Source organism: Tenrec ecaudatus, chromosome 10 (genome assembly GCF_050624435.1).
Source record: "Tenrec ecaudatus isolate mTenEca1 chromosome 10, mTenEca1.hap1, whole genome shotgun sequence".
In the NCBI taxonomy this organism is placed as follows: domain Eukaryota; kingdom Metazoa; phylum Chordata; class Mammalia; order Afrosoricida; family Tenrecidae; genus Tenrec; species Tenrec ecaudatus.
In genome coordinates, this window is record NC_134539.1 from 111,563,577 (window position 1) to 111,666,856 (window position 103,280).

Genomic DNA, 103,280 nt, shown 5'->3' on the forward strand with positions numbered 1-103,280 from the left:
TCTTTTCTCCATTGACTACCACATTCACTGTTGGTTTTCATATATAGCTGTATTGTCTTGAGGAATTTTCCTTCCATTCCTATCTTCTCAAGTGTCTTAAATAGGAAATGAGAGAAATGCAAATTAAAACAACAATGAAGTACCACCTAACGCCATCAAAGGTAGCCCAATTCAAAAAATCAGAAAGCAACAAATATTGGAGGGGCTGTGGGGAGACAGGAACTCTCATCCACTGCTGGTGGACTTGTAAGTATGTACGACCACTCTGGAAATCAATTTGGTGATATCTAAAACACATGGAAATAGAGTTACCATATGACCCAGCAATCCCCCTACTGGGCATATACCCAGAAGAGGCAAGAAACAAACCATGGACAGGCGTCTGTGCTCCAATGTTCATTGTGGCACAGTTCACAATTGAAAGGAGTTGGCAGCAATCCAAATTTCCATCAACTGACGATTAGATTAAAAATCTGTGGTATATACATACACTGGTGTACTATGCATCGCTAAAAAGCAGTGATGAACGTTTAAAGCACATAGCGGCATGGGTAGAATTGGAAGAAATCATGCTAAGTGAAGTAAGTCAGGCACAAAAGGACAAGTACAACATAAGCCCGCTGAGGTAAGCATTAAAAAAAAATGCAAAAGGGGCATAGGGAAAAAACTACTGTATACAAACATTTTTGGGGTGAGGACCGTGCAATATGGCAGGGACTGGATCAAATCCAGGGATGCACATCGTAAACAACTGGGGAGGAGGTGGGGAAAGGAAAAAAAGATGAAAATAAGGAAGAAATGAGTAGGGGGGGATGGGGTGCTAACCCACTCAAGGGGAGGGTATTGTTTATATCTCCACAGGGAAAGAGGGACCAAACTTCAATCCAGTGCCCCAAGGTGTGAATGCAACATTCCGTTGTGGAGTACAGAACCAGTGGAGTCTCTGGGGGACTGGACCCAGTACCAAAAACTAAGTGGACACCTGCCCCTCCCCCCAGAAGAATTTATTTCAAAGGACGGCATTGAATCTGCAGCTCCGGGATAGGGGCATATGTGATTGGAGCACATGGGAGCAGATGAAGGGGTCGGAGGAGAGAGTGGAGCACATGCTGAACCACCAGGCTTTGAGGACGATGACCCCAATTAGAGCAGCCAGTCCACAGAGAGGACCACATGGCCAGCCCCACTATGAGACATGACGTCCCTTACTGACCTATGGCCCTGAGGGGGACAGCACCGGAGACAGTGTAGGAATTGCGCCTGACCTAATCCTACCACACCGAGGCAAAGCACAGGGGGAGTGCAGCAGAACAGCAAGGGAATGGAGTGTCAAGGTCCCCAGGGAAGCTGAAGGTCAACTTTGGGGCCAAGGCATGGTGCCCCAACAGACTGGACTGGAAAACACTCCTAAAGGCCAACAAATGATCCTTGACCTAACTACAAGCTTTTCTTTCTTGTTTTTTGTTTTGTTCTGTCAGTGGTTTGTTGTATATTGTTGCTTAGTTTTGCTCTGTCTTGTTTTTGTGCATGTTATTATCTCCACAGGTCTGTCTAAATAAGATAGGTTGGATGAACAATCAAGGAAAAACAACGGGACTGACAATTCTGGGGGAAAATGGGATAGGGGAAGGGGGGGGGTAAGGAAGTGATGTTAACAAACCCAGGGACCAGGGAACAACAAGTGATCCAACTTTGTGGTGAGGTGGGTGTGGGAGGCCTGGTAGGGCATGATCAAGGGTAATGTAACAAAGAGGTATTGCTGAAACCCAGGTGGGGACGGAGCATTGATAGTGGGACAGGAGGAAAGTCAAGGGAAATAGAAGAGCTTGGAAGCAAAGGGCAGTTATAGAGGTCTAGACAAAGACATGTACATATGCAAATATATTTAGATGTGAGGATAGGGAAATAGATCTATGAGCCTATATTTATAGGTTTAGTATTAAGGTGGCGGAAGGACATTGGGCCTCCACTCAAATACTCCCTCAAAGCAAGAATACTTTCTTCTATTAAATTGACATTCTATGATGCTCACCCTCCCGACACAACTGCTGAAGACAAAGCGGGTGCATAAGCAAATGTGGTGAAGAAAGATGATGGTGCCCGGCTATCAAAAGATATAGCGTTTGGGGTCTTAAAGGCTTGAAGATAAACAAGTGGCTATCTAGCTCAGAAGCAACAAAGCCGACGTGGAAGAACACACCAGCCTGTGTGATCACGTGGTTCCGAAGGGATCAGTTATCAGGCAGCAAAGAACAAAAAAATCCTATCATTGGGTGCACACCTCCATGATACGACCACTGAGGGCAAACAGGTCCATAAGCAAATGTGGTGAAGGAAGCTGATGGTGCCCGGCTATCAAAAGAGATAGTGTCTGGAGTCTTAAAGGCTTGAAGGTAAACAAGGGGCCATCTAGCTCAGAAGCAATAAAACCCTCATAGAAGCACACCAGCCTGTGTGATCACGAGGTGTTGAAGGGATCAGTATAAGGCATCATCAGAACAAAAAAATCTTACCATAGTGAATGAAGGTGGAAGTGCAGAGTGGAGACCCAAAGCCCATTTGTTGGCCACTGGAGCTATCCCCCCTTGCAGAGGGGTCTAGGGGAGGAGATGAGTCAGTCAGGGTGTGATGTAGCACCGATGAAGAATACAGCTTTCCTCTAATTCCTAAATGCTTCCTCCCCCACCCCCACTATCATGATCCGAATTCTACCTTGCAAGTCTGGCTATACCAGAGGATGTACACTTGTGCAGATAGGAGCTGGAGGCACAGGGAATCCAGGGCGGATGATACCTTCAGGACCAGGGGTGTGAGTGGCGATACTGGGAGTGTAGAGGGAGAGTGGGTTGGAAAGAGGGAACCAATTACAAGGATCTACATGTGACCTCCTCCCTGGGGGACGGACAACAGAGAAGGGGGTGAAGGGAGACGTCGGACAGGGAAAGATATGACAAAAATAATAATTTATAAAGTATCAAGGGCTCATGAGGGAGGGGGGAGTGGGGAGGGAGGGGGAAAAAGAGGACCTGATGCCAAGGGCCTAAGTGGAGAGCAAATGCTTTGAAAATGGTGAGGGCAAAGAATGTACAGATGTGTTTTACACAATTGATGTATGTATGATTTGTGATAAGAGTTGTATGAACCCCTAATAAAACGTTGGGGGGGGAATATGATTTAAAGAATAAATTTTAAAAACTAGTTTTTAAGAAACACAGGAACCTTAAAAAAATTTTTTAATCATCTAAGGGGGTTTAGGGATATGCACCCAACTAATTTGTAGCCAAGAAATGGAAGGGCTCTCATCTGAGTTTCATATAGCCCAAGGATGAACTTTTTAAAAAGAAAAGCCCTGCTAAATTCAGTGACAAAGACTGAGTGGCACTGTGGGTCAGGAACTGGACTATGAAAAAAAATTACTTTCTATAGATTTCTCCTAAAAATTAGAAATAGAAGGACTCTCAACAGATTTTTGCTTGTTCAAAAATTTGGACAATACCCAACCACTTCCTTTCAAAGGGACCAGACAATGGAAAATTACACTAATTAACAAGGGTGTTCAGTTGAGTCAAATACTTAAGTGGAACTAACATGATTTCATTTCATTCCCACATAATTTTATCTGGTATCGTTCCTAAACCAGTAGAGAAATTGCAACGCAGGGAAGGTAAGAACACTACGCCGTACAAGGTCACACAGGAAGCCAGTGGCACAGCCAAGATTCATCATACATGGCTCCAACTCCAAAGTCCACGCTGGGACTCTGTGCTCCTGCAGAGCAGTAGCTTTCATTTTAGTGGCACGCACCAAGCAGTGTGCAGTACAGCTTCTTGCCGCCTTCATTGCTCTACAGTGTGGACTTTGGAGTGTCACGCTTGCAAGAGTCCACGTTTCTTACGCAACGTTGCCTTTTCTTTTCCTATTGAAGTAGCAGCTATCAATGAATTGCTGCTAAAGGAAACTTAGGGGATACTGAGTTTATCATTGTGTGCCTAAAAGTGCCAGACACATTTTTTCTAACTGGACCTCACCTGGATAAAACAACACATTTTAAAAAACAAGTAAGTTTAAAATGGGCACATAAATTATTCAATAGCCGTAAATTAGTCCATGGTAGTTTTTGCGGAGTGATTGCATATATATCAATCTAGCCGATCTCCAACCAGAACAGATAACAATGACCACTATACAACATGATTACTTGAACAGAGTTTTACTTGGGTCAATTCATAAAGATAAATAATCTACAAGGGACGACCATCTTCAAAATTCATGGAAAATGCCTATTATGTAAAAAAATGCATGGATTTAAAGAATCTTGGGGGGCATCAAAATAAACCCTGGTGGTGTAGTGGTTTGAGCACTGGCTGCAGTCTGAATGCTCCATAGTTCGAAACCACTATCGACTCCTTGGGAGAAAGCTGGAGCTTTCTATTCCAGCAATAGTAACAGTCTGGAAAACCCATGGGGGACCCCTTCCACCCCGTCCTGTAAGGTCTGATTTATCTTCTTATGTCTGAGTAGGATCTAGTTTGAGGCACTAAGAAGGCTCTCAGTTTGAAAAGAGCCTATATCTCAGAGCAACATGAATTCTGCTAAAATTGAAGCAAGAACAAACATCAAATTTATGGAGAAGCTTGGGTGGAAGAATGCATGAAATCACTGATACGTTGTAAAAAGTTTAGGACCGTGTCCCAAAGGAATCAGCAGTTTGCAAATGGATAGCTTGTTTTTAAAAAGGGACAAGACAATGCTGAAAATGAAGCCAGCCATTCAGACCATTGCAATTAATTTTCCAGGTGACAGTTAATATTGGCATGCCCGAACTGGAAAGGACTACAGCTTAACAGCAGAAACAATAGCTAACACTATAGACATCTCAATTGGTTTAACTTACACATCTCTGACTTAAAAATTAAAGTTGAACAAATTTCCTACTTGGTAGTTACCAAAACCATGTGTCCAGAACCACTCTTTCCATGCATATTTTAAATAAGTGGCATCAAGATTACAGCGTTTCTTGGACGTATTGAAGCGACTGCAGATAAAACACAATTGGAGCAATGGCTACCAAGAGGGGGAAGTGGTCTCTTGTCCAGTCAAAGCAAAAGCAGACCACTCAGGAGCAAAGGTCACGGTGACTGTTTTGCATTTGTTTTGATGCTTGTGGTAGTTACATAATCTGTTGTCAATTTGAGACTTAAGAGTGAAGGGGTGGAGTTTAGCCTGTCAGGTGGCAGAGTGATGAGGTGCTATGGAGATAAATAGCTCACTGGAGGCAGGAAACAGACTCACTCTCTGCAAGACACTACTTACCATGAGCCTGATGGAGCTACGCTGATGAAGCCAGGGCCCGGAGCTGGAGGAGCCACGTGGACACACACCCCTCCCCACCAGATGCTTCTACCACCACTAGATCCACAAGACTTTCCACCCACGGGCCTGTGATCTTCCTGCATCCGTGTCATTGCATGTGTTTTGCAAGTCTGGAGAGAAATTTATAGATTGGTATTGGACATATAGGCTAATATCAGACTGACACCATGCTCAAGGATTGTTGATTTTCTGGAGGATCATAGAGCGATAACATCTGATTATGTCTGAACAAAGTTGCCAAGAGTTTAGCAGAAAAACACCTGGGTAAACCTCACCAGAGTCTTTCTTCACCACAATGAACCACTTAGTTCTCATCAAATGAGGGCAATTTTTCAAGAGTTTTGATGGAAAATCATAAAGCATTCATCTTACAGTTCTGATTTGACTCCTTCTGACTTTTTTTGTTTCAATATGAAAACTTTGGAAGGGAACTATTATTCTTTAAAGGGTACAATTTTTTCAAAGAAAGGTGACCCAACAGAATGCACAAATTATACAATATTAATATTACATGCAAGTAAAATTTTGCTTAAGATTAGCAAAAGTTATAACAGTATATTGACAAGGAGGTTCAGGCTGGATTCATGACTACATGACAAGGGGTATCATAGTTGATGTTATATGGCTCTCAGCTGAAAGCAGAGAATACCAGAAAGATATCTACTTGTGTTTCATTGCCTATGCAAAGGCATTCAACTGTGTGGATCATAACTATGGATAGTCTTGAGAAGAACGGGGATTCAAACAATTTCACTGGTGTGGAACCTGTACGTGGATCAATAGGCAGTTGCGTGAATGGAATACTGATGCAAAATCAGGTAAAGTCTGCTTCAAGGTTCTTTCTTCAAACTACACTTATTCAACCTAGATCCTGAGCAAATAATTGGAGAAACGATTATATGAAGGATGAGTTGGTATCAGAATGACATCAGGATGGGAAGAAGGCTTATTAACAACCTGTAATATGCAGATGATACAACCTTGCTTGCTGAAAGTGAGGACTTGAAGTCCTTGCTGATGAAAATCCAGATTAGCAGCCTTCAGTATGGATTACAACTCAGTGTAAAGAACACCAACATCTCACAACTGGACCCAGAGTAAGATCCTAAGGGATTGAAGTTGTCAAGGATTTCCTCTTGCTTGGATCTACAAAATTCATGGAAGCAGTGGTCAAACAACACATTGCTCATTATGTAAATCTGCTGCACAAGACCTCCTTAAAGTGTTGAAAAGGCAGGATGTTACTTTGAGGATTAAGGTGAGCCTGAGCCACCTTAAAAAGACAGAAGAGAAATCGATACATTTCAACTATAGCGTTGGAGAAGAACATTGACAGTACCATGAACTGCCAATGTAACAAACAGTCCTATCTTGGAAGGACAGCTGGAAGGCTCCTGAGAGGAAATGTGAGACTTTATCTAACATATTTTAGGCATGTTATCAGGAGAGATCAGTCCCTGGAGAAGGACGTCATGCTCAGTAGGTGGAGCCGACTCAATGGCACCCAACAAGGATTTCTCTGTTTAACATAAAACAAAAAGACCGCACGACATGGCTACATTCCCAGCCCCTGAGGTCTTTAAGGATGGGCTAACGGGTGGGTATCATGGCTTACAAAAGTGTGTTGTTGACCTTGATGGAGCTTATGTTGAGAGATAAAGTTTATATTTTTTCATTCTAGTTGTTCCCACAAACTTTTAAAAGCTCCCTGTGTTTCCCCACAACAGGAGAGTAAAAGCATACTAAAAAATTAAGCAGCATATACCTTCCAAATGAGAACGAAAACTTTTTCTGATCTAGTGCTTTTGAATAGATTATGAGACAAAACACAATGAAAGACAAACATCATAAAATAACTTTTATACAGGATTAGATCTGTTTACATATAAAAAACAGAAAAGAACTGCATTACAGTTAGATTTCACATGTATTACACAGATTGACTTTTTAAAACTACTATTTGACTTCATTTAAATCCCTTTGTAAAAATTTCATTTTGAAGGCACGGTGCATGAAATTAACCAAAAACGGAAGCACTTGAGATGAATGGGCGCCGGGCACTTAATTTATGTTGCTAAAGATTGTTGTGGAGCTGGGGAGTGTCATTTTGAGAACACTGAGAAGTGCAGAGTTGATTTGTATAAAAATACCATATATATCATCCCTCCAAATAAACCACAGTATGGCCAGCAAATAATGTAGGTAGTACATTCATGTTATGCCATTTATAGAAATCAGTCCTATGTTTGATATAATTTTCACCAATTATTTCAACTGGTCTATTTTCAAATTTCATAATATCTTCTGATAGCGTAAAGCCCACCAGAGCAAGATTCTGAAGATCAAGTAGAATTTTAGTTACGTGTTGCTAAAAATAGGAAACTTGGTGGTTGGGTGTGATTCCCTCACAAACTGGAAAGGCAACTTCTATTGGCATTAATCAAGGACCCAAATCACCCTACCAATAACGGCTTTAACTGAAACAAGTCCCCTACATCAGAGACCCAAAGAGCCACTGGTATTATGAACCCATTGGCAGACAGAAGATGACTGAGCATCAATTCGAGAGGCGTTTACAGTAATAACAATAAGGCAGGCCAGTGGGGGGAATGCCAACTTGCTACAGGTTAAAGCAGTTCCATCAGAGAACCTTCCGACTGTAGTCCTCATAGTGTCAGGAAGCATTTAAATAACAGCAGGCCCAAACCTGGCGCAAGTGCATTTCTGGAAACAAGAAGATAAAACTCATGCTGAGAATAACTGGAAATGGAGAGAAGATGACGACTACTGAATAACCTGGTATCATTAGTTCAGGTAAATAGCGGGGGAACTTCAAATTGTTCATGGAAAAGAGTCCATTATCTTTTGACTTCATTTTTCTGTGAACTTTCTGAAGCCCCTTTGGATGTATTTATTAACGCACAATTAGCTTTTAACCAACCTACCACCCTGGGCCAAGTATACAATAAATTTTTTTCGGGAGCTCAATTGAGTTCGAAGGTGAATTCTCTTCAGTGGGAATTTGAAGCATTCCTCAGTTGGATGGAATCCCAATTAATCGCTACCTAAGTGTACTCTGCAAAATACACCAAAATGGAAGGGTCTTTCCTGCTGAAATTACTCGGGCCCATCTATTGAATTCCATAATCAATACAAGAACATTTACACAGGCAGACACTTTGTGAATCACCTCTTCAATCACTTTGATTTTATTAGGAGCTGGGAGGGAAAGGGCTTACAAAATGATCGCCGGGACAAAGACCATGCCTTGTGAGTAAAGGAAGGCACAATGCAAACGTGGGCAGATTTCTTAATACTGTGAAACTGACTCACCTCCATGCCTCTGCGGAAATGGAAAGCCTCAACAAAACACTGGAGAAAAGCTTTCCCATCCCATATGGCTTCAATGTGATCTAATCTAGGTAGATTAGAGCCACAGATAACAGACACAGCTGGGCTGAGAACATTGGCTTAGTAGTCGTGGATCCAGTACATTCATGTTAATAGGTAACATGGGTTGAGCGGCCTTGTTTTCCAGCACAATGCACTATTCTGAGATTCATGAAAGATTCGTGAACTATCGTAGTTTGGTTTTTGCTTTCAAGAGAAATGACTAAAAGAACCATTTGCATGTTTCTAAACAATTTTTACGTATGCTTGAAAAGCCAGACCACCAGACACTGAGATGTGCAATTAAGGAAATTAAAGGTATCTTCCTCCAGTGAAGACCAATGTTATTACAAGCTGTCACATTAACTTGTTTCATCTCTAGCGGAAATGTCCCAAAGGAGCCGCTCTTAAGCCCCTTGTTGGTTTACTGACTAACACTCTTAAAAATAAAGCTGAAAAAGAGTAACACCTCTGCATTACTCCCCTTAAAGAAAATGTAAGATATTATTAGAACAATTAAAACATGTATATTTCATTAGCAAACGCTGTTCTGTATATGTGGTGGGGTGAGAGGGGATGGATGTGGCGGGGGGTGGGGTGTGTGTGTTTGTGTGTCTCAGAATTTAGAATGGCAGTTACCAGGATTAATACTACGATGGCTTAACTTTGAACCGCTCAATCCATCATCATATGTATCAGTGAATCCTCATCTTCATTAACAAATGCCTTGGCCTCTTTATGCCTGCTAAACCCAATCTCTCTCTGGAAGATTTCATCATGAATGACCTAGGTGAGTGACATGAAGGCTCTGGGATGACTGATTACATTATTGGACAGAAATGGAAAGTTCTTCGATCTCCTGATTCAATACAAGTTAAGCAGCAACTTAGCTGTTAAAACATTCAACAGGATTAAACCATTACATCATTGTGAAACTCATAATTACAAAAAGCATAATTTTCATCGAACAGCATGATTCAACAGATACCATAACATGTAAATCGTTCAGGCATTTGCAGTAACAGGGTTATCTCACACCAGCAGTCCAGAGTTTACTTTTCTTTCTTTTCATTTTTTTTTTAATTGGAGAGAGCTGTGTTTAAATGCTCTAAACTGAATTTTTAACAAAAGTGGTTATTTTTAACAAAAAGAGACCCTCTGTTTTAGGACAAAGAAACCAATCACTATGGAAGCCTTTGTGAACCAGGCTGGCCATGCCTTTTACCAAGAGTATGGGATTTCAGGCTTGGGCTTGGTCATGAAGTGCAGGTAGTTCACGTTCAAATGTAGGTTAAGAATATGCAAGTAGACCCTTCTATACTTCCAGAGGTTTTTAGGTGGATTCAGATCTTGTAGATTGCTGGGCATATCTGAAAACCAGAAGTGTATAACATAGAAACAGGTTCAAATTAAGGAATTATTAAAGAATTAGGCATTCCTAGCACACACTAGTGCTTCAGATAACAGCAGCAGCACCTGTGGGTTGATACCAAGTTAAAAGATTAGGCAACATGAGTTTTCACTGTGGCTAGATCTTCCTCTCAGCTACATTCCAATGCATGGTTATGTTTCACAACAGAGTCAATCGGTTCTCCCTTCACAGGTGGGGGGTGGGGGTGGTGTCAGGGTGGCTGGCTTTAGAACTCTGCTGAACCTTACAAGAGAGGTAGTGAAATCGGGCTGAGAGCACAGCCCGCCAGTTCTGATCTAACCCTGGAACAGGTAGAAAGCCAAAGCAGAAGCCTATTCATTAATTTCCTAATGTATGTTTCAAATCAACTCAACCTCCATTAAACCTGAATAATAAAGAGAGACTCCAACTATGTAATAACCAGAGAAAAGTACTCCTCAGTAGGCCGAGAAAAACAAGTTTTTAAAGCTTTATGTCAGATTCTGACTGCAGTCCCTGCCTTACTGTTGCTGGATTCTTTTGGTCATTAAAATAAAGACCTGGGGGAGGGGGCAGTTGAGAGGGGGGTGCAGCAAAGCCACTAGTAAACACCTGTTGTGCGAAATACGATACCCATTAGTTGGCTTTATGCAGTGATTATATAAGCTCCAAACAGCTCATCTTAAATTAAGAAGAACAAAACGAAGTGGCTGTCCCATCTCTGCTGCATAAATAGAAATCAGATATTTTCTTAAATGCTGAGTACTTTAAGGAAGGGAAGTTCAAAACTGCCAAACGAATTCACGAGAATACAAATTTAGCAAGTTAACTTCCTGAAAGCTCTTTGAAGAAGCAAGTCAGTCTCTCTGCTTTATGCTGGTCTCCCAAAGGGAACTGGAGTTTTCCATGGTACTTCTGCTGGGAGAGAGGCAAGGCTGTGGTGGGTTTCAATGTTTGCTGGAATATAATGTCTCCTCTTCAGTGTCCGTTTCATCCTGGAACTCGTGGCTTAGGAGGGATTTCTTTGAGCCGGTTGACATCATGCGAATCTCGTCCTCGTACTCATCATGATGCTGTCTGAGCCGATGAAAGCCATCCTTATGCCTGTTGGACTTGATGGAGCAGATGCACCAAATAATGCACGCTGTTAGGACCAACGCTGACATGGTGGCACCTGAAAGACAAGAAGCACCATGTGAGTGGCCTGGCGAGTGTAATAGGCAGCAGTTCCAAATGGCAATTTTACAGTGTGCCCCTCCGTGATTTCATGCGCGTGAAACCGCCTCTCATTATTACAGTAGTACATGGGGAATATGCAAAAATTAGAAGATATAGATAGGCAAAAATATCAAACCAGGCAAACAGCCCACATTTCTATTACCCAGAGATCACCTTAATAACCCTAATGCCTGCCCATTTCTCCAGATCTTGCTTCATGCATGTGTGGGTCATGGATTGAATTGTGTCCCCCCACACTCTGTGTCAGTTTGGCTGGGCCATGATCCTCAGTGGTTTGGCAGTTCTGGAATGATGTAACATGGTCATTATGAAGTAATGGAACCACCCCCCATGGTGTGATCTGACGTCAGGAGATTGGGCTGTGATACAACACTCTGCATCAGATAAGAGGGGCGGTTTCCCAAGGGTGTGGTCTACATCATCTTTCATCTTACAAGAGATAAAAGGGGAGAGAACTGAGCACAAAAGAGAAACCTACCACCTCCAAGAAATAGGGTGGGAAGCCAAACAAATTCCTTCAGACCTGGAGGGTGCTGGAAGCCTCATAGCTAGGGATGCCACGCCCACAGAGAGTGAAAGGAGACAAAGGTCTTCCCCCAGAGGCAACAGAAGCGAAAGCGTCCCCACTCAGAGGTGGCACCCTGACCCAGACTTCTTGCTTCCTAAACTAGGAGCATGCACTTCTGTTTGGTTCAAACCCACCCCCACCGCCCCGTGGTATTTCTGTTACAGTAGCACGAGATGACTTAAAAATTTATGGAACCGCTCTTCTTCCCCCCTTTTCACAAGGAAATGATACTCAACCTATTGTTTTTCTTCTACTTTTTCTTTCCAGTAAACTTTCATCTCACCCAGAGAGCCTCACATATTTTAAATTATCTGTACATATACATGGTTAACGATCAAAATAAGAATCTGAATAACATAATAATAAAATCATAATAAATTTCACACCAGCGAATGTATGGCAGAGCAAGGTATGGCTGACGCCCGGTTGCTGTGTAGTCACACTTGATCTGATTCAAGCTAAGAATTAACTCTCCAAAACAAGTTCTAGGACTTGATCATGTTTTCAATTTACTGTTGCTCTCAACTAGGATCTCTCCCTTACATACCATTTAGTACAACGTGTTTATTTTGCCTAAAATCCAAACTGACTTTGTGTGATACAAAGAATATTATTTGTCACCATGACCCTCCGAACCCTTCCAATAATTCCAGCAATGACACAAATGTTGCCTCCTTTTGGGATCCTAGAGGAGCAGAACTAATATAAATTACAGTCCAAGGGACATAGATCTTTATATACAGCAAGTCATTCATTGACGCAACAGCAAGTTGCTGAGAACCTCCATTTACAAACCACACAAACAGTTAAGGCCTTCACAACTAGTTGAATGATTGGCGGTTTGACGGCACCCAGAAGGACCTGGCAGAAAGGCCTGGCAATCTGCTTTCAGAAAGGTCACAGCCTTAAAAGATCCTGGTGTCGCCATGAATCGGAAATGATTCGACAGCAAATAACATAGCTTGGTGGGAGAGGCGGAGTATAGAAAAATAAGATTATAATGTCAGTTAGTGATAAAGAGTATAATGGGGAAAAGTGAGGTAGAGTTCATGCCGGGAGGAGGCTTTTAACTCAGCGGTTCTCAACCTGTGAGTCACGACCCCTTTGGGGGGGTTGAATGACCCTTTCACAGAGGTCGCCCGATTCAAAACAGTGGCAAAATGACAGCTATGAAGTAGCAACAAAATAATGTTATGGTTGGAGGTCATCACAATATGAGGGACGACTGTATGAAAGCGCTGCGGCAGCAGGAAGGTTGAGAGTCACTGCTTTAGCTCATGTCACCAGGGACAGCCTCTCTGTGGCAGTGACATCTGAGTACAGACCTGGAAAAGTGAGGAGTCAGCCTGGAGACTACAGGGAAGAGCGCTGCTGCAGGTAAGCCAGGCTTAGATAAGGAGACTTGGAAGAAGCGGGACTAGCTTCAGGCCGCTGTGGACCAGCCCTCCTTACACCAATGCCGAGACTGGCTTGAACTTCACCTGGCAGACACTAAGATTTCTTTACCTGATACAGTTACCACAAGCTCCCTTGGCAAACCAAATATCCGGTTATCTGTGTCGAAGACGATTACCACGGAACTCGCTGCATCGTGATGCACAAAGACCTGAAAGGACAAATGTCAGCGTCACGGCACCGTTTATGCAAATATAGAGTGCCCGCCACGTTCCTGTGGCCTATCGCGAGCCAGGGCGATGACTACTTGCCATCCAAAGTAAACAGAAAGAGAACTTATCCCTTTGTGACCAAAGTTAGCGTAATAATCAAGAGGTGGTCACACTTAGAAAAACATTATTTCCCTTTACATCTCTTAAGCTTTCTAACAAACGCTTCAGAGTGAAATGGAAGGAAGATACATTTAAACATATGCCTTTCCGCAGTGCTCCTCAGTTTTGCGTTCCTTACCTGTGAATGTTGCTGCTGGTATCCTTCGGCAATGGCATTGATGTTATGGAAACCTGGGGCCAACAGGACGTGGAAGTAGCCCCCCTCTTTAGTGTGCACTTTGATTCCTTCGTTGAGAACAATGACGGCTTTAGAGACCGGTTTTCCGCTCTTATCTTTAACAAACCCATGAACTCCCTTGTGCACCTGGAGAAAATGTTCAGGATGTAAATTTACACTTCATAAGGTCCCAAATTCTAGAGGCAGGAGCTTGAGGCACGACTAAGGAGGAAAGCGACTGACTTATTCCCGACTCTGACCTGGCTGGTCACTCACTCAGTACTTCTGAGTCGGAGACAGAGAAGAGGAGCGGAGATGACAGCCCCAACTCTTGGCTGCGCCAGTGACTCCTGTCCACCACAGTACACTCCCTCCAGTCCCGCGGTGTGATGTTCAAGTTAAAGAACCTGTGACACCCTTCCGACCAATGCACCTCAATGAGAGCTGATTCCAGGTAGATGAACTCACGGTGTCTACTCAGGCACTGAAAATGATCACACGCTCCTTCTTATCTGCATCCATTTAAAGTAACTAGCATGAGTTTTTGGTAAAAAAGATGATGAAAATGTTTTGATAAAGGCTGTGTTGGCTATTTTTTTTGGGGGGGTGTACTATCATGATCCCAATTCTACCTTACAAATCTGGCTGGACCAGAGGATGTACACTGGTACAGATAGGAACTGGAAACACAGGGAATCCAGGATGGACGATCCCTTCAGGACCAGTGGTGAGAGTAGCAATACCGGGAGGGTGTAGGGAAGGTGTGGTAGAAAGAGGGAACCGATTACAGGGATCTACATATAACCTCCTCCCTGGGGGATGGATAACAGAAAAGTGGGTGAAGGGAGATGTCGGACAGTGTAAGTTATGACAAAATAATTTATAAATTATCAAGGGTTCATGAGGGAGGGAGGAGGGAAAATGAGCTGATGTTAGGGGCTTACATGGAGAGCAAATGTTTTGAGAATGATGAGGGTAACAAATGTACAAATGTGCTTTATACAATTGATGTATGTATGGATTGTGATAAGAGTTGTATGATACCCCAATAAAATGATTAAAAAGGAAGAAAGAGGAGCTGATACCAAGGGCTCAAGTAAAAAGAAAACGTTTTGGAAATGATGGCAACATATGTATAAATGGGTTTGATACAATTGATGTATTAATTGTTATAGGAGCCCCCAAAATGATTTTTTTTTAAAAAGGTTTTTGTGGGTATATCCCTAGGGTTTGCTTTCGGCTAAAGGGGAAAGACTCACCTCAACCAACATGCTAAGAAGTGACTTCTTATTTTCTGCCCACAAGGCCGGGAGCTGGGCCGCCCTGGGGAAGTGGCAGCAGCTTGTGTACACCGTGATTTCTGGGCAGTGGCCATAGGTGACACTGTAGTCCTGGGATGCGAGATGCAGAACAAAAGGGAAAGTAGTAAGGAAACCTGAGAAGAAGGTTTTATAACATAACAAAAAGAGCAAAAAGGAAAGTTGAGCAACATGAACAAGGAAATTACTGAAACATTTTCTAGCACATATAAATAAACCACCATGGTCCATCAAGACGCCCCGGTAGCACTGGCGGTCAGCAGTGGACTGCTGACTCTGCGGATGGTTCCCACCCGCCTGCCACTTCTCAGGAGAAAGGGGAGGCTGCTGACAGTCCCTGTGAACTGGAATGAAATGACGGCAGAGGATTTGGAAATTCCATCTGTTGCAAATGTGACAGCTCCAAACAGACTGGAGTTCCTTGGGGACAGAGACTCTGCCTAATCAGACGCCCGGTGCTTCCCACGGTGCCTGCCAGGGAGAAGGGCTTGTGGGACAAGTGCTGACATGTATAACGTCACAGAGGGTCAGCTTCACTTGAAGCCAGGGGTTCGCCACCCTTTCCTTCCGTTCCTCCTGTGGTGGTGACCCCCCAACCATAACATTATTTTCGTTGTCACTTCTTTCCTGTCATTTTGCTACTCTTAGGAATTGAGTGACCCCTGTGAAAGGGTTGTACAACCTCCAAAGGGGCCATGACCCACAGGTTGAGAACCACTGCTCCTGGAGGTCTGCTGTAGAAGCCCGGGACCCGCCCCTGGAGACCCTCAGCCGGAACCTGCTGGTCCATGCCTGCACTTAGCCAGCAGGCACAGAAACCATCTCTGGGGAGGTTCAAACCCTAACTTGGCCCTGGCTTCCCCCAAACCTGCTAACTTCCATCCTTTGCTAATGTGGTTAGAGGCGCCCTAGTAGAGTCAGGCTGCTAATCACACGACAGGAGTAGAAAGCCTCTCTGCCCTGGCTGCTTTCTCTGTTGGAATATCCTGCCCCACCACCCACCCGTCTGCCAAATGCCACGTCCTCTGGGGAGAGACGGTTCTACCCTTGCTGAGGTGTAACCTTTCCCGCATTGGAGTTTTCACGGCACATCGAGAGTTTGACTCTTTGATAGAGTAAGTTAATTCTTTAAGAGTTATTTGTTAAATGGGCCAGGGGTACATTTGCCACTGTGCCTCATATAGCAAAGTGTCTCACACAGAGATCACTATCTGGGCTGCACGTGTGCACAGACCAGCAACGGCTTCTTTGCTGTAACTATTTTGACTTGGATGGACAACCAGTTAAAATGCTGCCGGTGGTTAATCTAAGGACTAAGCACGCCAAGGAAGCCAAAGCAGATCCCAGTGTGGTTTTACATCAGAAAAGCCACGAGTTCTTTCTCAAAATGGCCAGTATTCCAAATTCCATTCTCACTGTGCTCCACAAAAGCTGCAGAACCCTTCGCTCAACCAGCATGTTTCCTAATCCCGCCTCACTGAGCACTGCAAACCATACCTTCATGCTGCCCAGGTGACTGTGCCATTCCGCTCCGCGCATTACCCCTCCTGGAATATTCTCATCTAGGGAAATATTGACAGATGTCGGATTTAGCAAGGCAGTAGCACAAGGCTTCCCCCCCCCAAAAAAAAAAGTAACAGAAGCTAGGTAAATACTAACCTGATTTATTGGGACAGCCGGGCTGACCCATGTGCATTGAGGGATGATTATTTGCATAAAGAGATGCCAAATGCTTCAGAGTCTCTTTGTTTTCCACTACAACAACAATGACAACAATTATATCCCCATTGAAGTTTATTGTTGAGTTAATACAATTTAAAGTAAATAGCATTAGTTTGTGGTAAAAGATTAAGGAAATACTTTGATAAAGGCTTTCATTGACTGTATTCCTGGGGTTGCCTTCCCATTTAGCTCAGAGCCTTGGTTGTGTAGTGGTTATACATTGGGCTGCCAACTGCAAGGTTAGCAGTTCAAAAGCATCAGTTTTCCACTCCCATAAAGAGTTACAGTATCGAAATTCACAGGAGCAGTTCTCCTCTATCATGTTATGAGTCAGAATCGATAGCAGTGAATTTTGGTTTTGAGTTGGTGGTCCAATGAAGTAATTTCTCATAAGCCAAACTATATATACACTGACCCTAGAGATTCAACAAGCAACTGTTTACTTTACTGTAAGGTGCAGTGAGTCAAAGTTCAGAGCAGGGGAGGGCAATCCTATATTGCAAATAACTGGATGTATCTGAATTTGCTGTGAGCTGGCACGTTTATTCCCAAAGTCTGCAAGCACTAATACTTGTGCAATAACTGCTTGAAAGCGAAATTAAACACCTACAGGAAGGAGGCTAAACTCAACAAGCCGAGGCTATCAATAGATCTGTCCTCCAAGTAACTGAATTTTATGTATATCATCTTACAACTTATGTATATGTATATATGTATATATATACATATATATGTATATGTATATACAACTTATGTATATGTATATCTTATGTATATCATCATACAACTGAATTTTATGTATATATCATCTTCTTAGGCTAGTAATTTCTCAGGGAATGTGCTCACTCACTATTTAAGTAAATTTTTGAGAAACATTCCCTAGTGGAATTTCCTCTCTGTGCTTCAAGAGAACATAAGTAAGACGACATCCTACTTACCTGTCTGTACTGGCTTGTCATATGGATATGTGACCAGCACAGAACCACCATCTAAGGCAACTGAAAGGCTGAAGTCTTGTTTCTGAATCAAATTTTCAATGATGGCTTTAGTCTCGGGCTGGGACGCATTATCTAAAAGATAGAGAAGTCAATATGTAATATGTTTTAAAATGTCAGTATAAGTAGCTAAGAACATATTCTCTACTTGGGCACAATCAAAATACATCCATAATATAAACATCCAGAGATAAATGTTATTTCTCCAAAAATCACTATCTCAAGCAAGAAAGATATACTGTAGAAGGTAGATTATTCTAGTTACAAATACTTTAGGATTAATGTCTGTATGTGAATGACTTTAGATAAGTCTAAGAAACATCTTGGAGGCAAACAGGGAAAACAGACACATCTTCCTTTATAAAATAATGAAAGGGGTATACAGCCTGTCTTTGAAAGAAAGAGAGATTTTCAAAAAGCACGGTGTTTTCTTCTTCTTTTTAAAATCATTTTACTGGGGGCTCGTACAACTCTTAGCACACACAATCAAGCCATATATCCATTGTGTCAAGCACTTTTGTACATTTGTTGCCATCATCATTTTCATCAAAACATTTGCTTTCTACTTGAGCCCTTGGTAACAGATCCTCATTTTGCCCCTCTCCCCCACCATGAACTCTTGATAATTTATAAATTATTATTTTGTCATGTCTTACACTGTCCGACATCTCCCGTCACCCACTTTTCTGTTGTCCGTCCCCCTGGGAAGGGGTTATATGTAGATCCTTGTAATTAGTTCCCCCTTTCCACCCCAACCTCCCTTCACCCTCCTGGTATCGCCACTCTCACCACTGGCCCTGAGGGGTTCATCTGTCCTGGGTTCCCTGTGTTTCCAGTTCCTATCTGTACCAGTGTACATCCTCTGGTCTAGCCAAATTTGTAAGGTAGAATTGGGATTATGATAGTGGGGTGGAGGAAGCATTTAAAAACTAGAGGAAGTTGTATGTTTCATAGTAAGCAGGGTGTTTTCTGTAGCATTGTTTGCAGGACTAAAAAACTCAAAAGAAACTAAATGTACATCAGTAGGAAACTGGTCGACTGAACTAGTATATTGCCATATATTAATGATGTACTATGAAGCAATTAATAAGAAAATGTTGGCAGTCTACAAGAACTGAAAGATGTTGATGGGGTAGTCAATTAAAAAAACCTGATCCCATTGAAGTAAAGAAGAAATAAGCTCCTCAAATCAACATCGACGTAGTTACGTGTGTGTGTGCGCACACACACAACACTGAGATGAAAGGAGAGCAATAGCAGTCTTTATCCTACCAATGGTGGAACACTTCAGTAGTACGGATTGAATTTCTTTGAAAGAACTTTAATTACTTACGTAAAGGAAAAAGGAAAACAACCCCCAAAGTTTTCTGGTTGCTATACATTTATGCCTCAGCTTGAACAAGAAAGTAGCCCATTACTCATCTAAAAGAGAAAATCAACCGATCTCCCACAAGAGATAAATACATTAAGTAAAATGCAACGGTAAGCCCAAAAGCCGTATTGTTACAAAATCATAGAAACCTATATTAAGCAAAAATAACGGAATATCAAGTTCTTGTTGCTCGATATATCCCCCGTGTAGGTCTATCCCTGAGGAATGAGCAGCTGTGCTGTCACATGTGGAAAAACGTGGTTGGTGGAAAAACGTGGTTCCTGGCCCTTTTCTCACCAATGCAGTTTTCAAAACTCTTAATAACTTCTACATTATAAGGCCCCATGATCATTCTGTGTTCCTTGAGAAATATCTACTAAGATTACTCCTTGGGATGCCCTCAATAGTCACCATAACCTTCTCAGCGGATCTCTGTCTTGAATCTACCTGGCCCTGCAGACCCCCTCAGGGGCCACTGCTCTTTCTTTGGGAAGGCGGCCTATTTCTGAGAGGACCTGTCTGCAGCCATCCGCTGGTGGGAGACCCACTCGAGCATGCCGTGTTTACAATGAGCACACGCGTGTGTGAGCGGAAGCCCCAGCGGCAGTCCTGGTTACTAACCCGCGGATCTGCAAAGTGCGAGCAGTCTAATTCAGTCTAAACCTGTCTTACTTGTAAAGTCTGTATCCAAGTCTTTTCCGTGAGCATTTGTCTGCCCTGTCTTTGAAGTACAGTCCTTCTCTTGTGCCCTCTCTCGTCCATCTGGATTGAGGGAAGGGACAACCACAATTCGAGTCCTGTCAATCAACTAAAACAGAAACAGAAATCAGTGAGTTTATGAGCGCAGCGTACTCACCAGACACCCTCTCAACAGATATTCTCCAACAAGAACGCCTTTATTGTTTGATTTACACACACACTTAGAAGTCAGAGTTTAAAGAGAAACATTCTCTCTTGCTTCGGATTCCGCAAAGCCTCCCGATGACTGGGAACCAACCCACTATCACTAAGTCGATTCTGACTTAGAGCGACTGTATGGGATTTCTCAGAAGCAGGTAGCCTCGCCTTTCTCCCCAGTGGTGCTGGTTGAGTTTGAACCACTGATCTTTCATTTAACAATCAAATTTTTACCCAACAGTGCTCTTAAAACAAGGGTCAGCAAACTACTGCCTGCAGGTCCAAGCTGGCTTCATTTATTTAGGACTGCTTCCCTGTTTCAAAGGGAGAGCTGAGTAATTTTTTTTTCTTCCCGACAAACCCTTGTGTGGAGGGCTGACTTTCAATAGATCGCAGCGAGGGAGCTGCTCTGCTACGCGTACGAAACCCCGACCCAGAAGCAGGTCTACGAATGGTTTAGCACCAGGATCCCCACGAACGTGCGGTGCGTGACGGGCAAGGGGGTGGCTGCCTTATCGGCCGTGCCCCGTTTCCCGGGACGAGGGGCACTCCGCACCGGACCTCGGTCCCCACGTGCAGCGGGGGCGCGGCCCGCGAGCTGAGTAATTCTTATACTGACTGTTTGCCCGGCAAGCTTAAAATACATATTATCTCATCCTTTGTGGAGAATATTTGCTAATTACGGGATTTGAACTCTAGCACTTATGACACTGAATTTTACAAACTGGAATGCACAATCTGAAAATCAGCACTGGAGACTCAAGGACAGAGTAGACATCAGTACTTCCCAAGCCATCCGTAAACCCCACAGTGGGATACCTACCTTCCCTCTGTGATCTCTCTGCTAGATGTGTAATATCTACTAGGCTGGCATGAACTAGTGTCTGATATATCATCATTCTCCTTTTTTGTAATAATAAATTAGAATAAGTGACCTGCTGGCTTATTTATTCTAGTAAAAGAGTCTATTGGTCAAAATACTTGAGTCCCTTTAATTCTCTGGTTCTCTAATCGCTTCCTGCTAGAGATTCATTTCTAAAGTACTGATGCTTGAGCTTCCCCGCAGGCCTGCTAAATCACAATCTCTGGGGATGTGAATCTGGGCATCAGTATTTTTTTTCTGAAACTCTTCAGGTATTTTGGACTTTTAACTCTAGACACATGGCAATCTAAAGCATTCTAGTCCGATAAGTAATTATTCAGACCCAATTAGACCAGTGAGGCAAGTTCTGATAAACCAGGAATTTAGAGAGTCCCAAGTCTCTTTAGGTTGGATCAGTAGGTTGCCATCCTGGTCAAACGTGAAGAATACCAAAGCCTCTGGGGGTAGGGCTCAGGTATCAGTGTGTTACAAGGGTGACAGGTATTTGGATGGTTCTGTGTGTAGCCAGGATTGATAACAACTGTCCTAGATACTTCTTCCACTTTAAGTAAGCCAAACAACGTCTCTGCGATGCTTCTGATCGAGTCCGATTTAAGTTCACCTGATCTAATCATGACATTAATTCGTTCCAAATTTCTTTGGGGGCAGGCAGTATAACAGAACAAAAGTGCATGGACTTTAGAGTGAGATGCAATTTCATTTAAATCCCAATTTGACCACTAATTTGCTGTGTGGTCTCCTATAGTTATAAAATACAGGTTTTAGTAACTACACCTATAAAACCAAGAGTCATAACACAGCAGGGAGGGGTATATTAAAAGTGTGCATACAGTACTCACTACAGGACCTGGCACACAGTAAGCACTGAACAACTCGTAGTTCTCCTCCCTTTCCTAAATTTAGTAAGACAGGTGCCAAGTAGAAGGTGCCGTCCAAGAACGTGCCCTGCACTCTTTTCTCTGCGAAGTCCCAGACCTCAACTGCATCATCCGGACCAAGCCTCTGCCCAAAGTCACTACCTGTCTGTAGCCATGGATGCTCAAAGTGAAAATGCCGCATGGCTCAGTCTACAACTTTTCAACAGCCAAGACGACTAATTTATATTTATTGAGAAAAAAAGGAATCTGTGTGTCTCCCACTGCTTTTGTTTAAATACAGCATCCTAGTGTTGCATCTCGGAGGATAGGAGGTCTCACAAGGGAGGCTATACAGACCCGTGAGTAGAGGCTGGGAGTACGACTGATTAAAAACAGGGCTGCTGACTAGCGCCTCAGAGACAGAACCCACCAGCCACTTGGTGTGCAGAGGAGCGTCCACTTCGGCAAAGATTCCTAACGTCAGAAACCCTGCCTGCTCCGAAGGGTTGCTGTGAGCTGGGATGGACTTCACAGCCACGGCATCCACTCCTGAAGGATTCAGTGTACAGTGCAGGGGGAAAACCCCAGCCCTGTGTTGAAACTACCTCTCCCTTCAGGAGACCCGAAACGAATACCTCAAGGAGGTTTTCCTGTTTAAAGCCTGTCGAAACAGGTGCTCTCTTACTTGGGTAACAGCTGGGTTCTTCTTGTAGTTCAGGCAGAGAAATTCCGCCAAAGCCAAAAGCAGTTCCGTTCCAACGGGAGCATTTCCGTGGATGCCAGCAACGAAGCGAATCTTTGGTTCTTCGGGCTCAGATACATTTGGCTTATTGGAGATTTCCAGGGACCAGATGTGACGATACTCAGCACTTTGTCCCAAACTTTTAAGAACCAGAAGCGAAAGGTCAGCAAGGAGTCACAACGATACTGATGTTGACTTATTGACATTTAAAAAGAAATGGGAATAAAACTCGAGAAGTCTGTCAAGGATGACTCAGTGTGTCAAGAGACTTCCGGAAAATTAGTTTTCCTTGTTCAAAGAAAGCAGAATTCAAGTTAGATAGTACCAGACGTAGGCCAGTTTGTGATTAAATTCAGCATTTTCATATTCAGTCCTTCTTATACTACCGTCAAAATATTTGCACTACTTCCATAATCTTTACTGATATTTAGCTAATGTGGTGCTTCCAGACCAGTGTTTCTCAACCTGTGGGTCACGACCCCTTTGGGGTGTGTGTGTTCAAACGACCCTTTCACAGGGTCGCCTAAGACCATCAGAAAACACGTAAATATTTCACAATATATAATTACATATTGTCTTATAATGAATCACTATGCTTTAATTATGTTCAATTTGTAACAATGAAAATACATCCCACATATCAGATATTTACATTATAATTCATAACAGTAGCAAAATGAGTTATGAAGTAGCAATGAAAATAATTTTGGGGAAAAAAGAAATAATTTTATGTTTGGGGTCACCACTACACGAGGAACTGTATCAAAGGGTCGTGGCATTAAGAAGGTTGAGAATCACTGCTCTAGACTATCCTATTTAAACTTTTGATACAGAAATGTTTAAATGGCTTCAGGTGTAGAGAACTTCACTTTCTAAATCTAAACTAGTTTATGTAATCCCACTTTATCCTCGACTATAAATGTATCATAGTAAAACAAAGGCAATGATAACAAAACAAGCAGCCACATGTTCTGCCTGCCAAGAACACCGAGTGTGAGACCTGCTCTCTTGACAGAGAGGGAGGCTTGTAGGAGGTAAGCGGGGGGAAAAGGAGCATATTCGCATTAAATGGAGGAGGATCAGGAGAACAGAAGTGATTATTTGTACTGGTGGGTACCACCTAAGCCATCTTGCATCCCACCACAGGCTCCTGTTTCATGTTTTGGGAAATAATTTAAAAGTGTGTCTTGAATTGGACTATAAGAACAAGACTTAGAAACTAAGTAAATGGACAGCAAAAGAACTTCCAATGATGTGGTTTATTTTTAAAAATAAGAATGTCTACCAGCTGTATGGGAACTGTGCTATTAAGACTGGGACTGGGTAGAACGATCCAAGCATCAGCTACGGGAGAGAACTACAAGCTCAGGACCAACGTCAAAGAAAGGCTTGCACAGGGTCAGCTAATCACGGAGTGACTTTTGGAGTAACTTTAACAAGGCTTAGGGGTTAAGCACTCAGCTGCTGACCGAAAGATTAATGGCCTGGACCCACCAGCCACTCCATGGGAGAAACATGTGGTACCCTGCTTTCCCCCCAAAGATCATGGCTTTGTAAACCCTATGGGGCGGCTCTGTCCGGTCCACTGGGGTCGGTATGAGTCAGAATGGCCTCAAAGACGCTGGGCTTTAAAATGACCTATAATGAAAGAGAAACTGAGGCCAAGAAGCTGAAGAAAGGGAAAGTCAAGGCTACTTGAGTAATGCAGGGGTGCCTAACACGGGAACAGAGACGGCCTCGCCGGCTGTTGCTGCGTGCCGTGAATGGGTTCTGACTCAGAGAGCCCTGCAGGGCTGAGGAGAACTGTCTCATGGGGTTTCTAGGCTGTAGGAAGCAGACTTCCAGGTATTTTCTTTCTCAGAACCACTGATGAGTTCAAACCACTGATAATTCAGTTAGCAGCTGACGGTGATGGCCAGGGTCCTTGTGAACAGAAATTAGAGTACAAAGAAATGGCAGCAGCCATGCTTTAATTTCTATTTGGGTAAAAGAAGGTTGCATATGACTGAACTATGGAATGGTATGATGTCTGGATTAGTTCCAATAAAATGGTTTAAGGGGGGTGGTTACATACAACACTGGGCAGGTGAGTTCATACTGTCTCCCAAGTTCCCCCCCTTTAACCCCAGAGAACATTAAAGAAGCTATGGGACACTTAGTTAGAACATGATTCTGCAGCTTGGAAGTACAAAGGTTTTGAAAGCAGTCTATTCATGAAGAAAAATAATTTTCTCTTTTCCGAAGGCACAGGCTATATATACATTGCCAATCTAACAAGTTATTTTCCCAATGGACTTCATTAAAACAAACAAACATGAAAACAAAGTCACAGCCATTGAGTAGAACTGCCCACGAGTTTCCAAGACTAACTCTTTATGGGAGTAGAAAGCCTCATGTTTCTCTAGTGGAGTGGCTGGTGGTTTTGAACTGCTGACCTTGCAGTTAGCAGCCCAATGTGTAATCCACTATGCCACCCCTCTTGTAACTCATAAAAAGTCCTAAAATGAATCATTAGAAAGATCTCCAAAGGGAAGTTCTCTACAAAATATTATGCCCCAATATTTCTAAATCAACTACAAGAACCATTCAAGATGGCTAATACTGAGTGTGTCTTCTTTTATTTAAAGGCCGTAGGACTTTGGCCAGAGGAGAGCCCATACCTGGTGAGATTTGTAATCTGGGGATAGTTCATGACGAGTCCTCTCAGAAACTCGGATAAGTCTTTGTAGGAATGGTAGCGATAGAGCGCCAGATTTGAAGAGGAGCGTAACATGAGGTCCTCCAAACCATTCTCAGCAGAAAGGTCTTTAATTAAAGTTTCAAACTCCTTAGAAGTTGGGTCGCTGGCCTCGTCGGTGCTGGTGCTATCCCCCTTTCCCTTTTTAGATTCATTGCTTGAATCTGTTGAAGATCGAACCAGTGTGAAATTGACCTGAGTAGCAGCTTCATCCTTGACGGTCACGTTCTTGGTAACTGGGTTATACCTGTAGACAAAGAGACAGCTCAGAGCTACACTCATTCAGCAGGAGAGTCTGAGCTTTAGGACAATCGAGGTGTGGGGAAAGCAAGTAAGTGATTGGAATAAATGTAGCTCATCTTTCTGAAGAGTTACCTTTTTAAACTTGGTGATAAATTTAAATATTAGCAAACAAAGAACATTCACATGGTTACGTATAAAATAGGAATGGGTTCTTAAGACGAGACACAGGGCTTCAAACAAAATTGTAGGCATGCAATGGATACCCTTATGTCTTTGGGATCTGAATCCATTTCTCTGCCATCAGGGTATGTGGGTAAAAATGACTGAGATATACTAACTCGGGATAATCTACATCAAGTACATCTTGCTTGCTGTTTCTTGGATACGTTGGTGTTTCTGGTTATCAAATACTAGGCCCAAACTGAACAACAGCAGAAATGCCCTCACTGGTCAGTCGTGCAAGGTTTTCATTCACCCACGACTGGAGCCTTCTCAAACCCCACAGGCTAACTCTCTGCTATTGCGTCAATGCAGACTCACAGTGACCCTACAGGACAGGGTATAACTTCCCCCGTGGGTTTCCAAGACTGCACATTTTCATGGGAGTAGAAAGCCTCATCTTTCTTCTGAGGAATAGCTTGGTGGCTTTGAACTGTTGACCTTATGGCTAGCAGCTTAATGTGTAGTCCACCGCACCACAAGGGCTGCTCTCTACAGAGCAACTGCTACTTTTTTAAAAAGTCATCTGAAAATTACTTTTTCAAAAGTAACAGTTGCTATCAATGCCCTCGTGTATTTGCTCTTACTTGACTACTCAACTATAGCTTCCCAAACAAGGTAGTCTGCAGCAGCTATCCACCCTTAACAAACGGTTTCAGTTTTCAATATTTTCTGCTTTCTTTGCCATTGCAGTTTTTGTTTTGTTATTGTTGATGTTTTCTGATTTGTTTCTTGTTTTCTATGATTTTTTGTATATGAATCTAAAATGGGTAAAAATACAGATAATAAGGGCATTCATAATGACCTGGGGCACAGCAGGGGAAGTTGGGTATGGGGAGGCTGGCAACATTAAGTTCAGGAAAGAAGACCATGCTCTGAAATTGATGGTGGTGATTGCGCACCTCTTCTCAATGTGACTGAACGATCAAGCTGCGCCACATGTGAGTCACATGCCAGTAAAACGATTCCAAGCCAGAAAGCAGTCCGGAGGTAAAAGCGGTACACTTCAGACTAAGCAGACAAGTGAAAAGGCTCGCTCGCTCTTTTTCAAGAACGAGATCTTAGTGGAAAGGAAACCCCTGAGAACTGAGGGCAGGCTTGCTTAGGGCATCTCACAGCAGCAGCGAGGGACACGAACCCTGGTCAAAAAGGAGTGCTCAAGACGGAGCTTTTTTTGTTTTGATTTTTGTTTTCTTTTGTTCTTGAGAAGGAGCTTTAAAGGGTTTTGTGTGTGTGTGTTTCTCAACAGTTTTAATGGCAGATAATTCACGTCTCATACAATTCAACAGTTCGATCACATTAGGAGTTGTACAATCCCTGCCACGGTCAGTTTGAGAGTATTTTCTTCATCCCTGTACTCATCGCCATGAAGTCCCCACTGCTCCGCTAAAAGGCTTTGCGATGGAGCACAGGTTGGTTGGGTGGTGCTGCTCAGGCGACTAGCAGGGGCAGCAGGCCAGGGAAGCTGTTGTGTCAGCTAACAAGTGCTTCCCAGAGTTTTTACTGTGGCTTTTACATCAGCATTGTGGGGGGGAGCAGGGGGCAAGGAGGTGAACGTGGGGGCAGGTGAACAGGTGAGGACGGTTAAAGACCACGCACAGATTTCTTACACATGCAGTTGGTGCGTTCAAACCCCACTAGAACAGCCCTATCAGTAGGGTTCTCAAGATGGCCTCATTTCCCTTTCGACCACACAGCAGCTTGTGGATTTGAACCTCCAACCTTGCAGTTTGAAGCCGATGCTATTCCACAGTGCCAACAGGGCTCCTTTGTGTCCCTATGGGACAGTCAAAAGCGTAACGAGCTCTGAACTTCCCAACCTTAAAGTTGCTTAGGTTTTCTAGGAATAATTTTCCAGACTGGAGCCATGTTTGCCTCGGCCCCAAACACTCAGCGTGAAAGTAGCTGGTCACTCACCCTCGAGCAGACACTGTGACTTTATACGTTCCTGGGACCAAGAGACGCCAGTAATCTCCATTCTTGTAAGTAGTCACCGGGTGATTGATTTCAGCAACACTAATGGTGGCATTTAAGATACCCCGGCCATCTGTGGCATCAAGGACAAATCCACTGATACCCTGATGAACCTGGGCCAAACACAAGAACAGAGTTTTTCAGTACTTTCTTCTTATGTTGCTAGCTCACATGACAAAATAACAGAGTCTTCGTAATGGAAAAGCATGGAGCAAACGGGAATGTAGGAATTCAGAGTAAAGCTCAATGTAGGCATTCATTAAGCAAAACATTTTAGTTTCTGGAAGACTACTTTTTTAATATGTTAGGTTTGTCTTTATCGTGAGCAATATAAACAACACTTTAAATTTTAGCATATGCTGATAAATTCAAAATATGATTCATTCTACAAGTAAATTTGACCTAGCCTCTTCATAAGGGAAAAGTCATTAACAAATAAACACACACACACACACACACACACACACACACACACACACACACACACACACACACACACCCCCAGAAGAGCTAATCTAGGTTAAAGAAATATATCAAATGCAGTGTCTGCATCTTGACTAGATCCTGGTTTCAAAATATAGCTATAAAAAGACATTTTGGGAACCAAACCCACTGCTGTCAAACTGATTCTGATACACAGCAACCTGGCCTAGTAGGACACTCAGAACCTCCCCATGGGGCTTCTAAGGCTGTAAAACTGGACGGCACAGTGACTCTGCATTCGGGCCTCCAGTGTTCCTGTTAGCAGCCAAGCACTACACCACTGTGTCACTGGGACGCCTTCTTTGGGGACAGTGAGAGTATTTTAAATATAATTCAGGTGTCAGGTAATATTAAAGATCTCTACTCATTTTCTTGGGTGAGAAAATGCCATTTGATTAAACACAAGGCTATCCTTTGGGAGCTCCATGCTGAAATATTTAGAAGGTAAAATGACAACATCTGCAATGTAGTTTGAATTAGTGTAGGAAAAAAAAAGTGTGTATAAATATATGCCTGTAATTTAAATATATGTAAAGCAAATACAGCAAAATTTTAACAAGTGCTCAATGTAGCTATAGGGATACGGATGTCTCAAATTGTACCGGTTGTCGTGCTAGAACTTGTCTGTACGTTATAATTTTTCAGAATAAAATAGTAAACACTTATTATGTGCTCACAGGCTTTAAGCATGAAGAATAAAGTGGAGAAATACTGGCACAAAGTATGGCTCAGACTGTCATAATTAACCCTTGGCTTTAGAGAGGGCTGCAAAACATTCATGGACATGGAATGAAGAGACAATGGAATTTCTCCATGAGCTTTTCTGAAGCCCCCTCATATTTCTTGTCATCTTTACTGCCTAGCCACAATGCCTATACAAACAAAAGGAAATGAATCACTTCACAGTAAATCAGTGGTAAAAGGGGAAGGATCAGGACATGTCCTCCACTGGTAAACGACAGGCCTACCGAGGGAACAACACCAGGAAGAAAGCACTCCTCAGAGGTACCAACCAGACCTAGAGAGCAGCATCTGCCCAGAGACAAAGCTCTGAAGGAGGGAAAGGGGCAGGAAAGAAGGATGAAGGGAAACAGGGCACACAGGGAAAGGTGGGGAGGGGGAGTGCTTTCGTTATCCGGGTGTAACCAAAGCCACTAAACAACATGTGGCCGAGTTGTTGAATGGACAACTAATTTGCTCTGTAAACGTTTACCCAGACAACAGTCACCAGAAATGGAAAATACACACTTACACACCCCACCCAGCCCTCACCCACCCAACCGTCCATCTTTCTGTCATACTACAAATAAGACTAGTATCTGATTAAGGACGTCCTGCTGGGGTAGTGGTTCTGCATTGGGCTGCTAACCCCCAGGTTCATAACCAGCAGCTGCTCCACAGGAGAAAGACAGGGCTTTCTACTCCTGTAAAGATTTACAGTTTCAGAAACACACAGAGGCAGTTCTGCCCTGCCCTGCCCTGCCCTGCCCTATAGGGGTCACTAGGAGCCAACACTGACCTGTTAGCAGTGAAGGTTGTTTGAATGTTTGCACATCGGATTTGTTAGCCTTTAATAAGCAAGCCCACTGCAATCCAGGCAGTGCTGACGCAAAGCGGCCCGAGAAGACAGAGAACTGCTTGCTAAGCTGTCCGTCTTTATAGGAGTCCAACCTTCTCCCACCGAGCAGCTGGTGGGTCTAACGACGGACCCTGTGGTTTGCAGCCCCAACACGCAGCCCACTATACCACAGGGGCCCCATAGGGTTTTAAGAGCAAAACTTCAGTACATTTTAAATCATCGTATTCATTAATTCTCCACGCATACACAGAAACCCACTCTGATCCATGAATGTACCAGATGTAGGTACTAAGGCATGAAGGGTCCCTCTTGACTTGAAAGGGTGTATTCTAGAATTATTGCATAAACCACATGCCCACACAAAGGTACTCTTGTCCACAAGTGAAATTCCATCGTTCGTTTTTCAATAATTACCTGCTTCATAAACTGGATTAGAGATCTTCGATTCTGTTCCCAAAGTTTGGGCAGTTCTTTCTCAAATGGGTATTTCACACAACCTAGTTCAATCGTCACTTCAAAGCAATTTGTGTGCAAGTAGTTCCAGTCCTGCATACCACCTAAAGGTTAAAAAATTAAAATCACTCACACTGAAGAAGTCCCAAGAGGTTAGTAGCCTTCCTAATGAAAGGAAAAACCCCCCTTTCAGCAACATTTACTTGAACAACAAGACTGTGTTTCCACGAGGGCTCTTCCGTCAGCACAGTGAGGCTCCTCATTACACACTTTTCACTCAACGTGCACACAAGTGTTCAAACGGCTGAAAAGTTATCTTGAATGCTTTTTAACAAAATTCTTTTGTAATGTTTTACATACTTTTAAAAGATTGAGTCTATGTAAAAATTAAAGGACCAGTGATAGGCTGCACCTGGAGGTGGGGGTGAGGTTGGGGGTGGGGGTGGGCCCATCGAACTCCATGGCCTTGATAGAAAATAACCTTTACCTGGGACATTGTACCATTTTGCTCCGTTTGTAATCCCATGGGGAAAATATTCACTAGGGTATATGTTCTTGCAAGGTTTACCTTGGAACATCTGAAAATTTTCCTGAAAAAGAAAAACAAGATTTTGCCATGAATTGACCTCTAGCAAGACGGCCATTCGTTGAGCTGGTGTTTCTTCTTTTGCTCAAAAGAACACTTGAACACGTGAATCCAGGAGGACCTATGGGATATGCTGCTTGGTGAAAACAGAAGACAGAATACTACTTTTGGTGGAAGAAGGAAATCCATGGGAATTTATATTTCTTTTTGTTTGCATCTGCATCAAAAACACTGGAAAGATACAGGAACAAATAATACAAGTGGCTACATCTCAGCCGTGTGTGTATGTATGGAGTGGCCATGGGGTAGCTGGAGCAAGGAGAAGCAGTGTGAGCTTCTAAAACACAACTTTCTGCGCCTTAACTTTTGATTATGTTAATTTATTATCTCTGAAAAAATACAAATTAGACGGGAGTTAAAAAAAATTGAAGACTTCACATTACTTTCAACAGAAAACCCAGATTAAGTTCTGCTCCTACCTACACCCTACAAGACTCTGCTCATATTCGGACTTTGATTTCATGCTCTCAGGATGCTGAAAGCCAACAAAGGTCAGATACAATGTAAAGCAAGCAGCTTTCGGTGGCTTCTCGAGGGAGTGAGATGAGGCACCTGGACTGTGCCCGAGTGCCATACAACAATGGGCTTGTCCTGTGACAGTAGGTTCCTGTTGTGATAAGCCAACAGATGTACGAGGGAGAGGGATGTTCAAGAGAGAGAGAGGGAGTCAAGTGAGAGCCCGGGGCTGCCCTAGAGCAATCGTAGGAAGCTTCACTGAGAAGAGAGGACTTGACCTGAGATTCTGGCAGAATATTTAAAGGTGTTTTTTTTTTAACAAAAGAATAAGTTTCATAAAATCTTATTTTTACACAAAACTTTACCTTGGAATACGAGAGTGCTATTTGCTGAAACACAGCATCATCTGGCGACTTGCTGTACGTGGCAAGTCCTTGCTCGTCATCGTCGAATGGGTAATTCACCACCAAAGAACCTACAAAGGAAAAGAGGGAGATGTTCTGTCATGCTACCTGCTTCAAGGTAGCTCATTTACAGATCATGTACTTTCCGAAATTCTGCCAGAGAAGGAAACCAATAAATACCAGTTAATTTCCTCAATAGAAAATCAAAGTGAGATGAGCCAGTCAGGGTGCAGTGTAGCAACGATAAGACATACAATTTTCCTCTAGGTCCTAAATGCCCCCGCCCCTCGTCACCCCCGACTATCATGATCCCTATTCTACCTTGACCAGAGGATGGACACTGGTATAGACAGGAACTGGAAACCCAGGGAAACCAGGGCGGATGATCCCTTCAGGATCAGTGGTAAGTGCTGAAACAGGGGAGGGTGGAGGGAGGGTGGGGTAGAAAAGGGGAAGTGATTACAATTATCTACATATAACCTCCTCTCTGGGGGACGGACAACAGAAAAGTGGGTGAAAGGAGATGTCAAACAGGGAAAGATATGACAAGATAATAGTTTATAAATTATCAAGGGTTAATGAGGGAGAGGGGAGCGAGGAGGGAGGGAGAAAAATGAGGAGCTGATGCCAGAGGCTTAAGGGGAGAGCAAATGTTTTGAGAATAAGGGCAATGAATATACAAATATGCTTTACACAATTGATGTATATATGGATTATGATAAGAGTTGTATGAGCCCCTAATAAAATGATTTTAAAAAAAGAAAATCAAAGTGAATAAATAGGAACATAAATAGCCATGCCTGACTCCAAAGAGTACCTTAACTGGAAAGGTCTTACGCTTTCACCTGAATTTATAGGTAGATTCACATGCCAACACTGGAAGCATACGTATACAGATTTAATGCAAATAATTTGCTTTTATAATAATTAGGATCAGAAAAAAATGAGTAAAATTTGACACTGAGTAAAACTCATGTATGTTTAAGACCATGAAATTTTGAATAAGAGACGCTTTAAGTCAACTAATCTAGCCTCCCTTTCAGAGATGAGTCTGAAACACACAGAGCGCACCTGAGCTCCTCCTCAGAGAAAGGGCTGAGCCCATCAAAGACACTGCCGAAAGAGTGAAAGGAGAACCCACAGATGGGGAATAAAATGGTTATAATACATCTGGCAAAGGCCCAATAGCTAAGCTAGATAGACAACTCCAGCACCGCAATAACAAACGGACAAACACCCCCCCACACAAAAGGGGGTGGGCAGAGGATGTGAACATCTAGGTGGCTAACAAATATCTGAAAGACGCTCCCGTTCATGGGTCATTAGAAAGTTGTCAATCAAAACTGCACTGAGACAGTGTCTCACCCTGGCAATACTGGCACCGGTCAAACTAACAGCAACAAGTGTTAGCAAGGTGGTCGGAGACGGGAAGACTTAAATGCACTGCTAGTGGGTCTACACAAAGATACAACCACCATGGGAAATGATACGGCATTTTCTTCAAAGGGAGAAACAGAAATACCATACGAACCAGCAGTCTCTGGATAGCCATTTGCAGAAAATGAAACAGGGCCCAAATCTCATACTGCACACAAAAACAAACCCAAGTGGATCAAAGACCAAGATGCAACACCTAGAATGATAAAGATCGCCCATGGAAAAATAGGGCCAAACTTAGGGCCCTGACAGATGGCATAAACTGGAAACACAAACAGCAGCAGACAGACGGACGACTGGAGCCTAAATATTAGCTACTGGTGTACATCAAGAGAGTAAAACAAATAGCAGACTGGGAATCTTTTTTTGTAATGGTGTATTGGACAATGCATTAAATTTTATAGAAAACATCAATACCTCAACAAGGAAAAGACAAATAATCCTATTAAAAAATGGGCCAAGGACATGATCAGACACTTCACCAGAGAAGACAATCAGGCGGCCAACACACCCATATGAAGAAATGCTTGTGATCATTAGCCATGCAAGAGATGCAACGAGGCACACACTACCTTACTCCAGCATTGATAGCGAAGTTAAAAAGAAAATCCCTAACACCAAATGCTGGTGAGGGCGTGGAGAGATTGGAAGGGTCATACGCCACTGGTGGGATTATAAACTGGATCACCACTGTGGAAAGCGGTGTGGACTTTCTAAAAACGTTGGGAATAGAAGTACTGTATAACCAGCAATCCCTCTACTTGGCATATATCCTAGAGAAGAGCGAGCCACAGTGTGAATATGGATAAGCAGGCCCATGTTCATGGCATCACAATTCACAGTAAGAAAAATCTGGGAAGAACCTAAATTCCCATCGGTGGAACAGATAGATAAACTTTGGCACATACACACAATTGAATACTGTGCAATATTAAAGAATAACAATGAACTGTGAAACACCCTACAATATGGATGAACCTGGAAGACATATGCTGAGTAAAATTAGTCGAGCACAAAAGGACTAGTGTCAGAAAAAGAACTGGTTTTCACAGGAAGAGGAGGGCTCTTTGAGAGTTCCCAGGGATGGAAAGGGGGCCAGGGAGGGGCAGTCATGGGTAGAGGGAGGCAAGTGTCAACTTGTCGGCACACAGTAAGCGGGAGTTAGGAAAAGGGGGGGCAGGATGCAACACTGGGAGGTTCACCAGAGTTCAAGGCAACGGAGGCAAATCCTGTCGTGCACGCCATCCTGCCATAGTGGTGTCCACAAGGAGACACTGGGAGAGGCGTGCCCTTGGGCAGAGTGAGTGGGCAGGGGCAGGAGAGTGGGAGTCCACCCACTATCGGGACACATAACAGAGGTTTGACGGAGGGCATTTACAAACACGCATCGACTTTTACGACAACTGTACCCCAGAACCCCTGACTGTGTAGAACAAAAGCTGTGAAAACTTCTTAGACATACCCTTGTGAGAGTGAGTCCCTGGGTCTGGTGGGGATTCAAAACCACAGTCTAGGGGAGCACTAAGGTAAAATGGATTAACATAGATCATAAAGACAATGCTTTACATCTTGTGAGCAGCCATCTCAGGTGCAACTACAGATTTCTTCCCATTCAGAGGAAAGCAGAGTGACAAAAAAATCAAGAGAGACATGGAAACCATGATTACAGTGGACGAATGGCCATGCAAACATCAGTCTCCACAGCCCAGAAGAACTGGGTGACGCATGCCTACTGCTAAACCGCACAGAAAAGGCGCATCAGAAGGTCTTGGACAGAAGGGAGAAAGATGTGGAACAGAACTCACAATCTTAAAGACAGGAGACCAGGTTTCCTGGTTGGGTAGAGACTGGCCCTCAGGAACCCTTTAGGTCAGGAATGGAACTTCCCTCCGTGTAAGAATAATCAAGCATCTGAGATCAAAAGGGCAGCGTTTCCCAGGACAAAGTCCACAAGGCTAGGAGAGGAGGGGGGCTGGGAGCAGGAGTGAAAGCGGGTAGGAGGAAACATGACGGTACAGTGAAGAGACTGCAATGGAGGAGCTGAATCAGAAAGGGTAGAAACCACGATATGCTCGTGAGCCATCAACTAATTCACAAAGAGCTAAAAAACAAACAAACAACAAAGGACTAGGCTACTCTACCCGTCATCAAATCTCAATGGTGATACTTCTTGTTGACACCCCAAAGACGTATTGTTCCAACAAATGTCAACAAACTGGCCTTGATGTGAGTGCACTTCTTAAAACACAGCGTCACTGAGAGACAATTCACACACTGCGCAATTCCAGCCCATTCAAGTGGCTTTGCCTCGATTCACAGGATATTGTGTAACCACTGATTCTCATTATTCCATAAAGAAACTGGGCCCATTAACAGTTTCTCCTCATTCCCTTCCACCAAGGAGCCATTGATCTTTCTTTTGCAGGTGTGCCTCTTCTGAACATTTAATTTATATTTCATAGATGTTTTGCTGTGGTCTCTTGTGAGTGACTGGCTTCTTTCATTTGGCATGTTTTTGTGGTTCACCCACAATGAAGCATGTATCAGCACCTCATTCCTTTTTACAGCTGATAGTATTCTGTTGCATGGACATACCACATTTTATTTATCCATTCATCAGTTAGTACATACTTCTATTGTCTATATATATATGTATATATATTGCTATTATAAAACTACTATGAACATCAATGCACAAGCTTTTATGTGGAGATATTTTCATTTCTTTTGGGCAAACAGTTGGACATTATGGTTTTGAATTCTGGCCTCTCATTCAATTCAATCGATCCTTTCCTGCTGGGTTCTATGAAGGTGTACAGGCTCACACAATCCATGAGAACGAGGTCACTGTGCTCAAGGTGAGAATACAGTCAAGGGAAGAACACTTGTCAAAGACAAATACAAAACATTTGAAGAACTACCAGAGAGGAAAAGAGATAAAGAAGGTGGGGGAAAACAAGGAGCTGACCTAAAACATAATCAGAAAAGACCTGTATTAAGTCTGTCATAAATGGATAAAACAGGATATTTGTTTTAAGAAAGCCTAAGATAAACTAAATATCTAAAATTCAACTGGGGTTTTCAAATGCTCTAAAAAAACACACATTGGTGGAAAAAGAAGTGGTCAAACTCGTCTTAAAAGGTGTGGGCAGCCACTTAAGGCGTAACTATTGTCTCTCCCCCATCAGAGGGAACAAGAGTGAGGAAAGGAAAAGGCACATGGAAACAATCAGTCTAACGGACTAATCAGTGGACCACATGAAAAGCAGGCTCTCCAGCCCTGAAACCAGAAGCACTAGATGGTGCCGGGCTACCCCACCCGCTCTGAAAAGGATCCCGTTAGAAGGGCCTGGGAGAGAAATACGGAACTAAACTCAAAATCATCAAGGAAAACAAGTTTGCTGGTTGGAGAGAGACAGGTGGGACTCCCCAAATGACAGCTCTTCATCACATTCATGTCTGGAACTGAACCCACTCCCACGGCAGGATAACCAACCACTGAAAAGCAGAATGGCGGCACCTACCCAAGGACAAAGTTCCGAGAGTCAGGAGAGGGGAAGGAATGGAAACCGGGAAAGAGTAGAATGAGGATGGTGCACTGAGGGGCCGTAATGGTTGGGTTGAAACAAAACCAACCAACCAAACAAACCCAAACTCACTGCCATCGAGTGGATTTGACTCAGTGACCCTTCAAGGCAGGGTGGAACTGGTCCTGTAGATTTCTGACACTGTAACTTTGTGAGAGTAGAAGCCTCACCTTTCTCCCTCCGAGTGGCTGGTCGTTTTGACCACTGACGTTGGAGTTAGAAACCCAGTGTGTTACCATTGTGCCACTTGGGCTCCTTAGAGTTGAAACAAAGAATGCAGGGTTTGTTGTTGGCTGTAAGACTGATGATCTGGCCTGTAAACTTTCACCTAATTCACAATAGTTGTTTAAGTGCTGCCATACCTCCATGAAGATTTGCTGATAGGACAAATGGATACGCCTTCGTCCAGCTCATTACCGCAATCGTTTCCGGCTGGGGAGGGTCTGTTATCTGAACAAACTGGTCTGGGAAATTTCGGTTGAGGTCAAAGTTGTTGCTGTTGTTTCTGCCAATCACGCTCATTGAATCTCCTACATGGTGACAGGATTCAAACTTGAGCCATGTTTCATTTATATTTGATCCAGTATCTATTACTTCATCTAACCTAACTCAAAGTATAAATATATCAGGATTCATGATGATCAATTATTCAAAACCCATTGCCACCAAACTCATGCCTACTCACGGTGGCCCTTTGGACAGGGTAGCACTCTACCTGTGAGTTTCCAAGGCCATCTTTCTTGTGCAGAGCGGGCTGGCTGTCTTGAACTTATAACCTAGGGGCTCACAGCTCGATATGTAACCGCTGCACCCACCAGGGTTCCCATGATCAATCACACAACTTAAACCACCTATCTTCTTAACACTGCACATTTGAAAAAATGGATCCCTTCCTTCTAGATAGTTTGAGACAGAGGAGTGAAGCTTTTATATTTTAGTTTCTGCCCTCTGGCTATGCTTTAAAGGAAAATGAAAATAAAAGTTATATTACTGCCGAAGCCCATATACAATGAATGACACGATCACAATGACTGATTTTCAGTACTGGTATTCAGGTCACTAAGGACTTTGTAAAGAACCAGATGACATGAAGGGGAGAAAATTGTGGCGGGCTCACTTTAAAGTGACCACAAAAAAAGAAAGTGAGCCAAGACTGTAGTTGGGAGTTGAAGCTGATGCAAGAGAAATGGTTCAACTTGAGTGTAACTGTGCGGATGCCATTTCCGGAGGGGCTGGGAGCCCTGTGAGGCCCACAGGTGGTAATTAGTTCTCCCTTCCAGGAAGTTCTGCTAAAGACCATGGGAGGGGTCCGTAGGAAAATAATTACAAAAATATAGATTAGAGTTAAGCTGAGCCAATTTGTTGAAAAGAGCTTCCTGGTACAAAGGACCAGTTGATTCTCTCAAGCCAGTGCAGGTGATAAAATTCGTCTAGTTGAAAACTGTGGTGCCTGTTGGGTTGGTCTCGGTGGGGAACCATGCATTCTCATTCTGCGAGTGCTCGGCATACGGTGGTCTGGGTAGGCATGCTGCTCTTCCTGTACACAGGAGGGGACTTCTGGAAGTTTGTGGAAATAAAAGATAATGGCGTTTTCCACAAACTTTTCGAGTGCTTTCATCCTATCTTGCCACAGGAAGATAGGCTTGCCTTGAGGAGTCAGAACCAAAATAGCTAAAAATCCTGAGAAAGCTCGGTACCATCGAGTCCATTCTGACTCAGAGGGACCCAATAAGGCAGAGTGGAACCGCCCCGGTGTGTGTGTGAGGTGGCAATCTCCTAAGAGTAGAACGCCTGAGCCATATCCCATGCAGCGGCTGCGGGATTCAAGCTGCTGACCCTGCCTTTAGCAGAGGATCGCAATAACCCACTCAGCTATCGGGGCTCCAGGGAGGAGGCAGAGGAACAGAGAAGCAGCACTCCAACTGGGTTAACATGCATGAGGGGACCCAGAAAGTTCATAGGAAAACACCACGGTCTTTTAATTCCCTGTTTCCATAAAATGTTTTGAAGCAACTTCATACATGGAAAGTAGAACTGAGATTCCAAATAGAGTCACTGGCTTCTGAGTTTATCTGGTTTGATTTCTCATCTAGAAAGTTCCTAAAACAATAACTTGGCAAGGACTACTGCTACGATGGAGTAATTTGTAAAACTCTTACAGTGTTTCTGGCAAGAAAGAGCCATTACTAAACATTAAGTAAACATAAACTGGGTCATATAATCATTGAGTGGATTGCCCTATCTCACAGGAACACAAGAGCTACAATCAGTTATAAATTAGAAGAAAGCCCAAGGAAATAACCAGCTCAAATTCTCTTCTACTCCAAAATAATCACACCAAGTGATAATCAAACATCAAACCTTAAAAACAAAAGCTAAGTCTTTACCTTCTTGGGCCTTCTCATATCCGTCAGGATTCATGGACGGCATAAGGTGAATTCTAGTGCTCCGAACCAAATCTGTTACTTCAGGGTCCGTTCCAAAGTTCTTACAGAGGTATTCGATGAGGTTCAACAGCAGCTCTCTTCCAACCACTTCATTCCCATGCATATTCCCAATGTACTTAAACTCTGGTTCCCCTGAAAACATGTAGGAAAAAAGTACGCACAATTTTCCCTTTTCGTTATCATAGACCCTGTAATTTGTTTAGCAATGGATACAGGGTTCTGAATTAAATTTAATGAAACATATTTTGGAAAAGGACGCAGTCAAAACTTCACAAATGTCTTTAAAGCATCTTTCTTCTTGCTATGTATGGTCGAGAAGCAGGCACAAAGCACACACACACATATAAAATCATTTTTCAAAAACTGACTGCCACTGATTCTGACTGATTATGAGCCTAGAGGACAGAGTAGAATTCGCCCTTTGGGTTTCCAAGATTTTAAATCTTTATGGAAGTAGATAGCCTCATCTTTCTCTTGCACAGTGGCTGGTGAGTTCAAACCGCTAACCTCGTAGTTGGTAGCTCAAAGCATTACGCATAAATAATATGAAAATTAAAATATTAGGAAAAAATAATCTAATCTAAGCAATATATGAAATATCATGCCGAATATGGAGGGTCAGTTGGATTTTCTTCATTTCTGGCCAAAAAGGTTGGTTACATTTTCCTTTTTCCAGGGGACCTTCCTGCAAATGTGCTACACTTGAGGTGACCTTTCTGGACGAATCATAGCAACATCATACATCGCTTTGAGAGGCACTACTGAAATAATCTGCAAGACCACAATTACCTGGCTCGTGAACACCTGGATTATCGGATATCTCCATCACATAAAGTTCTCTTGACTCGACTGATTTTCCCAAGGAATAAAGCCGTGTGATGTTAGGATATTCGTTGGCAAACCTTCTCAAGAAGATTTCCATGTCAGGGAAATGGTGGTGGTGAAAGTCCTTTGGCTGAATTGGCTGGTATGCGGTTGGCGTTCCAGGAGGAGTATTATGGGTATCAACCGTGCTCACAGTGGCCACGGCCTCAGTCATGTCAGGGTTTCCTGAAGCCACCGTTGGCCGCAGGGTAAAATTCACCTCCGTAGCGGTTTCTTCTTTCACAGCGACGTTATGAAACGTCAGTGGCATATAGCTGAGGGAATATTTGAAAAGGCCAATGTCTTGGCGTTACATTGAGACCCACACTGCTTCAACAGCATAAAACTAGAGATGCTTTCTCATACGCTCGCATTTCCTAGCCTATCAAAACTCAAACTAAATATAGAGGCATATGCTAAAAGAATTTTCAGATATTGTTTCAGAAAGTCCCAGACTAAACTTTGAAGAACTGTTTCTCAGACTATATTCTCAGGTATCACCCCTTACAAAACTTTTAAGGATACATTAAAAGATGAAAGTTGTCAGTCCATTCCTGAAGTACTCAAAGGAGGAGTAAATGATACTGACATTCCAATTATTGACCCAAATTGGTAGATTCAAAATTAACTAAATGCTAATAATTACATCCTTATCAAAGTGAGCTTCCATACTGTTTGCAGGGGAGGTAGGAAATCTCACTCATTTCAGATGTTAAAAAGCTGATGGGAAGACAGCAGTTCTGCCATTTACAGAGCCTTGGATTTCTTCCACACAGACATCCTGTTTGCCTCAAAGAAATGCTTTACAGAGCTATCTTTTTAAGTTTCAAAAACTATTCTTCAAGGAGAGTCAGAAAGAGGCGGGGATATGGAATAGATGCCTAACTGATTCCATGAACAATGGCCTCCTTTGCCATAAGACCATAAGAACTGGATGGTGCCAACATTTTGATCGAAGATTCTCTAGATGAATCTTGACCAAAAGGGGGAAAGTGTAAAACAGAATTACATATTCTCAAGAGTACTAGACTTTCTGGAGTTATGGGGCTACATGGATCCCTGAAACTAATGCTGAGAAGATAATCTTTAAAACTTGAAATTAAAATATGCCCAAGTCAAAAAATTGTCTATAAACAATGCTATTTTAAGAACTATCTATCAGGTAGCAAAGTGACAACCACAACTCAAAGCATGAGAAGGAAATCTTCTGGGGCAGGGACTTCATGTTTATAAAGGAGAAACAGCTCAGAAAAGGAGGGCGAGAATCTTTGCACAACTGAAATGATCTAATCAATGTCACTGTATTGTACATGCAAAAGTAGTTGGATTGATGAATGCTTTTGTTGTGTATAGTCTTATCATGAACAACAAAATAAAATTAAAACAAAGATGTCCTCTAGCCAAGTGATAAAATAGGTTTCCTACTCAGTTGTACTGCAATCATGTGACAAGACTCTTTTGTGGTATTTTGTTATTATAACAGGGAGAGAAAGCAGGAAGTAAGATAAAAAGCCAGGAAGTAAGATAAACATTTCTGGGACTGCATGTCTACCTTAGACATCACCAAAAAAAGAGAGTTGGGATTTTAAGAGCTTAGTTTAAGTTCTTACCCAGTTAAAAATGCTGTCAAGTTATATGTCCCAGGAACAAGCAATCTATGGAAATCACCAAACCTGCCTGTTGTGATGTTATGGTTAATACCAGCCACTGAGATGGTTGCATTTTCTAAGCCAGATCCTGTTACTGAGTCTTTAACAAATCCTTTCACTCCAATGTGGACCTGAAAGAAAGTCACACAGGAAGAAATCAAGCAGACTGCGCAGAGATGGTCTATTTGGAAGGCAAGCGCCTCTCTGCGCTGATGCTAGACTTTCTAAAATATAAAAGTTACCCCTCTCATGCCTTACATTTTTCAATCCTTCCTATTTAAAATAAAATGTAAACAAAAAACATTAAGCCCTGTCCAACATAATTCAGATGGGTCTGAAATCTAGACTAGTAAGTTAGGTGCTTTCCAAATTCCCTCTCCTCAAGGCCAGACTGATGATTTTCTTAATCAAGTTATAAGTATTAATTTCTGGTCTATCCAATGGTTGTATGAGCCTATTTTGATATTAAAACCTGAATGCCCATCGCTCAAACAGTATTAAGGGTCCTCTAGCCAAGGAATGGCAAATGAGGTTGCAAGAACTGGAGAGTATAAATGTGGATACTTTTTTCAGTTTGCAGAATTGCCCAAAAGACAGGCAGAGAAGCCCTGTTACACAAGAAAGCTTGGGGGCGGGAGTGGGGGTAAAAAGAAAGCAGAGGGTAATACGTAGGAGAGGTAGAGATGAAATTTGTTGTGATAAAATCACAATTTGTTGTGATAAAATCATCTCTAGAGACAATCTACAAGCTTAAATATTAAAAACAGATGAATAAAATAAGGAGTATCTAGACTCATTCGTATGCAAATGAATGTGTCCCCTTCCCCCCATATCCCGACCTTCCCGTCAGCTACTTTTACCTTTTCAATCAATGTGATCAAAGACTCACGATTGTTCTCCCACTCTTGTCGAAGCTGCGAAGCAGGTGGGTACTTGCAACAGGACAGTTCTAACGTGATCTCAAAGCAGTTGGCCCAAACATAATTGTAATCCTGCATACCACCTGTGACATGAAAGGAAAACTCAGTTTACTTTCAGAAGGCAAACAATTCTACTCTCCAAAAGAAACTACCCCATATAAATTTTCTTTTCATTAAATTATTTGAATTTAAAGAAAGCCCTTGAATTATAGAAGGGATTATAACGGTAGGTTAAAGGAATATACACATCCAATGGTGATAGGAATCAACAGGAGAGAGAGTATGAATGCATCAGTTAATAACAAGAGCAGTAATGTTCAAAACCAAGCAACCAAATTGATGTGAAGGGGTGGGGATGTAGTGGAGACCCAAAACCCACCTGCAAGTCAGTTGGATGGTCCCTCTCAGAAGGGCCATACAGAAGGGATGGTAAATCCAGGGTGTGATACAGCACAGATGAAACACATTAACTGTCCTCTAATTCTTTCATATTTCTTCCCCTTTATTATGGCTTTCATTTGTTTTACCTCGTTAATCATGTTAAAATTTCATATGTTCATTTGTATAATTAAGATTGTTCAATACATGAAACCCAAGATAGATAACCCTTCAGAAACAGTAACAGGAGTAATGGTTCCCTGAGGGAACGGGAAGCGAAGGGGAGCAGCTGATAGCACTGAAGATTGTATAACCCCACTTGAGGGGAGCAAACAAAAGAACTGTATGTAAGTGGATTTATTGGATGGTATAAGATGCAGCATAAATAAGTAAATGAATGAATAAATAAAAATAAGGGTTCCTGGTGGGGAGGGAGGGGATCAAAGGGAGTTGATATCAAGGATTTCATGAAGAAAGAGAATGTTTAAAAAAATGTTTTTAAACTGACTGGTAGCAACTGTACAGTACTGCTTGATGTGACTAAATTACGGAATGTTATAAGATCTTTAATAGCTCCCAATAAAATTATTTTTTTTAAAGAATACGCAGGAACTTAAAATTCGGAAGTGAATTTGTGCACAAGTATTATCCAGGCCTACTATTCTGTGAGTGGCCTGGTGCTGCTGCGGGGTAAGCAGTGCACACACCCTCGCTGTTCTGCAATTTGTTCCCATGAAGATTCCCATCTCGGAAAACCTCTATGGGGTCACAGTGAGTCTGAATCAACTCTATGAGAGTGGGTTTACTATTCTAATGATATTCTATCAATAAGGAGGCAAAGTTAAAAAAAAGAAAAGAAAAAGCTCCATCTAGGGTGTCAAGAACCAGGGGACAAGTAAGACACCACAAACCCTTTCCGAATGTATTAGTGAAAGAGAGAAGTAGTGAGGGGAATGTGCACCTGTGGTCTCCATGTTCACCACTTCCATCCCTCTATAAAGCCATACATCCGTTCCAAAGAAAGTCTATTTACCGAATCATCAATGTCCTTTGATTTTTCAAATTAATATTTTGTTAGTAGATAAAGACTTGGAAAGGGAGAGGGGAGGAGGCAAATAGTTATTAATAGTATGGAAGGTTTCCAATGCCCAATTTCTTAAGTACCACATTCTTCCATTTCCTTGAAAGAAGTCTCACAAGTCACTTTTGACTCAGTCAATGCTCACTATCCATCAAAACTCAGGTATATGTTTGTGCCAGGCAAGACATTCTCTTTCCCCAACTTTCTCCTCCAAAGAATTTCCCCTACCCCTACCCTCTGGAAGCTCAAAGTATAATTGTGGATTCTGTGGTTCATCTGACTTTACCCTCACTGCATCGCAAAGAACGGTCTGAAGAATCCTTCAGATCCGAAGGGAGAATAATTTCTTCTCAAGCTGACTTAGCACCAACACTTGAGTCATAGACTCATCTGCCGAAAAAAGAGGTCTTTCTTTCTTTCCAGGGTGAGCATTAGATGACTATAAAGGACCGTTCCAACTCTCAGATTCTATGATGTTGCATACTGATTTGTTGTTTAAGATCAGGAAAGAGCAGCTGGAGAAAGGCAATTTTGGAGGACAAAAAAAAAGGTCAATGTCAAGGTTGATAGCACAGCTTATTAGGAGCTCATCAAAGAACAGGGACTCCGAAAACAGTAAAGGAAATGGGCAATGTGGCAAAACTAACCAATCCCTAGGCAAGGAAGCAGCGGCACTGTTACTGGAGCCTGCCCTGTTCATTTCATTTTTGTTGAGATTCCATTGTGTGCTTTGAGACATAATAGTTCTTGAAATATGTCCACCTTTCTAACAATATGCTCCATTCCATAGGCATATTTACAGAACAGGTATTGTTGAGGCACAAAATCTAGATTTAGTGTAAGACCTCAACAATTAGTAAACAAGCAATTAAGCAAAGAACACTTAACAAAATTCAGGGCTCTGTGTACTTCATGCATCTCCAATCAGGCCCATTTTGAAAAAGAAGCACAGAGGAGGAAACGGAACCCAATCCCAAAGTTAGCCAGCAAGACCACACTGATGATGATGGCAACATGCAATCAGGGCTCAGGATACAGAAGATTATTATCAAATGATAGTCAATTCAAGCATAAAGAAGGCTGTTTTTGTTTATAATTCATTAGCAGAGGAGACAACTATATCCATAGTAACTAATTAAAACATGATAATAGAGATAGTTAGTTGCCTACCTATGACACTAGTTCCAATACTGGGCTTTGGTGTGGACCTGGAAAGGATTCTTGGGGCAGAGGTTTTTTAAGTGAGGTCTTAAAGGGTTGTGGGGACTCAGGAGCATCTTAGTCATAAGTACCTTAAGTAAAGATGCAGGGTAGGAGGTATGCGTACATGCCAACCAACATCCAGGAGACTACAGTGGGAGGACAGGCACACAGGGCTGCAGTCAGCCAGGCAGACAGCAACACAAGAAGTTGGGGGTGAAGGCTTCCCTGGCTCTCTAGAACATAAAGGAATGACTACATTTTTGGTTGGTTGTTCTCACACAGAGTGACCGAAATGAGTAGAAGGTACAATGGTTTGGAGAGCAAAACCCCATTAGAAGTCTTTACAATGGTCCAGGTGAACACAGGGAAGTCTAAAATGAAATAGCAGTAACTGGTGTGAGGGGGCGGGAGGGGAGACACAAAATAAACAAAGGTCAAAGGCATCTGCTAAGAGCTAGGCACTGAGAGAAAGGATCAGAGACGATCCTGACCAGTCAGTTGGGCTAAGGATGCGGACATTACCAAGAGCAGGCCACGTTTAGAAGAGCAACAGGGCAGAATTTTTCCATGAACTTCTGGAAGCCCCGAGTATGATTAATTGTACATGATACTTCTTCCCCCAATTTTTGCTATTATATCGGTCACCCCCATACAATGGTTCATTTGTGCTTAGGACAATAATTATACTCCGGCTATCTGGATTTATAAGTAAGAGACACATTTTTATCCAGAGTTTAGAGACTCTTCCAGACACAAGGGGCTTCAAAAAGTTTGTGAAAAAATTCCACTAACTTGTAACTCCATTTTTCCATAAACTCTTTGAAGCCTCCACATATGTAACTGTGTTAAGCTGAAAACAGGGCCAACGCACACTGTAATTATGCCAGAAGGCAATGGAGCAGGCTCTTTATAACACTGTAATTATCAGACTAAAGTCCTTCGCAGTCTCCTGCCTGTCCCTTAATTGCCTTACTTCAGTGGTAACTTAAAAACATTAGCTAAGAAGCAACATGACCAGTTGTATGGTGACATTTTAGGCTGTTGCCCAATCTGTTATTTAGGGCATGATTTTCTTAAGGCTGTAACTTGCCTGCACCAGCCAGTGACACATACAAACATCCCCAGGGTAGAGTGAAGACAACGGACAGAGTGTTTTTAAAGATAGAAACTAGATTTCCCAAAGAACTTCCTATTTCCAAAAGAAGAAGCTACATTTAGGGGCCTCTAATCCTCCTGATCACACGCTATAAATAGGCTTTTCTTGCTTTTTTTATACATATAACTCTGGAACACTCCAAAACTAAAGGTCAGATTCATGATTCATCGATAAACACTTCTCCCCAGTGGAGACAAGACTTGTTTTTTTATGGTAGGTGCTACAGATCTGAGTTCCAATTCTTACTAATAGTTACTCTAACCATAATACTGCTTTATATAATTAACATGAGCTTTATACTGTGGAATCCAGTGGAAATGAAGAATACTAATTAAATTATGATATAACATTACCAAATTTTCCTTCGTTAACTCCCTGTTTAAGTTCAACATAAAGCCTGTGCAATGATACTGGCAATAAACAGACTTAATAGGATGACCACTTAAAAACAATGTAAAAATCACTCCTATATTTCAGAAATAAAAGAAAATATATCTTACATACTCGAGTATAAACCAACCCATATATCCGCCGAGGCACCTAACTTTACCACAAAAACTGCATTAAAAATGTGCTGAAAAAACTCGGCTTCGACCTGAGCACACAAAAATCAAATTTCCCATCAACCTAAGGCCAATTCCTATGAAGCAGCGGTCAGACATTGGGACGGAACGAAATTACATAGAAGATAATTTGGAAAAATAAATGAGTGCAAGTATTTATGGAAACATTAAAACATAAGAATGGTAAGCGAAGACTTGCATTGCCAGATATTAAAATGTATTAGAAAAACACACTTAGTGAATCTTCACAGTTAAGATGCAAAAATAAACAGACTAACGAAACAATTTAAAAATAACACACATACAACAAAAGGGATGAAAGCATGTAGAAAATCATTAAAGAGACATTTAAAGTCAATGGGAGCCAAAGGTGAAAAGTAACCCGAGGGTCCATCCACTCAAGGATGGCTGGACAAAATCTGGCAGAAACATACGTTGGACTACAAAAAGCTATACGAAGGAATTAAGTCCAGATACCTGCTATAAGAGAAATAAGCTTGAAAAATATGATAGCTGAAATAACTCGGCCCCTTCATAGAGGGTTCCCAGGGATGGAAAGTGCATCGGAGATTATCAGGAGCGGGGCCGGGAGAAGAGGAGTTATGGTTATCTGATGGGCACATGCAGGGTTAGCTCACTGTGGTTTTAGCTTATTTCCACGATTTCCAGTGCTAATGAGCACTTTTTCATGTCTTCATTTACCATCTGTACATCTGCGTGGCTGACATGCCTCTTCAAACCCTTTGCCCAGTTTTTACTGGACTGTTTTTTTTAACTGAAGTATATAACTACCACTAAATTTTTTTTTAACTACCACTAAATTTTATCCTTCTTGGTGTATAGTTCTGTAAGTTTTGACAAACATACAATCGTTTAATTGCCAACCACAATTTAGATATAGAACAGTTCTATCACATCCCCCCAAGTTCCTTATGCCCCTTATAACAGGTCGCTCTTCCTCCACAATTCCTAGTAATCACTAATCTGATTTACTTAGAACTACTAGGAACTGAAATTCAACCACATTGTGGTACATACCAGTAGGTAATGCCTCTTCATTTGTGAACACATTTCCTTTTAGAGATGACTAGCTTGGTATTTGAGTTGTTTCCAGTTTAGGACAATTATAAATAAGCCCATTATAAACATTCATTGACTGTTTTTTGCATAATCATACAATTTAATTCAGGTAAACCCCTAGGAGTGGCACTACCGGGCTGTGTGGTACGCATGCACTCAGCGGCATCAAAACGCGACGATCATTTCCAAGGTGGGTGAGCCAAAAGAGCGATCCCAATTTGCACCCCACCAGCAATATACCAGGATTCTAGTTGCTCCACATTATTTCCGCCACTTGGTATTGTCAAATATGGGCTGTTTTTAGTCTTTGCCAATCTAATAGGTATGTACAGCTTCTCATGTGGTTTTAATTTGCATTTCCCTGATGCCTACTGGTACTAAGCAGTCTGTCTTTCTTAGGAAGGTGTACACAAGCGCTTTTAAAAAGCTCATGGAAAAATTCCATAATCTTTTCATTAGTTTTTCCACACACTTTTTGGAGCCCACTTGTATGTTCAAATCTTTCGTCCATTTAAATTTTTATTGTAGGGTTTTGCTTTCTTACTTTGAATGGGAGAACACTTTATATATTCTGGATCCAAGTCGTTCATTGGATTTGTGTTTTATAAATATTTTTGTCCCGTCTGTGATCTGATTCTATTTTTTAATTAAAATGCATATACATAGAAAATCTGAAACTATATTCACTAGAATGTTCACAGTGGTTATCTTTAGATAAAAATATTATGCAGGATCATTGCATTCTCAAGTTTTCCAGTATTTCCTTTTTAAAAAAAATATTTTAATAGGGGCTCATACAACTCATCCCAATCCATACATATACATACATCAATTGTATAAAGCACATCTGTACATCCTTTGCCCGAATCATTTCCTTTTTTTTTTTTTACATTTTATTAGGGGTTTCCAGTATTTTCTACAATGAATATCTTTCACTTTGGTATTAACCATCAAAAACTTTTTAATTCACTAGTGCAGAGATCGACAAACTATAGACTACAGCTATTTTTATATGGCTCTCAAGCTAAAATGGTTTTGATACTTTTTAAAAGCTCTATTTAAAAAAAAGAAGAAGAAGAATCTTGTGATAGTACATAGCATGTCTACCTGGAAGGGATAGGTGGAATAAACAAGCCAGAAGAGAGAACAACAGGATGACAGTTCCAGGGGGACATGGAGGTAGGGGTGGGGGGGGAAATAAAGAGGGTGTTAACAAGCCCAGGGACAAGGGAATAACAAGTCATCCAAAATCAGTCTCAAGGAGGGCTTGGGAGATCTAGCAGGGCTGAATCAAGGGCAATGTAACCGAGAGGAATTCCTAAAAGCCAAATGAAGGCAGAACATGATAGTGGGACAAGAGGAAAGTATAAAGAAACAGAGGAAAGAACTAGGAGGCAAAGGGTAGTCATAGAGATTTAAAGTTATACCGACATATAAAGATGTAAATATATTTATATACGACGAGGGGGGGGCAATATATCTATGTACATATATTTATAGGTTTAGTATTAAGGAAACATGGACAGCGGGACCCTGCTCAAGTACCCCTCAACACAAGAACACTTTGTTCTAACAATTCGGCAGTCTGAAGACAATGGGTGCACAAGCAAATGTGGTGAAGAAAGCTGATAGTGCCCAGCTACCAAAAGATACAGCACCTGAAGTCTTAAAGACCTGAAGATAAACAAGCAGCCATCTAGCTGAAAGACAACAAAACCCACATGGAAGCACACCAGTCTGTCCCGACTAGATCGCAGAGTACAAAGTAAGTGCATAAGCAAAAGTTGAGAACAAAGCTGATGGTGCCTGGCTACCAAATGATATAGCATCAGGGGTCTTAAAGGCTTGAAGACAATCAGGCGGCCATCTAGCTAAGAAACAACAAAGCCCACAAGGAAGAAGCACACCAGGCTACCCCGACGCAAATGCAGAAGACAAAGCGGATGCACGGGCAAGTGCGGTGAAGAAAGCTGATGGTGCCCAGTTGTCAAAATATATAGAATCTGGGGTCCCATCGGCTGGATGATAAACAAGGGGCCATCTAACTGAAAAACAACAAAGCCCACACATGGAAAATGCACACCAGCCTGTGAGATGACAAGGCATCGGAGGGATCAGGTATCAAAGACAAAAAAAAAAACCATAGCATTGTGAATGAGGGGGAGTGCAGAGTGGAGACCCAGGGCCCATTTGGGGGAAATTGGACATCCCCTTGCAGAAGGGCTGTGGGGAGGTGATGAACCAGTCAGAGTGCAGTGTAGCAATGATGAAACATACAATTTTCATCTAGTTCTTGAATGCTTCCTCCCTTCACTATCATGATCCCAATTCTACCTTACATAACTGGATGGACCAGAAGATGTACACTGGCATGGATAGGAACTGGAAATATGGGGAATCCAGGACAGATGAGCCCTCAGGAACAGTGGTGAGAGTGGTGATATCGGGAGGGTGAGGGAGAAAGGGGAAACAGATGACAAGGTCTACATGTAATCTCCTTCCTGGAGGACGGACAGTGGAGAACTGGGTGAGGAAGACGTCGGATGGTATAAGATATGATAAAATAATAATTATTTATAAATTATCAAGGGAGAGGGGAAAGGGTGGGGAAAAATGAGGAGCTGATACCAAGGGCTCGAGTAGAAAGCAGGTGTTTTGAGAATGATGATGGCAACATATATACAAATGTGCTGGACACAAATGATGTATGTACGGATTGTAAAAAGGGTTGTATGAGCCCCTAATAAAATGATTTTTAAAAAAGAAGACTATATAACAGGTCATAAGTGGATCATAAAGTCTAAAGTATTTACTATGGGGTCCCTTTACAGAAAAATCACAGTAACCTCTAAACTAATCATTGGATCTTCTATATCATTTCTAGCTTACATATTTCATGACTTATTACAAAGTAAACAACTGAATCTCAAAACTAAGCCTGCATATTTCAAAAGTAACCTTTTAAAAACAAAAACATTGAAATTATTCTTCTTTGGTGCCATGCCTCAAAAAGGCATCTAGAGCAACCACAATAGTAAATTCACCCCATATTATTTCTCAACAATATACTTTCATTAATTAATAACAAATCACTGTTTTAGTCAATATTAACTATTCTTAACTTTTCAGATTTATATTTTCTATCAAAATAATATAAACAAAAAACTCAGAAAATCTGAGGTTTGCCTTTCATATGTTTTATTACAATATTACATATTACATGGACCATGCTTCTCCCATGAAATGATCTAACATAGGAACTCTGGTGGCATACTGGGTTCTGCACTGGGCTGAGTACTGCAAGTTCTGCAGTTCAAAGCCATCAGCTGCTCTGAGGGAGATGGTGAGCCTTTCTACTTCTGTAAAGGTTTACAGTCTCGGACACCCATGGGAACAGTTCTATCCCGTCCTACAGGGTTGCTATGAATTGGAATCAACTCAGTGGCAGTGAGTTTGGTTTGGTTGTTTTTTTTCCCTGTTTGGTTGGTGTTATTTACATATTATTTCTAAAACCGGTCAACTCAGCTATATAATGTACGTCATTGTATTACAGCACATTAACAAAGCTAACTAACTCTTAGGTAAAAAGATTGTCCACTATCTCTATTTGTGTCATTACTCCTCCAAAACTTGTCTCTAATATAAAATTAATCTTTATATAATTTTAAGGTTTTGTCCACAGAGATACTGTTGAAGGTTTTGAAAGATAACATTGAAGGTTTTGAAAGATAACGTTGAAGGTTTTGACTATGATATTAACAATTAGAAACAACTTATGATAGTTAGGTTTTATGTCAACTTGGGTGGGCCAGGCTTCTCCCATGATGTGATCTAACAATAGTGCCACCGACTGTGCCTTCCAGCGGAAGGCCCTAAAAATCAGAACCTGGAGACCACTGCCTTTCCATACCCACCCTGCTCCTCTACTTGCTCATCTACTTGCTCAGCTGTGCTGCTGCCCCGCCCCCCCAGGGCGCCACATGTGAGGGTGCAGTCCTGTGTTCAGTTAACTGTAACACGCTGACACTTCTATCCTTTATAAAAACCCGCTTGGATCACAAACCAGGCTTCAGCGTGAATTCTTTCTCGTGCGAAGCCAAGAACCGAGGTATTTCCCACCTGAGAAACCTAACAGTTACAGTCGTGATACACTCAGGGACGTTTCATTCAGGGTGAGACCTACTCTTAGTGTAGACTGAGTGAGTGCAGAAGCTAGTGCACTTCTGCAGCTGGATCAGGATCCTGCAACTGGTTTGTTGCCCTCCTGTTCTATTGTTAATTCGAGGGGCCATCAGCAGAGTGCCCTTCATTCAGTTCTGCATCTACCAGCCTGGGGTCTTCCTGCTTTATGGTCCTGCTTCCTGTGCTTCAGCCCCTGCAGCTACAGGTGTGAAGAGAAGGATTCAGCTTCCATCTGACCCACAGACTTGAATCACACTGGACTTAAAAAACCACTTCTACAACGGTGTGAGTCATTTCTTGATATAACTCTTTCTAATACACACACGGCTGGGTTTGCTTCTTTAGAGAACTCACAACTGACCGTAAATGTCCAACAACTGGGGGAAATGAAGACGGAAACCACTTGGGGCCGCTACATAGAGGCCTGTGTTTGGTTTATTTACACAATGCTACTCTTTCAGTTTGCAACTGTTGTATGTCTTTTAACTGCTGTTGCAAAGCTGCGCAAGCATCTAAAATGATGAGGGGAGCCCTCTTCTATGATCGGAGAAATTGTGGCTCAAAGAGTATGCTGTATCAGTCTGGGTACATTAGAGAAACAAAGCCACAGAAACTCAGATGCATAAGAGAACGTTTTATATAAAGGGTCACATCAAGAAAACACTCCAACCCAGTGCTGCCCAAGCCCACAAGTCCAACATTAACCCCTATGTCTGACACCAGTCCACCGAGTCCTCATCCATCTCACAAAACACATACTATGACACCGACTGCAGGAGGAAAGCCAAGTCAGTGAACGTGTCAGCATCTCAGCGCTGGCAGGGTCTCCACATGGCTGCTCCAGCACCCAGGGCTGCATGGGGGTAAGTCCATGTGGCTTCTCCTCAGGGATGTCATGCAGGAAGTCAGCCTTTCCAGCTGAAGCAGGGAATTGGCTAAGTCAGCTGCTCCCTGGTCCAACCATCAGAAAGCAAGAGACCCGAGAACTAGAAAGGCGAGGCTCACCGAGCCATTTATGCCTCCGTCTTTCAATTAACCCCACCCGTGTTTATTAGCCAGGTTGGCATAATAACTACCTCATATGCATAGAGTTGGGAGGGATTCCTTATCTAAATCCTCCCACTGTTTTGTCTTGGAGGCTGGCTCAGTCACAGGAAGTGAGGCAAGGAGGTTTTCTAACAAAGGATCGGAAGACTTGGGAACCAGAGACTGCTGGTGAGATCATGGAGAGGAGCGAAGTTAAAGAGATTTTATACATACCCACTGCCATCGAGAGGACCCAAAGCACCCTCTGGCCAAAGTAGAACTGTTAAGGAAAAACTCTTCCAGGAGAACAGAAATGATACCAGAAAAAAAACAAAACAGTGCTTTGGGAACGGAGAAAGATCAAGACAAATGCTAAATATAGGAACAAACTATTTTTTCTTCCTGAGTTCTTTAAAAGATGGACTTCATTTGAAAGCTCATTGTCCAGAGTGGTTTTCTATGTACATAGACACAATACATATGACCACTACCGCATCAGAGGAAGGGTAAAGGATCTATGTGGATAATAAGGTTTGTACATTCCTCTCCAACCAAAATCTCAAATTCACGGCCATGGAGGCTCTTCCGACACACAGGAGCCCTACAGGACAGGGTGGCACTGCCCCGGTGGGTTTCCGAGACGGTAACTCTTTACAGGAGCAGAAAGCCTGTCTTTCTCCTGCAAGCAGCTGGTGGTTTCACACAGCTGACCTTGAAGTTAGCAGCCCACAAGGAACCACTCAACCACCAGGGATCTATCTGTACATTCCTCTAAACATGATAAAATAGATCTATGGGGGGAAAAGGGTTTATATATGAAAAGTTAATCATGTATACCGTATTGTAATCCCTAGAATTACCAAAATAAACTATACAAGAGACAGTAAAAACACAATACATAAAATGAAATACTAGAAAAAGTTGTTTAAATCCAATAGAGGACAGAAAGGGGAAATCACTGAATGAAAAACAGAGGGAACCAAAAAATATTAAATGAGTATGTTAAATCCAAACACATCAATAATTGCATTCAATGTAAATGGTGTAAATACATCAATTAAAAAAAGACAGATTGCCATTGGATAGAACTAAAAATACAAGGCACAACCCAATGCTGTCCACAGGAAACTTTAAAAGATATATAATAGTAGAGATAAGTAAAAGGATGGAAAATACCATGTAAATAGAAACCAAATGATGGACTATCTATATGAATGATTAAAGTAGACTTCAAAGCATAGAAAAGTGTCAAAGATAGAGGGACATTGCATAATTATAAAAAGGTCAATTCGCCAAGATGATATAATCATCCTAAATGTGTATACAACTAACAATGGACTTTCAAAATACATGAAGCAAAAGCAAAAAGGAGAAGTGTAGATTTCATAACTGTAGATTTCAAGATGCTCACTCAGTAATCAGCAGAACTGCTATTGCCAGGTGGTACGGAGTCTGTTCTGACCCACACCACAGAGAACAAAGCGCTGCCGGGTTTGGTGCCACCTTCACCACCATTCCTGTTTGAGCCCATCGCTGTAGGACCCACCGGGTCACTTCCTTTAGCTGAGGAGGACTCATGTAGCTTCCTCTTTTTCACTCACCAGAGCTCTCGTGTGACTTGCAAGACTTGCGAGCCAAGAGTGCAGCTATTTTGATGTCAGGCAACCATGAAGTGTAATCAATTTTGAGATACATTTGTTATTGTATGTTTTAACTGTTTCCAAGGGCCCAAGATTCTGGGATGTACGGAACTATTTGAACCCTATGTGCAGTTCAAATAACCCCTCTAACTTTCTCAGTCATTGTGTAAGATTGATAAGGAGTGGTCACTTGGAAAGTAGAAGTCAAGACAATGAAGCCTTCTGTGTGCTCACTACATTTCATGTATGTGCAGTGTTTGTTTTTGAGTTTTTAAAAATTTATTAACAAGGTGGTTTTTTTCATTTTATTGGGGGTTCGTACAACTCTTATCACAATCCATCCATCCATCCATTGTGTCAAGCATATTTGTACATTTGTGGCCATCATTACCCACCTGCAGGAAATAAGTGATTAATATTGCTAGGGGAAATTAGTATACATAACACTTGGAACTTGAGATAATTACAGCATTCGTTAAGCAACTTGGTTTTGCTGGATGCTGTGTTGGCTCCAAACACATACACACACACAGACCAAAATACCTGCCAGCAAGTCAATTCCAACTCACAGCAGCACTCCATGTATGTGTGTTGGCTGGCCTCCAGTTTTTCTCTTTCTCTGTTTCACTGCATTGGCTATTAATTAGGCTTGATCATTCCAGGACACACATCTGATATCTGGGTTAACGGAGGCTTTCTCCAGGGATGGGCCCCTCCCGGTGAACTGTCATCCTCACTTGATGGCTACTCTTCTTCCACTAGAGTGTTTGTGCTTCTGGCAGTCCATGGTGCAGTTAATATTCTTCACCAGTCCCAGGGTTCAAAGGCCTCAATCCTTCAGGTTTCCGTCTTCATTGTCCATCTTTTGCACAGATAAAAGGTGACCGAAAATACTGTGGCTTGAACCAAGCACACCTTCGTCTTTAAACTGAGATCTTTGGTTTGTAATAACAGAACTAGTAGACAGGAAAATCAGTAAGGATAAAAAAGAATTAACCTTTGAAAAAAAATCAACTACCTAACTCTAAACGACATTTAGAATACACTTCACCTCCAACAGCAGAATACACATTCTTTTCAAGAACATATCCTGGATCATAAAACAAACTTAGCAAATATACAAGAACTGAAATCATACACAGTGTGTTCTCTGACCATGATGGAATTAAGTCAACAGAAATAAATAACAACAATTAAAATATATATTCTTCTCTCAATGCAATCTCACAAAATACCTGTCCTTTGAGTTTATCATTAACTATTCCTGGAAGGCAGCTAGTGAGTTGCAAAATCTACTTTCTACAGTCACCGGAGTTGGTCAAAGTCAGAAGAATAGCAAACTAACTTTTATTTCAGAACACAACAGATAAACTATCTAAACTATAAGATATCAAAAAGTCATGAGTCACCAACTTCCTGCTTCACTCATTGCCATCAGGTCAATTCTGCCTCTGAAGTGGTATTTCTTTACCAGGGCGGACAGCTTCATCTTTCTCCCTTGGAGCAATTGGTGGACTTGAACTGCCAACCTTGCAGTTTGCATTCCAATGTTCAGCCCATGTTTTGCTTTAGATGTTACTTTTAAAGAATCATCTAAAATCCTCAAAACAAATGGGGATCATTAACTGTGTGTTATGAACAATTTTAAGAATTATGCAAGATGCCACAAACAGGCTGTATTTGCCATCTGTGTTAAACTTAACTTCATTTTTCTAATATTAAATGTCAACGACTGTATAACTAAATGGCTGTTTCGGATTTGTTGCCTTGGTTTTCTCGCCTGCCAGCCCCTTAACACAAAACCTGCCACAGGGAGCCAGAGTCCACTGGGAGAGCTGCCAGTAGACCTGACATTACTGACAGCTGCAGCTCCTGCCAGACTTACTGAACACACTTGTTTATTTTTAAAGCTGTACATGTGGCCCAACACAGACTAAAGGAAGAGTATCCAGTTTCCAAACAATATTTTTATCCAAAGGTATTTTTAATTTTAATAGTAAACATTAAAAAAAAGAGTAAACATTTGTCCCCACCCCCAGCCAGTCCTGGGGCTTTGGGGCTTGACTCAAGGGAAGTCCCTCTGGGATATAGGGGTACAGTGAATGGTGTAACCCTTTGCTGGGCATGCCTACACAGTAGGGTATGCTGGGCCCCTCTAGGGTTTCCCATATGGGCTCCAATAAATTTCTTCCCTTTTGCTTAAAAAAAAAAAAGAGAGAGTAAACATTCCCAGCCATCTAGCATAGAAGAAGCACAACAGCCTGTGTGATCATGAGGTGTTGAAAGGATCAGATACCAGGCATCAAGGGGAAAAAAATCATATCATTGTGAATGAGGGGGAGGGCAGAGTGGGGACCCCAAAGCCCATCTGTAGGCAACTGGACATCCCCTTACAGAAGGGTCACGGGGAGGAGATGAGCCAGTCAGGGTGCAGTGAAGCAACGATGAAACATACAACTTTCCTCTAGTTCTTAAATCCTTCCTCCCCCCAACTACTATGATCCCAATTCTACTTTACAAATCCGGTTAGACCAGAGGATGTACACTGGTACAGACAGGAACTGGAAACACAGGGAATCCAGGACAGATGATCCCCTCAGGACCAGTGGTGAGAGCGGCAATACTGGAAGGGTGGTGGGAAGGTGAGGTAGAAAGAGGGAACCAATTACAAGGATCTACATACAACCTCCTCCCTGGGGGATGGACAACAGAAAAGCAGGTGAAGGGAGACATCAGATAGTGTAAGATATGACAAAATAATAACAACTTATAAATTATCAAGGGTTCAAGAGGGAGGGGGGAACTGGGAAAGGGGAAAAAATGAGGAGCTGATGCCAAGGGCTCAAGTAGAAAGCAAATGTTTTGAGAATGATGATGACAACAAATGTACAAATGTGCTTGACACAGTCGATGTATGGATTGTGATTGACGTTGTATGAGCCCCCAATAAAATGATTTTTTAAAAGATATGAAAATAATCTATAACTTATCAAGGGTTCATGAGGGAGGGATGGCAGAGGAGGGTAGGGGAAGAAATAGGGAGCTGATATCAGGGGCTCAAGTGGGAAGAGAATGCTTTGGAAATGTGATGGCAACATATATGCAAATGTGCTTGACACATGGATAAATGTATGGATTGTAATAAGAGGTATGAGCTCCCAGTTAAAGTATTTAATAATAACAGAGTAAACATTCAGTTACAAGCATACGTCAATGCAATAAAGTGCTTTACTACAATATAAGGTGATCTGCTAACTTATCCTACTTATTAAAAAACCCATCCAAACCCACCGTCATGAAGTCGATTTTTATATCGACCCCACATGGGTTTCAAAGGCTTTGCAAATCTCTATAGGAGCAGACGGTCTCATCTTTCTCCTCTGAAGCAGCTGGTAGGTTTGAACTGCCTACTTCGCAGTTAGCAGTCCAGTGCTATGCCACAGAGCTAAAGGAAGCTTGAGAACCACTGTCCTAGAGCTTCCATAGCAGGCATTTTCCCCAGGCAGACCCGGTTCAACAGAGAGTGGGTATGGAAACTGAAGATATGAGCATTGATTTTCGTAAAACTATCCACACTGACTAGCCTCCTCCCTCTCAGTCGCACAGTTCCACTGATCCTGACGGTTTTCTTTTCTCTCTAAGGGAACTGACAAAATGTCTACTTTTTTTTACATTTTGCTTCTTTAATCTGCTTAATAATCCAGAGTTGTCTATGCTCAGAATAGAAAGAATGCAATATGAAACCAAGCTTTTATTTCTTTACCAATTTCACAGAATAAGTCTCAAATTAACAACTGGAAACCTGTCCAGTAAAACAAACTGTGATCACTACTAAATGTTCACAGGTGGCTATATCTTCTGATCACAGGATCTTCTCATCAACCCTTTAAATGTTTCATGTGTCATCTTTATATCGTTAAGATATCATGTTAAAATATTTATCTTTATCGTGGTACCAGTTCCTATTAGTCCTCTTATTAAAGAGGTGTTACAAAGAGGGGTATGATGATCTTTAAATGAATTCAGCCCTTTATTCTAAGATAGGGATGCCCATGAGTCATTAAGATCTAAAGCAGAAAGTCAGGAAAAACCCTTTGGAGTTAAGACTTAAATACAGATCAGGTTAATCATGAAGTGCCAAATTGTATTCTACAAGAACCCTATAAATCAATTACAGCAAATATTGCAACACATGTTTTTTGTTGTTTTTAACAGAGCATTTTAGGATATAGAAATTTAGGCAGGTAATTTCTAGTCTATATTTAAATTTTGAGGAGCCTTGGTGGCACTGTGGGTTAAGCCTCGGCTGCTAACTGCAAGGTTGGCAGTTCAAACCCACCAGCTACTCTGAAGGAGAAAGATGAGGCTGTCTGTTCCTGTAAAGATTTAGTCTTGGAAACATTAAGGATCAGAACTATTCTGCTCTGTATAGGCTCGAAATGAGTTAGAATCAACTCGATGGAAGTGGGTTTAATTTGAAATTTAATGTTATTTTTTTAACAAAACTACTTCAAGGGATAGTGAGAAATTCTCAACTTTGCCCTTTGTGAGTTATTTCTGTATAGACAATGAGAAACTAAATTTTGTACTCAATGTATTTTTAAAAGCTAATGAGTATGAGGTTCAAAAATATTTTAAGTGAAAAATTAGTGCAAAAGAAAAAAAAAAGCCAACCCAGAGTTTGGAACCTTGGTAGAGACTTCTTCCAAATTCCTCATCTTGAAATTTAAGTTCATTTTAATAAAAAATTGGCTGTACTTGTCCTCTGTATTCTTAGGCACTTATCTCTTGAACATCTAGTTCCCTCACCTCTCCCACTGAATACATATTTGCTAATGGCATGATTCTACTGAGCTAAATGCAAGTACACAGCCCCGTATCTGTTTTCAGAGTTCTAACTTGGTCAGCGCTCACGCAGCTCTTTGAACTGCATGCCCTTCTTCCCCACCGCACCCCGATCCAGGGGAACATCAACACGGCGCACAGCGAGTTTTAAAATATCTGATTGGTTGGTAGGTTATCACGTTACAAAATACTGAACTGCTCCTAAGATTTTATATTAGGTTATTTCTTACTTTCTTAAAGCAAATGGATGACTCAAGCAGAAGCAAATATTCAGCTTGGACTATGGTTTTCCCTTCCTTTGAAATGAGAAAGCACTAGGATTAAGGCTAGACACAGGAAAAGGGAGATCTAACCTTAATGTACAATGAAGCACCTCAAAACCAGAGAAGACCGAATGTTCTCCACTACTGTTCATTTGATTATCAATACTTTTCTTAACACAGAGACAGGCTGATAGTTAATATCTGAATTGCATTCCTCTAAGAAGATACCCCAGAGCAAAATGCTAGAAGTACATTCAGTCTGGAGGTGAAAATGTACCCATCTGTTCATTTATATATGTATTTTAGTTGGAATCTTGGCTTAAAGCAAATAGATTACGCCAAGAAACAATGTCAGTTCAATTTTCAAAAATCATATATACTGCCATATGCTTTCCAAATGTCTCCTACCTCCTCGCTTTCTCAGCTTGACTTCTTTCCCAAGTTCGAGTCCATACTTTTGACTAGTGTATCAATTTTTTTTACTACAAATCATAGAAAGCTTAAAAAATCAAAATGTGAAACTATTGTTTCTTGATATATTTTCCATGTAGGTCATGCACTGTTAAAGTTTCTTTTCTATTATTGGCTTACTATGATTTTTTTTCTTACTTTTATTGGGGGCTCTTACATCTCTTATGACAATCCATACAATCCTCCAGTGTGTCGAGCCCATTTGCCGCCATCATCATTTTCAAAGTATTCTCTTCCCACTTGAGCTCGTTATCAGCTCCCCTTTCTTCCCCCTCCCTCCCCTGCCCACCCTCCCTCACAAACCCTTGGTAAGTTATAGATTATTTTCATATCTTACGTTGTCCTCCATTGCCCCCTCACCCACTTTTCCATTATTCGTCCCCTTGGGAGGGGGTTATAGATTGATCCTTGTGATCAATTCCCACTTTCTTCCCCTCCCCTCCCCTAATCCTTCTGGCATCTCTGCTCTCATTGTTGGCCCTGAGGGGTTTAGCTATCCTGGATTCCCTGTGTTGTTGCTGGCTCTTATCTGTAGCAGTGTGCATGTTCTGGTATAATCCAATTTTTTTCTTGTTTTACATTTTATTAGGGACTCATACAACTCTTATCACAATCCATAATTATACATACATCAATTGTATAAAGCACATCCATACATTCCCTGCCCCAATCATTCTCAAAGCATTAGCTCTCCACCCAAGCCCCTTGCATCAGGTCCTCTTTTTTTTTTTCCCCTCCCTCCCTTCTCCCCACTCCCCCATGTGCCCTTGGTAATTTATACATCGTTATTTTGTCATATCTTGCCCTATCCGGAGTCTCCCTTCCCCCCCTTCTCTCCTGTCCCTCTCCCAGGGAAGAGGTCACATGTGGATCCCTGTAATCAGTTCCCCCTTTCCAACCCACTCACCCTCCACTCTCCCAGCATCGTCCCTCACACCCTTGGTCCTGAAGGTATCATCCACCCTGGATTCCCGGTGCCTCCAGCCCTCATATGTACCAGTGTACAGCCTCTGCCCTATCCAGCCTTGCAAGGTAGAATTCGGATCATGGTAGTTCGGGGGGAGGAAGCATCCAGGATCTGGGGGAAAGCTGTGTTCTTCATCGGTACTACCTCGCACCCTAATTAACCCATCTACTCTCCTAAACCCCTCTATGAGGGGATCTCCATTGGCCGACACTTGGGCCTTGGGTCTCCACTCTGCACTTCCCCCTTCATTTAATACGGTATATATATATATACACACACACACACACACACACACATATACACACACATACACACACACATATATACATACACACACATATATCTTTTTTTTTTTTTTGCATGATGCCTTATACCTGGTCCCTTGGCACCTCGTGATCGCACTGGCCAGTGTGCTTCTTCCATGTGGGCTTTTCTGCTTCTGAGCTAGATGGCCGCTTGTTCACCTTCAAGCCTTTAAGACCCCAGACACTATCTCTTTTGATAGCCGGGCACCATCAGCTTTCTTCACCACATTTGCTTATGCACCCATTTGTCTTCAGCGGTCCTATCATGGAGGTGTGCAGTCAATGATGAATTTTTGTTCTTTGATGCCTGGTAACTGATCCCTTCGGGACCACTCGATCACACAGGCTGGTGTGTTCTTCCATGTGGACTTTGTTGCTTCTGAGCTAGATGGCCGCTTGTTTATCTTCAAGCCTTTAAGACCCCAGTCACTAGCTCTTTTGATAGCCGGGCACCATCAGCTTTCTTCACCACATTTACTTGTTCACCCACTTTGGCTCCAGCCGTTGTGTCGGGAGAGTGAGCATCATAGAGTTCCAATATAATAAAAGAAAGTATTCATGCATTGAGGGAGTGTTTGAGTAGAGGCCCAAGGTCCTTCTGCCACCTTAATACTTAACCTATAAATATAGACACATAGATCTATTTCCCCATCCTCCTATATATATTTGCATGTACATGTCTTTGTCTAGACCTCCATAAATGCCCTTTGACTCCTAGCTCTTTCCTCCATCTCCCTTGACTTTCCTCCTGCCCTACTACCATGCTTCATCGCCACCTGGGCTAGAGTATACCTCTTCTCTATGCAACCTTACCCTTGATCATTCCCCACCAGGCCTGCCACTCCCCACTCTCTACCATTTTGGGTCCCATGTTTTTCCCTTGTCCCTGTGTTTGTTAACACCACTTCCTTACCCCCCCTACCCCCCCACCCCAAGTCCCCCCGGAACTGTCGGTCCCGTTGTTTTTCCTCCAGATAGTTCATCCAGCCTGTCCTATTCAGACAGACCTGTGGAGACACTAACATGCACGAAAACAAGACGTATAATCCAATTTTTAAGGCAGAATTGTGGTCATGATAGTGGGGGCAAGGAAGCACCAAAGAACTAGAGGAAAGTTGTATGTTCCATCGGTACTACACTGCACCCTGACTGGCTCGTCTCCTCCCCGCAACCCTTCTGTAAGGGCCTATCCAGTTGTCTATAGGTGGGCTTTGGGTCTCCACTCTGCACTCCCCTTCATTTACAATGATATGACTTTTTTGTTCTTTGATGCCTGATACCTAATCCTATTGACACCTTGTGATCACACAGGCTAGTGTGCTTCTTCCATGTGGGCTTTGTTGCTTCTCAGCTAGATGACCGCTTGTTTATTTTCAAGCCTTTAAGACCCCAGACGCTGTATCTTTTTTTTTTTTTTTGGTGGTGGTGGTGGTAGAGGTGATGGAGGTGGAGGTGGTGGAGGAGGTGGAAGTGGTGGAGGTGCAGGTGGAAGTGGTGGAGGTGGAGGTAGAGGTGGTGGTGGCGGTGGTGGTGGAGGTGCAGGTGACGCTGTATCTTTTGATAGCAAGTCACCATCAGCTTTCTTCACCACATTTGCTTATGCACCCACTTTGTCTTCAGCGATTGAGTCAGGAAGGTGAGCATCACAGAATGCCTGATTGTTAGAACAAAGTGTTCTTGTGTTGAGGGAGTAGTGTATCAAATGTAACATATTCCCTACTACCTCCAATTTCCTCTCCTTTCCCATTAAGAGAAAATGTACATATGTGCGCACATGTGTGGACACACATGCACACACTCCTCCAATTAGCTTTCCCCATTCCTATTCTTACTCATCTAGCCTCAAAGACTTCAGTCATATTTTAGCTCCTTGCTCTCCTCGATATTCTGTTTTAGCTGGTGGTCAAACACATCATTTTTCTTGTACAACTTATCAATCTCATATATCCTTTTCATTTGCACAGCATCTCTCTAGATGTGGCCCTTATCTCAAAAGGAGACCCTACTCCAAATGACTGCATAAACCTCCCAATCTTGCTTCCTCTAGGGCTCTTCTTCCCCCACCACCTCCCAATACATCTTGCATAAAGATAACTCTAAAAGAAATAGCATCACATGGTGCTTATTGTCAAACAATACACATTATAATTAGAGACACAAATAACTGCTAGCACCATGATTGGATAACCATCAGACTGATAATATTAAAAATGCTGTAAGAAGGAAGCAGAGTGAGTTAGAACAAAAGAATTGTCAGGCAAAGCCCCAGTCCTGTGCATACTGAATGGCAGAGAAGCAGGAGATGAGGCTAGAAATGTGGACCTGGGCCAGACTGTGGGATCTTCATGGTCATGCTACGAAGGTGAAAAGTGATCCTATTAGAATGTGAAACCAGCAAAGATACATGTACCTTTTGTTCTTGGTTTTTGTTTGCCACTTTGTTTTTAATATACAATTTTTAAAACAAAGTCCCCCAAGTAATAATAGAGTCAGATACTGATAGAACGACCCATTAAGAGGGATGATTGGTAAATCACGTTAGTCATCTACCCCTCACATTAGTAAACAGTCTGTAGAAATGGTATACATGGAGTATATTCGGTACATGTTCATTAGGACAGCTTTGTTTGTTTATGCTACTCAAACTACTGATATCTGTATCTTCAGGACCTAACAATCACCAACAATGACCACATTCTACACACACCATGGGAAGAAAATCTGATCGAACATTTTCTTCTTCCAGACAGGGGAATGATGGATAATTACAGTCTGAAAAAGTCCAGCCCCAAGTTACCCAAACCCAAACCCAAACCCATTGCCATGGAGTCGATGGTGGCTCCTATTGTGCACTGAAACATGGAGGAGGAAGCCTATACCCCGAACAAGTCCAGCTTAGGTTCTGGCAGTAACCGGCTTTTAGCAGAGGACTATGACTATCCGCAGGCCTTTTTAGGAATGGTCAGTCCCTAGATGGACTCTACAGGTGTGAGAGACAAGTTGTGAGAAGCAAGGCCCACCCACACTACTGTTGCTAGGTGCCATCAAGTCACGGACTCCGACTCAGAGAGACCCTATGTACAACAGGAAGAAACCTTCCCTGGTCCCACGTCCTCCTCATGGCTGCTCTCACATGGGAGCCCAATGTTGCAGCCACTGTGTCAATTCATCTTGTTAAGGGCCTTCCTTGTTTCCACTGCCCCTCGACTTTACCAAGCATGATGGCCTTCTCCCGAGACTCGTCTCTCCTGCAAACAGGCTCAAAATACGCTAAAGGAAGTCTTGCCATGCTTGCCTCTACAGGAGCATTCTGGCTGTACTTCTAAGACAGATCTGTTTGTTCTTTTGGCAGCCCGTGGCACTTTCAACATTCTTTGCCAGCACCATAACTCATGTGCACCTATTCTTTGGTCTTCCTTATTCAATGTCCAACTTCCACGTGCAGATGACGTAACTGAAAATACCATGGCTTGAGTCAGGCACACCATAGTCCTCAAAACCACCTCCTTGCTTGAGCAGCTAAATACCCTGTGTGAGTTATCTGGCCATGAAGGGAAGGGAGGGCCTGAGGACCAGATCCCCTTACTCGTAGGCAGCCTGACCCCTGAAAGGAGCAACAGTTTTTGTGCTCACACTGTGACCTCATCGCCCCACAGTACATGAGACGTGGCAAGTGCTCAGCAAATATTTGCTTAATGATTACATGCTCTTGCAAAACTTACAGGCCTTAAATGCCAATGAACACAGAGGGCTCAGTGATTAATACATTCATGTTCAGCTCTACCAGTCTCTTTCTTTGAGGCATTGTTTTTGTTAGATGTCCTAACTCATAGGGACTCTGTGCAACAGAATGAAACACCATCTACACAATTGTTCCTAGAAGCTTTAGCCAAATGTTGCAGCCATTTTGTCAACCCATCCTGTCTTGGGTCTTCCACTTTTTTGCTGCCCCTCTACTTGACCAAATTTGGTGTCCTTTCCAGGGATTGCTCCCTCCTGATCACATGTATAAAGTAAATGAGAGAAAGCTTCACTCTCCTTACTAAGGGGCACTCTGCCTCTCCTTCTTTCAAGGCAGATTTGTTCTTTATTTGGCAGCCCATGGTACTTTCAATATTCGTCACCAAAAGTCAAATGCATGGTTTTTCTTATGCCTTCCTTAGTCAATGTCCAATTTTCACATCATAGGAGGTGATTGAAAATGCCCTGGCTTGGATCAGGTGCACCTTAGTCTTCAAGGTCACATCCTTGTTTTTCAACACTTTAAAGAGGTCTTGTGCAGATTCACCCCATGCATTATTTCATCTCTTGACTACTGTTTCCATGAACATTGGTTGTGGATCCAAGCAAGATTAAATCTTTTTAACAATTTCAATCTTTTCTCCATTTATCATGATGTTACCTATTAGTCCAATTGTGAGCATTTTGGTTTTCTTTACAGTGAATTAAAATCCATATTAAAGGCTGTAATCCTTGATCTTTGTCAGCAAGTGCTTCAAGTCCTCTTCATTTTCAGCAAGCATGGCTGTGTCATCTGCATATTGCAGGTTGTTATAAGCCTTTTCTTCACATAATCTAGTTTCTCTGATTATTTGCTCAGTATACAGATTGAATAAGTGTGGTGAGAAGATACAACCCTGACACACTTCTGTCCTGATTTTAAACTATGCAGTAGTCCATAACTGCCTTTTGGTCCATGTACAGGTCCTGCATGGGCACACTGGAGTATTCTGGAATTCCCATGCTTGTCAAGGTTGTCCTCAGTGGGTTATGATCCACACAGTCGAATGCCTTGGCATAGTCCGTGAAATACAAGTGAACCTTTCTGGTATTCTCTGCTTTAAGCCAACATCCCTTGGACATCAGCGATGATGTCCTTTGTTCCACATTCTCTTCTGAATTGGTCTTGAACCTCTGGCAGCTCTCTGTCAACGTACTGATGCTACTGCTCATGCAGGATCTTTAGCAAAATTTCACTAGCATGTGTCATCAATGATATTGTTTTATAATTTGAGTATTCTGTTGGGTCACCTTTCTTTGGAATGGATATACCGTATATACTAGTGTATAAGCCGAGTTTTTCAGCACAAAAAAAAGAGCTAAAAAACTGGGGTTCAGCTTATACACGTGTAAGTGGTACCCCAGCGAGGTGTAACATCTCGCAGGTGATTGCTGTTCCTCCGCTGGTTCATTCAAAGCCCCACTGACACTGCAGGGCTTTGAATGTTTGCTTACTCACATATAACCAATCACATATAACCAATTCGCAGAAGCACCCGTAGTGATTCACTTACTCCGGCAGCTGAACTGGTAAAAGATGTGTCTGTGTCTGTGCTCCATCTCTCCCCTCTGGTCTCTGTATTAATTCATATCCTGCATTTTCCACCCTAGGCTTACACTCGAGTCAATCAGTTTTTCTGGTTTCCCAGGTAATAATTAGGTGCCTCGGCTTATACTCGGATCGGCTTATATTCGAGTATATACGGTCAATATGGACCTCTTCAAGTCAGTTGGTTGAGTAACTGTCTTCCAAATGTCGTGGCATGGATGAGTGCTTCCTCAGCTTACTGAAACACTTCAGTTGTTTTCACACCAATTCTTGGAGACTTGCTTTGGCTCATACGGTCAGTGCAGCTTGGACTTCTTCCTTCATAACCATTGGTTCCTGATGACACGCTACCTCCTGAAGTGGTTGAATGTCGGCGAGTTCTTCTGGCGCAGCGACTCTGTGGAGTCTTTCCGTCTTCTTTTGATGCTTCCTGCATCCGTCACTATTAAGTCCAGGGAATCTTCCAATATTGCAACTTACTGCTTCAACTTTTCCTTCAGCACGTCCTTCCTGCTTGGTTTTCTAGGCCAGAGAAGATAAACAAAAGGAATTTCATCTGTTGAAACCTACTCGTATGATCACAACTTTCTCTTGGAGGAGAAAATGCTTGGTATTTGCTGAAGTACGAAGAAAAATTAATGTTATACCAGAAAAGGTATAAAATATGTCTGATACAGCAGGATAGGTCTTTGCACATTTCATTGTAATACTCAACTTTATCTTCTCAAGCTGCCCTTTGGAAATTTTTAAAAAATTTAATCATTTTATTGGGGGCTCGTACAACTCTTATCACAATCCATACATCCAGCCATTTTATTAAGCACATTTGTACATTCGTCGCGCCCTTTGGAGTTTTCTGTTCAGTTCTTTTACTTCATCATTTGCTTATTTGCCTTAGCTACTCTGCGATTGAGAGCAAGTTTCAGAGTCTCTTCTGACATCCACTTTGATCTTTTCTTTCTTTCCTGTCTTTTTAATGACCTTTTGCTTTCTTCCTGTGTGATGCTCTTGATGTCACTAGGTCCTCTGTGAGTGGTATCCAATGCATCACACTTTGGGTGACCTTGCTGGTATTGGAAAAATATCAGTGACACAGTTCCCAGCATCACAATGACACACAGCCATCACAATATGACAAAGTGACAGGCACGGGCTGGGTTTTGAGACAGGATCCCAAATGCAGCGCACTGGGCAGCAGCACACTTACTCCAGGGCAGCCTCTATTCACAGCCTCCTGCTCACTGCGGTCCCCGAGACGATCAACCAAGGAACTTACTCTGATGAAACTGCAGAAATGGCTATAACCGCCTCTTGAAGGAGACAATGCTTGGTATTTGCGCAAGTATGAAGAGAAATTAACGCTATGCTAGAAACAGCATAAAATATGTCTGAAAATTCCACTGAAACAAGAGCAGAGTTGAAATTCATGAAAAAAGTATCAACAGCAGCCGGAAAAAAAAAGTTTCCTTCTTCAAGCAACTTTTTCAAATGCTTGAAGAAGCAAGTAAAGAAGGCAGATCCGACAAAGGGTCTACCGAAAAAATCTCTGGTCTTAGCACCCAAAGTACACTTATTTTCTTTGAGGATAGCACATTTATTTATTTTTTATTTAATATATCATTTTATTGGGGTCATACAACTCTTATCACATCCATCCATACATCAATTGAGTAAAGCACCCTTATACATTCGTTGCCCTCGTCATTCTCAAAATTTGCCTTCCACTTGGGTTCCTGGAATCAGCTCATTTTCCTTTTTTTCCCCTCCCCCTCCCTCCCTGCTCCCCTCTCCTCCATGAACCCTTAATAGTTTATAAATTATTTTATCTTATCTTACACTGCCCAGCGTCTCCCCTCACCCACCTTCCTGTTGCCCATCCCACAGAGAGGAGGTTACATGTAGATCCCCGAGATTGGTTCTCCCTTTCTACAGCCCCTTCCCTCCCGGTGTCGCCACTCCCACCGCTGGTCCTGAAGAGTTCATCCGTCCTAGATTCCCTGTGTTTACAGATCCCTAATGTACCACTATGCATTCTCTGGTTTAACCAGGTCCGCAAGGCAGAATTGGGACCATGATAATTGGGGGGGAAGAAGCGTTCAAGAACTAGAGGAAGGTTTTGAGTTTCATTGTTGCTACACTGAACCCTGAGTGACTCATCTCCTCCCCACTACCCCTCCATTTATTTTTTTAAATAACATAAAATGGCTTTCCTTAATAAATGATTTTGCTGACCATGGACAACTTTTCCCTAAAAAGCAGAATTATTTTTCAACCCACTGTCTTCAGCACTATAGTTTAAAATTAATGCAGCCATCTGATTATATCACAGGACAATCAGTTCATAAAGTTAGGTTTTGTTAAATGCATTCCAAATCAGATTTAGTAAAATATGTAGGGGCTTCACAAAGTTCAAGGAAAAATGGAATCGCAAAATAATGGAATTTTCTCAGGATTTTAAAAAAAGCCCCAGCACATATTCTTGAAAGACTGAAATGGGATTCAACATTAGGGTGTGTCCCTAATCTTGCAAGAACTTTACATGACGTTCAAATCACTCTGTGATGGGACTGTGAGCTGTGAGCAAGACGTGAGAACAAGACTGTAGCCGTCTGTATTTGCGTCAGCCAAGGTTAAGTGTAATGAAGTTTCTACAAAGCTACTCTCCTATGTTTAACTGTTTCCCTGGGCTCAACGTGTGCTTGGAATATAAACTACTATTTGAACCCTGCTTGGAGTCAAACTCATCTCTCCAGCTTTCTGAGTCCTTGTGTAAGATTGATGAGGAGCCGTCCGTTGGAAAGGCGAGGCCAAGATAATAAATTATAGAATTCTTTTATGTACTCATTATGGTTTTGGATCTTTACTGTTTTATGGCTTTTTGTAGCCTGTAATGTGTCTTAGTAGCCCACCTGCAGTGATTGCTTTTGCTATAAGAAATTAGTATCACTATCACCTGGAAACTGGGTAAATTTAAGCTCCTGCTAAGGCGGGACTTCATCTTACATACTTTGGACGTGTCAGGAAAAACCAGTCCCTGAGGAAGGACATCATGTTTGGTAAAGGAGAGGGGCAGCGAAGGAGCGGAAGGCCCTCGGAAATGTATGCAACATGGGCTCATGCATATTGTGTCCTGTGGAGCAGAAGGTCACTCTGGGTTGGACAGACTTGATGGCATCTCACAACAATAACAAGCAGCTTCGATGAAAAACCTCCTAATGAACAATTTCTCTTTTTGCTGTGTCCCCCTGGTGTGGTTGCTAATTAGCTTTGAACATTCCAGGGCATGGACATGATATTAGGGCAACAGGATGAAAGTTTGACTTTCAAGTGTTTGAAAACGTGCTGTCTATGTAAAAACACTGGTAGGAGCCACTGCAGGATTAGAAAACCATGAGGTATCATGTCCTCAAATTTAGGACTCAATTTGGGGATGCAGGCTTAACATATAAAGTCAAAGAAAGACACCCGATCTGACCCCACGACACCAAGGCAAAACACTAAGGGTGTGCAACAGAACAGCAAGGGGAGCAGAGCAAGGAAGTCCCCAGGGAAGACCAAAATTGACTTTGGGGCCAAGGCGTGGCACCCCATGAGACTCAATTGGAAAACACTCCTAAAGGGCAATAAACAGACCTTGAACTATTTACAGGAGTTTCTTTTTTCTGTCATTGGTTTTTTTGTTGTATTTTTGTTTTCTTTTGTTGCTTTGTTTTGCTCTGTCTTGTTTTTGTGCATATTATTATCTCTGCAGGTCTATCTAGATAAGATAGACGGGTTAAACAATCTGGAGGAGAAAACAATGGGAACTATGGTTCTGAGGGAACATGTGAGAGGGGGAGGTGGGCAAAGGAAGTGGTGTTAACAAACCCAGGGACAAGGGAACAACAAGTGATCCAAAATCGGTGGCAAGGAGGGTGTAAAGGCCTGGTAGGGCTTGATCAAGGGCAATGTAACGGAGAGGAATTACTGAAATCCAAATGAAGGCTGAGCATGATAGTGGGACAAGAGGAAAGTAAAAAGAAATAGAGGAAAGAGCTAGTAGGCAAAGGCATTAATAGAGGTCTAAATACAGGCATGTACGTATGTATATATATTTATATATGGTGATGGGGAAAGAGATCTCTGGGCATATATTTATAGGTTTAATATTAAGATAGCAGATGGACATTGGGCCTCCACTCAAGTACTCCCTCAATGCAAGAACACTTTGTTCTATTAAACTGGCATTCCATGATGCTCACCTTCCTGACATGATCGCTGAAGACAAAATGGGTGCACAAGGAAATGTGAAGAAAGCTGATGGTGACTTGCTTTAAAAAGATATAGCATCTTGCTTGAAGATAAACAAGCAGCCATCTAGCTGAGAAACAACAAAGCCCGCATAGAAGAATCACACCAGCCTGTGTGATCATGAGGTGTCGATGGGATCAGGTATCAGGCATCAAAGAACAAAAAATCATATCATTCTGAATGACGGGGAGTGTGGAGTGGGGACGCAAAGCCCATCTGTAGGCAACTGGACATCCCCTTACAGAAGGGGTTATGGGGAGGAAACGAGTCAGTCAGGGTGCAGTGTAGCAACGATGAAACATACAACTTTCCTCTAGTTCTTATAAATGCTTCCTTCCCCCAACTACCATGATCCCAATTCTACCTTAAAAATCTGGTTAGACCAGAGGATTTACACTGGTACAGATGGAAACACAGGGAATCCAGGACAGGTGAACCCCTGAGGACCAGTGGTGAGAGTGGCGATACTGGAAGGGTGGTGGGAAGGTGGGGTAGAAAGGGGGAACCGATTATAAGGATCTACATATAACCTCCTTCCTGGGGAATGGACAACAAAAAAGTGGGTGAGGGGATGCATAAGACAGTGTAAGGCATGATAAAATAATAATAATTTATAAATTATCAAGGGTTCATGAGGGGGTGATGTGGGGAGGTGAAAAAATGAGGAGCGGATACCAAGAGCTCAAGTAGAAAGAAAATGTTTTGAGAATGATGATGGCAACAAATGTGCAAATGTGCTTGACACGATGGATTATGTATGGATTGTGAAAAGAGTTGTATGAGCCCCCAATAAAATGATTTAAAATTTTTTTTAAGTCAAAGAAAGATTTAAACAAAAGGTGTGTCATAATGCGACTTCCTAAGTGCCAATAAAAGGTAAGGAAGATTTGAGACCTAATTTCACCCCGGGCAAATTCTAAGATGAGAAACTGCTTGTGCGGATGGCATTTCCATGGGTTGACTTGTATCTTTTACTTCGACAAAATAGATAAACAAAAAGGCAATTGATCAAAGGGCACCTAAGGTCTAAAAAGAATAGCTATTTTCATAACATTTAAAGAGCAAAGGCAAACAATTCGAGCTTCCTTAAAGAACATTCTTTAAAATAACATTCCGTGATCACCCCGCAGATTAAAATATATAAGGAAGAAAATGTGCTTCATACAGCTATCCAACTAGACTATTTGCAGCCTGGCCTAACGTGATGTGGTGAGATCTAGATGATTCTCATGCTGGGATCTCATGAATCTTTATCATGAAGAAAATAAAAATATCCACAACATGAGATGGTCCAGGGGATTCTTGAAAGGATGCACTATAATTAAGAGAAGAGGGAGATGATAGGATTGTTCTAGACTGGAAAATGACAGACCCACAAGGGCAATGTTGAGCCTTGACTGGACCCTGGGACAAAGAAGAGGAGGTATAAAGACTATTTGGGGGACATTAAGGGAAATTTAAGTTATGGATAGCATAATATTGAATTATTATTGAATGATTGTCGATTTCTCAGTTACAATAGTGTTTTGTGCAGGAAACTGTCCTCTCTCTCGGCTCCTCCCTTGACGTCCTCCTGTGCCCTTTCCCCTTGTCCTCCTTCCCTTCCCTTCCCCTTCTCTCCACGTGGACCACCAAGCGGGGCTGAGGGTAATGCTCGGTACTTCAAATGATAACAGGAAAGAAACCTGCTTTCCAGACTGTCTGGAGAAGCCTTAGAGGCACCACCAGCAGAGGAACTGAGGGATTGAAGAAGCTGCCCCACAGCAGAGCCTGGAACCTGTACACATGTTTGGGCTCAGAGCAGAGTGTCAGCTTTGCTTATATAACATCTGGCCCATAGTCACAATGCTCAATAATTAAATAAACAGCTTCAGTAAGCAATAAAAATAAATACATAAACAAACAAGAAATTGTCCTCATATTTAAGAAATGCATGCTGAGGTCATTACAAGTGTCATGGTACCTGAAAATTATTTTTAGATGAGTTGGCAAGACTGTGTGTGTGTGTTGGTGGGGTTGGGGTTACATAGTGAGCGAGCCAGCGCACACGTGGTGACAAGTGGTGAATTTAACATGAAGGACATATGGGTGCTGATGGTAGTCTTTGGACTTTGCTGTGGGTTTAAAAATTCCAAAATCAAAAGAACTACGACTTTCAGAGGTCAGAATTCCTCTTTACAACTCGGAGCACCTGGCAGCAAGCTAAATGAGCCACGGGGAAGAGGCCAGCCAGTCCTCGGCTTCCCACACTTACCTTCCACATCATACCAGTGTGCTCCGTTGGTGATGCCATCTTTGAATGTCTCGTCTTCATCTCCCGGACAGTGAGGCGCACCTGTCTTCATGATGGGGTGGTTGGAAGCATACGCCTTCGCCAGATATCTAAAGACTTCATCGTCTGAGGTTTTGCTATAGATTCCAGTGGCCGTATGTTCCGGTGAATCATCAAAAGGATAGCTTGCCACCACGGAGCCTCCATGGAGATTCCCAGAGAGCACAAACCTTGGAAAATACAACAAAATCATACATCGTTTTAAAAAAGCCCTATTATTTCATTAACGATCTAATCCCCCTTTTGGGAGACCTAGAAGGCCATTCTACCAGCTGTTAGACTTAGACGGAGACCATCAGCACCACCGACCAAAATCGAAACTCATCAGCAAGAAAGAATACCAGTTTGATCATTTGAGTCAAACAGTTTTTACTATTCAAGTTGCCCCTCAGGAACTTGAAAGAGTTTTCTCATTGTTGACAAAGCAGCTGAATAAACCCTGTGAGGGGGCTTCAAAAAGTTCCTGGGAAAGTTCCGTGATCCTCTAATTCCATGTTTCCACAAACTCTGTGAAGCCCCTCATGTAAATTAAGGTTTTAGGAGACATCTTATTAGGTGACCAATATAATATGAATTTGCCAACATTTGATCTACAAAAATGATATTTTCTCCCTGAACTAACTACAAGCTTTTCTCTTGTGAACAGTTTTGTTCTGTTCTTTGTCAGTGGTTTGTTTTTGTTGTTTTGTTGTCTGGTTGTATACTGTTGCTTTGTGTTCCTCTGTCTAGTTTTCGTGCATGTTAGTGACTCCACAGGTCTGTCTGAATAGGACAGGCTGGATGAACTATCTGGAGGAAAAACAACGGGACCGACAGTTCCGGGGGGACTTGGGGTAGGGGGGGTAAGGAAGTGGTGTTAACAAACACAGGGACAAGGGAAAAACATGGGACCTCAAATGGTAGAGAAGGGGGAGTGGCAGGCCTGGTGGGAAATGATCAAGGGTAAGGTTGCTTAGAGAAGAGGTATACTCTAGCCCAGGTGGCGATGAAGCATGGTAGTAGGGCAGGAGGAAGGTCAAGGGAGATGGAGGAAAGAGCTAGGAGTCAAAGGGCATTCATGGAGGTCTAGACAAAGACATGTACATGCAAATATATATAGGAGGATGGGGAAATAGATCTATGTGTCTATATTTATAGGTCAAGTATTAAGGTGGCGGAAGGACCTTGGGCCTCTACTCAAACACTCCCTCAATGCATGAATACCTTCTTTTATTAAATTGGAACTCTATGATGCTCACTCTCCCGACACAACGGCTGGAGCCAAAGTGGGTGAACAAGTAAATGTGGTGAAGAAAGCTGATGGTGCCCGGCTATCAAAAGAGATAGTGACTGGGGTCTTAAAGGCTAGAAGATAAACAAGCGGCCATCTAGCTCAGAAGCAACAAAGTCCACATGGAAGAACACACCAGCCTGTGTGATCGAGTGGTCCCAAAGGGATCGGTTACCAGGCATCAAAGAACAAAAAATCATATCATTGACTGCACACCTCCATGATAGGATCGCTGAAGACAAATGGGTGCATAAGCAAATGTGGTGAAGAAAGCTGATGGTGCCCGGCTATCAAAAGAGATAGTGTCTGGGGTCTTAAAGGCTTGAAGGTGAACAAGCGGCCATCTAGCTCAGAAGCAAATAAGCCCACATGGAAGAAGCACACCGGCCAGTGCGATCACGAGGTGCCCAAGGGACCAGATATAAGGCATCATGCAAAAAAAAAGATATAAGTGTGTGTATGTATGTGTATATATATATATGTATGTGTATATATATATATGTATGTGTATATATGTATATATATATCATATTAAATAAAGGGGGAAGTGCAGAGTGGAGACCCAAGGCCCAAGTGTCGGCCAATGGAGATCCCCTCATAGAGGGGTTTAGGAGAGGAGATGGGTTAATTAGGGTGTGAGGTAGTACCGATGAAGAACACAGCTTTCCCCCAGATCCTGGATGCTTCCTCCCCCCAACTACCATGATCCGAATTCTACCTTGCAGGGCTGGATAGGACAGAGGCTGTACACTGGTACATATGAGGGTTGGAGGTACAGGGAATCCAGGGTGGATGATACCTTCAGGACCAAGGGTGTGAGGGACGATGCTGGGAGAGTGGAGGGTGAGTGGGTTGGAAAGGCGGAACTGATTACAAGGATCCACATGTGACCTCTTCCCTGGGAGAGGGACAGCAGAGAAGGGGGGAAGGGAGACTCCGGATAGGGCAAGATATGACAAAATAACGAGGTATAAATTACCAAGGGCATATGAGGGAGGGGGGAATGGGGAGGGAGGGGGGGAAAAAAAGAGGACCTGATGCAAGGGGCTTAAGTGGAGAGCAAATGCCTTGAGAATGATTGGGGCAGGGAATGTATGGATGTGCTTTATACAATTGATGTATGTATATGTATGGATTGTGGTAAGAGTTGTTTGAGTCCCTAATAAAATGTAAAAGAAGAAAAGAGAAAAAAATGATTAGGGCAAAGACTGTACAGATGTGCTTTATACAATTGATGTATGTATATGTATGAACTGTGAAAAGAATTGTATCAGCCCCAATAAATTGTTAAAATTAAAAAAAAATTTTTAAAAAGATGGTATTTTCATATTGATCAACCTAATATAATACTTCATGTCAATTTTATAAAAGACATGGCTGATAAACATTCATTGAATACATAAGTTAGTACCTTTTTCTGTAAGTATACTTACAATGCAAAGGAAAATATAAATATAGGAAGCCAAATTTAAAGCAGGGCGTATTGTGCCTCACATTATAGTAAAAACACATTTTTAAAGGAGAGGCCACAGGGGAAAGGATTCGAGGAGGGGCAAGGGGGAACCTGATTCTGTGGACTGCTTTCAGAGAAAAACAATCCACAGCAAAGACTCGGCCTCCAGGATGCATACGAGGCAGATACATCTCTTTAACTTTCTGACCTCAAGAGAAGACTGCTCCCATAAAAGAAACTTTTTTAAAAAATGTTCTGCTTTTAAGTGAACCAATTTATAGTTAGTCAAACTTATAGACATATTAAGCAGCCCCTAGAAATGCACCTAGGGGTCATCATGGCATAGTGGTTATGCGTTGGGCTGTTACGCACAAGGTTAGCAGTTTGAAACCACCAACTGCACTGAGAGCTTTCTGCTTCCGTAAAAGGTAACAGTCTCAGACACTCACAAGGGCCCTACAGGGTGGCTTGACTCTGTGATCAAGGTTGCTGTGAGCCTCAATCAACTGCACGGCACACAACGACGCAGCTAAACACCATGGAACTCCCTGTAGAGTGAAAACTAAAGGCAACACAAGCAGAGATCCCACGTATGCAAATTTTCCTCAGAAAACAGTGAAAACCATGACTGAGTTCGAGATCAGGCCCCTCGCCCTGGGCAATCTAAATTGGATTTTCTCGCTCCTGCTTCTCTGAGGCTGAAATTAACTGGTGGACCCAAGTTCAGAAGAAGGCTGGCATGTGCCACTTCTCTCCATATGCCCGAGAGAAAATGAACCCTATCATAGGTTTAATTTAAAAGGTTCAATATAATCAGCTTCATCCCAGAGGAGATCAGACAATAACTTGTAACACTGAATCTGTTCATTATAAGACAGAACTTAGCCAAAAATGGCAGTGATTAAATAACATGAGAACAGAGCATGAAAAAAAGACAGTCTGAAAACGAACATGATTATCATTAGCACTCTTCCAGAGACACAGAAGAATGCCAGTGGGTACCGTGGCAACAGCACAGGCTATGGCGGCAGACGACCTGGGTAGGAACCCTGGGTCTCCCAGATCCGTCACTCACCAGTCACAGAAGCAGAAGCTAAAAGCTACAACAAAAATCACCCCAAAACCTGTTACCATGGAGTCAATTCTGACTCACAGTGACCCTCCCTGTATCAGAGCAGACCTGTGCTCCATAGAACTTTCTATGGCAGCTTGTTCAGAATGATTATGGCGTCAGGCCTTTCACCTGAGGTGTCTCTGGCTGGATGCTGTCAGCAGCAGAGCGTGTGACCAAGTTTGTAACTCCCAGAGACAACTGGCCAGAAGTTACTGCCTGCAAATTCACTGCAAGCCCACTTTCTCCCTCATTTGTAAAATGGGGATTTACACTACCTGATTGCCAGGGTGGTTAAGAGAATTAGATAGGAAAACGTGAAACATCTTCCCACACAAAAAAAAACCCAAACACACTGCCATCGAGTCAATTCTGAATCATAGTGACTCTATAGTACAGAGTGGAACTGCTGCCGTGTGGGCTGCCAAGGATGTGAATATTTAAGGGAGCATCAAGCCTCATCTGTCACTTTTGGACTGGCTGGTGGGTTTGAACTGCAAATCTTGTGGTTAACAGCCAACCAGTAATCCACCATGCCATCAGGGTTCTTTCTTCAAGTAGTGATTGCTTTATCGCACCTCTCAACAAACATTCACAAAAACCTAGGGGTGGGGGTGGGGAATAGGGAGCCGATGTCAAGGAGTTCAAGGAAGGAAGGTAGTAGGAGCAACTGTATAATGCTGCTTGGTGTGATTGAACTATGAAATGATGTATCTGTATTAGTTCCCAATAAAAAATGTTTTTTGGGGGACAATAAGTAAATAAATAATTTTAAAGCCTATTTAGGAAATCATTCCACTCTCATGTCCACGTTGCCAGCCCTAACGTGGTAGAATGATATGAGAAACAGAAATATATTCTTTTTTTTAATTAAAAGATAATTTATTGGGGGCTCTTATATCTCTTATAACAATCCATACATCACTTGTATCAGGCATATCTGTACACATGTTGCCATCATCCTTTTCTAGACATTTACTTCCTATTGAGCCCTTGGTATCAGCTCCTCTTTTTCCCTGCCCGCCTCGTGATCCCTTGAAAGAGCATAATTATTATTTTCATATCTCACACCAACTGCTGTCTCCCTTGCCCCATGGTTTCTGGTGTTCTTCGGCAGAAATGTATTCTAACATCTCAAAACTCCTTTGTTTCCTCTAACTAAAGCATGCCTTTCTGGGTTGTGTGCCTACAATAACATAAACACTTCTTTCCCTCCTGACTTTGGGGAAGTTACAAGAAAGTTGGCCTGCCTCAGGCAATCATCATTAGCAACACACATTTTAGTGTTGATTATGCACCAAACAGTCTTCTACACACTAGGGAAACATTGAACACTAATAAAATGAAAACCGCTCACGAGTACATAGTCTAGTGGGATAAAATGGATACCTGAAGATTCTAAATAAGTGGCGCAAGCTACTTTATACAACATATTTTTAATTAAAACCCAAGATTCTCTTCTACATGCAAATTTTCACTGTGTGACATCTCTTGAAACACTTCTCAGATAAAATACCACAATGCCAAAGCAAGTAATTTTAGAACACTGAAATAATATTTGTGACTTATGGGAGTGATAATTAAATTCATTTTCCTGCTTCTGATTGCATAGCGTTAGGCACCAATGCCATTCTAAATAATGAGATCTCAAGTGAAAGTGACACTGGCTATAAGGTTACAGCTTTAGCAAAGCCATGGCTCGTCTCTCTAAGCCCAGTCGCCATTCAGATCAGTTCTCAAGGGTTCCTCACGCCTGTCTGTGACTTCATGTATCACATAAGACTGAGAGATTATAAACATAAACAAGAGTGGATAAATATTAAAATACCAGCAGCACAAAAATACCAAATGATGTTTACAATAACATCACAAATTGGGCATATGCTTTGTCCTTTTATTAAAGAATAGTTTGTTGCTAAACAAGGAGTATTTTCAAATTAGTTTTTTAAGCCTGATGATGGATAGATGTACTTTAAACCCTATAGAATAACCAACTACATTTATCTTTTTGGTTAGAGCAATATGTTTGAAAAAATGGTTGGGGAAACTGAGGGAAGCGCACAGCCACAGAAAGGAGCCCTGGTGGCACCCTGGGTTATGCATTGGGCTGCTAACCGAAAGGTCATTGGTTTGAACCCGCCATCAGCTATGTTGAAGAGGAGGAAGCCTGCTACTATAAAAGTACAGCCTCCGATTGTACAGAGCGAGTCTACTGTGTCTTTTAGGGCTACTACGTGTCGGAACCAACTCAACAGCCCTTTTCCTGGTGAGGGGAATAGCACCATGTGACACCACTGAGACATCTGAGCTTTCAGCAACCACACGAGCTCCCATCTCTGAGCTAATCAGCCCAGGCCATAACCTGTTATTGTTACCTACTGGTGATATGAAACACTAATTTTGGGGTCCAGACTGTCAATGGAAGACTTTCCGTATAGCCTCAAGGTGACTTGCCCTGAGGGAGAAGCGCACTTTGATTTTTGGTCACAAAACATCATACTGGGGAGAAAAATCTAGTCATTACATTTACATCTCTCAAGAGTCATGAAAGAGTATTTAAATCATCACACAAGCAATGCAAGCAGTTCACTTGATGTGTCATCTCCAAAAAGCTCTGGCCATCCTCCCTTCTGACTTAAGACGCTATGTCATAAGATACTATGTCTTACGCAGATGTTCAGAGGTCCTGATGGGGTAGTCTTTCAAAGAAAAGAAGTCTTCCAGGAAGAATACGTGGAATTAAAAATCTGGAACAGTCAAAATACATACCCACGATGTTTCTTGATCTGCTATTTAATTAGAGCTGAAATCTCAAAGAAGAAATGATTCCAACTCTCAGAGAGAAATTTTTTTGCTCATTACTACCTTCATCTTACTTTTGACTCAGAAATCCTCAAATCAAGACAGACTCACTCTAGTTTCTTCACAAGCCTTCTAAGCAGGCACACGTGGGGATATGCTGGCAGAGCTGATGCTTGAAAAGGGAGGAGGTGAAGGCTCACCTCAGATGCCATTCCATCGGCAGGACACTTTTTCTGCAAACGATCCCACCCTTCTCTCAAGACTCGAGGAGCCCTGGTAGCGTAGTGGGTTATCTCGTGGCCTTGTAATGGTAAAGTCAATATTTCAAACCCACTAGCTGCTCCTGGGGAGAAAGACAAGACTTTCTGCTCCTGTAAAGATGACAGCCCGGTTAGCGAGGCCCACACACTTCTGCCTACTGGGCACAATCTCCACTATGTATAATGAGGTATATAAACACACCTCATATGTAATTATTATCTGATTCCACACCAATCTCCTGAGGTCCTCATGCACCTCACACAACAAAACAAACAAAACCCCCTCAAAGTCACTGCCATGGAGTCCATTCTGACTCACAGTGAGTAGAAAGCTCCATCTTTCTCCTGAGGGGCTTTGAACTGTGCTGACCTTGCTGTTAGTAGCCCAACTCGTACCATGACACTGTGTGTCTACTGGTTAAAATTTTAAACCCCATAACCTACTAAGTAGCCTTTAAGTAGCGTTTTGAGCATAACAATAAGCCAGCCGGCCCTTTGTATTTTATGAAGGTACACATATGCCATCAGCCACCTTCCTCCGAGTCTAAAATCAAGCTGCTCACAGATGCGGAGTCCAGGTCTGGGCATGTTCACCAGCCTCAGCCATCAGTCCTTGGCTGAATCTGTGGTCGGGACCGGAGTGGAGTCACTCCCTGTCAAATGTCCAAGAGGAAGACCGTGGGGATGCCAATGCCCATTGCTCAGTTCCAGTCTCTCCCGTGGGCTGTGAAAAGCACTAGGCAGGACTCAAGCCAAAGTCCCAACAACACCGTTTACTAAGTGAGTGAGTGGACCTATCTGACCCTCAAATTTCTCCACTTCCAAAACAAGACACTTAGGGCGTTTATCTCATCAGACTGTGGCTGGCATAAAGTGAGATCACACTCTTTCTTAGAAGATAACAGGCAGTGTGTGCGTCTCATCTACAGACCAGGGGCGCCCGCAGGGGTTATTATTTAATGCTGTTTCATCCATCCTCTTTCGGATTCTGTGGTCCTCTGAGAACAGGGACCAGAACTCTGGGAGGGACTGTCACCACTCCAGCCAGAGGGAGCTGGCTCCGCGTCCCCTGGAAGCATGACAGCCTGGGGGCAGAGCTGCGCTGCCCATCAGCGGGCGGGAGAGTCGGTGGCCCGAGTCCAGTCCCTGTTCCGGGGACCGGGACAGCGCGCATTGTGTGAGCGCCGACGGGGCGGGGCATGGCGGCGACACTCACTTGTTCCTGCGGATCCAGTTGATGAGGGCGCGCACCTCGGGCACGTCGTCCAGGGCCGGGGGCTCGCCGGTGCCGAACTGGTCCGGGAAGCTGCGGTTGAGGTCGCGGCCGCGGCTGTTGTCGCGGCCCGTGGGCCCCGGCGGGTCGTCGTCCCCGAAGCCGCAGTCCCCTTCGTGGGCGCGCTCGAAGCCGTCGGGGTTGAGGCTGGGCATCACGTACACGTCGGTGGTGTTGAGCAGCCGCACCAGGCGCGGGTCACCCCGCTGGTAGCCGGCCACCAGCTCGCGGGCCAGGTAGATCAGCACCTGGCGCGACACGGTCTCGTCGCCGTGCATGTTGCCCACGAGCTTCACCTGCGGGCGGCCGGGCAGCAGCGGCCCCGCCGCCTCGGGCCCCGCGTCGCCCTCAGGGGGCGGCGGCGGCTCCAGGCCGGCCGTGAGGCGCAGCACCCACAGCGGCCGGCCCTCCACCGAGCGGCCGATGCTGAAAAGGCGAGCCAGGCCCGGGGCCCGCGCGGCCACCTCCCGCAGCACCGAGCTCAGCTCCTCTTCGTGGTAGTAGCGGTCGAACTGGCCCTCGGCCGCCTGGGCGCTCGCGCTCGTCGTCGTGGCCTCCGCCTTCTTGATGTGCGCCGCCCGGGCCCGGCCCCGCAGCAGCAGCAGCAGCAGCAGCGGGCACAGCAGCAGCGGGCGGCGCCCCGGCCGCCGAGGCGGCCGCGAGTCCCAGCCGCTCGCCATCTTCCAGCCGCGCCGCTAATCACGGCTCCGCTCCCGGGGCTCCGCGCTCCGGGCGGCCGCGGCCAGCCGGATCCCTTCCGCGCCTAGCAACCCCATCCCGCCCTCCGGCCGCGGCCAATCACCGGAGGGCGTGCTGCGCGTCACGTTGGGGGCGGGGCTTCCCTTAAAGCCGCCGATTCCCGCTGGGCGGGCCTCCGGACTGTCCCGGACGAGGTGGCTCGCTCTCTTGTCCCGCGGAGCTGCGGCTCGCGCTCGCCCCCGCGTCCGGTTTCCTCTTCTGTTGGCTCCGCTTCTCCTCTGCTCCGTCAGCCTCTGGAGGGCGTCTCTCCCAAGTCGTCACCTCCTTTGCTGCCCCTGCTCCTATGACCTCTCTTCCCTTCTTTGTTGCGGCAATCCCCGGCTGCGCTTTTACGCTGGTAGAAGGGGAAGACCCAGAAGATTCTAACGAATCACAGGGCTGACAAACATCGGGGTTCGGAAGAATCTCAATCCCAGGAGCCAAAGGGCTTTTCGTTCCGATCGCCTGTTCACCCTTCCCTGGAAAGCGCCCTTCCTCTGCTTGAGCCCCCAGCCCGGCACGTGGTAGAAGAGGGTGAGACCCTCGGAGTGGCGGAGGGCTCCCCACCTCACACGCCTGTGTCCTTTCTCCTTTATGTTGAACGGAAGTCTGTGTGAATAGTTCTTGAATGTCAGTGCACCTGCTCGCCTCTCACACCTCTTCTGAGTTTGTGTTATGTGTTTGACTGCGGCCATGGATGACCAATTTCTCTTCTCTCTTTCTTTTCAAACAGCAGACGGGACACACCTCGGACTTGGCGAGTCTTGATGCCTGCGTTCAATGTGGAAACTGGCAAGCAGAGTTTGATCAACTCGAGGGGGCGGGGACTTAAAGTGATCTTGAAAGTTCGTTTTAGTTACTCAGTTCCATGAAGCCCCAAACCTCACAATCCAATTCTCAAGAATGAATTTCGCTCCATCAAACACCATTTTAATGGCTGTTGTATTTTCTTCTGTCAGAACCGCCCCCCCCCCACTCCCATGTCCAGGCCCCTTCCCCAAACTGTGATCAAAGCCAAATGGGACCAGCAAACAGTTAGTTCATTGATCAATTTAGCGATTGTTTGTTCAGCAACTACCATATGCTGCGCGACCTGGAACGAAGCTGGGAAGCAGTTAAACGTTCTGCCTCGTTAAAGATTTGACGTTCCCCTTGCCATTGAGTGGACCCCAACTCAAACTGACTAGGGCAGAGGTGAACTACCCCGCCAGCCCGTTAACCACCGCACCATTAGGACGCCTAAGGACAAGTGCAGCTGGTGAGAAATGCTACAATAGATGAAGTATGGGAGCCCAGGTGGCAGAAACCTTATTTAGCCCGAGGAAGAGGAGGAGATGGTAGAAAGACTAGGGGAAAAGAGAGGGACTCTGGGTAGAGGAAGGAGCAAATAGAGAGGGCTTGGGAGCAGCTACTGCTTGTTCTGGGAAGATTCACAGGTGTGGAGGCAACATGCTGGGACACACGTCAGAAAAGTCCTTCTAGGGCTCAAACAGGCTTTCATACGTGAGTCAGAAGGGTACGAGGAACCGCTGGTGGATTTTAAGCTAGTTTAAAAAAAAAAAGAAAATCCCTCCCAATTAGGAGAGAATGCAAGATCACAGACTTAGAACGGAGTCACATATGAGAATATGCTCCCAGAACACAGGACAGATCCTGAACTTGGGCAATGCCGATAGAAGGAAATAGATTCCAGAGGGAAAATACATCGGATCTGGTAACAGAGCCAGAGAACACATTACAATGTAAGTCCGTTGCAGGAGGCCCTGAGGGGTAAGACCCGTTGCTGCCCAACCTGCCCGGCCCCTGCATGTCAGAGTAGAACTGTGCTCTGTCGGGTTTTCTATGCAAGTAGATCGCCAAGCCTTTCTTCCAAGGTACTTCTGGGTGGACTTGAAGGTCCTAACATTTTGGTTAACATTACCAGTTACACTGTTATCCTCCCACGGACATTGAGACAATTCTGATTCATAGCTACTCTGAAGGGCAGAGTAGAACTGCTCCCTAGGGATTCCAAGGCTGTCACGCTTTACATCCTCGTCCCTGTCCCCATCCCCACCCAACCCCCACCCCCGCCCAGTGGCTGGTGGGTTCAAACTGCTGGTACCACCAGGGCTCCTTTCCCAGAATGTAGGACAGGTCGAAGCACAGGCAGGTGATGAGTTCACTGCTCTGCCAGGGCACCAGGCACAATCCCTCTTGTTCTATGACTGCTGTCGCGCCTTTATGCCCCACATTGCCAGCCCATACTCTATATGACACATAGCAGCTGTGGTCCTTCAGAAATCAATCTCTCTCTCTCTCTCTCTCTCTCTCTCTCTCTCTCTCTCTCTCTCTCTCTCTCTCTCCCCCAAAACTACTCCCCACCTGCCAGTGCTTATCATTACATCATGAACTTTATAGTAATCCAAACCAGAAAACTCCCAGGGGCCAGGTTCACTTCGAATCAAAGATCTTTTCTGCCCTTTTGATACTTTTGGGGGGACTCTTCCTGCACCCTCAGCCTCAACCAGTGAGGCAGGCTTGAAAGGTAAACTATAGCAAGGGCAGGGGAATAAAGTAACTTGAGGCACCGCCCTACCAGGCCTTCTGTGGTGTGGTTTGAGGTCTAGCACCTTCAGGCTCTTTCTGGTCTAGCACCTCCTTCCTGATAGGTCCTTTGTGTCAGACGTGTTAGAAGTGAAATCCAACAGTCCCTGCTCAGTGGAGGGGAAACAAAGGGCTGGCTTTGTGTCTTAAATACCTCTAGCTGTGCCAGGAAGTCTTGAACCTTAGGAGAGGTGTCAGTTTCCTCCCCTCTCCCCACTTCCACCTCCCAAGGAAAATCTTGACCTCAGAAATAAGGGGACTTGCCTTGAAGGTAAAGACTTCCTGCTTCACAGAAGCAGATCCTCAGTCACCTGTATTTTTTTTAAAAAAGCAAACAGAAGCTATTGAATGACGTCAGCAACGGTCATTTCCCTTCAGAGGATGCACAGGTAATTGGAACCTGAATTGTAAATGCCTCCTTGTCTGGCACAAACACCCACTGATTCGCAAATTCAATTCAGCACATGTCGCTGAAGCCCCACACCAGGGAAAGTGCCTGTGCTGAATGCACGGGGTTGGCTAATGCATGTGGGAGACCTCTCCCCTCCAGGGGGCTAGATGCCAGTGAGGGAGACAGAAAATGGGCACAACACTTTCTGGGCCTGAGCTCCATTACAGGCATGGTACCCAGCCCTTTCTATCAGTCGACTCATGGTTTACTCCTCAGTCATCCTATGAGGCAGGTGCTATCCCCACGCTCAACATGAAGAGACCGAGGCACACCACAGATCCAGGTCGCAAACCCAGGTAAGAAAGAAACCACACAATCATTTACTCAGATGAGCTGGAGTGAGGGAGGGAGAGCACTAATAGTTTTCCTTGGGGGGGGGGGGGAAGGGAGGATAATAGGGATCGGCCATTTACACCTGAAAGCTAACAGGTTAGGATACAGGAGTATTTTTAATGAAAGGTATGCTGAGAACACAGGGAATCCAGGACAGATAAACCTTTCAGAGCCAACAATGAGAAGGGGAAGGTGGGGAGGAGAAAGGGGGAATTGATCACAAGGATCAACAAATAAACTCCTCCCAGGGGGGACTAACAACAGAAAAGTGCGTAAAGGGTGTCAGAGGATGATGTAAGATATGAAAATAATATTTATGATCTATTAAGGGTTCATGAGGGAGGGCGGGTGGGGCAAGAGGGGGGGAAATACAGAGCTGACACCAAGGGCTCACGTAGAAAGAAAATGCTTTGAAAATGATGGCAGCATATGTACAAATGTGCTTGACACAATGGATGAATGTATGGATTGTGATGGGAGATGTAAGAGTTTCCAATAAAAGTATCAAAAAGAAAGAAAGGTAGGTGAGAATCCAAAGACTTAGGTTTTGGAAACCCAACCGCAGCCTGAGGGGACTGGAAGCCGCTGAGAGAAAGGACCAATCCAAGGGGAGAGGAGCAATTGGATCAGTGAGAACCTCCATTTCAGTGTGCATGATGAGTGCTGGACAGTAAGTTGTTAGACGGCTGACCTCCGGGACAGCGGTTCAAATCCACCAGGTGCTCAGTGGGAGAAAGATGAGGCTGTCTGCTCCAGTAAAGATTCACAGCCTCAGAACCGCTAGACAGGGTTTCAGTGCCTCGGAGTCCACTCAGTGCCAGGGGGTCTGGGGAGGCTGTGCTCCGTGCCTGTGAGGAAGTGTCTTAGAGGAAGTCATTGGAGATGAATTGAGGACCATAGGATTGTATTAAAGAAAAATTAAAGGATATAGAAGATAGGAAAGTGATCTGTAAAAGGCAAGGATCAAAACCAGAAGTAGCATCTAATTGGAACTTTCATAAATTTGCGGATATGTTCCCTGAAGCACAGAACAGAAACAAAAATGAGTTAATCCCAGCAGAGGATTTCTCTTCGAGGAAGGAAGCCTCACAATGGGCAAATTAAGGGAATTCTCCAGGGAATTCTTGCAGCTGCTGTCAGTTCCTGATCAAATCCTCACCACCAGGTCAAGCTGCCCATCCTCTAGTCTAGTGGACGCTTACACCTGCCCTTTTCTTCAGAAGATGACCCTTGACTAGCTGCTTTGCTCAGGAAATATCTGGGAAATTTCACACTCTGTACGCGCTCTCGCGAACACGCACACGCACCCCCTACCTCCCCACCCCCACATCCTATAACCAATGGTTGACAGGTGTAGGGTTTTACAGCCAGGCCCCCCTTGGGCCTGAATTGAACAAATTGAATCAGGTAGAGTTAAGATTTGAAACTATCAAACCCTCTTGAAACTACCAAACCCTCAAGCCAAACTCATTGCCATCAAGTCAATTCTGACTCATAGTGACCTTATAGAACAGGTAGAATTGTCCCCATGGATTGCTGAGACTGTAACTCTTTATGGGAATAGAAAGCCTCATCTTCTCCCGAGGAGCTGCTGGTGTTTTTGAACTGCTGTTCTTGCAGATAGCAGCCCTAGGCACAATCCACTCTGCCCTTATACACCCTTGCTCAAGTTCTTCCCGTCCTGCGTCCCTTAATTCCTTATTGGCTTTTCTGAAAGGCCCTTCCTTAAATCATGCCCATAAGCATCTTTATCTCAGGCTGTAGTTCTAGAGAACTCCCAAACTAAAAACCTACTGCCATTGAGTAGCCGCGGACTCATAGTGATCCTGTAAGACAGGATAGAACTGTCCCTGTGAATTTCCAAGACTGTAACTCTTTATGGGAGCAGAGACCCTCATCATTCTCTCACAGAGGCTGATGGTTTTGAACTTTGGACCTTGGTGTTAGCCCCATCATGTAAACACTACACCACCTACACCAGAACTCTAGAGAAGTTAGAGCATGTAATTCCATGCTACTTACTGGGTAGAAGGAGCCCTGGTAGTGGGGTAGTGGTTATGCGTTTGGCTACTAGACACAAGGTCAGCAGTTCGTAAACTACCAGCCAATCCACAGGAGCAAGAGCAGGCTTTCTACTCTCATTAGGAATTAGTCTTAGAAACGCACAAGGGCAGTTCTATTCTGCTTTGTAGGGCAACTAAGAATTGGCATCGACTCGATGGCAGTGACTTTGACTTTTTCATTTACTGCTTACAGGGTTAAATGTCTTTTTTTTTTTTTCTGTTTAAAATAGGGTTGACCTTTATCGCCTTAGAGCTTTCATCTTACCAGGGGGAAGAGTAATGAACCACATTTAGTGAAATCTCTTTTTGAATTTTCCCTGGTTAGGTAGGTCTGTTCTATGGTATAAGCAGACTGTGGCAGCCATGAGGCCAGAACAATGACTTTGACCTGCTTTCCAAAGACTCACTAGTTAGTGGTCAGCACCAGATTCTAGTCTCACATGACAGAGGGCAGGAAGTAGGTATCCAATGTTTGCTGTTGTGCAAATCAGAAACCCTGACTCATTCTAGGTTGAGTAATAAAAAGACTGTGTTGGCTCATCCAACTGAGATGTCCAACAGAAAGTCAGACATGGCCTCATCCTATGGCTAAGTGGCTAGCGAGGATTTTGTTTTTGTCTCTTGACCGTCCCTTTGACAGTATTGACTTTCTTCGAAACCTGATAGCCCTCGGAGGCTTGGAAGGCGCTACAAAGCCACGTGCTTGCTTATTCACACTGCGGAAAGCAGAGGTGCTGGCACAACTGCTGAGCTGCACTCTGATTGGATCATCTCAGGTCACATGTATGACCCTGAACCAATGACTATTGCCAGGGGGATGGACTGTGCTGATTGGTTTAACCTGGCTGCCAATGCTAAGGCCAGGAGTGAAATCAGATTCCCAGGGACTACAGGAACTCCTAAATGGAAGTCAGGGCCTTTGGCCAGGGAATGTGAGGAAGCTTAGCCCAGGAGACTGCAAGGAAATGCTAACCTGCCTCATCATTCAGGTGAAAGCAGCAAAACTTTTTATTCACTCAACAAACGTTTAGGAGGCACACATTATGTACCCTGCCCTGGGGTGAGAATAGAGCTGGGAGAAAGGGGGGGTGGGGGGGAGAGAAGGAAGAGGAAGTGCTGCATCCTAGTTAAATAAGCAGCAGTATCTACAAAGTGCACAAACTTGCACACACAGGGTGCTATCGGGTACACAAGATGTTCATCATAGACTTGGCTTCACTAAACCTCCCAATCTGTATTGAACATTTGTCCTGAGGTTTGCCTGTCTAGCACCTGAACTTCTTTTTGTTTGGGGAACTTTCCACCTTAGGAGTCTTGAAAGAAGGCGAGGTCCTTTCCCCACTCCCCAAAAAACCTCAATGTCATCCCGTGGATTCCAACTCATAGTGATCCTATAGAACAGGGTCCAATTGCCTCTGTGAGTTTCTGAGACTATAAATCTTTACTGGAGTAAAGAAAGCCTCATGTGTCTCTGGAAGAGGAGCTAGTGGCTTTGAACTGATGACCTTGAGGTTAACAGGCAAGGTTTAACCCACACCACCACCAGGACGACATTCCAGACAGGCTGAAAATACCAGGTGCTTGCTTTCCCAGCCTCCCTTATAGCCAGGACATGGTCACACAGCCTAAACTTGGCCCCACGGACAAAGCTTGTGACAGACTTTTGAGTTGGGAGCTAATGGCACAAGGAAGCAAAGATCTGGGCCAATTCGCTCTGGCTGGAGTGGGGTGGGGGGGCAGAATCACGTGGCTTGCAGGTCCAGCCAGCAAACAGGATACTAGCACCAGGTGTGTGGGCAGGGCAAGCTGCAGCAGCTGGTGCCTGGCAACCGTTTCCTAAAGTCTGCCACATGCTGTGGGGCATGGTCCTTATCTGCGTGTAACCTCTGCCTCACCAACCCTCCTAAGCAATTCTGTGAGCCACCCAATAATAACCATTCAACCTATTCATTGAAGTCATTCATTTTTCAACCGGAATCGGTGTCTGTGGCTGTACGGAGCTTATTGAAACACAACCTGCCCAGGTCAATCTGCCCACCCCCATTTTACAGATGAGCGTTCAGGCCTCGAGAGTTGAGGTCACTGGTGCTGACAGCCCCACTATCTTGGACTCCAAATGCAGTCTTTTCTCACTGGATGACTCATTCGTAGGTAAAGGAATCATTGAGAAACGGTCTTTCATTCCCCAAGACATTCCTTCCGCCCTACCATCTGTCTAGTGCCAAAAATGCATCCGCAGAGCGGGGCTACCAGGATTCTTACAGGCTTCTCTTTAGTTTAGAAGGTAAACACTCTGGGGAGCAGCATTCAAGATATCCAACACCTTGAGCTCTTGCCAACTGACAGCTAGAGATGGGTGGGAAAGGTAGGGATTCTTCCCTGAGGGATGACTGCTTAGCAAGCTGCCCAGGAGCAGAGCCCAGGATAACAGGATACAGGTGGAGAGAGTACTAAGAGGGAGAGAAAGATTAAAAGGGGAAACATCGGGTTGCCAAAGACTGGTAACTATGTAACTGCAGCAAACACACAGATCACACACAGGCACACACATATACAACACAATAAAACCAAAATCGCCTCCACGTTTCTAAGGAGGATCTTTGGTTTGGTTGAATAAGCCTTTTCCTTTCCCCAGGATAAAGGATGATGTCAATAGGGGAAGCGCCAGGGAGGACTAGGTTGCTTGGCCTTGGTGGTTCTCAACCCTGATTGCCCTTTAAAACCAGCTAGGGAGCTTTTAAAAAAATACTGGTGCTCTATAGCCTCTGGAGGGGAAATGATAAAAAAAAAAGAGAAGAGGATGTGTGGGGGTGAGGCAATGTTTGGGAGTTTTCAAGAAAAGCTAGGAAGGTTGAAAATAGTCCTTGAAAAGGGGAAGACTTTAGAGAGAGAGGTGTGCTCCCTCCGGAAGGAGTCCACTAACTTCCTTCCAGATGCCCCTATATGAAGACATGCTTTATTTTTCAAGGTTTTTATGGGAGTTGGAGTTGGGTTTTTGTTTTGTTTTTTTTTTTTTTTGCTCTTTCCTTATGTGACTGTGTTGCATCTGGGCTTGATGTTGCTTGATTTCTACCTTCTGCCTGTTTTACAGGTTTGCCTAAAACTGCCTTGTAATGCCAGCCATGCATTCAAACTGAGGACCAAGCCACAGTCACAGTCAGGTATGCCTGGCTCAGAAGACATCTTCCAATCAAACAATAAGAAACCCGGACTATGCACTTCCCCCAACTCACACACTCTAACCAGACAAATGTTCAGTTACCAAGGATGCTCTGACAGCCAGCAACTCCAGCCTCTAATTTCTGATGAAAATCCTTGCCGAGATGGAATTGGCACAAAGTACATTCACACCCAGCCAGCTGGACTTCATCTCAAGAGTGCAAGCTGAAGCTGCAGAAGGTGATGAGATTGGTGCTATTTATGGGAACAAACTGCAGCCCTCTCTGTCACAGGTCTGGGGCGGGGGGCCTGGTACCAGGGGAATTACAGCCCTGGAGAAAGCAAAACAGATGTGCTGCAAGCCTACTGGAGACAAAGCTCTTGGGAGACCTGGAGCTCCAGGGACACAGAACAAGGATGTGGGTTTGGAAAAGGACCCTCATAAGGAAATAATTACTGGCTCATAGGCTCAGTAGAAATGGAAAACACTTTCCTTAGCACCAGAGAAAGGGAAGCACAGACCACGCTGCCAGATAACACTGGACGCATTGGCACAGCCGGAGATAAGATGGGATGTGTGGGAAATAGAGCAAATCTCAGGGTCCCAGCAATCTCCAGGATTTCACATTTTTGTTCTACATTTCTCTCACCGTCTGTCTAGGCTCTTCTGTCGACCCATTCAGAGCAGGCCGTAGTGGCAGTGAGGCAGGGTACAAAGGCGGCTGGAGGCTTCCTCCCTGACATTCCATGTTTGGATGACTGAGGAATTTCTCGAGGCCCACACTGATGGGCTCGATCACACCCCACATCCAGTTAACATTTCAACTTGCGGCACATTACAATAGCCTACGTCATCTTCAACTTCTCCCCTGCCCCACAAAAGAATAACGTGTCTTTCTCCCCTCTAAGATGAATGTGCTTGAGTTCCACCCCTTTGCTCTGCGGCATTCACCCGTTTGACCAACTTCAACTAGTCAGGGAAACGGGAGGAGCACAGCAGATAGCTGTGACCCTGCGTTGAACCCAAAAGAACATCTGGGCAGAGGACTTGAACCTGAGGAACTAGCTGCCCTGCGCATGCACACTGTCCCTGAAGGAATGAGACCCCACTCAACAGCCTTCAAACTGCATTTGAACACCTGTTGTGTGTACACCAATTACCTCCTCCTATGAGCTCAGTTCCAGAAGGCTCCACTTTGCATTCACAAACACAATGCCCTCCCACCTCTACTCCCTTAAACACCTCTCCTTTTCCTCTGTTCAGAGAGACGTGGTCTGCGTTGCCGTAGGTCTTTCCATGTCTCCCCTTGCAAGATGTTTCTGCGTCCAATAAACCTTTTTCATGTCTCCTCTTGCAAAGTATTCTCTTTAATAAATCCAGGACGCTTGGCCCTCTGCTTTATTATTCTTACGGAGCAGGGAAAGAACTTTCCATTGGAAAGCTTGCTTCAGCATCAGTTGCAGTGAACGATCTAGTTCTTCTCGTCTTAGACTGGTTGAGGCTGTGGTTTGCAAGGTCCAGAGTCCTTTGGACTGATTGTTTTCTTAGATCTTTGTTTTCTCCACTCTAATTTCCTCTGGATGAGAAGAGACCAGTAGTTTTGTCTCATAGGATCACTGGATAACTTCTAAAATCCCAGTTGTTAGTTACTCAACTGCAGTAGGGTGACAGGCGTCCTCAAACTATGGCCCGTGGGCCACATGCAGCCCGCCGAGGACATTTATCCGGCCTGCCAGGTATTTTTGCTCCGTTTGCTTTTTTACTTCAAAATAAGATATGTGCAGCGTGTATAGGAATTTGTTCATAGTTTTTTTTTAAGACTATAGTCCGGCCCTCCTACGGGTCTGAGGGACAGTGAACTGGCCCCCGTGTAAAATGTTTGCAGACCCCTGATGTAGAACATCATCTTTGTGAACTAGTTATGTCACAGAGATGACTATGTGAGCAGGTGTATTATAGTTGTGGCAAAACCAGTCCCCCATCTGCTACAAATCAGGCCTTTTTTTGTCACACACTGTTATGCAATCTTTTTAGAACCTCTAAATAGAAAGCTTGATTAACAGTTTGGCCTGGTGAAATCAACTCCGAATGCACTACGAGTCAACATTTTCATCGGTGCTGGAAGTTGACTGACATCCAGGAAGAGGTTTGTCATCAATCAACACTTCACCTTTTTTGAAACGAGAAAACCACTCTTACACTTGAGTTTTTCCCATAGTGCTGTCCTTGAAAGCTGTGTTCTACATCACAAGAGTTTCTGAGGCATTTTTCCTGAGCAGGAAACAAAATTTCACAGCCAAATGCTGTTCTCTTAGATGGGCCACCACAAAAAAATAAGGTTTGAGTGAAACTGCTTTTATCAAAAAAATTCACTGTGACCATAGAGAACCTTCCCAGGTGATGCCACTGGGTGCACCAACTCCGAGTGAGTTGCTCAATGCTTGGCTAGTGGGGAAAATGCATACTACAAAAGTTCCACTCTGCCCAGCGAAATTCCAGTTGGGGGGCACCCCCTCATAGAATGTGCCCAGGGATGGTTCAGATAAGCTGATAGACAAGCTATCTACAAATCAAATTAAATTAGATACGTTTCAGCCAAATTCCTGTCCATGAATTAAAAAACAACGGAACTAGAACTCCAATTTCATAAACATAAAATTCTATTAAAAATCATGGAGGCAATACAGACATCTCTTGTTTTACCTGCCCCCCAAAAGTACTCCTTAAGGAACCTCTTCTTCCCCATTTCAAAAACGGCTCTGGTGGGGGTTGCCCAATCACAGTTTCCTCATTCTCCGGCCACAAGATGAGCACACGCCAGGCTGGTCTCCATCTTCCTAGCCATCGTGATTGGTTCCAAGGTGGCCCGTGCTCCCAGCCAAGACCATCAGAATTCTCCAGTGGGAGCAGGTGGAAAGGTACTTTCTTCTGTGTTCATGTGGCCATTGTCTGAATGGCGCGGCTTGCCGGAAGACACAGTTCTAGTCTAGTGGCGCCCACTGAGTGTGAGAATGAAACCAACCTGCAGAGAGACACAAGAGAATCGAGAGGGCAGTTTCAGTCATTCCCCAGGACAGCCCTCCACACGGCAAGATACATTAGTTTACAGGTGGCAATACATATTATTTCTTTTGTTTCATTTAAACTAGTTTAAGGGGTGAATCTCTAACTTTGATGCCATGATTCCCTCCTAGTGAAGCCATTTGAGAAGCTTCCTTGACATTAAGTGCCTGAAGGGTAATTTATTTAGGGCCACACAGCTCGCCCACCACACGCCCTCTGGGATGGTTACGTTTTTACAGACCGACAGTTTCCAAGGTTCATGAGATGGTGGAAAAACTGGAGTTCTCATACATGGTTGGTTGGGGTGTAAAATAGGTTTTTGGAAGTGGAAAACTGGCAGTTTCTACTAAAATAACACAGATACCTCTTTTATGAGAATTCCACTCCTAAGACATTTATCCAAGAGAAATAAGAATACATGTCTACAAAAAAGATATACAAGAATATTCAGAGTAGTTTTATTCATAATAGCTCAAAGCTGGAAAGCCACCCAAATGGCAAAGCCAATTGTGGTATATTCATACAATGGAATAACATTTTAGTCATAAAGAAGAAAAGAGCCAAATCTCAAAAATATCATGTTGAGTGAAGGAAGCCCGAAACCAGTGGGCTCAGGATGTACATTTATCTTCAATTCTAGAGCAGGCAAAATTCATCCACGGTAACAACAATCGCAAGAGTGGTGGTTTGGGGAAGGAGAGGAAAAGGGGCACCTGGGAACTCTCTGCAGGAAAAGAAATATTCTGTTTTGATTAGGATGGCAGCTGCATCGATCAATATATTTGTCAAAACTCATGGTTCACTTAAAGTCCATCCATTTCATTGGCTGTAAATTATACTTCAGTTTAAAAAAGACAGCATATCATATATACTCGTGTACAAGCTGAGGTTTTGAGCACATTTTTAATGCATTTTTGTGGTAAAATTAGGTGCCTCGGCTGATATTCAGGTCACCTTATATTCGAGTATATACAGGATTTTATAAAGGCTGTGAGGGGATTAACAGAAATCACCTATTTTTTCACTTTGCCCAGGTCAGGGCACCAGAAAACAAGAAACAAATTACAATTTATCACGTGGGTTTCATAAGAAAAAGGAAAGAAAATGTTTTGAAACGGAGTGTGGTAGCAATTGTACGACACAGCTTGATGTGATTGAACGATGTGATGTTGTCAAATCGGTAAAGCTCCCAATAAAATGATTTTAAAATTTAAAAAACATTATGCTAGAAGGACAGTCTCAGGACAAAACGCAGAGTTTTGTTGCATTTTTTAAAGATAACATTTGAATATGTTCTCCCAAATTATTCTTACTCTTTTTTATTTCATCACATGCATAATACTAATAATTTTTAAAATCCTTCCCTCTCAGCACCAGTTTAGAGATCAGCGTTTGGAACCCCAAACAGTAGATAGACACAATGTGTGGGTTGATGGCATCGTCGGTGAGAAAACCCTTAAGGCCACAGAGGCATAATTCTGAGCCAGTATGACATTTCTTACATCCTGTAAGCATGAGTCATTTGCTTATCCAAGAATATCAAGCAAAAACGCCCAATCGAGTGTTATTGGTGGTCTGCAGACCAGAGAAGCCTCTCCCCTGGAGGGCTGGGCAAACCTTTCTCTCCCTCCCTGTGCACATCAGGCAGTGCACATGCGCCCTACCTGCACCTATGTTTAATGTGCGTGCTTTCCACGGGGATCAGCTCACCAGCAGCACCTCTTGCGGCTGTGGTTTCCCAGAAGGCAGGAAGTGAAGCACCCCAAGCTTGCGGCAGCCAAACAGGTTGAGTCTGTGTGGTTGCTGGCAAAGTTAGAAGACAATGTAACACGTGTGAAGCCACGGGGAAATTCATGGTTCCTTCTAAGGTTCAACCTTTGCAGGAGAGTCACAGAAGATTCTGGGCACCTGAATCATGACGCAGCTTTATGAATATGCTTCGTCAGTGGGGATCAGAGAGGACAAATTGAGATGGCTTAGGAGTTGTCAGGATGTCGAGGTAGTGAAAATGGTTAACGCACCTGACTGTTCCCTGAAGGATTGGAACTCGACCCCACCTGCCAAGCAGCGCCATCAGGCAAACACATTCGGAGCCAAGGCCAGCCCTGGCGGCAGAGCAGAACTGTGCTCCATAGGGCTTCTAGGGGCTGATTTTCAGAAGTGGATTGCCAGGTCTGTCTTCCAAGGTGCTTCTGGATCAACTCGAACCCCCGACCTTTTGGTCAGCAGCTAAATGCATTAATCATCTGCGCCAACCAGGACACCACATGTAACTTACCTTTCACAAACTTATTGCCATGGAGTTGATTCCAACCCATGGCAATCTTCTGGGACAAGGGAAAACTGCCCCTGGGGATTTCAGAAACAGTAAGTCTTCATGGGCGTAGAAAACGTCTTCTTTCTCCCACGGAGCTGTTGGCGGTTTCCAACGCCAGGTCAGCAGCCCAATGGGTAAGTACCATGCTACCAGGGCCCCGGTTAATTTTCCTAATATTATGTTCAGTGCTTTTGTTCTACTTTCTAGTTCATTTCTTAAAAGCTTGCCAGCAGCCGCCCAACATACAGCTGGTCCCTATTTGTCTGGAGTAACGAAGGAAGGAGGAGAGTCAAAAAATAGTGGGAAACATAGAGTGTGGGTAATTTCTCCCATGAACAACTTCCTCTTGTGTGCTGAGACTAGAAGAATTAGATGATGTCTGGCCACCATTACTGAATATTTCTATCAAAGTTTCTCTAGAAGAATCCTGATTAAAAGCAGGAAGAGACAGAATAAACTTTCTAGAGCCACAAAGACTTGGATGAACCCCTGACTATTGTTCTGAAATAATCTTTTAACCTTAAACCAAAAACATTCCCTGATGTTTTCTTTCTAAAAACCAAACAATACAAACTGCTGTTGAGTCCATTGCAACTCCTAAGGCAGAGTAGAACTTCATCGGGTTTCTGAGATTGTAAATGTCTAAAGTAGCAGACTGCCTCATCTCTCTTCCACAGAGCAGCTGGTGGTGAGTTCAAACCACCAACCTTTAGGCTAGCAGTCCAATGCATAACTCATTGTACCACCAGGGCTTCTAAAAACCAAGCAGTCGTTTAGTTTAACAAGTTAGAGAATGCCTGCCGTGAACACTGTGCTCTTTTAAGACCTATCTGCATGGGGAAAAGATTAGATTCGAAAGATTAGCTGGGAAGCTTAGTGGAGACGTGGGTTTATATTAGTGGATGTAGAACAATTTAGAAAAGGACAGTAGGACTGGTTGTACAATTTGAAGAATGTAACCAATGTCACTGAACTGTATGTATAGAAATTGTTGAATTGATGTTTGTTGCGTGCTGTATATTTTCAACAAAATCAAATAAATTATTAAAGACAGAAAAAATTAAGCATGACAAGGTTCCTTGATGAAACATCCCAAAACACTTATATATTAAGAAAACCAAGACCCAGTTGAAAAGGAACCAATGTCATGTGATTAATATGATACTCCTACAATTTATATATATTGTACAATTTATATAGAATTGTACAAAATGCTATAATTTACATATATCAGATAAGAGTTTAAACCCATGTATTTTGATATAATTTTCTGACAGGTAACATCTATTATAATGCTAATATCAGGGGGATCTGAAATATTATCACTTATTAAAAAAAAAAACAACTATCCTCAGACCAACCACAAATGAAGTACTTTTTTTTGGTAGCATAGTGGTGACTCGGGCTGCTAACGGAAAAGTCAACAGTTCAAAACCACCAGCCGCTCTGAAGGAGAACGATGGGGTTTTCTACTCCTAAAAAGAGGCCCAGGCTAGGAAACGCACGGAGGCCGTCTCCCCTGTCCTACAGCATGGCTATGGGGGGGCATCCGTGCGGCAGTAAGCTTGGTTTCTTGGTTCCTCTGTCTCTCCGTGGGGCTTTCTCTTCTCCCTGTCCAAGCTCTTCAGACACTGCTCCTGCGTGGATGCTCTCCTCACTCAGCTGGGGCTCGGACATTCTTGCCGGATCATCATGAACAACTTCCTCATCTGGCTCGGTGTCTCAGCCTGGACCCCCCATCTCCCCCATCCCCTGTCACCCTTCTCACCCTGCACAGGCTCCACTGCCTCGTGCCAAGGAGCCCTCTAACTTACAGACAGTGTGTCCGTGAAATCTGTGGATCTGGTTTTCCTTCCAGCCAGGTGTACTTTTCCTTTGGAATGCTTCTAGGTGCCCCTGTTCTGGCCTCTGTCTCAGAGGCACCAAGGACGTATCTATGGTGGGTCACTCCTGTCTTTCCTCGTTGATATCACTGCCGTGGCTAAAAAAGGCTCGCGCTGTGAGGACACTACTAACGACCACAGAGAGAACCCAAGAACGGGGGGAGTTTTATGTTGTCTCTTAATCTGAATGTCAGGTATCAGAATCTTTGTGAATGACTTGTGCGTGCGGGTGCATCGAAAATGACTTACTAGACTGAGAAGGACAACACTGTCGCCAATTTGTTTTTAAGAGCTACAGCAACCAGACAATAATTGGAACCAATCTTTAATTTGAAAAACTATATTTCATGCCTAACTGTACAAAGCACAGTAAATTCCTCACATATGTTACTTCATTCAATTCCCACAATAGCCCTATAAAACAAGTAACATTATTATGTCATCATTTAACAATGAGGGGCGCGTTCATTGTCTAAGGAGCCCTGGGGGAACGGTTAAGCAGCAGCTGCCAATTGGAAGGTTGGCAGTCTGAACCCACCAACAGTTTCCTGGGGATGGCCTCCCTTTATTAAGACCCGATGGGCTAGTTCTATTCTGTCACGTGGGTCTCGGAGTTGAAAATTATCCAAAGGCACGCAACAACATAGGTTTCTAGGGTTGCTATAATAAAGTACCACACATCGGATGGCTTATAAGAACAAGAATGCACATTTCCAGAGACGAGTATTTTGAAATCAATGGGCTCAGAAGCTCTAGGGAAAGACTGCTCCTTATTTCTCCCAGCTCTCGTAGCCCCACACGTTGCTGGGCTTGCGGCTGCCCATCATTCAGTCATTGTTTCTTCCAGCTCTCTGGTCTCGTGTCTCCTTTTCGGGCACCCCTCAGATTGCCATTAGGACTCACCCAACTCCAGCACGATCTCATGTTAGCTTAACTGATAACATCTTTAGAGACTGTATTTCCAAAGAGCGTTATGTTGACAGGTAGGAGAGGCTAGGATTTCAACAGGGCTGGTTGGGGGACAGTGGCAGGGAGCACCGTTTAAACCGTGGTCGTAACTAAGAGTCTAAGCCCCAGGAGCGTTAAATAAATCCACCGCAGAGGTGAACCTGAATCTGCCCGAGAGAGCTCCCCTGCTTTCACGCACCATCCTCTCTCCCCGAGGGGTGCCGTGGCAGCTCTGTGACAGGGGGGAGGTCTGTGGTGTACAGGGTCTCTTAGTGTCGGAACTGACTCGAGGGCACCCACCAACAGCAACAACGATTAATTTAGCTAATTAAATTAATTAGTTATGAATCGCAATAAACTCACCAGCACATAACAATAGGGAGCAGACTATTGAGAGTTATTTGTCTTAACAGAAAAGATCAGAAATTTTAGAGCACTCGTTTTTTAAATTTTTATTTTTAAATTTTATTTTATAATTCATTAAATAAATTTAAATATTTTATTTTTTTAATAAAATTTTTTATTTATTTATTTTTTAAACATTTTATTAGGGGCTCATACAACACTTATCACAATCCATACATAGACATACATCAATTGTATAAAGCACATCTGTACAGTCTTTGCCCTAATCATTTTCTTTTTTTTTTTCTTCTTTTACATTTTATTAGGGACTCCAACAACTCTTACCACAATCCATACATATACATACATCAATTGTACAAAGCACACCCATACACTCCCTGTCCCAATCACTCTCAAGGCATTTGCTCTTCACCTAAGCCCCTTGCATCAGGTCCTCCTTTTTTTCCCCCCCTCCCTCCCTTTTCCCCCCTCCCTCATATGCCCTTGGTAATTTATACCTCGTTATTTTGTCATATCTTGCCCTATTCGGGGTCTCCCTTCCCCCCTTCTCTGCTGTCCCTCTCCCAGGGAAGAGGTCACATGTGGCTCCTTGTAATCAGTTTCCCCTTTCCAACCCACTCACCCTCCACTCTCCCAGCATCGTCCCTCACTCCCTTGGTCCTGGAGGTATCATCCACCCTGGATTCCCTGTATCTCCAACCCTCCTATGTACCAGTGTACAGCCTCTGTCCTATCCAGCCCTGCAAGGTAGAATTCGGATCATGGTAGTTGGGGGGAGGAAGCATCCAGGATCTGGGGGAAAGCTGTGTTCTTCATCGATACTACCTCACACCCTAATTAACCCATCTCCTCTCCTAAGCCCCTCTATGAGGGGATCTCCATTGGCTGACACTTGGGCCTTGGGTCTCCACTCTGCACTTCCCCCTTCATTTAATATAATATATATATACACATACATATATACATATACACATAAATACACATACATACACACACTTATATCTTTTTTTTTTTTTTGCATGATGCCTTATATCTGGTCCCTTGGGCACCTCGTGATCGCACTGGCCGGTGTGCTTCTTCCATGTGGGCTTATTTGTTTCTGAGCGAGATGGCCGCTTGTTCACCTTCAAGCCTTTAAGACCCCAGACACTATCTCTTTTGATAGCCGGGCACCATCAGCTTTCTTCACCACATTTGCTTATGCACCCATTTGTCTTCAGCGATCCTATCATGGAGGTGTGCAGTCAATGATATGATTTTTTGTTCTTTGATGCCTGGTAACTGATCCCTTTGGGACCACTCGATCACACAGGCTGGTGTGTTCTTCCATGTGGACTTTGTTGCTTCTGAGCTAGATGGCCGCTTGTTTATCTTCAAGCCTTTAAGACCCCAGTCACTATCTCTTTTGATAGCCGGGCACCATCAGCTTTCTTCACCACATTTACTTGTTCACCCATGTTGGCTCCAGCTGTTGTGTCGGGAGAGTGAGCATCATAGAGTTCCAATTTAATAAAAGAAGGTATTCATGCATAGAGGGAGTGTTTGAGTAGAGGCCCAAGGTCCTTCCGCCACCTTAATACTTGACCTATAAATATAGACACAAAGATCTATTTCCCCAACCTCCTATATATATTTGCATGTACATGTCTTTGTCTAGACCTCCATGAATAAAAAATAAATAAAATTTTTTATTTAAAAAAATAAAATTTAAAAAACTTTAAAACATGTCATTCATCTTTTTTAAAAATGTGCTTGACACAATGAATGTATATATGGATTGTGATAAGAGCTGTAAGAGCCCCCAATAAAATGATTAAATAAAAAAAGAAACAAAAAACAACAAAAATAAGCCACAGTCCTACTCTATAACACAGGGGTGCACCATGTCAGAATTAGTTTGACAGCAACTGGATTGTTATCATTTATTAGCTACACCAGTCAATGAAGGAAAATTTTAAAGACAGATCTGTAGAGGTAACTTTTCTGGCTCAAACAACATTTGTGAGAATGTTCCAGGATTGGAAGCATTTCATTCCTTTGTACCTAGGGTCATGAGCCTGACTTCATGCCACCTAGTGAACAGTTAATCATCCATCTGTCCATGGTGATTAACTACCTCTCATATTCGTTTCGCTTGGGAAATAAAAATGAGAGCGTTTCATGACTGAAAGGCACCAGACTGACAATTATGATTCCCGGACCAACAAAAAGTATTGGTTGGCAAAGAAGAACTTACATTCTCTACATGCAGAATAGATCAACATAAAAATTGGGAAATAATTTTCAGGAGAGATTATTTCATTACAGATGAAATATCTTCATAAAATATTTTAATGTATCTTCAAAAATAAAACTAAATCCTTTACCCCAAATGACCTGTAAACTGCTGTTTGAGATCATTGATTTTGGTGCTTATTCCCCATCACACTGCATAGTATTATAAAGATTTCTTTTAGTTAAAGGTCTTGTTTTTCTAAAAAAGACGGTTAATAATGACATTAAGCATTACACAAATTCCTCTCGAATCTCAGCTACCCAAGGACATCCGTGGCTCATGTACAGACAGATGTGGCGACACAACAGGTAAGCAGCTGGACTGTTCACAGAAAGGCTGGTGGCTAGAACCCACCCAAGTCAAGAAAACCCTATGGGGTGATTCTGCTCTATCACATGGAGCCACGATGAGTTGGAATCAACTTGACGGCAAAACGTAAGGATGTTAAATAACATAAACATAAACCAATATTTTTATCTACTCCAGGGCAGTATCTTATGCACTTCAGCAATGAACAATGCCCTCCCCACTTCCCTGGGACACCACTATCACGAAGCTCCACACTGATCCTATCTCCCTCCTGCCGGAAAACTTTCCTCATCAGTCAGGATCATGACTAAGACCAAGTTCAATATATGGCAATACATGTGTGTGTGTGTGTGTGTGTGTGTGTGTGTGTGTGTGTGCATCTGAACACAACAGAGACTCAAGTTCAGAAATGTGAGCAAACGTTTGGAACTAGAGATGGTGTAAAAGTGGAGTGAAAAATAGAGGCCATGGGGGACTCCAAGGGCAAGGCCGTGGTGTCCAAGAAATGGACTGAACGAGAACTCTGGGCAACAGTGAGCAGGTATCTATGCTGGCTACGTGCCAGGTGCCTTAGGCTTGGCTATTCAATTAGGTTCATTAGTCCGTTAGCCCTCACAAGTGAGACTTAAAATATTAAAGCAATTTTACTAACCAATCATAGCTAAACAACATGGCGCAGTGGGATCTGAACCTTGTGTGTGTTGATGATGGATAACTAA

General features: G+C 43.3%; 1 protein-coding gene across 1 annotated transcript; it reads right to left on the reverse strand.

The window, feature by feature from the left end:
• Window positions 1-7,218: 7,218 nt before the first annotated feature.
• Window positions 7,219-82,823, reverse strand: CPD (carboxypeptidase D). Its single transcript, XM_075561260.1, has 21 exons — window positions 82,013-82,823; window positions 73,823-74,070; window positions 42,730-42,872; window positions 41,831-42,000; window positions 40,146-40,495; window positions 39,297-39,488; window positions 37,272-37,439; window positions 31,847-31,956; window positions 30,867-30,969; window positions 30,341-30,483; window positions 27,808-27,977; window positions 25,352-25,675; window positions 22,635-22,830; window positions 19,985-20,120; window positions 17,884-18,015; window positions 16,883-16,978; window positions 16,721-16,785; window positions 15,164-15,295; window positions 13,866-14,051; window positions 13,467-13,566; window positions 7,219-11,327 (listed from the first exon to the last, which is right to left on the reverse strand). The coding sequence occupies exons 1-21, from the start codon at window positions 82,747-82,749 to the stop codon at window positions 11,101-11,103; spliced, it is 4,128 nt and encodes a 1,375-aa protein (XP_075417375.1). The 5' UTR covers window positions 82,750-82,823; the 3' UTR covers window positions 7,219-11,100.
• Between the last annotated feature and the right edge of the window lie 20,457 nt (window positions 82,824-103,280).

What these genes read in the sequence shown, in the direction of transcription:
- CPD (XM_075561260.1), bottom strand. Translation starts at nt 82,749, where the DNA reads ATGGCGAGCGGCTGGGACTCGCGGCCGCCTCGGCGGCCGGGGCGCCGC. An exon ending in ATATGAGAAGGCCCAAGAAG is followed by an intron (nt 37,440 to 39,296) that starts GTAAAGACTTAG and finishes GTCACCATGTAG; the next exon opens with GAGATTCAATGAGCGTGATT. An exon ending in TAGCACTCTCGTATTCCAAG is followed by an intron (nt 30,970 to 31,846) that starts GTAAAGTTTTGT and finishes TTTCTTTTTCAG; the next exon opens with GAAAATTTTCAGATGTTCCA.